A 144,179-nucleotide genomic window follows, 5' to 3' on the forward strand; every position below is an offset into this window, starting at 1 on the left:
GACAGTAAATTTCAGTAAGACCAAAATAATGGTGTTCCAAAAAAGGTCCAGTCGCCAGGACCACAAATTCAAATTCCATCTAGACACTGTTGCCCTAGAGCACACAAAAAACTATACATACCTCGGCCTAAACATCAGCGCCACAGGTAACTTCCACAAAGCTGTGAACAATCTGAGAGACAAGGCAAGAAGGGCATACTATGCCATCAAAAGGAACATAAATTTCAACATACCAATTAGGATCTGGCTAAAAATACTTGAATCAGTCATAGAGCCCATTGCCCTTTATGGTTGTGAGGTCTGGGGTTCGCTCACCAACCAAGACTTCACAAAATGGGACAAACACCAAATTGAGACTCTGCATGCAGAATTCTGCAAAAATATCCTCCGTGTACAACGTAGAACACCAAATAATACATGCAGAGCAGAATTAGGCCGTTATTAGACCAGAAAAGAGCCGCTAAATTCTACAACCACCTAAAAGGAAGCGATTCCCAAACCTTTCATAACAAAGCCATCACCTACAGAGAGATGAACCTGGAGAAGAGTCCCCTAAGCAAGCTGGTCCTGGGGCTCTGTTCACAAACACAAACACACCCACAGAGCCCCAGGACAGCAGCACAATTAGACCCAACCAAATCATGAGAAAACAAAAAGATAACTACTTGACACATTGGAAAGAATTAACAAAAAAAACAGAGCAAACTAGAATGCTATTTGGCCCTAAACAGAGAGTACACAGTGGCAGAATACCTGACCACTGTGACTGACCCAAACTTAAGGAAAGCTTTGACTATGTACAGACTCAGTGAGCATAGCCTTGCTATTGAGAAAGGCCGCCGTAGGCAGACATGGATCTCAAGAGAAGACAGGCTATGTGCTCACTGCCCACAAAATGAGGTGGAAACTGAGCTGCACTTCCTAACCTCCTGCCCAATGTATGACCATATTAGAGAGACATATTTCCCTCAGATTACACAGATCCACAAAGAATTCGAAAACAAATCCAATTTTGATAAACTCCCATATCTACTGGGTGAAACTCCACAGTGTGCCATCACAGCAGCAAGATTTGTGACCTGTTGCCACAAGAAAAGGGCAACCAGTGAAGAACAATACCATTGTAAATACAACCCATATTTATGTTTATTTATTTTCCCTTGTGTACTTTAACCATTTGTACATTGTTACAACACTGTATATATATATATATATATATATATATATACATACATAATATGACATTTGTAATGTCTTAATTGTTTTGAAACTTCTGAATGTGTAATGTTTACTGTTAATTTGTATTGTTTATTTCACTTTTGTATACTATCTACCTCACTTGCTTTGGAAATTTTAACACATGTTTCCCATGCCAATAAAGCCCAGAGAGAGAGAGAGAGAGAGAGAGAGAGAGAGAGAGAGAGAGAGAGAGAGAGAGAGAGAGAGAGAGAGAGAGAGAGAGAGAGAGAGAGAGAGAGAGAGAGAGAGAGAGAGAGAGAGAGAGAGAGAGAGAGAGAGACATTTAAAAATATTTCAAAGACAAAGAAAGGCATGAATACTGAGGTGAAAGGGAGAGAAGGAGGAATAGAGAGGGTTTTTATGTGAGGCGGTGTAGATGGGGACAGTGAGCCAGCCAGGCAGATGCCGGAGATGAGCTGTCAGGATCCATTATTAATCCACATCCTTTACTATTTAATATCCTCCAACTACACACACACACACACACACACACACACACACACACACACACACACACACACACACTCCCGCCTAGCTATCTGACTTCCACAACATCGTAACATAAAACAAGCAGCTAAAGCTCTTTAAACAGCCTTCATCCTAATGCTACACACTAGCCTGCGTGCCAAGCTCGCTCTGCTTTAGTCCCAGTCAACAACAGCAGAACTGGCTCAGGAAACAACAGTCTGGCCTGGCACCCAGGCTTGCATCTCACTAGTCCTAAGAGACCTCCTTTCCTCACCTCCTTTCCTTCATCTGCACTAATCTGAAAAGACAGAATGGGTGAAAGCTAAATGTTTGTCTATTTTTCTGTCTGTCTGACAATTTACATGTCGCAGGTACTGCACAGTCTTGTAAGAAGGGGAGGGGGGGGGGGGTGGAATTGTGAAAACAAGAGAGGGAAAGGGAAAAAGGGATAAGGAGAAAGAGGAGGAAGAGAAATCTTAGGACAACGCGTGTCCCAACACAAACAAACTCTCTATGCTGTTACGGTTTTTGAACCATTTACCTTTCTATCATACTCTCTTTACAAATGTTATTACTAATTATGCAAAAATACATTTAATTTGTACATAGTTTTTCCATTAAATGCTGTGGTCTGCCTACAGGTTTGTGCTTGTTTGCTATACTGTTGTGCTGTATTCACAAGACAGAATGTACTGTATATACGTTTTGTCTTGTATGGATGCTTTTGACTGGAATGTGAATATGTCAACTTGACCCCTAAATGGACTCCATGTCCTGCTGTTTAGGCCTCAATAGGGATGGAAGCAGTACAATTGAACACACACACGCTTTCTTTAATGTGCATCTCATACACCACACACTCTTTCTTTGATGCCTGTCTCTCACACACACACACACACGTTCAGACACACAGTTGCCTGTCTCTTTGATGTAGCGGCTGCCACAGGGACAGCAGGAGCCTCTGACGGCCTGCCATCCACCGTCGCCACTCTGTCATTGGCTGACAGTCATAGAGACCCACAATGTCATTGGCTGACAACTAGAGAGCCGGAATGTGATTGGCAGGCTATTAGACGCGCTGTGTGGTTGACAGGCTGATTAAAATGGGGACGTGATTTGGCTGAATATCGTGACATGGGTGTCACCCATTCCCAAATCAACCCCTAGCCCATGTGCACTTATAGAGAGACCTTAAAGAACGGGATATTTTTAAATATTCATAAGGTATTAGAAAAACAGTAAAATATTTACTTTGCCCTTCTGATAGGAACATAAAACATTTCAGATCTACACACGTGTAAATAGGAAGAATGGGTCAAGGGGTCAATTTGGGAACGAGCATATAGAGCTAACAGGGAATCCTCTCCACGTAATTATACAGTGCCCTCGTCAACCCCATTCAATTGCTGCACCAATCCCATTGGAAGGACTACTTCTATTGTTGTAACTCTGCTGTACACTCCATCTAATAAACCTTTCACAGCAACACTGAGACAGTTTGTGTTCGTTCTCCTGTCACATTGTCAACCTCGTCAATCGTGGATCATACAGGGAAATAGAGAAATACACTGTGTGTGTGTGTGTGTGTGTGTGTGTGTGTGTGTGTGTGTGTGTGCGTGTGTGTGTGTGTGTGTGTGTGTGTGTGTGTGTGTGTGTGTGTGTGTGTGTGCGTGTGTGTTTGCCACACCATGTCTCGGGGGTTGTAGATTAATGGATATTAATTATTCTACTAAACCTGCTGGCCGTGTCTCCTTATCTGGTTGAACTGGATTTTGATGAATGAAAAGGCGTCTGTTGTCTACGGAGATCTCCCTCCCCCACCACTTGGTTTGTACGGTTCTAACCATAAAAAAAAGACCCGGAAAGCGCCTGGAAATAACCGAATCTCCCTGCCACACGGGAATAATTATTCCCCCCTGTATCGCTGCATGCACTCTAATTGGATACAATTTAACACTGACAGCCCACGGGCATGTTGGCGTGCGCTGCCTACCAAGCCTCGCCTTTCCCACCATCAAATCACTTTAATACATCTTGTGAGAGACTAAAGAGTAGCCTGCGTAAAGAGTTTAATGTGTACAGTCTGTGTTTGTAAGAATGTGTGTGATAGAAATTGAGAGTAGCCTTGTGGGAGAGAGAGAGAGAGAGAGAGAGAGAGAGAGAGAGAGAGAGAGAGAGAGAGAGAGAGAGGTTGTGTGTGTGTGTGAGAGAGAGAGAGAGAGAGAGAGAGAGAGGTTGTGTGTGTGTGTGTGAGAGAGAGAGAGAGAGAGAGAGAGAGAGAGAGAGAGAGAGAGAGAGAGAGAGAGAGAGAGAGAGAGAGAGAGAGAGAGAGAGAGAGAGAGAGAGAGAGAGAGGGGTTGTGTGTGTGAGAGAGAGAGAGATTTGTGGACACACGGGATTCATGGAGATACCGGAGCCATTGGAACACGACCATGACCCAGCAGTGACGCACAAAGCCTCCCAGCGATGTGACAGCAGTAGCCTGCCTGGGCTGGCTTGTACAAAGAGGAGGGCCGGCTCAACCCCGGGCCTAAAGACATGCGTCACATGAAAGAGCTTCTGGGTCTCGCATGAATCCAACTTCCCCGATAGAGGTTAGCTGGGAATGGGTTGTAGGTTAACTTATACATTTCCCTTGTAGCATAAATCCTTTTAGGCCTACCCTCTTGCACGTGTTGCTCCCCTTTCCATAATTATGCCTCAATGCCAGGAAATGCTCTGCAAACGGCCCTATAATGGGGCCTATTTGCGGTTAAGAATAGGGGGTTTCCTCATCTGGGAGTTCCCAGCCTTCTCTCCACTCCTGGTTCAACTGCCTGTCAGAGTTGGCTGATTGATCATAGAATGACAAAACAACGTGCAGAATGGCTCGGTAAGCGACTCGTTTTCAGCTAGTTGTATCTTGTTCTTGATACCATGTCTTGTTTTGAGGTGTTTTGACTGATGTCACGTCTATGCTAATTTGACAAAAATTCTCCAGCTAGCTAACCCTTAACTGTAAAGATGAATTTTAGAGCCAACAAGTGCTCATTGTGCAACTTTATTTATGTTTCAAATGAACATTGGAGACAAAATATATATCTCTCTCTCTCACTCACTCACACACACACACACACACATACACACACACACACACACACACACACACACACACACACACACACACACACACTATGCTAATGAAAGGCGCTGCGTTGCATTGCAGCCGTTTTACAAGCTCCTGACTAGTCCTTTTGTGTTTTTCTGCACTGATATTAACTTTTTTTGGTACATAATGTTTCCTTATTAATTTCCCGAAAGAGCTTCTGGACATCAGAACAGCGATCACTAACCTTGATATGGTTGAAGATTTCTACTCCAGAACAAACTGCTAAACCCGGACCAGGCCCCAATCCCAGAGACACTGAAAAGAGAAAGGCGGTGTGAGAGAGGCTGACATGCGGCACCCTGGTGAAACTGCATCGGCGAGTACATAAACCGCCTCTACCCTACCTTCTACTGGCGAACGTAGAATCACTGAAGAACGAACTGGACAAGCTCTGTTCGAGACTACCCTATCAAAAGGACCTGAAGAACTAATACCTTAGTTTTCATGGTATTGATTGCTGAACAAGGACTAACCAGCTAGATGTACAGTACCAGTTAAAAGTTTGGACACACATGTACTATTTTCTACATTATACTATGAAATAACACAAATGGAATCATGTAGTAACCAAAAAAGTGTTCAACAAATCAAAATATATTTTATATTTGAGATTCTTCAAAGTAGCCACCCTTTGCCTTGATGACAGCTTTGCACACTCTTGGCATTCTCTCAACCAGCTTCATGAGGTAGTCACCTGGAACGTGTTTCAATTAATTAACAGGTGTGCCTTGTTAAATTTGTGGGATTTTTCCCCTTCTTAATGTGTTTGAGCCAATCAGTTGTGTTGTGACAAGGTGGGGGGTATACAGGAGATTTGGTAAAAGACCAAGTCCATATTATGGCAAGATCAGCTCAACTAAGCAAAGAGAAATGACAGTCCATCATTACTTTAAGACATGAAGGTCAGTCATTCCGAAACATTTCAAGAACTGAAAGTTGAAGTGCAGTCGCAAAAACCATGATGAAACTGGCTCTCATGAGGACCGCCACAGGAAAGGAACACCCAGAGTTACCTCTGCTGCAGAGAATAAATTAATTAGATTTAACTGCACCTCAGATTGCAGCTCAAATAAATGCTTCACAGAGTTCAGGTAACAGACACATCTCAACATCAACTGTTCAGTGGAGACTGTGTGAATCAGGCCTTCATAGTCAAATGTCTGCCAAGAAACCACTACTAAAGGACACCAATAATAAGAAGAGACTTGCTTGGGCCAAGAAACATGAGCAATGGACATTAGACCAGTGGAAATCTATCCTTTGGTCTGATGAGTCCAAATTTGAGATTTTTGGTTCCAACCAATGTCTTTTTGAGATGCAGAGTAGGTGAATGGATGATCTCTGTATGTGTGGTTCCCACCGTAAAGCATGGAGGAGGAGGTGTGATGGTGTGGGGGTGCTTTGCTGGTTACACTGTCTGTGATTTATTTAGGATTCAAGGCACACAACCAGTATGGTTACCACAGCATTATGCAGTGATACACCAACACAGAACCAGGCTGTGTAAGGGCTATTTCACCAAAAAGGAGAGTCAGATGACCTGGCCTCCTCAATCACCCGAACTCAACCCAATTGAAATAGTTTGGGATGAGTTGGACCGCAGAGTGTAGGAAAAGCAGCCAACAAGTGCTCAGCATATATGGAATCTCCTTCAAGAGTGTGCAGTGTTGTCATCAAGGCAAAGGGAGGCTACTTTGAATTAATCTAAAATATATTTTGATTTGTTTAACTCTTTTTTGGTTACTACATGATTCCATATGTGTTATTTCTTAGTTTCGATCTCTTCACTATTATTCTAAAATGTAGAAAATGATTTTAAAAAATAAGAAAAACCCTTGAATGAGTAGGTATGTCCATACTTTTGACTGGTACTGAACATCTAGCTAGTTTGTCTATGAATCGGCAGGACAGAACGACAGCGTTGGGTAAGCTCAAGGGAGGAGATGTGTTTCTCGCAAACAAGAAAATGTTCATCCAAAGGCAGTGCTCCTAGAGGCCAGTGATTTTAATGCAGGAAAACTGAAATCCATTTTACATCATTTCTACCAGCATGCCACGTGTGCAACTAGAGGTGAAGAAACTCTAGATCACCTTTACTCCACACACAGAAATGTATACAAAGCTCTCCCTCGTCCTAAATCTGACCATAACTCTATCCTCCTGATTCCTGCTTACAAGCAAAAACTCAAACAGGACGTACCAGTGACATGCTCAATACGGAAGAAGATCGATGAAGCGGATCCTAAGCTGCACGACTGTTTCACTAGTGCAGACTGGAATGTGTTCCCAGATTCATCCGATGGCATTGGGGAGTTTACCACATCAGTCACCGGCTTCATTAATAAGTGCATTGACAACATACGCCATATAAAAGGAAATAATTTGAAAGACATTTACAATAGGGGGAAAAAAAACTGGAGCTCTTGACAAATATTAAATAAAGATCATATGAGAAAACACTTTTCCATCAAGCAATTATCTCTGCAGTGCATATAAAACACTGCATCAATCATCTATTTGTTATGCCAACCTGAAGCCATGGATTAAGGGCAACATCCACACTGAGCTAAAGGCCAGAGTTGTCGCTTTCAAGGAGTGGGACACCTATCCAGACGCTTATAAGAAATCCTGATACGCACTCCGACAGACAATCAAACATGTGTAGCAGTTGGACGTGAGTTTGTCTTGTCTCGTGTAAACAGTCGTTTTCCTTGGTTTTTTTTCGTATACATTTCGTATACGTAATGACTCTTTCCATTATACTTTCCTGCAACCGCCTCACCCAATGTGGTACGGATCTGCTATTTTTGTACTTTAGAACTGGAACTCCCATCAGTAGCCAACTAGGACACCAGCCAGCTCGGACACCAGCCAGCTCGGACACCAGCCAACTAGGACACCAGCCAGCTCGGACACCAGCCAGCTTCAACTCGGCCAATACCTGCCAGTCTGCACAGCGCGATATCAACCCAGAGCATATCAGACTGCTTTTTCTCTACCATGTCACCGGATTCCTACCGCAACCTCTGGACCATTACACCGGATCATCGCAGCTGGATAGCTGCAACCTGAGTGGCTACTGATGGCTAACCCCTCTGTCCTGAAGCAAGCACCAGTTAACCTTGAGCTAGCCTTGAGCTAGGCCCATCACCCGGCTAGGCGAAGAGGTCTACCAGCTAATTCTTGGGCTACAATACCTATTTTGACAATTGGCCTGGACCCTTTATTGCCTACATGGCGCCTCGCCGATCCATCACGACTGATCTGCCAACGTAATTGTCTGAGGAGGTTTCAACAAGCTTTTCTGTTGCGACGTCCCTAAAGACACATCTGCTAGCCCCGGCCCGCTAGCCTTCTGAATCGCCGTGTCTCCAGCTCGCCTAGCGTAGTAGCAACTACCGAACGGCTCCCTGACTCCCAGCCTCGCCCAACTTGCCTTAGATAGCTTTTTTGTCCCACCACCCACATGTGGAGACCTCACCTGGCTTAACTGGTGCCTCCAGAGACACTACCGCTCTCCTCGTTACTCAATGCCTAGGTTTACCTACATTGTACTCACATCCTACCATACCCTTGTCTGTACATTATGCCCTGAATCTATTCCACAACACCAAAATATCTGCTCCTTTTATTCTCTGTTCCCAACGCACTAGACGACCAGTTGTTATAGCCTTTAGCCGTACCCTTATCCTACTCCTCCTCTGTTCCTTTGGCGATGTAGAGGTTAACCCAGGCCATGTAGCCCCCAGCACCACTCCTATTCCCCAGGCGCTCTCATTTGTTGACTTGTAACCGTAAATTCCTTGGTTTCATACATGTTAACATCGAAGCCTCCTCCCTAAGTTTGTTTTATTCACTGCTTTAGCACACTCCGCCAACCCTGATGTCCTAGCCATGTCTGAATCCTGGCTTAGGAAGGCCACCAAAAACTCTGAAATTACAACATTTTCCGCTAAGATAGAACTGCCGAAAGGGGCGGAGTTGCAATCTACTGCGGACATAGCCTGCAGAGTTCTGTCATACTATCCAGGTCTGTGCCCAAACAATTCAAGTCTCTACTTTTAAAAATCCACCTTTACAGAGATAAAGCCCCCAGCTGTGCCCTGGACACCATATGTGAATTGATTGCCCCCCATCTATCCACAGAGTTCGTACTGTTAGGTGACCTAAACTGGGATATGCTTAACACCCCGGCTGTCCTACAATCTAAACTAGATGCCCTCAATCTCATACACATTACCATGGAACCTACCAGGTACAACCCTAAATCCGTAACCATGGGTACCCTCATAGATATCATCCTGACCAACTTGCCCTCTAAATACACCTCTGCTGTCTTCAACCAGGATCTCAGCAATCACTGCCTCATTGCCTGCGTCCATAATTGGTCCGTGGTCAATCGACCACCCCTCACCACTGTCAAACGCTCCCTAAAACACTTCAGTGAGCAGGCCTTTCTAATTGACCTGGCCCGGGTATCCAGGAAAGATATTGGCAGCAGTGTATGTGCAAAGTTTCAGACGGATAACTTGAAGTATGAGCGAACTACATGACATTTAGTGTGAAGTCACCCAAGTACATTTGGGAAAATCGTGAAGGAGACATTTGCATTCATATTACATTGTTCTGCAAGAATATCGTCAAATTAGTATACTTGGACTTTGATTTAGCTTTTCCAGTAATAGTAGCCATATTATAAGTTTAACTTCCAAAACAACCCGTTTTCATAACTGAATATTATTGTATTTTTTGTCCAAAAGGAAAAGACATGCTGTCATACAATGTTAGAAGCTACATTTTATGACAGATACAGGGTTTCTCATACTCTAGTAAAGCCCAGCTCATTGGCTATCTAGCTAGCTTTGTTTGACCCTGATTTGTGCTTATTTGACAAAGTTAGAGTTGTTCAAGTGATTTTCACAGATTTCTGTTTTTGCAAATTGAACGAGATGAAATACAAAATTGATCATGCATGATATATGGACCTTTTTAGGATATGAAAAAGGATTTTATCTAACAAAATGACACTTCATGTTATCTCTGGGACCCTTTGGATGATAAATCAGAGCAAGATTTCAGAATGTAAGTACACAGTTCACCTTCAGAGGTGAATATATCAAACCTATCGTGGTGAAAAATGTGTTTTGTTGTTAGGAGCATTCCTCAAACAATAGCATGGCATTTTTTTGCAGTAATAGCTACTGTAAATTGGACAGTGCAGTTATATTAACAAGAATTTAAGCTTTCAGACGATATAAGACACTTATATGTACCGACATTTGTTGTTTCTCTAAAATCTGTGATCGTAACACAAGGCGCTGCATGATTTACGCCTGTCCCGGGACGCCGATCCCTACTAATGCGCCCCTTGTCATGTCTCGTGCTATATGGCTCTACAGAGGGCCATTTCCAAACATGGGAAAACGAGCACCCATCCCAATACACACACTGTGTATATGTTTCCCTTATCTGGCAACCCCCTCTCGAGCCACAAACATTTATCGGCTGCGATGGATCCTGAACGGAAAGGTGAGTGAGGGAAGGAGAGAAGAGGGAGAGAGAGTTCACAAACAGAAACATACCCCACAGAGCCCCAGGACAGCAACACAATTAGATCCAACCAAATCATGAGAAACCAAAAAGCTAATTACTTGGAAAGAATTTACAAAACAAACAGAGCGAACTAGAATGGTATTTGGCCCTAAACAGAGAGTACACAGTGGCAGAATACCTGACCACTGTGACTGACCCAAAATTAAATAAATATTTGACTATATACAGACTCAGTGAGCATAGCCTTGCTATTGAGAAAGGCTGCCGTAGGAAGACCTGGCTTTCAAGAGAAGATAGGCTGTGTGCACACTGCCCACAAAATGAGGTGGAAACTGAGCTGCACTTCCTAACCTCCTGCCAAATGAATGACCATATTAGAGACACATATTTCCCTCAGATTACACAGACTCACAAAGAATTTGAAAATAAATCCATTTTGGATAAACTTCCATATTTAAATGGTGAAATACCACAGTGTGCAATCGCAGTAGCAAGATTTGTGACCTGTTGCCACAAGAAAAGTGCAACCAGTGAAGAACAAACTCCATTGTAATTACAACCCATAATTATGTTTATTTTCCGTTTTGTACTTTAACTACTGGCACATCATTACAACACTGTATATATACATAATATGACATTTGAAATGTCTTTATTCTTTTGGAACTTTTCTGAGTGTAATGTTTACTGCTCATTTTCTATTGTTTATTTCACATTTGTTCATTATCTATTTCACATTTGTTCATTATCTATTTCACTTTGGCAATGTAAACAAATGTTTGCCATGTCATTAAAGCCCCTTAAATTGAAATTGAGAGGGAGGAGAGGGAATGGGTGAGCTAGAGGGGATGGGCGGGGATTAGAGCTCGGTGTTTCTGTCTGGGGCATCTCTCTTGCACTATCACGCCTTCTCTCCCAGCCTAGTACGGCTAATCGCTGTAGCACGGGGAGGGAGGTGAGGAGGGAGTAAAGCGCCAGCGGCCTCTCGGAGCTCTGTAGCACCGAGGTGTTTATGAGCGTGTGTGTGTGTTTATTTGAGAGAAAGAGCTTGTGTGTGCGAAGCCTGACAGCTGAGCCAGAGGGGGAGATAAGAGAAATAGGAGGGGGAGAGGAGAGGAGGGAGGAAGAGGCGGGGAACTGGGAGGGTGAGTGGCGAGGTTATGAGCGGAACTCGAAAGAGCTCACGGGGAGTGAGAGGGAGGGATGGGAAAGGGAGGGAGAGAAGGAAGCGGGAAAAATATTAAAGCCAATAGAATGAAGGCTTTTAGAAATCCAGGCTATTCTTTTTTGTATTTTTATATTTATATAGGCAACTCTGCTAATTCTATTTTATTACACACGTTTTTTATTTCACCCAAATGAAAATATTAGCATTCATTGCCAAATCATACTTCACAACAGTGATCCAAAAGCAGGATGTGTGATTGATGAATTGATGTAATATTAATCATTGGTTAGAAATATATTGCTAATAGGCTAGATCTGTTGAAAGTAACAAGCTTTCACAGTCTCACTGCAGAATTACACGTTCATCCATGTTCTCCAAAGTTAAAATGTGGAAGTTGCTCCCAACTTCAAATTTCAAAGTGTTTTCATTTCTCCTGCTGCTCTGTATCATTCAATTTCTCTAAACCTAAAATGTTTAAGTGTAAAAAAAAAAAACGGTGTCCATATAGGTATTTTTGTTTTGTTTTAACCCAATCCCAAACCTTAACCGTTACCGTAACCATTTGGAATGAGTGCCTAAACTTAACCCTTAACTTCGAAATTTGATTTTTGGAGCAAATTCGAAATGTGATGTTTGGAGAACATGGATGAAGGTCTAGTACTGTGAGATGGTGAAAGCTTGTGGCTTTCAAAACGGCAAGGTGGTGTTTAAGGATTGGGATATGGTTAAAACCCAAATGTAAAAAACAGTGTCCATGGCTGGGATCGATCACGCAACATTCTAAGCCAAAGTTATTGAATTACTGCCCTTCCACCAGCCACGTCCACAATATACCGGCAAACCCCAAGTCTACTTGATGGTAATAGCGCTAACTGTTGCCTCTAGTGGTATGTTTTAAAGGCATTTCCCGACGTCCTCGGGACATGACAGAGGTCCAATTTCGACATCAATTTTGAAAGAGCTGGCTGGTTGAAAGTCTATACAATAGGGTATAGAATTCCCGTCCCTTTATGTTTTTCTCCCCGCCTCCTCTCTCATTCTCTCCCTATACCCCTCTTATTTTTCTCCCTTTCTCTCTCTGTATCGCTGAGCAGCCTTGGCACGGTGCCAGGCTTGCCCAGTCGGGCTGGTCTGTAATTATCCCCAGTGAGGCCGCGCTAACGTAGCGTGGCGCGCCTGTGGGGAACCCGTTAGCCCGGAAAGGCGGAGAGAGGGAAGGGGTGGGCATGCGTGCGCGCATGTGTGGGTGTGTGTGTAGAGTATGATAAGGAATCAATAACGATCTGTAGGCGGATTCCCGCTGATTAGTGAGTGCGCAGTGTGAGTTTGAGAGGTGCCATTGTGTTAGAAAGTGTGTGTGTGGATTGCGGTAAGCGATCCATAACGATCTGCAGGTGGATTGTGCTGATTAGTACCGGCTGCTGCTGGCTGAGCTGCGTGCAAAAAGCTTCCTGCAATCTGAGCCTGCCGTGTGTGTGCGTAAATGAGACACTCTGGATGTGTGAACAGGGATGTGTGTGCGTTAGTGAAACACTGTGGGCCTGTGTGCGTGACACCGTGCTTATTTGCATGTTGGCTGCCCTTACAGAATGTGTTCCAGTGAACGGTATGTGTGTGCCAGCAGCGTGTTTGCACATGTGTGTTTACTGTGTGTGATTGCCAGCAATGTGTGTGTGTGTGGCTCTAACTGTCCACGTGTGGCTCTGGTTGTGTGTGCCAACCTTGCTCCAGTGTTTGATTGCAAGAGCAGATGGCTGGATCACTGTGACCTCCCAGAGTGCTGCTCTTACTCTGGGATGTGTGTGTGTGCACACGCTGTTTTGGTTTACTGACACACACCCCAAACACACACACATACAGTATGCACACACAGACACTCTCACACAGAGCTCTGACTGTGTTTCACATTAAAATGTATAGGGGCAGTCTCCCGAGTGGTGCGGTGGTCTAAGACACTGCATCGCAGTGCTAGCTGTGCCACCCGAGATTCTGGGTTAGAGTCCAGGCTCTGTCGCAGCCGGCTGCGACCGGGAGACACATGGGGCGGTGCACAATTAGCCCAGCGTCGTCCGGGTTACGGGAGGGTTTGGCCAGCAGGGATGGCCTTGTCCCATCCTGCACCAGCGACTCCTGTGGCGGGCGGGGCGCAATGCTTGCTAATACGGTCACCAGTTGTTCGGTGTTTCCTCTGACACATTGGTGTGGCTGGCTTCTGGGTCAAGTTGGGTTGTGTTTCAGGGGACGCTTGACCTTTGCCTCTCCCGAGTCCGTACGGGAGCTGCAGTGATGAGACACGACTGTACCTACCAAATGGATACCACGAAAAAGGGGTAAACCATTTTTTTTTATAAATGTACAGGGGCAACTACACTACCTCCACTTCCCTCAAGACTCACGCACAATCAAACTTACATGACATGAGCACAAATGTTTGCGCTTGCTCAGTCACACGCGCACACACATTCGTAGAGCTCTGACTGTGTTTTAACACACAAGTTAATTCAAAGGCTTTCAGCCTTGAAAGGGTTCCTCGTTCTTCTCAGAGCTCAGTAGAAGTGTTTACATTAGAGAGCGAGAGAGAGGGAGTAGGGGAGAGAGAGAGAGAAAGGGTAGAGAGAGAGGGTGTTAGTGCTTTGAATGGAGCTCTGATGTAGGACTGGCCTGTGTTCTCTGAAATAAATTAGACAACGTACTCTTCAACCTAAATTTAGTATGAACTGTTCCGTGACACATTTAATAGAAACAAAACCTGTTTTTGATCTTTGTGTGTATGTTATCTCAACCAAGTCACTCATAGCGGCGTATGTATACCACATAGAAATACTTTTCAAACCTTGTGGAATACACAAATCACTTTTCGCTAGCCCACAGTGCGCACTTTTACTCCTTATGAGACAACAAAATCATGTCAACTCTACATTGGTGATGTCAGTGCCCGGTTTTCCCCCCGATGAGTTCTGGCGTTTAACAAAGACTAATGAGCTCTGAAATTGAATGGAGACTGGGTTACTATCAAGGTAAGGTTAGCCTAGCACAATGAGCAAATTATTAATTTACCAGCACAACTGAAAATAATGTTGTTTGTACAGTACGTTATTTCTGTTCAACCAAAATGTCATCTGAAAGAAATCAATCCAGTTCCAGGCTTGAGGCTGCACTCCTCCTCAGTTAAATCAAGTCCCATTCATGTTATTTACAGTACATATCCAATAAGTGCATTGTTTGTGGATTGGTTTAATTTGAACTAATTGCCATACTCCTACCCTGTACCTTATGTCACAGGACACTTCAAGGCAGAATGGAAGGGATGAGAGCCAGAGAAGTGCTGCATCCTGGTGCAACAGTGAAGGAAACCGGACACCATGCACCATACAGGGAAGTGGTGTGCTGCTTCACAAGGCCTCAGCATCTGGTTAGTTTTCATATTAATCAGAGAATTCAGATTGATAAGTTATATTAACAAACAGACTCAGTGATGTGACATTGCCATGAGTAGCAAGATAAGTAGAAAGTTGCAGATGAACACGATGCAAGATGATGCACTCAGTTTTTGCACATGTGCACGTGTGTGCTTTACAGTCCTGCAATGTGATAGCTGCAGGACAAAAACAGCACTGCAGTTCACGCTCTTAGTTGTTGAGGAAGTTGGCCCGATATTGCTGTTTACTTCCTTTATCATGGTCTCCATCTTTAAGACCAAGTCTGAAGTTATGTCATGCGTGCTCCCTCTCCGGCCTTTAAGTCACCAGGCTGCTCGATATGGAGCACATCTGTTACCCTTGTTACACACACCTGCACGTCATCACTCACCTGGACTCCATCACTTCCCTGAATACCTTCCCTATACAGTTAAAGTTGGAAGTTTACATACACTTAGGTTGTCATTCAAACTCATTTTTCAACCACTCCACAAATTTCTTGTTAACAAACTATAGTTTTGGCAAGTCGGTTAGGACATGACACAAGTAATTTTTCCAACAACTGTTTACAGACAGATTATTTCACTGTGTCGCAATTGGGTCAGAAGTTTACGTACACTAAGTTGACTGTGCCATTAAAACAGCTTGGAAAATTCCAGAAAATTATGTCATGGCTTTAGAAGCTTCTGGTAGGCTATTTTACATAATTTGAGTCAATTGAAGGTGTACCTGTGGATGTATCTCAAGGCCTACCTTCAAACTCAAACTCCTCTTTCCTTGACATCATGGGGAAACCTAAAGAAATCAGACAAGACCTCAGAAACAAAATTGTAGACCTCCACAAGTCTAGTTCATCCTTGGGAGAACTTTCCAAATGCCTGAAGGTACCACGTTCATCTGTACAAACAATAGTATGCAAGTATAAAAACCATGGGACCATGCAGCCGTTATACCGCTCAGGAAGGAGACACGTTCTGTCTCCTAGAGATGAACGTACTTTGGTGCGAAAAGTGCAAATCAATCCCAGAACAACAGCAAAGGACCTTGTGAAGATGTTGGAGGAAACAGGTACAAAAGTATCTATATCCACAGTAAAACGAGTCCTATATCGACATATATATATATATACAGTGCCTTGCGAAAGTATTCGGCCCCCTTGAACTTTGCGACCTTTTGCCACATTTCAGGCTTCAAACATAAAGATCTAAAACTGTATTTTTTTGTGGTCTGATACTCCTTCCATTTCAATATTATCGCTTGCACAGTGCTCCTTGGGATGTTTAAAGCTTGGGAAATCTTTTTGTATCCAAATCCGGCTTTAAACTTCTTCACAACAGTATCTCGGACCTGCCTGGTGTGTTCCTTGTTCTTCATGATGCTCTCTGCGCTTTTAACGGACCTCTGAGACTATCACAGTGCAGGTGCATTTATACGGGGACTTGATTACACACAGGTGGATTGTATTTATCATCATTAGTCATTTAGGTCAACATTGGATCATTCAGAGATCCTCACTGAACTTCTGGAGAGAGTTTGCTGCACTGAAAGTAAAGGGGCTGAATAATTTTGCACGCCCAATTTTTCAGTTTTTGATTTGTTAAAAAAGTTTGAAATATCCAATAAATGTCGTTCCACTTCATGATTGTGTCCCACTTGTTGTTGATTCTTCACAAAAAAATACAGTTTTATATCTTTATGTTTGAAGCCTGAAATGTGGCAAAAGGTCGCAAAGTTCAAGGGGGCCGAATACTTTCGCAAGGCACTGTATATATATACATATACACACACACACATCTTAAAGAACAAATATACACAAATAATACATTATCTGATTCCATTTCTTTAGAAAGGGGCACAAGACAGGGATGGTATCTCTGCCCCCTCCTGTTTGCACTGGCAATTGAACCTCTTGCAGAACGAATTTGACATGACCCAAACATAAGAGGTATCAGTATTGGTAAACATGAATATAAATCAAATGTATTTGCAGATGGACTCCTTATATACCTGACCAAAATTTAAAACTCAATGTCCCCTTGCTAAAAATATTTTCAGAATACTCAAAAAATGCCTGGATATAAAATAAACATTTAAAAACAAAATGATGGAAATAGGAAAATATAATTTAGCCCATTATTTAACAACATGAAAGCAGATCTAATTAAATGGAGAAAAACATCTTCCCATAAACCTTACAGATGGAATAAACATCCTCAGAATGGCATGGCTCCCAAAGTTTTGATATTTATTCTTGGTAATATCAATTACTCCACCAAAAACACTCAGAATAAAAAGGAACGTTCTAGATCTTCCTAAGTTTTAACCTCCCAGACTTGGAGTTGTATCCACTCGCTACCCCAGGCTTTTTCTTGCAACATATAGTTAAATGCACTAAAGAGGAATGATGGGTACATATTGAAGATGCACATGCCAATCCCCAGAATATTTTCACGTGTCTATTTTCAAAGGATAAAGCTAAGAACATTAACAACTTCATAGTTATGAACACTATAACAATATGGAAGAACATTTTTCTTATTCTACAAGAACCAATATCACTCCATAAAACTACAACCCTATATAACAATCCTTGGATAGCTTTTCAGAATTCACTGATAAATTGGTCCACATGGACAACTAAAGGCAGAGACAGTAAATTACTTGGTAACAAAAAAATACATTTATTTCAATGACAGAATTAAAAAGCAATTTTTGGACTGACCAAGGTAGATATTTTCTCACTTAAAAGTTTCATATCTCAATTTGGATTTTAAATCTTTTGGACATCAGAGCAACCTTGACGGAATCCAATTTGAGTCAGGAAAGGACATTCATATGACAGTTAAGATATACAAAACCTTGCAATCTTGCAACCTGCAACCTTGCAATCTCTTAGAAAAAAATATATAAACTATTGGAACCAAGACTTAAAAATAACGGATATTGGCACAAGATGGAGGGACTGTTGGAACATACTGTAATTAACGAAATTAGAGTTAATGAAAATGTACGCTTAATCCAGGATAAACTAATGTAAACTCAGCAACAAAAAGAAAGGTCCCTTTTTCAGGACCCTGTCTTTCAAAGATAATTCATAAAAATCTAAAATAACTTCACAGATCTTCATTGTAAAGGGTTTAAACACTGTTTCCCATGCTTGTTCAATGAACCATAAACAGTGAATGAACATGCACCTGTGGAACGGTCATTAAGACACTAACAGCTTACAGACGGTAGGCAATTAAGGTCACAGTTCTGAAAACTTAAGACACAAAAGAGGCCTTTCTACTGACCCTGAAAAACACCAAAAGAAAGATGCCCAGGGTCCCTGCTCATCTGCGTGAACGTGCCTTAGGCATGCTGCAAGGAGGCATGAGGAGTGCAGATGTGGCCAGAGCAAAAAATGGCAATGTCTGTACTGTGAGATCGCCTAAGACAGCGCTACAGGGAGACAGGATGGACAGCTGATCGTCCTCACAGTGGCAGACCACGTGTAACAACACCTGCACAGGTTCGGTACATCCGAACATCACACCTGCGGGACAGCGGGATGGCAACAACAACTGCCCCGAGTTACACCAGGAACGCACAATCCCTTCATCAGTGCTCAGACTGTCGGCAATAGGCTGAGAGAGGCTGGACTGAGGGCTCGTAGGCACACAACGTCGCCTATGGGTACAAACCCACCGTCGCTTGACCAGACAAGACTGGCAAAAAGTGCTCTTCACTGACGAGTCGCGGTTTTGTCTCACGAGGGGTGATGGTCGGATTTGCGTTTATCGTCAAAGGAATGAGCGTTACACCGAGGCCTGTACTCTGGAGCGGGATCGATTTGGAGATAGAGGGTCCGTCATGGTCTGGGGGGGTGTGTCACAGCATCATCGGACTGAGCTTGTTGTCATTGCAGGCAATCTCAGCGCTGTGCGTTACAGGGAAGACATCCTCCTCCCTTCCTGCAAGCTCATCCTGACATGACCCTCCAGCATGAGAATGCCACGAGCTATACTGCTCGTTCTGTGTGTGATTTCCTACAAGACATGATTGTCAGTGTTCTGCCATGGCCATCGAAGAGCCCAGATCTCAATCCGATTGAGCACGTATGGGACCTGTTTGATTGGAGGGTGAGGGCTCTGACCATTCCCCCAGAAATGTCTGGGAACTTGCAGCTGCCTTGTTGGAAGAGTGGGGTGACATCTCACAGCAACAACAGGCCAATCTGGTGCAGTGCATGATGAGGAGATGCACTGCAGTACTTAATTCAGCTGGTGGCCATACCAGATACTGACTGCTACTTTTAATTTTGAACCCCCCCTTTGTTCAGGGACTGTCACGTCGTTCGTAATAATGATGGTCGGACCAAGGAGCAGTGTACGTAGAGTTCCACATAATTTGTATGAATAAAGTGAAACTTAAGCAAATACAAAACAAATAAATAATAAACTAACCGTGACGACAATGCGAACAGGCAACTAAACATAAACAATATCCCATAACCCACAGGTGGAAAAAATGCTACTTAAGTATGATCCCCAACTAGAGACAACGATAACCAGCGGCCTCTAATTGGGAATCATACAAATCACCAACATTGAAAATCAAACCCAGAACCCCACAAAGAAAATATAAAGTAGAACAAAAAAAAACAAGTCACGCCCTGACCTACTCTACCATAAATACAGGTTTTCTATAGGACGTGACAGGGACACATTATTCCATGTCTGTTTTCACATGTCTGTGGAACTTGTTCAGTTTATTTCTCATTTGTTTCTCACTTATTTTCATACAAATATTTACACATGTTAAGTTTGCTGAAAATAAACGCAGTTGACAGTGAGAGGATTTTTTTTGCTGAGTTTATATAGTTTATTACACAAAAAAACTAAATGAACTAATTCTACAGCACAATGGCAGAGTCTTGTCTTAAGAGTAAAACTAACAATGACTCAATAATCCATGCCTTTTAAGAATGCTATAATGTCCAACAGATATGAGATGAGTTAGAAAGTTGGTTGTCAGAAATATTACAATGTAAATGTATTGTACATTTAATCCATCTGTCTGCATATTCCCAGACATGGCATATAAGAGTACAGTGAGTTACTTTTCTTGTCAATCATCTTGAAAAAACATATACATAACTGGAAATCAACCAATCCTCCATTAACACAATGGAAAGGTCAAATGCTTTATTATCTAAATGTTCAAAATGCGTGGGCAACGGAGAGAAACAACAAGGTGCAGTTTGAGGCCATGTGGTGGAGAGTGATGCAGGCGCTGGAGATGGAGGTGTGAGCAGGTGGGTCTGGGCAGGGTGATGTCATTGATGTTTTTATGCTGTCATTTGTATGTTTATATTTTGTATTGTTAAAACAATATATATGTATACTGTATCTTACCCCCCAAAAAGGAGGAGGAGTCATGGTCAGATTTGCCAAAGGGAGGGTGTGGGTGAGCCTTTCATGCGTTTCTCTGTGTAGAGTAAAGGTGATCTCGAGTTTGTTGCCTCTAGTTGCATAGGTGAAGTGCTGGTAAAAAATTAGGTAAATGGATTTCAGTTTCCCTGCATTAAAATCACTGGCCACAAGAAGTGCCGCCTCTGGATGTGCATTTTCTTATTTGCTTTTGTCCTATACAGCTCGTTGAGTGTGGCCTAAGTGCATCGGTTTGTGGTGGTAAATACACAGCTACAAAAAAATATAGATGGGAACTCTCTTGGTAAATAGTGTGGTTCGTTGGGTTGGCGACCAATAATTTCCACCCGGCACAGCCAGAAGAGGACTGGCCACCCCTCATAGCCTGGTTCCTGTCTAGGTTTCTTCCTAGGTTTTGGCCTTTCTAGGGAGTTTTTCCTAGCCACCGTGCTTCTACACCTGCATTGCTTGCTGTTTGTGGTTTTAGGCTGGGTTTCTGTACAGCACTTTGAGATATCAGCTGATGTAAGAAGGGCTATGTGAATACATTTGATTTTGATTTGGTCTAAAGCTTATCATGATGTATTCCAACTCATGCGAGCAAAAACTTTAGACTTTCTTAACATTAGAGATCGCGCACCAGCTGTTGTTAACAAAGAGACACACCCTTTCCCCTCTCATCTTAACCGAGGCTGCCGTCCGATTTGGACCATGCATGGTAAAGCCAGCAAGGTATATACACTGCTCAAAAAAATAAAGGGAACACTTAAACAACACAATGTAACTCCAAGTCAATCACACTTCTGTGAAATAAAACTGTCCACTTAGGAATCAACACTGATTGACAAATTTCACATGCTGTTGTGCAAATGGAATAGACAACAGGTGGAAATTATAGGCATTTAGCAAGACACCCCCAATAAAGGGGTCTGCAGGTGGTGACCAGGCCACTTCTCAGTTCCTATGCTTCCTGGCTGATGTTTTGGTCACTTTTGAATGCTGGCGGTGCTTTCACTCTAGTGGTAGCATGAGACGGAGTCTACAACCCACACAAGTGGCTCAGGTAGTGCAGCATATCCAGGATGGGACATCAATGCGAGCTGTGGCAAGAAGGTTTGCTGTGTCTGTCAGCGTAGTGTCCATAGCATGGAGGCATTACCAGGAGACAGGCCAGTACATCAGGAGACGTGGAGGAGGCCGTAGGAGGGCAACAACCCAGCAGCAGGACCGCTACCTCCGCCTTTGTGCTAGGAGGAGCTGGAGGAGCACTGCCAGAGCCCTGCAAAAGGACCTCCAGCAGGCCACAAATGTGCATGTGTCTGCTCAAACGGTCAGAAACAGACTCCATGAGGGTGGTATGAGGGCCCGACGTCCACAGGTGGGGGTTGTGCTTACAGCCCAACACCGTGCAGGACGTTTGGCATTTGCCAGAGAACACCGAGATTGGCAAATTCGCCACTGGCGCCCTGTGCTCTTCACAGATGAAAGCAGGTTCACACTGAGCACGTGACAGAGTCTGGAGACGCCGTGGAGAACGTTCTGCTGACGGCAACATCATCCAGCATGACCGGTTTGGCGGTGGGTCAGTTATGGTGTGGGGTGGCATTTCTTTGGTGGACCGCACAGCCCTCCATGTGCTCGCCAGAGGTAGCCTGACTGCCATTAGGTACCGAGATGAGCTCCTCAGACCCCTTGTGAGACCATATGCTGGTGCGGTTGGCCCTGGGTTCCTCCTAATGCAAGACAATGCTAGACCTCATGCGGCTGAAGTGTGTCAGCAGTTCCTGCAAGAGGAAGGCATTGATGCTATGCACCGGCCCGCCCGTTCCCCAGACCTGAATCCAATTGAGCACATCTGGGACATCACGTCTCGCTCCATCCACCATGCACCACAGACTGTCCAGGAGTTGGCGGATGCTTTAGTCCAGGTCTGGGAGGAGATCCCTCAGGAGACCATCCGCCACCTCATCAGGAGCATGCCCAGGCGTTGTAGGGAGGTCATACAGGCACGTGGAGGCCACACACACTACTGAGCCTCATTTTGACTTGTTTTAAGGACATTACATCTAAGTTGGATCAGTCTGTAGTGTGGTTTTCCACTTTAATTTTGAGTGTGACTCCAAATCCAGACCTCCATGGGTTGATAAATTTGATTTCCATTGATAATTTGTGTGATTTTGTTGTCAGCACATTCAACTATGTAAAGAAAAAAGTATTTAATAAGAATATTTCATTCATTCAGATCTAGGATGTGTTATTTTAGTGTTCCCTTTTATTTTTTTGAGCAGTGTATTATCCATGTCCTTGTTCAGCCATATTACAGTTCTTCAGGTCCCGTTGATAGTCTTGAACAAAGCTCGTCCAGGTTGTCATTTAGTGATTGTACGTTTGGCAACGGCGGCCTAGATGCTCGTCAACGTAGTCTAATCATGACGCCGCCTAACTTGCTTCTCTTTAGCCGCAGCTTATTCATTCGAGTCCTGGGATCAGGGCCTGGTCTGGGGTAAGCATAACGTCCAGAGCTGCCGACTCATTGAAGTAGAACTCTTCATCCAAATCGAGGTTAGTGAAGCTGGTGCCCAGAAGTTGTTTCAGTGATAGGAAATGATGGCGGAAACAGTTAATAAGATCAGCATAATAAAACACACTAAACAGCAGGATTGGCCTGGAACCTGTAAGACCGCAGCTATCCACTGCAGTGCCCAGCCTGTTCAGGATTCCCCACTAACTCTCAGAGTAATTAGTAATAGTGTGTGTGTGTGTGTCTACCTTTGTGTGTTATAAAAACAAATCAGGGCCGAGGGCTCTGATTACAGAGCAGAGGAATGCAGCACTATCAGCCCCTCATCTCATTCTCTTTTTCTATTTCTCTCAATGTCTTATCTGATTCCTTCTCTCCTGCCCCAGCCTCTGCCTCTCTCTCTGACTTCAGTCAGCTAGTTTAAAGAACATTCATGGACTCACCTGACAGTTACTTGACAGTTTGCCTTCAAGGACTAATTTGTATGGTTTTTCAATGTGTGGGTGGTGTGTTTGAGAGAGAGAGAGAGTGTCTGGCGCTGCTTTTTCAACTCCTACTCTCAACAGCTGCATAAAATACACCCAGACTTTCCCCTGCCAACTCCCCTCCCCTCCCCTCCTTCTCCCCCCACCCCTCTCTCGCTCTCTCTCACACATACACAGACCACACCAGACCTCCGGCTAGGCTGGATATCCCAGCTTCCTCTCCTATATTTGCCACTGAGACCTAACAGATGAGTCTCAACCAACACAATGTCTCCCTCCCTCCCTTCCTCTTTCTGGGTTTGTCTCTCTTCCTCTCCTCCTTTTCCTCTTTCTGGGTCACTCTCTCTTCCATCACATTTCTCCAACTCACTGCATGGCATGACTTTGCAAAATGCAATATTGAACCCAAACATGTACAGTCCATTGTCCATGGCTATCCCCTTTCAATATATTTGTGTGGGGTTGCATATTTGAGGGTGAATTGTAAGATAATGTTTTAATATTGTAGGTAGTAAAGGCCAATCTTCCTTACATTGGTCTTGAACTCAAAGTACATATCTTCTACCCATCTAGTTCACTGTGTATGACTCAGTTATTTTATACACACACACACACACACACACACACACACACACACACACACACACACCTGCTTAAGAGGGCCAGTAATCAAAAGGTTGCTGGTTCGAATCTCTGAGCAGACTAGGTTGCAAATCTATGTGCCCTTGACTAAGGTACTTAACCCTAATTGCTCCTGTATGATGTCAAATTACTCAAACGTAAACGTAAAAATGACTCACTGGGTTTTCAAGTGCCAGAATTTGACAGCTCATTATTGAACTTGGAAGATCTGGTTCTCTCTCTTCTTGCGTTTTTTTCCACTTTCCTCTCTCTTACTCATAATCCTATATTTTACCTATTCACTTTCCTTATCCCACTCTCTTTCTCTGCCTGAGCGTTCCATTACGCTATGCTGTCATCCCTCAGTAAATTTCTACCTTTCACTTAATTTTTCTCTTTTACCGTCACCCTGTCACCCTCCCCCTTGTCTCTCGCTCATATTTTGTTTTACACGCCCGCCCCAACGCGCTGTGTGTGTGTGTGCGCTGGAGGTTTATGGTAATTGCGGTCTCCCGACAGGCCTTCTGGGTAGAGTCTGAGATTGGGAGAGTCTCTCGCAGTACAACACTCCACTCATTCCGCTCCGCGCTCCCGCGGGTCCGTTCGGCGTCCTCAGCAACTCCGCAAACGAAGCTACCAAGGGCTTTAAGATGAAAAACGACGGAAAGTTAAACAATTCCGATTTTTCTCACAATATCGCTGGATATAAATAGTATTTTTGGAATAGATCGGGAATGACGAGAGTGGAAGTAAGAGCGTTGAAACGGCGTGCTCAAATAAAACCCAACATGGCGCTGTCTACGACCGAGTTGAATTAATTTCTGGAGTCCGCGGACATCGCCACCTGTATGCTTGCGCTCTGGTACACGGTACGTTACCACGCCTCTGGGTCGTTCTGTAAAGAATGATTGAAAATCTTTCTAGGGATTTGTCACACGAAGTCGATTTTTGGCGACGTTTTCTCTCTTTAAAAAAGTATTTTGAAAATAACACACCGAGTGTAACATTTGGTATAATTGACTGACAAGTAAATACACAGTAAGAAACACTTCTGAATGTTTATATCCAACGATTTGAATATTCACTGGCCCGGGAAGGGATGGATGTCTATGCGTTTATAAAAGAATCCTAACCTAAACGCACGGATCTTTGCTCAGAACTGTGAACAAAAACTGTAAAAAGGCGTCAAATTGAAGCAGACGATTGGAATTAGCGGCTAACTGCCAGGTAAGACAATTATGTGGGCAATAAAGACGTTTGGTGTTTTATTCTGTCTGCCACTGTTGAATTGTAAACAATGGTCTCCCCGTTTGAGAGGATAGACTATTCACAATATAGGCTATCACCACAACGACTGCGACATAGATGGATTTTTCCAAATTGACTGTCAATCTCAGAAGTGTAAACATTAAAATACGAAGAAAATTGTCTACAGCTCTTGTACAGGTTCGGAGTGATTTGATCTCCGTGTGTGAGAGAAGGGGGAGAGAGTGGAATGGCAACTTCTAAGAATAGCGCATAGGGTGGTCTTTGTGTGTTTCGGCGGGGCAGTGGCATGTGGTTGATAAATAACATTGGTTGTTTAGTCATTCGGCCCTGGGCTAGGCGACAGGGGCAGTCCTGTCAACCAGGAGAGACTGAGTCGGAAGGTCAGGACGAGGCTTCGCTGTCAGCAGTCTGGTCAGCGAACGATTCCAATAATGTTTGGATTGAAATTGACTGATAATACTTGTTCTTTGTTAATTAGGCTAGGCTACTAAATTAACCTTATTTTCTTCAAAAGAGCGAAGAGTGTTTTGAATCGAGTGTTCTTAATCTCTGTGTGTGTGTGTGTGTGTGTGCGCGCGCGCGCGCTAAACAAGGTTACGGAATACAGCCTCGCCCTGACAAGAGGAGCGATTTGTTCCGTTTCAATACGGGTCAACACTGTGTTTTTGAGTGCTTGTAGTGGGAGTGTGAGGTACAGAGGAGAGCTAGTTGACCCGGAGGGGTAGAGTGCGAAATGTGCGGAGCAGATAGAAACTGTATCGAATGCTGCATATAGACCGACGTACCACACACGGGATCTGTCAGTGGAGAAAAGCACCGAAAACACTTCAGCTTTTTGCCTCCCTGCCCGTTTAGGGCCTAAATCACCACCTTGCACCAGCAAATTCCTTTAACCTACTTTTTTGGTAGATATTTGTATTGGCTATTGTTACTCCTGTTGTCCATGTCCTTACTGCACACGCAGCTAAAGCCCCGTGCCAGGTTTTCTCAGCGCATGCAGCGTGTCTCTTCTGGCCAGTGATAGAACACTAATTGGGGATCGCTCACGCGATCGATGTTCCCTAGCTCATTGGCGAGGTTAGTTACGGATCTAGAATGTTAGTTGACCAAATCTTCTCTGGTAAAACAAAAAAATATACCAGTATAGTACACCAACACCCACATCCTGTTTAGCATATAATTAGGCTATACCTCGCTTGCCTGCGCATATAGCCTAGGGCCCCAAGCCTATCGCTACTATGCAAGGAGGAACGGGCCATGGGGAGAATCTCAATTGCACACTCCTGGCGTCCTCTCACTTTCTTCACAAAACCCATTGCAGGAGAAGGTCAGAGGGGGACCTTCTAAAATCGGTTTTGAGAAGGAGGCGAGGAGAGATGACGCAAGGAGTGTGCAATTGAGATTCTCCCCATGACCGACTCTTTCCCCAACTACCTTGAGCTGGGTAAGGAAACTGAGATATCTGACAGTGTTTCCCCCTCACTGTAGCAGATAAGTGATCACTTCATATAGACCAATAGGCAGTGGGCCAACGTCAGTGAGAGTTTGCATTGCTATTGTCCCATGACATGACTCAGCAATGATCATAAGTAGGCCTACCCCGAAAGGGGGAAATTAAGAGCTGGTTGTGGTCTGTGCGAACTGAATCATAGTAGAAGCAAGTGGGAACGTTACATTTGAGACAGTTAAAGAAATGGAAAGTCTTGTGTGTCTTGAAGAGTGAAAACAGTAGTTTGGTTTCCATGTTAGTTGACGTTTGAGACTCCCCTGTTAGTGCTGAATATAGTACAGTATTGGGAAGGAAGCATTAAGAGGGTTGTTGTTTATTTGTTGTACCCCTACAATATAAATTATATGAACCAGGTATTCGATTCCAAAAGCCTTACCACGTGATGTTCCTTCAATCGCGAGTGACAAGCGGTGTGCTTACCTTCCTCCAAACCTTGAGTGGCCTTGCTCACAGCACAGAGCGCGCACACACACAGCATGTGGGGGAGGTTTTCTATTTAGCCAAATCTTATCGATTTGTTGGATAATGCCACCGTATGGGATTCCAGACGGATCTTTGCGTAATGAGGCGCACTTAGCATCTTTCTAACTATTGTGATTGCTTGTGAGTGACCCTTATTTTTAAAACGTGTTTTATTTACAAAATATGGTCACATGAAGTGGTTGTTGTATTCTCCTTTGTGGGATTATTGAAAGACAGTCTGGATAAGAGTCTCTGGATGCCCCATAGAAAACGATCCGTTCTTCACCAAACTGTGTTAGTGAATAACAATATCGTTTAATCAGCAGCAGACCTACGGTTCCTTTCGATTACTGAGTTGATTCCACCCCAGGCTACTAAACTTCATAAAGCCTAAAACCGCTATTTTACATTTTGATCTGGCTGCAGGTCATTTTTTAGAGCATCCCATTGGACTGTTTTGTGCATCATTTCCCACTGTGCTCGAGCGAAGAGATCACCCGCGCTGGGCCATTCCCCAGGTGTCCGTTCGCGCGCAGAGAGAGAGAGAGAGAGAGAGACTGTCTGTTTAGGGCATTAGAAGTTATTTTGTGTGAATGCTATTTTGTAGCCGCCACAAGTTCATGAATAACTTCAACAGACATGGGAGAATCCCCCAGGTTTATAGCGCTTGCATTCTTGGCAAACCTTTTAAACATCACGGGTTGCGAGCCTGGTTGAATTGCTCGCCGTCACGCCTAACAAAAGGTCGAAGGGCTGATCTCCGCTCCACACATCATACCAGGGATTCCTAAACTCGGTCCTGGGCCCCCCCTTGGTACACCATTTGGTTTTTGCCCTAGCACTACACAGCTGATTTCAAATACTCAAAGCATGATGATGAGTGGGATATTTGACTGGGGGGCAGCAGAGTTAGACCCTGCACTATACAATTACCATCATGTCCATATGGGCAGGTTGTCTGAGGGTCTTCATAACCCTATGTACTAGAATGAAGTTTGCCTAGACATTGATCTTAGGCCAGTTTTGCGTTTCTCACCCTTAAATGATTGGATATGGGAGGGTATAACCTACTACCCCGATCTGTACCTGTTGCTGACATGCTTTGTTGTTTTAGGTCACTCTTTATGTAGTGTTCTCTCTCGTCTCTTTTCGTGATGTGTGTGTTGTCCCCGCAGGAGGCCTTTTGGTAGGCCGTCATTGTAAATAAGAGTTTGTTCTTAACTGACTTGCTGAAATAAATAAAACATAAAGTACCTGAGGGCACCTTCTATACTCGGAGCTGGTAGGCTACTGGCCAGCCGTTTGATGGATCTCGCATTTGTAACGGTGTCTCAAAGGCTCCGCGCAGGGAGGCGTGGAGATGATAACCGGCGGTGTACAGGGACAACCTCATCGCTTTTCCAAACCCATGTTGGGTCGTTTTGTAATCGTCTGAAATCAATGGATCTGCGAGGAGGAATCCATGCGCTGATATGTCAATATAATCCTATATGACCATGCAGTTAACCACGTCTGTCACCTGACTTTGGTTCGATATGGTACTTTGATGAAATGGACAGTCAACCTTCTGTATTTTAAATGAGGATGTGAGAAATCATGTCTGTAGGCATATGACCTAGATATTAAAAATAACCGTCATGTCTTTTATTTCATGGTATATCGTGCTGCAGATATAAAAAACAATATAGAGATGTATATTAACATGCTGCAGTTATGGCGAAGTGTGACGTTTTATTTTGAGCTTGTGTTGGTACATCCACTGTCATTATGTTGTCCTGCGGTTGATTGTAACCCAGAGTATATTAGGCAAATGCTTTCTGGTTACAGCGTTGCTGAGACTAATCTTCAGTCCGCCCGTTTTAGGCTGTCACACTTGTTGTTTGTGGTGTCGATTTACTGAATAAAACAACAATCACAAATCCACCGCTGCGCTCTTGGCTGTTCATGCGATGTGTGAGAACAGAAGTGAACGCACAGCGGAGAGGCGGGGGGGGGATCGTGTTTCTGCGCGCTGCACGGCTCCCGGAGGAGACGTCATGGTTTGATTGAAGCTGTGCCTCCGCATAGGCCTCCCGGGACCTTGCTCTGAAACGGGAGATACCTTTTTTCCTCTCTGATTCACAGAGCTTTTAGTTCCGCGGAGGCAACAAGCGCACGGATCACTTCCCTACAGAAAGACTTGCCACTGTATAGCACCCACAGCGCCGGGGAGAGCGACTTGGAAAAACTCATACTGGAATGAGAGACCGACTGTTTGGCACAAGGCCTACATTTTATTTTTAAATGTGACATTATTTTGTTCTTATTTCAATTAATGGGGAATACAGGTCAGAATTAAGTGTGTCAACCATCCCTGGTCTGTCCTTGGTCCGTTATTGAGTGTGTTTATATTTTCGTTCTAATGTTGCTTTTGTGCAAGGTGGATTATTTATTTGGCCTATATTTTCATGATCTCACCGAAATAGAATATTGGGAGAGGATGTTGTTTGACACCTTGTCACCACCTCAGCAGGCCCGTTTTGATGCAAGGCAGTTCCATCACATTTGCAGCCAATAATTTAAAGCCAAAGAAGATTCGATTCAGATATTATATTCCCAAATAAAATCTATATTAAAATCGAGGCATGCCTTTCTCAAACCTCACATGTATACTAGGATGTAAGTAAGCATTTCACTGTTGGTCTACACTTGTTCTTTACGAAGCATGTGACGAATACAATTTATATTTTGATTTGATTCAAAGAAAGGATTTGAGATAAGGTGGGAGGTGACAAATATGCTCATCCTTGTTACTACAATCCTGCCTCTCTGGGGACATAAAAGGCCTATTTAGTCCTAATTTGGACAGGGATGAATGGTCTGGTTCAGCGGCCGTCGCCTGTTCTCCAGTGACAGCACGGACCACACAATGTCGCGGTTGTTGGCGGTCATGCTGACTGTCCTGCACCGACTTGCATGCGCCTGTGTGGAGGGAGGGCGCGAGGCCCTGTGATGGTGTATATCAAGTGTTAAGCTAATTTTATGTTGCTGTGGCAGTACTGTTGATATTTAAACTAGGTAACTTGCTACACGTGCACGCAATCGCTGTGCAGACTAGGTAAAAAGCACAACCTGGCTCACGTGATCTCCTTACCGGGCAGACCAAAGGGCGCGATAGGGGGTGGCGAACTTGATGACGTAGGAATGATTTAAGGGGTGTTCAAACCAAAGACAAAAACTCTATACAGAAACAAATGCAGTGCCTTCAGAAACTATTCGCATCCTTTGACTTTTCCACATTTTGTTGCAGCCTGAATTTAAAATGGATTAAATTAAGATTCGTTGTCACTGGCCTACACACAATACCCCATAATGTAAAACTGGGATTATGTTTTTTTTATTTTTTTTTTACAAAAATTAAAAATGAAAAGCTGACAAGTCTTGAGTCCAAGTCTTCAACCCTAATCAACTTTGTTATGGTGAGCCTAAATACATTTAGGAGTAAAACTGTGCTTAATAAGTTGCATGGACTCACTCTGTGTGCAATAATAGTGTTTAACATGAGTTTTGAATGACAACCTCATCTCTGTACCCCACACATACAATAATCTATAAGGTCCCTCAGTCGAGCAGTGAATTTCTCACACATATTTGACCACAAAGACCAGCGAGGTTTCCCATTGCCTCACAAAGAAGGGCACCTATTGGTAGATGGGTAATATATATATATATATATATTTCTTTATAGATCTGACATTGAATATTACTTTGAGAATGGTGAAGTTATTAATTTAAAAGGAAAACTCTGCACACTGCTGCTCACACTCCCAGGTGATTTTATGCATTACGTTTTGGATGGTTTATCAATACACCCTCACTAAAAATATACTGGCGTCCTTCCTAACTCGGTTGCCAGAGAGGAAGAAAACTGCTCAGGGATTTCACCATGAGGCTAATGTTGACTTTATTAATGACTGTGATGGGAGAACTGAAGATGGATCAACAACATTGTAGTTACTCTACAATAATAGCCTAATTGACAGTGAAAAGGAAACCTGAACAGAGTAAAAAACATTGGCAAAGAAATTAACTTAATGTCCTGAATACATGAGACAAATCAAACACAACACATCATTGAGTCCCACTCTTCATATTTTCTAGCATGGTGGTGGCTGCATCATGTTATGGGTATGCTTGTCATCGGTTGTGTTTCAGATATTTTTGGGCCCAATAGAAATTAATGATAAATAATATTTAGTCACTTATTGTAATTAATATAATATATGTCTAAACACTTATACGTGAATGTGGATGCTACCATGATTACGGATCATCCTGAATGAATCGTGAATAATGATGAGTGACAGTAAGACGCACAAATATCATACTCCCCTAAAAATGCTAACCTCACACTATTACATTAACAGGGGAGGTTAGCATTTTTTTGGGGGGGGGCAGGGGTTATGCTATTTGTGCATCTGTAACTTTGTCACTCATTATTATTCACTCTTCATTCAGGGCTATCCATAATCATGGTAGCATCCACATGAATGTAGAAGTGTTTAGAAACATTATATTCTTATTTACAATAAGTGACTCCAAAATAAGACAATACATTGTTTACTATTCATTTCAATTGGGCACAAAATAATCTAAAACACACCCAAAACAGAGCAAATGTATTCAACAAATGTGCAGAGGCACAAGCTTGATGTAGTATGAATATGGGACCAAATACTTAACTTTTTACTACTTTAATACAAATGTCACATTTTAAGTTCAGTGTATAAAGTTAAGTTTAGGCATTAACTCCGAATGGTTAAGGTAAGGGTTAATATTTGGGATAGGCTTACTTTTTAACACTTTACTTTACTTTTTAACACTTTACTTTACTAACTACTTTCTATCGCTAGAGTCGAATATGCAACCTGTTGAACCAGAGGCAGATGCCGGCTTCCACCTCCTCTCCCCACGTCCTCAGAAGTCGAATACTGACTTGTCACGGGTGACCTTGCTAAACATTGATGTTATGTAGATTGAACCAGTAGCGCGTTCCACCTAGCTACCTTGCCACCACATTCAGCAGCGTATTTTGCGCATCACATAACGTGCACATTATTAAGTGTAAAAGCCTATTCTGTTCACATCGTTTAACTCGTTTTGGTATGCTGCTTTTATGGCTATGTGGGTGCCATCTATTCTGTTAATATTTGGGAACCCGTGGATGGCATCATGGCAAAGAAACCCCTCTTTAATAAAAAACTTTGAGCGATGGTGTATGGAAATTGCATGTGTTACTACTGTTCGTTTTGCCGACCATTGCACCCAAAAAATTGGCTAATTGAGGGCTATGAGACGCGAATCTGCAAACTCCCGGTGAAAAGTGCCCGTTGCCAAAAACCCTAGGGTGGAAAGCACTTAGATGTGGACCGGAATGGCATGTTTGCCTTTTTAAAGTAGGTCTTAAATCATTGTAAAGATCCTATAAGATTGGTTTTGGTAAACGATATCTGATGAGCAAATCTGTACTTACTGTAAAAAAAAAAAGGTCAGAGCAATATTTCCCATTATTGCAGTATTTTAACAACGGCTTCACTTTCACACTTGCCTCTAATTTGACAAGTTACTGTACTTTTATAAGGATTATCTAACACATGAACTGATGTGTTTATCATTTGATCTACCGTCAAGATAAGTTTCATGAATTTACAATGAAATAGAATATTTTATTAGGCAACTCTTAACAATTCCACAAATGTTAAACATATTTTCCTTTTTATGCTTGAAAGCAGTTCCCTTATTCCACCACTGGTAATGTGTGTACCACTGGTAATGTGTGTACCACTGGTAATGTGTGTACGCTTGGTCGTTGAATGTACGCACACTCTCATGCAAACATTAATATGGTTAAAACTCACATAAATATATATATATATATATTTTTTTTTTAACATTTTTTTATTCACTAATAATTCCACTTTGACATTAGTATTTTGTGTAGATATTTTGAATTCAGGCTGTAACATAACACCATGTGGACTAAATCAAGGGGTGTGAATACTTACTGAAGGCACTGTAATTATACCACCACCCGAAAGGTAACTTGGCGACTGGGAGGGTAAAGGGGCAGGTGCTCGGGCACAGGTACACTCATATATGTGCACCTGCCTTAGTGTGTGTATGTGTGCACTATAGCCGAGCTCTCTCTCTCGTCCCTTCCCTCATCAGCTTTCGCTCTGTGACCTTGTGTTTTCTTGGTGACTATGGTTCCAGATGCCTTGAGATCATTGACAAGATCCTCCCGTGTAGTTCTGGGCTGATTCCTCACCGTTCTCATGATCATTGCAACTCCACGAGGTGAGATCTTGCATGGAGCCCCAGGCCGAGGGAGATTGACAGTTCTTTTGTGACCTTGTGGACACAATATTCCAATTGTAGGATTATGTATTTAATTGGTCATAGCGTGCGTTCGCTATATGGAAATCATAGATTGATATGTAGCGGACCCCTGCTGATAATTTGTTGACAACTGATATATTGTGCTAAATTGTTGGGATGTTGAGATTAGCCAGTAAATCATTTGGGACTTGGTGTTAAATTTTCTCCGATGAGTTTTACTTTCCATGGTCACATTGTGTGTTACGGAATAAGATGCTGTGTATCGACTACGGGATCGCTGAAATCGTGTGGGGTGGGAAGCGAAAACCCTCTGCGCGGTTATTTAGCCCCCCTAGCCGCCCTGGGGGCTCTGCCGCCTGTCTGTCGTGCAGCGCTGGTATTCCGTGCGGAGAAGTGTTGGAGGCCTGCCCACTTCTCTCTCCGTGTGTATGAGGAGCTGTCTTGGAGTTTCCCTGCTCCCGTCTCTTTGACCAGCCCAGCCTCACATCAAATTCGCGCATCAGCGACACACACACGCTGCAAGGCAAACACACTATCTTTCGGCAGCTGCGTGTGTGCTGTTACGCATGATAAGGAGTGAAGGGTTGTCTGTTACATTTAGGTTACTCTCGTAATGAATGTTAATGAATGCCAAATAAATAAAATAAATCTGATGTATCAAAAGACATAACTACTATTTTATTTACAATGATTACAGGTGTCTCAATAGTTGTATTACCTCAAACAAGACACATTATGGACCCCCCTGGTAATTATGGGCAGACATCATTTTAAAGTGGTGAATAGATTGTATTTAGCCTAATCCAGACGCGATTTTAAAACCCCTTCTAATATTTGTTTTCGAGTATTCTTTTCGTTTTGGTAACACACAGCGGGCCCTGCGTAGTGGTGTGTGCATAATAAGCCGTGTTTTCCCCCGCCCTCGTCGCTGCGGAGAGAATCCTGCGTCACACTATTTTTTTTTTAGAGCAGGAGCTCGAGCCTCGGCGCTCCAGGGAGAGCTGGCCGAGCGCCAGGGACAAAGAGCGCGAGGGCGCCAACACTCCGCTCTGCACCCCTCCCTCCCCTTCCTCGTCCCTGTTCGCTCGAGCCTGCAGGTCGATATAGAGATAAGGGCTTGCACAGCAGCAGGCCAGGCACGGGAAAATGTAGCCCATATCACTTCTCTGTAACACACACCTACATTCTTCTCTCCCAAGGGATAACAAATTAAAGGAGGGCAACCTGGGAAGTCGGTTGAGCGTTGCCTATGAGGAAATTATCAGTGGCGCTGGTGTTTGTTCCTCCCCACATGGCATGTCAGATGGAGGTCAAGTCTCGATAGTAACAGGAAACGAGATCGACTGGAACTGAGGTCTCTCTTAATCTCTCTCCGACTCACTCGCTCTCTTTCTCTACGCAGCTCCCTCCCCTACAACACAATAATGACTGGACTACAGGTTACTAGGCTTGCTAAAAACACCCGGTGGTTTTCGGTTTAATGGTGCGAATCGGGCTCCAGCCCGGCCGCTCCCTCGCTCTCCCCGCCCGCCTACCCCCTGACCACGGTTTGTGATGAATGGCTGTCGGGAGTTGTTTGTTGCGCAAACTATTCTTAGCACCAGGGATGGGCATCGACATGCTCTGGCTTTTCCTTCCGTTACGCGCGCGCGCGCACACACACACACACACACACACAGTCTCGTATGAAGGCGCTCAGCGTGTTGGTTTTGCTATACACTTGTGTTTTGTAAAGAGGCGTTGATGTCAAACATTCCGGCTTCGGACATATGCATATATGCACTAGCATATACATTAAAAGTGCCAATTCAAAGTACATTCCAACTTTTCAATTTTTCGAGTTATTACATAAAACCAATCAGAGACCGTTATATGGAGGACCCTGCGAGTCGGCCTGTTCCCTATAATGTACACTCAAACAGAAATAAGTTGAAATGTATACTGAACAAAAATATATAAATGCAACATGTAAAGTGTTGGTCTCATGTTTCATGAGCTGAAATAAAAGATCCCAGAAAAATGCACAAAGCTTATTTCTCTCATTTTGTGCACAATTTTTTTTAAATATCCCTGTTAGTGAGCATTTCTCCTTTGCCAAGATAATCCATCCACCTGACAGGTGTGGCATATCAAGAAGCCAATTAAACAGTGTGATCATTACACAGGTGCACTTTGTGCTGGGGACAATAAAAGGTCACTCTAAAATGTGCCGTTTTGTCACACAACACAATGCCAGAGATTTTGAGGGAGCGTGTAATTGGCATGCTGACTGCAGGCATGTCCACCAGAGCTATTGGCTCTGCCATAAGCTACATCCAATGTTGTTTTAGAGAATTTAGCCGTACATCCTGCTGGCCTCACAACCGCAAACCACGTTTAACCATGACCAACCCAAGACTTCCACATCCAGCTTCTTCACCTGCGGAATTGTTTGAGACCAGCCACCCGGACAGCTAAGGAAACTGAAACTGAGTATTTCTGTCTGTAATAAAACCCTTTTGTAGGTGAAAACTAATTCTGATGGGCTGGGCTTGGCGCCCAAGTGGGTGGGCCTATGCTCTCCCAGACCCACCCATGGTTACGGCCCTGCCCAGTCATGTGAAATCGATAGATTACGGCCTAATTCATTTATTTAATTTGACTGATTTCCTTATATGAACTGTAACTCAGTAAAATCGTTGAAATTGTTGCACGTTGCGTTTGTTTTTCTCAGTGTATGTAACTTCAAATGAAACAATCATTTGCGCTCATGACTACTGGTTTCAATTAAAATTTCAGCCAATGTATAAGCAAACACTTTATGAATTTGTTGCAAATCAGCTTGCAATGTTGCTAGCCAACTAGCCTGTTAATGTTAGCCCTACCAGCCTGCTAACATTATGTTAGTGCTGCATGAGTCAACCAGTTGCTATCAACACCTAGTAAACCAACGTTTTGGAAATGCATAACACCATCGAACTAGCTATCAAATAACTGCATATACCGGTAACATTAGCATAGCTAGCTATCCACCACGGTTGACATATCTAAGTAGTAAGCCAGAGAACAATATTAACTAGTCGAACATGGGCAGGAACCCACAGAACACAATACAGAAAGCCAGCAGATATAAAGTAGAGGGAGCGAAGACTTACGGATTGATGGCTGTGTTAGCTACCAAGGAAGAGCCAAGGAGCTAGGCGCTTCAGAGGGAGAGGCAGTTTCAACGGCCAAGGGAGAGTCAGCTATTCCAATAGCAATAAAGTGCGGTAAATCCAAAGTAGATAGAGTCCAGAGGCAATAATCCAGAGGCAGCATTGGGCACAGGAGACGAGGGTAACAGCCAACAAGATGGCGATCGGAGGAAGACTCCAGGTAGATGGAAATTATCACAAAATCGCAGTCAGTCAGCTACTGTAGTGTGCTAGTAGGTTGAAAAACTCTAGTAGCCTACTTCACAGAGATTATGCTCCCCCCACGTGTGGGGAATCTGATTGGTTGTTTACATCACACCACCTCATGATTGGTGGATTGTAGCTCACCACTGCCAACACTCGGTCTGCATGGCTAGTGGCTAATGTTAGCCAGGTCGAGCTAGCTAACGCAGAGTAGATTTTCCATATAATGTTGAGAAATAGTGTATTGTGGGTAGTTTAGTAGATATCTGGAAATAAGTTAATAAATATGTAAAAAACACTAAAATATAACTGTTTGTAGTTGTAGGTATCCAGATGGTGACTACAACTACATTAGTAAGTATTTGACCACACTCTCTTACATTGGGGAGTAAAAACTCATGCTTTATACCCTTTAATGTTTTGGTAAAGCGCAAAGATTGATAGGCTTTCAAATTACTACTCAATGTGTGTGTGTTTTCGTTGTTGAGGATTTTGTGCCCATGGATATAGTCTAGGATATTGAACATTACACAGTGCATTGGCTACTCGGGCTGAACCCATTTGCCCTCATCGATCCATGCGTGTGAACGTAGCCTCTTGTTGCAGATCACTTGAGCAATCCAAACCTGTAACCACACACTGCAGGTTTCTGCAATGCTCTCTGCTGTTTTATATAGGCTTTTAATGGGGTTTATTGCTTAACATGGCAAGTTTCGGCTTACATTGATGGACCAACAGAGGCCGCCATGACACAGTTTTGAATGTCTTGCAGAGTGTGGGTCGGTTGGAGGTGTTTTTTAAGACCGACTGTCCCATGAGGGGATGACATGCTCTCCGCTACACCAATGTTCCCCCATGGATGAGGGGAACATTGGAGGAGACGTCAGTTTGCCTTTCCATCCTCTCCATGCTCCTAAGTCGACATACAGCCTGGCTCCACTCATTTTCTATTTCTTCTTCATGCTGCTGCATTCAGTCACCCTGACACGGTTTCCTGTGAGTTCGTGGAAAATGTTTTGTGCGAGAGAAGGTATGGTGGGATGGGAAAGATTGAATGATCCCGGCTGTTCGGGCAGCAGATGTTCTCGGGTGAATTGAGAGACAGGGGATTTCCACACATCACAATCATTTGGATAGCCATTCTAGCTTTGCCCTCATGTGGATGCTAGCAAGCAGGCTAGGTAGTGCTAGGTATCAACAGCCAATCCAGTGTTTGGTATGTTGTTAGGCTTCCTATTAGCTGTTAGCAGCATGTACTCTTCCTGGGGTCCACACAAAACATGAAACATTACACAATACAGAAGATTAACAGACAAAAACAGCTCAAGGCCAGAACTACATTTAAAAAATGCCACACGAAGCCTACATATCAATACTTATACACAAACTATCTAGATCAAATAGTTTGCAGGTTTGCTGTTCATTTTAGCAATATGAGACGGAAGGAAGTCCCATTCAATAATGGCTCTATATAATACTGTACGCTTTCTTGAATTTGTTCTGGATTTGGGACTGTGAATAGAACCCTGGCGGGGTAAGTGTGTGTGTCAGAGCTGTGCAAGTAGACTATGCAAAAATGTGGGATTTTCAACATTTTGTTTCTTATAAAAAGAAGTGATGCAGTCAGTCTCTCCTCAACTCTTAGCCAAGAGAGACTGGTATGCATAGTATTTATATCAGCCCTCTGATTACAATGAAGAGCAAGACATGCTGGTCTTTCCTTGCAGCACTCAAACACACGACCGGACAATAATCAAGATGAGACAAAACTAGAGCCTGCATGACTTGCTTTTTGGAGTGTGGTGTCAAAAAACAGACCTCTCCCCATCATGACAACCATTGAATCTATATGTTTTGACCATGACAGTTTATAATCTAAGGTAACACCAAATAATTTAGTCTCAACTTGTTCAACAGTTTTTTTTTTACTGGCTACCCATCCCAAAACAGACTGCAACTCTTTGTTAGGGGTTTCAGTGACTTCATTAGCTGTGGTTGCTGATGTGTATATGGTTGAATCATCAGCATGCATGGACACACATGCTTTGTTTAATGCCAGTGGCGTGTCATTGGTAAAATTAGAAAAGAGTAGCGGGCCTAGAGAGCTGCACTGTGGAACACCACACTTTACATGTTTGACATTTAGAGAAGCTTCCATTCACAAAAAGCCTTTGTTCTATTTTAGAGAGAGCTCTGAATCCACGATATGGCAGAGTTTGAAAAGCCATAACACACGTTTTTTCAACACAGGTTGTGGTCAATAATATTAAAAGCTGCACAGAAATCTAACAGTACAGCTCCCACAATCATCGTATTATCAATAACCTGTTGTGTCAGTGCAGTACATGTTGAGTGCCCTACTCCATAAGCATGCTGAAAGTCTATTGTTAATTTGGTTACAGAAAAATAGCATTGTATTGGTCAAATACAATTTTCCAACAGTTTGTTAAGAGCTGGGAGCAAGCTGATAGGTCTGCTGATACAACCAGTAAAGGCCGCTTTGCCACTCTCTTGGGTAGCGGAATTACTTTGGCTTCATAGTAACAAAATAGAAGCCACCTCCTGGTTTGATTTTCCTCAGGTTTTCGCCTGCAATATCAGTTCTGTTATACTCACAGACAATATGTTGACAGTTTTGGAAACTTTAGAGTGTTTTCTATCCTAAGCTGTCAATTATATACATATTCTAGTTTCTGGGCCTGAGAAATGGGCAGTTTCAAATGGGTACGTTTTTCATCCAAAAAATCTAAATACTGCCCCCCACACTCAAGTTAACCTTATTTCTAAGGCTACATATATTAATATGGGCTATTTTCAGCCCTTTCCTGGGTAGCTTATCAGAGATGGACATAATATGAAAAAGAACAAACAAAGCAAGATAAAAAATGTACATTCAGCAATCCATTAATCAATTAGTGTGTGTGTGCTGCAGGGTTGAAGCTACAAACCCGTAGGCTTAGCTATCTCATCCCTTCCAGGATTCTGGGAGGAAGGGTGGACAATGAGCCTGTCATTGCGGATATAAGCAATGTCCTCACAAGCTCTGGCAGCTTTCATGGCTGTGATAAGTTCTTTCCTTTTCTGACGCACAGCTTCAGGATAGTCCGTGGCTCTTTCCAGAACAGCTACCTTGTATTTATTTGAACCTCAGGAACTTGACCACAATCGGCCTGGCCCTGTCACCTGGGCTGGTAATGGGTTTTCCAGTCCTGTAGATGTGATCCAACTCAATTTTCCTGTGGTCCATGTTCAATTTCTCGTAGATCATTTCCCTCACTTTGTCCTCAGACTCCGTCCAAGTCTCGTGGAGATTCTACAATTCGATCCACAACCATGTTGTTCCACCTTGATTGTCCCTCGATAATCAGATTTCTCTGTCATTATCATGGATTTACACACAGAACTGATGTTCTCTCTCTCAATGACTTACAGATTGCTGTCATCTTGCCATTTTCCTGTTTCAACTCATCGTGCCGACCCTGGGAGAACTGCAAACTGTTCTTCAGGTCCTGGACCTCTCTGGTCAGGTCGTCCATTCTTTTATTAGTTGACTCCACCAGTATTTGACAAAACACTTAAAGCTATTTTCTTGTTGTAGGGTTTGGAAGCTAGCTAGTGAGCTTTGATTGGTCAATATCGTTCCAAAATCAGAGTATTTGCATAAAGCTCAACATTTCCCAACTTTTGTCCCACCCTGTTTACGCTCCCTCGCCCATGCACGCATCGCCCAATGTTCCCTCCTCCCTCTTCACTTCCCTCCATTGAAAATGAATGGTGCTCTGTTTCATCGCCCCCGACATGTTATCTGGAAATGTAAGGGTTATGTCTCACACGGATGTTGTTCGGGCAGACCAGACAGACAGACTGACCAGACAGACAGACTGACCAGACAGACAGGCTGACCAGACAGACAGGCTGACCAGACAGGCTGACCAGACAGACTGACCAGACAGACTGACCAGACAGACTGACCAGACAGGCCAGACCAGACAGGCCAGACCAGACAGGCCAGACCAGACAGGCCAGACCAGACAGGCCAGACCAGACTGGCCAGACCAGACTGGCCAGACCAGACTGGCCAGACCAGACTGGCCAGGCAGCGCAGACCAGGCAGCGCAGACCAGGCAGCGCAGACCAGGCAGCGCAGACAGGCAGACCAGACAGGCAGACCAGACCAGGCAGGGGGGAAGGGAGAAACAGCAAGGGAGAAGGAGATTAATGAGCTCGAGGTCACTGTAATAAAAGCGGCATGCCTGTGGCCCGGAGCTCGAGGTCACTGTAATAAAAGCGGCATGCCTGTGGCCCGGAGCTCGAGGTCTCTGTAATAAAAGCGGCATGCCTGTGGCCCGGGGCTCGAGGTCTCTGTAATAAAAGTGGCATGCCTGTGGCCCGGAGCTCGAGGTCACTGTAATAAAAGTGGCATGCCTGTGGCCCGGAGCTCGAGGTCTCTGTAATAAAAGCGGCATGCCTGTGGCCCGGAGCTCGAGGTCTCTGTAATAAAAGTGGCATGCCTGTGGTCCGGAGCTCGAGGTCACTGTAATAAAAGCGGCATGCCTGTGGCCCGGAGCTCGAGGTCACTGTAATAAAAGCGGCATGCCTGTGGCCCGGAGCTCGAAGTCTCTGTAATAAAAGCGGCATGCCTGTGGCCCGGAGCTCGAGGTCTCTGTAATAAAAGCGGCATGCCTGTGGCCCGGAGCTCGAGGTCTCTGTAATAAAAGTGGCATGCCTGTGGCCCGGAGCTCGAGGTCTCTGTAATAAAAGCGGCATGCCTGTGACCCGGAGCTCGAGGTCACTGACACGTTTCTTTCCTTTTATGGAGAAGCCAAGTTTCTCTCTCTTCCCCTCCTCTCTCTCCCTCTCTCTCTCTCACTGACTGACTTGGGTAAATAGGTACCTCTCACTACCAGCAATTTCACCATCCTCACTTAATGGTGATAACGCAGGTTATGTGTTTGTATGTTTGGTGTTTGAGCAATAAATAGCCTATTCAAAGTGACCTTAAGTTTGTTTTGGAAGGCAATTGAATATTAGCCAGCCGGCAGAATGGCGGGAGGGAAGGGCAAAGAGGGCGTACGAGTGAAAACGAGTATGTGGAGAACGTGATTGAATGGCTGGGGCCCCACAATGTAAATTGGCTACTCCCATGGGTGGGTGGGGAATGCGAGAGGGCTACAGATTGGGGGACTACTTTGGGTGGAGGGGGAGTGTGTGTTGCAACAGCAGAGGAATCACACCCTCTCCCCACCTTTCTGCCCTTCGTCTCCCTTCTTGCTCTTTCTCAGTGTGACGTGTTGTTGGTGCTATTGAAAAAACAAGCCGTTAAGCCAGTCATTAACTAGAGCACTGCACACCACTGCCACCACACCAGGCAAACACCCCTATTATGACATGTCAGTGTATATGTATGTGTGCAAATGATTCTGACCATGTGTTTTCTCTCTCCAGGAGAGTACCTGTTAGTGATGCGGGGACCCAGAGAAATCTGGATTTAAGTGAAGGGAACCACATCACACAAAGCATGGTACGTCATCGTCTATATCATGTATATTACAGTTCTATAACACTGTTTATAACAAGATTAAAGGCCCAGGACAGTCCATGTGTTTTCCTGTGTTTTGAATCTGTAAACTGCACAGCAGCTGATGAAACTATCACTGTTGGTTACATCTAAGATGGCGTAGCAGTGAAGACGTGTTTGTTTTGTCCTCTCATGTACTTTTGTATTTTTTGTGTATTTTTTGTGTGTATAATATATATATATATATTTCAATTTATTTTCAATCTCTTGATTTTTTTATTCGATTATACCTTCCGGTAACCTGCCTCACCCAATGTGATACGGAATCGCTATTATTTTACATTTTTGAACACATTAAAGAATCTCCAGAAGCTAACCAGTAAATAGCTTGTAGCTAATTAGGTCATTGTTAGCCACTGCTAGCGGCTTTTACCTTCTGCACAGATACCAGCCCTGTTTTTAGCCTGGATAATTCTCGCCTGTCTACCAATATCGGACTGTCTCTCCACAACAACGCCGGATTCCTGCCGTAATCCCTGGACCACTACTTCTGATCTTCACAGCTAGCTTGCAGCTAGCTAGCTCCAGATCACCGCTGCTACCGATTGGATATAGTGGCTAACGCCACTGCCACGAAGCTAGCACCAGTTAGCAGTGAGCCAGGCACATTTCCTGGCTAGCAAACTAAATTCCACAATACCTCTTTCGCCGTCTGGCTTGGATTCTCTGTCGACACGGCGCCCCGCCGCACCACCACGACTGGTCTGCCGACGAATACTCCATCCGCCATGCCTTCATCAGGCCTCCGTCGGAGCAGACGCTACTAACTTTAAACGCTGTGTCGCTAGCTTAGTGGGGCTCCCTTGTATCATTTACTGCTGCCCCCTGGACACTGATCACTTTGCTACATAGCTGATTCCTACTGGACTGTCCATTAATCACGGTACTCCATTCTTTCTATTTATTATTTATCTTTTTACACCAGCCGCGAACTCAGGCTCTGTGTGTAGTTAATCCAACCCTCTGCCTAGTCATCGCCATTTTACCTGCTGTTGTTGTGTTAGCTGATTAGCTGTTGTCTCACCTGTTGTTTTAGCTAGCTCTCCCAGTCAACACCTGTGATTACTTTATGCCTCGCTGTATGTCTCTCTCAAATGTCAATATACCTTGTATACTGTTGTCCAGGTTAGTTATCATTGTTTTAGTTTACAATGGACCCCCTAGTTCCACTCTTCATACCTCTGATACCTCCTTTGTCCCACCTCCCACACATACATTGACCTCACCCATTACAACCAGCAGTCCAGAGATACAACCTGTTATCATCACCCGGTGCCTGGGCTTCCCCCCTCTGTACCCGCACCCTGCCATACCCCTGTCTGAATATATTCAACCACACCCAGAAATCTGCTCCTTTTATTCTTTGTCCCCAACACTCTAGGCGACCAGTTTTGATAGCCTTTAGCCGCACCCTCATACTACTCCTCCTCTGTTCCACGGGTGATGTGGAGGTAAACCCAGGTCCTGCATGTCCCCAGGCACCCTCATTTGTTGACTTCTGTGATCGAAAAGCCTTGGTTTCATGCACGTCAACATCAGAAGCCTCCTCCCTAAGTTTGTTTTACTCACTGCTTTAGCACACACTGCCAACCCTGATGTCCTTGCTGTGTCTGAATCCTGGCTTAGGAAGGCCACCAAAAATTCTTGAGATTTCCATACCCAACTATAAAATTTTCCGTCAAGATAGAACTGCCAAAGGGGGAGGAAGCCTGCAAAGTAATGTCATACTTTCCAGGTCCATACCCAAACAGTTCGAACTACTAATTTTAAAAATTACTCTCTCCAGAAATAAGTCTCTCACTGTTGCCACCTGCTACCGACCCCCCTCAGCTCCCAGCTGTGCCCTGGACACCATTTGTGAATTGATCATCACCCATCTAGCTTCAGAGTTTGTTCTGTTGGGGGACCTCAACTGGGATATGCTTAACACCCCGGCAGTCCTAAAATCTAAGCTAGATGCCCTCAATCTCACACAAATCATCAAGGAACCCACCAGGTACAACCCTAAATCTGTAAGCAAGGGCACCCTCATAGACGTTATCCTGACCAACTGGCCCTCCAAATACACCTCCGCTGTCTTCAATCAGGATCTCAGCGATCACTGCCTCATTGCCTGTATCCGCTACGGGTCCGCAGTCAAACGACCACCCCTCATCACTGTCAAACACTACCTAAAACACTTCTGCGAGCAAGCCTTTCTAATCGACTTGGCCCGGGTATCCTGGAAGGATATTGACCTCATCCCATCAGTTGAGGATGCCTGGTCATTCTTTAAAAGTAACTTCCTCACCATCTTAGATAAGCATGCTCCGTTCAAAAAATGCAGAACTAAGAACCGATACAGCCCCTGGTTCAATCCAGACCTGACTGCCCTCGACCGGCACAAAAACATTCTGTGGCGGACTGCAATAGCATCGAATAGTCCCCACGATATGCAACTGTTCAGGGAAGTCAGGAACGAATACACGCAGTCAGTCAGGAAAGCAAAGGCCAGCTTTTTCAAGCAGAAATTTGTATCCCGTAGCTCTAACTCCAAAAAGTTCTGGGACACTGTAAAGTCCATGGAGAACAAGAGCACCTCCTCCCAGCTGCCCACTGCACTGAGGCTAGGTAACACGGTCACCACCGATAAATCCATGATAATCGAAAACTTCAACAAGCATTTCTCAACGGCTGGCCATGCCTTCCTCCTGGCTACTCCAACCTCGGCCAACAGCTCCACCCCCCCCGCAGCTACTCGCCCAAGCCTTCCCAGCTTCTCCTTTACCCAAATCCAGATAGCAGATGTTCTGAAAGAGCTGCAAAACCTGGACCCGTACAAATCAGCTGGGCTTGACAATCTGGACCCTCTATTTCTGAAACTATCCGCCGCCATTGTCGCAACCCCTATTACCAGCCTGTTCAACCTCTCATATCATCTGAGATCCCCAAGGACTGGAAAGCTGCCACGCTCATCACCCTCTTCAAAGGGGGAGACACCCTGGACCCAAACTGTTAGACCTAAATCCATCCTGCCCTGCCTATCTAAGGTCTTCGAAAGCCAAGTCAACAAACAGATCACTGACCATCTCGAATCCCACTGTACCTTCTCCGCTGTGCAATCTGGTTTCCAAGCCGGTCACGGGTGCACCTTAGCCACGTTTAAGGTACTAAACGATATCATAACCGCCATCGATAAAAGACAGTACTGTGCAGCCGTCTTCATCGACCTGGCCAAGGCTTTCGACTCTGTCAATCACCATATTCTTATTGGCAGACTCAGTAGCCCTGGTTTTTCTAATGACTGCTTTGCCTGGTTCTCCAACTACTTTGCAGACAGAGTTCAGTGTGTCAAATCGAAGGGCATGTTGTCCGGTCCTCTGGCAGTCTCTATGGGGGTGCCACAGGGTTCAATTCTCGGGCAGACTCTTTTCTCTGTATACATCAATGATGTTGCTCTTGCTGCGGGCGATTCCCTGATCCACCTATACGCAGATGACACCATTCTGTATACTTCTGACCCTTCCTTGGACACTGTGCTATCTAACCTCCAAACGAGCTTCAATGCCATACAACACTCCTTCCGTGGCCTCCAACTGCTCTTAAATGCTAGTAAAACCAAATGCATGCTTTTCAACCGTTCGCTGCCTGCACCCGCACGCCCGACTAGCATCACCACCCTGGATGGTTCCCGACCTAGAATATGTGAACATCTATAAGTACCTAGGTGTCTGGCTAGACTGTAAACTCTCCTTCCAGACTCATATCAAACATCTCCAATCCAAAATCAAATCTAGAATCGGCTTTCTATTTCGCAACAAAGCCTCCTTCACTCACGCTGCCAAACACCCTCGTAAAACTGACTATCCTACCAATCCTTGACTTCGGCGACGTCATCTACAAAATGGCTTCCAATACTCTACTCAGCAAACTGGATACAGTTTATCACAGTGCCATCCGTTTTGTTACTAAAGCACCTTATACCACCCACCACTGCGACCTGTATGCTCTGGTCGGCTGGCCCTCGCTACATATTCGTCGCCAGACCCACTGGCTCCAGGTCATCTACAAGTCCATGCTAGGTAAAGCTCCACCTTATCTCAGTTCACAGGTCACGATGGCAACACCCACCCGTAGCACGCGCTCCAGCAGGTGCATCTCACTGATCATCCCTAAAGCCATTACATCATTTGTCCGCCTTTCCTTCCAGTTCACTGCTGCCTGTGACTGGAACGAATTGCAAAAATCGCTGAAGTTGGAGACTTTTATCTCCCTCACCAACTTTAAACATCTGCTATCTGAGCAGCTAACCGATCGCTGCAGCTGTACATAGTCCATCGGTAAATAGCCCACCCAATTTACCTACCTCATCCCCATACTGTTTTTATTTATTTACTTTTCTGCTGTTTTGCACACATTTAGGCATTTAGCATCTCTACCTGCACATGACCATCTGATCATTTATCACTCCAGTGTTAATCTGCTAAATGCCTTTTGCACACAATGTATATTCTAGTGTGTTATTGACTTGTTTATTGTCTACTCCATGTGTAACTCTTGTGTTGCTGTCTGTTCACACTGCTATGCTTTATCTGGGCCAGGTCGCAGTTGTAAATGAGAACTTGTTCTCAACTAGCCAACCTGGTTAAATAAAGGTGAAATAAAAAATAAAATAAAACATCTCCCTCAAATTAGGCTCCTCCAATTAAGTTGGTCACTCAGACCATTCCCAGACAGACCTAGCTAAATTCTTGCTTGGGAAATATTATGTAGCTTTTTTGTTCCGTTTTAAAAATAACTATTGCAGCAGTGGAAGCTCCTCAGAGGAGGAAGGGAAGACCATTCTCATTGAAATTAATACGAGTAAAAATAGTATAACATTAAAGTTATCATTTTCAGATAAAACTATACTAAATACTGTATATTAACAGGTCACCTAACTAATTAATTGAAACACACTGTTTTGCAATCAGTCTACAGTAGCCTCGACAGCATTCTGTAGGGTGGCGCCATGGTGTAGCCGAAGCAGTCTACAGTAGCCTCGACGGCACTCTGTAGGGTAGCACCATGGTGTAGCCGAAGCAGTCTACAGTAGCCTCGACAGCACTCTGTAGGGTAGCACCATGGTGTAGCCGAAGCAGTCTACAGTAGCCTCGACGGCACTCTGTAGGGTAGCACCATGGTGTAACCGAAGCAGTCTACAGTAGCCTCGACAGCATTCTGTAGGGTGGCGCCATGGTGTAGCCGAAGCAGTCTACAGTAGCCTCGACGGCACTCTGTAGGGTAGCACCATGGTGTAGCCGAAGCAGTCTACAGTAGCCTCGACGGCACTCTGTAGGGTAGCACCATGGTGTAGCCGAAGCAGTCTTCAGTAGCCTCGACAGCACTCTGTAGGGTAGCGCCATGGTGTAGCCGAAGCAGTCTACAGTAGCCTCGACAGCATTCTGTAGGGTGGCGCCATGGTGTAGCCGAAGCAGTCTACAGTAGTCTCGACAGCATTCTGTAGGGTGGCGCCATGGTGTAGCCGAAGCAGTCTACAGTAGCCTCGACAGCACTCTGTAGGTTAGCACCATGGTGTAGCCGAAGCAGTCTACAGTAGCCTCGACAGCACTCTGTAGGGTAGCACCATGGTGTAGCCGAAGCAGTCTACAGTAGCCTCAACAGCATTCTGTAGGGTAGCACCATGGTGTAGCCGAAGCAGTCTACAGTAGCCTCGACAGCACTCTGTAGGGTAGCGCCATGGTGTAGCATCATGGTGTAGACGAAGGACAGCTAGTTTCCCTCCCTTTTTAATATATATATATTTTTTAACCTTTATTTAACCAGGTAGGCTAGTTGAGAACAAGTTCTCATTTACAACTACGACCTGGCCAAGATAAAGCAAAGCAGTTCGACACATACAACAACAGTTACACATGGAATAAACAAACACACAATCAATAATACAGTAGAAATATATATATATATACAGTGCCTTGCGAAAGTATTCGGCCCCTTTGAACTTTGCGACCTTTTGCCACATTTCAGGCTTAAAACATAAAGATATAAAACTGTATTTTTTTGTGAAGAATCAACAAGTGGGACACAATCATGAAGTGGAACGACATTTATTGGATATTTCAAACTTTTTTAACAAATCAATAACTGAAAAATTGGGCGTGCAAAATTATTCAGCCCCTTTACTTTCAGTGCAGCAAACTCTCTCCAGAAGTTCAGTGAGGATCTCTGAATGATTCAATGTTGACCTAAATGACTAATGATGATGAATACAATCCACCTGTGTGTAATCAAGTCTCCGTATAAATGCACCTGCACTGTGATAGTCTCAGAGGTCCGTTAAAAGCGCAGAGAGCATCATGAAGAACAACGAACACACCAGGCAGGTTCGAGATACTGTTGTGAAGAAGTTTAAAGCCGGATTTGGATACAAAAAGATTTCCCAAGCTTTAAACATCCCAAGGAGCACTGTGCAAGCGATAATATTGAAATGGAAGGAGTATCAGACCACTGCAAATCTACCAAGACCTGGCCATCCCTCTAAACTTTCAGCTCATACAAGGAGAAGACTGATCAGAGATGCAGCCAAGAGGCCCATGATCACTCTGGATGAACTGCAGAGATCTACAGCTGAGTTGGGAGACTCTGTCCATAGGACAACAATCAGTTGTATATTGCACAAATCTGGCCTTTATGGAAGAGTGGCAAGAAGAAAGCCATTTCTTAAAGACATCCATAAAAAGTGTCATTTAAAGTTTGCCACAAGCCACCTGGGAGACACACCAAACATGTGGAAGAAGGTGCTCTGGTCAGATGAAACCAAAATTGAACTTTTTGGCAACAATGCAAAACGTTATGTTTGGCGTAAAAGCAACACAGCTGAACACACCATCCCCACTGTCAAACATGGTGGTGGCAGCATCATGGTTTGGGCCTGCTTTTCTTCAGCAGGGACAGGGAAGATGGTTAAAATTGATGGGAAGATGGATGGAGCCAAATACAGGACCATTCTGGAAGAAAACCTGATGGAGTCTGCAAAAGACCTGCGACTGGGACGGAGATTTGTCTAACAACAAGACAATGATCCAAAACATAAAGCAAAATCTACAATGGTATGGATCAAAAATAAACATATCCAGGTGTTAGAATGGCCAAGTCAAAGTCCAGACCTGAATCCAATCGAGAATCTGTGGAAAGAACTGAAAACTGCTGTTCACAAATGCTCTCCATCCAACCTCACTGAGCTCGAGCTGTTTTGCAAGGAGGAATGGGAAAAAATGTCAGTCTCTCGATGTGCAAAACTGATTGAGACATACCCCAAGCGACTTACAGCTGTAATCGCAGCAAAAGGTGGCGCTACAAAGTATTAATTTAAGGGGACTGAATAATTTTGCACGCCCAATTTTTCAGTTTTTGATTTGTTAAAAAAGTTTGAAATATCAAATAAATGTCGTTCCACTTCATGATTGTGTCCCACTTGTTGTTGATTCTTCACAAAAAAATACAGTTTTATATCTTTATGTTTGAAGCCTGAAATGTGGCAAAAGGTAGCAAAGTTCAAGGGGGCCGAATACTTTCGCAAGGCACTGTATATATACAGCATGTACAAATGAGGTAGGATAGGAGAGGTAAGGCAATAAATAGGCCATGGTGGCGAAGTAATTACAATATAGCAATTAAACACTGGAATGGTAGATGTGCAGAAGATGAATGTGCAAGTAGAGATACTGGGGTGCAAAGGAGCAAAATAAATACAGTATGGGGATGAGGTAGATGGGTTGTTTACAGATGGGCTATGTACAGGTGCAGTGATCTGTGAGCTGCTCTGACAGCTGGTGCTTAAAGCTAGTGCGGGAGATAGGAGTCTGAAGCTTCAGTGATTTTTTTTTTTTTAGGTTGGAGTACATCCTCCGGAAGTTGTCATAATTACTGTGTAAATCTACTTACACAGTAATTATGACAACTTCCGGAGGATGTACTCCTACCTATCAGAGCTCTTGTAGCATGAACTGACATGTTGTCCACTCAATCAAAGGATCAGAGAATGAATCTAGTACTGAAAGCATGAGCTGCAGCTACAGTGCCTTGCGAAAGTATTCGGCCCCCTTGAACTTTGCGACCTTTTGCCACATTTCAGGCTTCAAACATAAAGATATAAAACTGTATTTTTTTGTGAAGAATCAACAACAAGTGGGACACAATCATGAAGTGGAACGACATTTATTGGATATTTCAAACTTTTTTAACAAATCAAAAACTGAAAAATTGGGCGTGCAAAATTATTCAGCCCCTTAAGTTAATACTTTGTAGCGCCACCTTTTGCTGCGATTACAGCTGTAAGTCGCTTGGGGTATGTCTCTATCAGTTTTGCACATCGAGAGACTGACATTTTTTCCCATTCCTCTTTGCAAAACAGCTCGAGCTCAGTGAGATTGGATGGAGAGCATTTGTGAACAGCAGTTTTCAGTTCTTTCCACAGATTCTCGATTGGATTCAGGTCTGGACTTTGACTTGGCCATTCTAACACCTGGATATGTTTATTTTTGAACCATTCCATTGTAGATTTTGCTTTATGTTTTGGATCATTGTCTTGTTGGAAGACAAATCTCCGTCCCAGTCTCAGGTCTTTTGCAGACTCCATCAGGTTTTCTTCCAGAATGGTCCTGTATTTGGCTCCATCCATCTTCCCATCAATTTTAACCATCTTCCCTGTCCCTGCTGAAGAAAAGCAGCCCCAAACCATGATGCTGCCACCACCATGTTTGACAGTGGGGATGGTGTGTTCAGCTGTGTTGCTTTTACGCCAAACATAACGTTTTGCATTGTTGCCAAAAAGTTCAATTTTGGTTTCATCTGACCAGAGCACCTTCTTCCACATGTTTGGTGTGTCTCCCAGGTGGCTTGTGGCAAACTTTAAACAACACTTTTTATGGATATCTTTAAGAAATGGCTTTCTTCTTGCCACTCTTCCATAAAGGCCAGATTTGTGCAATATATGACTGATTGTTGTCCTATGGACAGAGTCTCCCACCTCAGCTGTAGATCTCTGCAGTTCATCCAGAGTGATCATGGGCCTCTTGGCTGCATCTCTGATCAGTCTTCTCCTTGTATGAGCTGAAAGTTTAGAGGGACGGCCAGGTCTTGGTAGATTTGCAGTGGTCTGATACTCCTTCCATTTCAATATTATCGCTTGCACAGTGCTCCTTGGGATGTTTAAAGCTTGGGAAATCTTTTTGTATCCAAATCCGGCTTTAAACTTCTTCACAACAGTATCTCGGACCTGCCTGGTGTGTTCCTTGTTCTTCATGATGCTCTCTGCGCTTTTAACGGACCTCTGAGACTATCACAGTGCAGGTGCATTTATACGGAGATTTGATTACACACAGGTGGATTGTATTTATCATCATTAGTCATTTAGGTCAACATTGTATCATTCAGAGATCCTCACTGGCATTAAACTTATCTTACAAAAAACAATCAATCTTCACAATCACTAGTCAATGGTTGATGATATTACTAGGTCCTGCGTTGCATATAATCACTGCGGTGGCTGTTAATTTATCATCGAATCACAGCCTACTTCAACTTCGCCAAACTGTTGATGATTTAACAAAAGCGCATTGCCAAAAAGCACCATCTTTGCACAAATGTACCTAGGCATTGATGTTTATGCTTTTCTTAAAATCAATACACAGAAGTATATATTTTTAAACCTGCATATTTAGCTAAAGGAAATCCAGGTTAGCAGGCAATATTAACCAGGTGAAATTGTGTCACTTCTCTTGCGTTCTTTGCATGCAGAGTCAGGGTATATGCAACAGTTTGGGCCACCTGGCTCGTTGCGAACTAATTTACCAGAATTTTACATAATTATGACATAACATTGAAGGTTGCGCAATGTAACAGCAATATTTAGACTTAGGGATGCCACACTTTGATAAAATACGGAACGGTTCAGTATTTCACCGTAAGAATAAACGTTTTGTTTTTGAAATTATAGTTTCCGGATTTGACCATATTAATGACCTAAGGCTTGTATTTGTTTATTATTATATTATAATTAAGCCTATGATTTGATATTTGATAGAGCAGTCTGACTGAGCGGTGGTAGGCAGCAGCAGGCTTGTAAGCATTCATTCAAAACTCTTAGCAATGCTTGATGCACAGCGCTGTTTATGACTTCAAGCCTATCAACTCCTGAGATTAGGCTGGCAATACTAAAGTGCCTATTAGAACATCCAATTGTCAAAGGTATATGAAATACAAATGGTATAGAGAGAAATAGTCGACACGTCAAAAATCCTATAATAACTACAACCTAAAACTTCTTAACTGGGAATATTGAACAACTGGGAATATTGAACAACTTCATATGTTCTGAGCAAGGAATTTAAACTTTTGCTTTTTTGCATGGCACATATTGCACTTTTACTTTCTTCTCCAATGCTGTTTTTTGCATTATTTAAACCAAATTGAGTGTTTCATTATTTATTTGAGACTAAATTGATTTTATTTATGTATTATATTAAGTTAAAATAAGTGTTTATTGTTCATTCAGTATGGTTGTAATTGAAAATATTTTTGTAAAAATAACAATTACAACAATACTGAATGAACAATAAACACGCATATATATATATATATATGTATGTGTGTATGTGTGTATGTGTGTGTGTATATATGTGTGTGTATATATATTTTTTTATCGGCCGATTTAATCTGTATCGGCTTTTTTTGGTCCTCCAATAATCGGTACCGGCATTGAAAAATCATAGTCCGTCGACCTCTAGTTGGCACTATGCATTCGTGCAGGTAGTGTTATCCTGGCATCCGCCAAACCCAGATTCCTCTGTTGGACTGCCAGATGGTGAAGCGTGACTCATCACTCCAGAGAATTCGTTTCCACTGCTCCATAGCCCAATGGCGGCGAGCTTTACACCACTCCAGCCGACACTGCTCGGCCATGGAAACCAATTTCATGATGCTCCCGACTAAGTTATTTGGCTGACGTTGCTTCCAGAAGCAGTTTGGAACTCGGTAGGGAGTTGCAACCATGAACAGATGGTTTTTATATGCTAAGAGGTTTCTCCTCTCGGTGGTCCTGTTCTGTGAGCTTGTGTGTCCTACCACTTCGCGGCTGAGCCGTTGTTAATCATAGACGTTTCCACTTCACAATAACAGCACTAGCTCTAGCAGGGCAGATATTTGACAAACTGACTTGTTGGAAATGAGGCATCCTATGACGGTGCCACGTTGAAAGTCACTGAGTTCTTCAGTAAGGCCATTCTACTGCAAATGTTTGTCTATGGAGATTGCATGGCTGTGTGCTCGATTTATATACCTGTCATTAATGGGTGTGGCAGAAATATTCAAATACACTAATTTGAAAGGGTGTCCACATACTTTTGTATACAGTGGGGCAAAAAAGTATTTAGTCAGCCACCAATTGTGCAAGTTCTCCCACTTAAAAAGATGAGAGGCCTGTAATTTTCATCATATGTACACTTAAACTATAACAGACAAAATGAGAAAAAAAATCCAGATATTCACATTGTTGGGATTTTTAATGAATTTATTTGCAAATGATGGTGGAAAATAAGTATTTGGTCGCCTACAAACAAGCAAGATTTCTGGCTCTCACAGACCTGTAACTTCTTCTTTAAGAGGCTCCTCTGTCCTCCACTCGTTACCTGTATTATTGGCACCTGTTTGAACTTGTTATCAGTATAAAAGACACCTGTCCACAACCTCAAACAGTCACACTCCAAACTCCACTATGGGCAAGACCAAAGAGCTGTCAAAGGACACCAGAAACAAAATTGTAGACCTGCACCAGGCTGGGAAGACTGAATCTGCAATAGGTAAGCAGCTTGGTTTGAAGAAATCAACTGTGGGAGCATTTATTAGGAAATGGAAGACATACAAGACCACTGATAATCTCCCTCGATCTGGGGCTCCACGCAAGATCTCACCCCGTGGGGTCAAAATGATCACAAGAACGGTGAGCAAAAATCCCAGAACCACACGGGGGGACCTAGTGAATGACCTGCAGAGAGCTGGGACCAAAGTAACAAAGCCTACCATCAGTAACACACTACACCGCCAGGGACTAAAATCCTGCAGTGCCAGACATGTCCCTCTGCTTAAGCTAGTACATGTCCAGACCCGTCTGAAGTTTGCTAGAGAGCATTTGGATGATCCAGAAGAAGATTGGGAGAATGTCATATGGTCAGATGAAATCAAAATATAACTTTTTGGTAAAAACTCAACTCATCGTGTTTGGAGGACAAAGAATGCTGAGTTGCATCCAAAGAACACCATACCTACTGTGAAGCATGGGGATGGAAACATCATGCTTTGGGGCTGTTTTTCTGCAAAGGGATCATGATGACTGATCCGTGTAAAGGAAAGAATGAATGGGGCCATGTATCGTGAGATTTTGAGTGACATCCTCCTTCCATCAGCAAGGGCATTGAAGATGAAACGTGGCTGGGTCTTTCAGCATGACAATGATCCCAAACACACCGCCCGGGCAACGAAGGAGTGGCTTCGTAAGAAGCATTTCAAGGACCTGGAGTAGCCTAGCCAGTCTCCAGATCTCAACCCCATAGAAAATCTTTGGAGGGAGTTGAAAGTCTGTGTTGCCCAGCAACAGCCCCAAAACATCACTGCTCTAGAGGAGATCTGCATGGAGGAATGGGCCAAAATAACAGCAACAGTGTGTGAAAACCTTGTGAAGACTTACAGAAAATGTTTGACCTCTGTCATTGCCAACAAAGGGTATATAACAAAGTATTGAGAAACTTTTTTGTTATTGACCAAATACTTATTTTCCACCATAATTCTCAAATAAATTCATAAAAAAATCCTACAATGTGATTTTCTGGAATTTTTTTTCTTCTCATTTTGTCTGTCATAGTTTAAGTGTACCTATGAGAGAGGCCTGTAATTTTCATAATCTTTTTAAGTGGGAGAACTTGCACAATTGGTGGCTGACTAAATACTTTTTTGCCCAACTGTATATGGTGTAGCTAGCGCATGCAACTAGCTAGTTTAACCTACGCAAACACCCGGCTCAAACAGAGAGGAATGCTATGCCAGCTAGCTGGCTATGGCTATCCAACACTGGAACTCTTCCAAGTCACGGAAAACGTTTGGATTTATTAATAAATGTTTTGCGACCGTGGCCTGCCTGTGTAACTGCCTGCTGACTGTACACTGTGCTGCATGATTGTAGCGTGTTTACTAATGCAATAGTTCTAGTAGCTATGTTGACTATGGCGTTACTGACGTTGTTAGCTAATATGTTGATAATGATGTAGGCTGTGTGTGTAGCGTTTATGATGCTGTATGAAGGTTTGGATTTTTCTTTCTCGCCTGGTCACAGACAGCTGATGTGTTGTACACTGAAGTCCACAAGCAAAGGGAAAAGATGAGAGGAGGATTATACAACGATCGAAGGGATCATGCTGTTGATCAAAGGGATCATGTTGCTGCTATGAAGTGAACTATGTTTGCATGTGATCAGGGGCATATTCATTCGGCTGATTCTGTTGAAAAATAAATCTGAAACTGAAGCCAACAGAATGAAACCGGGATAAATATACCTGAATTTGTCCAAAAGAAACTCTCGTTTGTAACTGTTGGACTATTGATTACATCCTAGATCAGCGAGATGCAGGCAAGAGTGTGTAAGGTGATATTGAATGTGTCACTGTCCGTCACCTCGCTCGACCTGTGCACCTACGTTCTAAACTTCATATTAAACATCACCGACCGCCACTGTATTACAGGAAGGTACATTTTTACCCTGAAATGATCTCCTATTGAGATAAAAACGGCTGCATTGGGCCTTTTTTAAGAGATGTAAACCATATCCTCATACCGAACTCAAGCGAAGACATAACCTGTGTGTATAACGTGTATTACATGTGTATAAGGCTGTTTTGAAACAATATAACAGATTTGTACCTGTGTTATTCCCCTGTAGGTGGATGCCAGGTTAACCCCCCCTATGTTATTCCCCTATAGGTGGATGCCAGGTTAACCCCCCCTGTGTTATTCCCCTGTAGGTGGATGCCAGGTTAACCCCCCTGGCCACCATGGGTCTGGACCGCAATGCTCTTATGCGGGATGGCCTCCGCCTGCACGGCGGCGTGATCTACCCAGGGATCCAAGCGCTGTCGGCTGAGAAGCCCCGCGAAGTGACCAATACCCTCCCCCTGAGCTACGGCCGGGACGGCCTCCCGGACCTCCTCTATAAGTCTGATGTCTCCATGGACAGGAGCAAGCCTAGTAATGGCTACATGGGCCTGTACAAGAGCCCTCCACCAGGCATTCAGAGGGGGCCAGAGGGCCTAGACAGGATATGTGTGGGGCCTGGGGGGCAGAAGCCCTCAGAGCTGGGCCTGGGGGGTGCTGGTGCAGGAGCAGGTGGGTACCTACGTCTGCCCTGGGGGCTGAGCCCGGGCCTCTACCCCTTCATGGACACGTCCAAGTACGCCGCCCTCAGCATGTACAAGGCTCAGTTCCTCAGTCAGCCCAGCCCCTACCTGCCCCAGCACCTGGCCTACCAGTCCCTCTGTGCCTCCCAGGGGGGGAACATGAACCCTGCTGCTGCTTCGGCCACCGAGAGGCTCTACTTCATGCCCCCCTACCCCCCGTCCCCCATCTCTTCCCCCCTGGTGGGGTCTCCCATGAGGATCCCAGCGGTGTCTGTGGCCCCCACATCCATGGTACACTGTCAGGAGAAGGGACTGAGTGTCGGGTCTCGCATCCACCACGAGGGCTCTCCGTTTGGGCAGCAGCTTCACCAGCCTCCCCCTCCACCCCAGCACCTTCAGCCCCCCCACACAGACCGAGACAGACCCCTCAGCAGGAACAGTAAGCCCACTAGACCCACCTCAAACAAAGGAGCCAACAACAGCAGTGGTAGTATTAGTGGTGGTGGTAGTAATAGCCTTCCCATTGATTCCTCCCCTCGAGCCTCTACTCGCCTCCCCCAGCCTGCTCCTCCCCTGCCTCCCACTCTCAGCGACAGCACCTTAGACCTACAGAGGCCAGTCCCTCGAATAGGGCCACCATCTTCCTCCTCTTCCCAGTCGATGCCTCACCCATTCTATGTGAGCAGCATTGCGCAAGAGCACCCCTCCCCCGCCCGGCCCAGCCCCCACAAACCCAGACCCAGGGATGGGGCGCCAGAGCACAGGGCTGGGGGGTGTGAAAGGAAACCCAATCGGTCCCCTTCTAAACCGTCCTCTGAGCGGAAAACCCCACCAAACAAGACTACCAAAGACCCAGCAGACCCAAAGCCTCTGGATCTCTCTGGAAGGCTGCTGGAGTTTGACCTGCCTCCCAACAGCTTCCCCATCAAGATGGAAGCTCTGGGGCTTCGGTACGGACATCCCCCAAGCCGGGAGCTCCTGAAGGAGACCCTCTCACCCTCCTCCCACCCCTCCCATTCAGTGGTCTGCAGCACTTTCTCCAAGGCCCCAGACAGGCCAGAGAGGATCAGCACTTTGCACTCCTCCTGGGTGGTGCCTACACCTATCTCCACCATTGGGTCCACCCACACACACCCCCACCCCCCAGCCCTATCCCCCTCCCCCAGGCCCAGCCCAGACCCCCAAGGGAAACGCTCCTCTCCCTCAGTCATCAAACACAAGGTTATAGAGAGAGTCCTGCCCCAGTCCCAGCAAAACAGTCCATCCTGCCTCAGGGTTGGAGAGCCACATACTAACCCAATACCTTCCAATCACAAGCCTGCCTCCACGATGCCCCCGTCCCCCAAACCCAATGGTGATTGGCCCAATCACAGCCCCAGCCAATCAGAAGGTTCCCCCATGGCCGGCCATCATAGGGGCTCCACAGAGAAGCCTCTTAAAGCCCCCAAGAGGGCTGAGACGTCCCAGGAGGTGTCTCCCTATATTAAACGTCCCTGTCTGGAGAATACCAACGGGCACCCGCCCAGCCACCTTTACCTAGCTCACAGCATGGCCTACGCCAACCGATACCTGCACTACTCTGTACCCGACAGCATGGCCCTCCATTCTCTCCCTCTGCCAGGGAAGGGCCCAGCCTACCCTCACCCCGTCCTGCTGGGCAGTAGCAGCCTGTACCCCTCCCACCTGGCAGCCAAACAGCCCTTACCCTACCACAGCCTCACGTACAACTCCCAGGAGATGACCCACCCTCTGATGCACACACATCCAGACTCTAAAGCCCTAGAGCGGGCAGATCAGGGGCCCAAGTGCCGGGGCCATGGTCAGGACAAACCTAGGGGTCTCACAGAAGATTGTGGTGGGTCCCACAGGGGCCGAAGTGGTGTGGAAACAGGAGAGGGGTCCCACGTGAAGCCCAAAAGAGAGGACGGGGAGCAGGGAGGGAGCCAGCCCAGACCCACTTCCTCCTCCAGCCTCAGTACCCCCTCCAAAGACCGTATCGTCTGCATTGACCTCGTCCACTCCGACACAGATGGAGAGTCCACTCCGACAACCAACAAGCCGCAAGTCTCTGTCACCATTCCCATCGCCAGGGGCAACCAACACAAGTGTTGCCATGGCAATGAAAACATTAGGGAAGTGGAACGGGAGCCAAAACACCAACTGCATCACCACCACCCCCAGCATCTTCATCACCACCCCAGCCCAAGCTCCACCATGACAACTATCCACACAGACAGACAACCAGAAACTCTCTGTGTGAGACCAAAGCTCCTCCAGGAGACGGGCTGTCCAGGTGTGGCCTCTAGCCCACCTTGGGGCTCCCCAAAGCTGGTTAATCGGGCCGAGGAGAGCCCTGAGGACCAGAGCCCTTCCTCAGACCCAGGGGACCAAGGGGAACAGGACCAGAGCACCCTGCGCTGTGCCCGAACGTCTGGCGACCGCAAGTCTGGCGACCACATCTCTGGCAACCGCACGCCTGGAGTCTGCACAACTGGGGATTGTGACCGCAAGTCTGGCGACCACTTGTGTAGAGATGGCACGTTTTCTTGCGACTTCACGTCTGGAGAGGAGAGAGAAGAGATGGACAAACGAAACTCCTCCCACCCCATCCATAGCTACATGGGCCTGGGGAAGGAGAGGGACAGTGAAAGAGAGAGCGTTGGAGACACAGAGGAGTCACATGGAGAAGGTGATGAGGACGAAGAGGGTGGGCGAAGAGGCTCACGGAGGACCGGCCTGACCAAGAGGATCGCTAGCTCCTTGGGCTATGTGGGTGACCGCATCAAGTGTGTCACGACCGAGCTGTACGCAGACTCTAGCAAGCTGAGCCGGGAACAGCGCGCCCTGCAAGTGAGTTGAGAGAAATTCGGACGTATTTGGGGTGGGGGGCAGCGTTAGTGGATGTGATGGTAACATGACTCATTCATCTGAGGTAATTTACGGTTTATATGGTACGTTCCCATGTAACCTGTGCAGGAATCAAACCTACAACTACGGTCAATTCTGCCACTTATTTTAGCGGCCCATAGACTGTCATATTATTCAGACAATATATGACTTCATATAGGATGCGTCTTAGAATCAGTCTATGCTCCCCATAGCTGAAGTTGCAGGGTTGCAGGGTGAGGGTGAGTTCAGGGTTATAGGCTTATACCAGCCCTTTGTGGTTGCCTCTGAGATTGAGAGGACGTTTGAAGCATGTTGACAGTCAGTGAGTTAGTACAAGGCCAGTTCAAAGGTTAACCTAGGCCTGTGAGTTGTCTAGGCAACATTGGTTTGGTTGTTTGCGTGCTCTGTGTATCTAGCTTGGGAGAAATAGTGAAATCGAAAGGCAGGTTCCAAACGCATGTGTTGCTTGCTGCTGAGCGGTGGGGCTTCACATGGTTACAGGGCTGTGCTTAACCCCAACGTGAGCCAGAGGGGCTGGAGGGTGATGGATGGGGTTCCCCCTCCACCCACCCTGGCCTTATCCAAGGTGTCACATCCCTTCCCCCAAGGCTATTAGTGCCTGGCTCCTCACACTCTGAACACATTAAGACACACACACCAGGGTTTCCGTTAGCCGGTAATAGCCAGTTTTGTCCCCCAAAACTAAAATTGAAAAGACGATTAAATAGAATTGGTGCCCGCCAATTGTCTGGGAGAAGAGGAATAAATCCCATTGTAAAATACGACGTTTTAGCCTAGTCATTGATGTAAATGCCAGTCGATGTAAATACATTTGGCTGGTCATGCTTATCGGTCTATGTTAATTTGCATAATTTAGTGGAATTCATTTGGTGTGTGTACTGTATATTCGTTATCTTATTTAGCATACAGATACAGAGCCTTAGAGTGAGACATCTGTCAGACAGCGCTGTTGCATGTTGTGGTGCTTTCAAGACAACTGAAAAATATGAGGTCAAATCAGACGGCGCACAACCGGCCGTGGTGGGAGTCCCACAGGGCTGTGTCACAACCGGCCGTGGTGGGAGTCCCACAGGGCTGTGTCACAACCGGCCGCGGTGGGAGTCCCACAGGGCTGTGTCACAACCGGCCGCGGTGGGAGTCCCACAGGGCTGTGTCACAACCGGCCGCGGTGGGAGTCCCACAGGGCGGCGCACAACTGGCCCAGCGTCCTCCGGGTTTGGCCGGGGTAGGCCGTCATTGTGAATAAGAATTTGTTCTTAACTGACTTGCCTAGTTAATTACAGCTTAAATAAATGCATTTAAAATGACCTCAGTGATCTTCAGGTCGGAAAGTCTGAGCTCAAGAAAGAGGACCAAGTTCCTGAGTTGGTTTCCTGTTCAAAACTATTTCCCCCTTTGGAGCTCGTTTGTTTTCCCCAGTTTTCTTCAACGCACTGAAGTCAGAAGTTGGAGATTTCCGAGTTCTGAGTTGTTTTGAACGAGGCATCAAATGTCAAACGGAAGGCAGGCTTCATCAGCGCGGCACACACCACTTTGCTATGAGCTGGAGGAAGTATGCATTTTGAAAACATATAAGCTACTTAATTGTTTGAAACCTGAAGGTTTTACTGCATATTATGAGGCTGGTCTTACCTTGCTTCAAAGTACTGTTCTTATTAATCTCTGTCACATGAAACCTCTCGCATGTGCACTGCCCTTTTGAAAACAGTGTTTTCATGCTAAAATGATTATGGAACAAACATTCGCGAGTACTGCCTTGAGTGCCCTGCTTTGGTTATAACGTGAAGAAATCGCCTGATCGTTTAGCTTAAACTGTTAAACTTTCTGATCTTTGCTATGTAGCCTAGTCCTCCTGGTTGTAGGAATTTGGGATCTATCATCCCACACCTGTCTCAGTCTGTCTGGAATAGGCTATTTCTTTCTCCACAAGCTGACCAGTAGAACAGGTAGGCTAATTATTCTACTATAGTAGATTGACATAAGTTAGTGATTTTGTTGTTTGCTACTTGTCTTGTTGGCTGTTATTCTAACATGTTCAAAGTGCACATTCGGTAAGAAGGACCGCACATCGCTGCATCCTGGACTGGCATGTTCTGTTAATATGAATGACCATATTGTAAATGTGCTGTCATTCTGAGCACTTTGGGTGGACGCCCTAATCAGGTTATACACCTAATGCATATGGGTCCGGTACATTTCTCAAATGTCCAGTAAATTAAAATGTTGCTGGTCAAATGTCCGGCGGCACATTTTCCTAACGGAAACCCTGACACACATATACACACACACACACACACACACACACTGTAAACAAACACAGATTCAGTCCTGCACAACCGAACTGCGGTGCGTGATCAGACTGCATGCACTGAATCTACTTTTCTGCTTGTCATAGACCAACATTCTGGTTAGATTAGTTGTTAAAAAACGTGTGTGATTTCTGGCATAGACACACACACCTCTTATGATTTATCAATGAATGGGACAAAGGCACGTGTGTGTTAACCGGTTGGTTCCACCTGTCCATATGTTGCCATGGCTCCTCTAAACCATGTTGGTTTGTCGTAAATTGTCATGCTTGCTGATATAAAGCTATCAAATGCTAGATTTCTGGATGTTTATTATCATCTTAATAAGAGCCTCTGTCTAACTCCATTATTATAAATCATATACCCACAATCCCCCTTCCCAAAAAAAGGAAGTACATTGGGTACAGGGGTGTGTGTGTGTGTGTGTGTAAGTAACAGGGAGACTCCAATCCCCCAGGTCTGCGCTACTGCTGGGGTTCCTTTCTCCTGATAGTTAATAGGTTGGTTGATTGATTGACTAATGTTACTGATTGGTCAATCCTTGATTAAAGGGGAAGAAGCAGCAGGGCCACAGACACTGAGGAACAGAGTACAGACGTGTTAACATACAATACCTACATGCAATGATAGACAGACATACTGACTAAAATGATGGACAGAATATGATATGATGAAAATGATGGACAGAGTATGAAAAGGACAGAGTATGAAAAGGACAGAGTATGAAATGGACAGAGTATGAAATGGACAGAGTATGAAATGGACAGAGTATGAAATGGACAGAGTATGAAATGGACAGATATATTGAGCCCCCTCCCCCATTCTAATTGCATAGATGGAAGTCATATCACGAGAGGGGGATAATATAAGTCGACCTGCAGCTATCTGGGAGGTCAGTTCTTTACATTTCTTTATCTCACTCTACCCCTCAGACAGGCTTTCTCTCCTTCCCTCTGCCCTCTCTTTCTGCTACCTCTCCTTTTCTCTGCCCTCTCTCTGCGACCTCTCCTTTTCTCTGCCCTCTCTTTCTGCTACCTCTCCTTTTCTCTGCCCTCTTTCTGCTACCTCTCCCTTTCTCTGCCCTCTTTTTGCTACCTCTCCTTTTCTCTGCCCTCTTTCTGCTCTGCTACCTCTCCTTTTCTCTGCCCTCTTTATGCTCTGCTACCTCTCCTTTTCTCTGCCCTCTCTTTCTGCTACCTCTCCTTTTCTCTGCCCTCTCTTTCTGCTACCTCTCCTTTTCTCTGCCCTCTTTCTGCTACCTCTCCTTTTCTCTGCCCTCTTTCTGCTACCTCTCATTTTCTCTGCCCTCTCTTTCTGCTACCTCTCCTTTTCTCTGCCCTCTTTCTGCTACCTCTCCTTTTCTCTGCCCTCTCTTTCTGCTAACTCTCCTTTCTCTGCCCTCTTTCTGCTACCTCTCCTTTTCTCTGCCCTCTCTTTCTGCTACCTCTCCTTTTCTCTGCCCTCTCTTTCGGCTACCTCTCCTTTTCTCTGCCCTCTTTCTGCTACCTCTCCTTTTCTCTGCCCTCTCTCTGCTACCTCTCCTTTTCTCTGCCCTCTCTTTCTGCTACCTCTCATTTTCTCTGCCCTCTCTTTCTGCTACCTCTCATTTTCTCTGCCCTCTCTTTCGGCTACCTCTCCTTTTCTCTGCCCTCTCTTTCGGCTACCTCTCCTTTTCTCTGCCCTCTCTTTCGGCTACCTCTCATTTTCTCTGCCCTCTCTTTCTGCTACCTCTCCTTTTCTCTGCATTGCTTCTTCCCTTTTCTCAGTTTCTCCCCCCCCCCTCTCTCTATGTGAGCCCCAGGGCTAGCTGTATGTGCTTGCTAGCTGTGTTCATGTTTCAGGAAGGGAGATGGCAGGAACTAGGACTCACTGTGGCTGACTGCACTAGTCTAACCTAACCGTGTCTGGATGTGCCATGCTTGTTCGTTTATCTCTGTCTCTTTGTCCTGTTTTGGCCTCCTTTTAATGACACTGTGATTTCCTGATGCGATGTCTGCTTCTGTAACCGTTCAGCCCAGATTGAGGTTTAGAGAGAGGTGTGTGCGGCGAGGGCTAGAAGGTTAGTGGGTTTCATGGCTGCTTTCTCTGTGTATGTGTCTCTGTGGGTGTCCTGTCTGTCTGTGTGTGTGTGTGTTTAGCGGGCGATGATGCGGTTCTCGGAGCTGGAGCTGAAGGAGAAGGAGTGCGGGGGTGTGTCTGAGTCGGCAGCAGGACGGGAGTTGGCAGACGGCCAGCGGAGAGCGAGAGAGTGGGAACACTGCCAACACACCGCCAGGCAGGGAGAGAGGGAGGGTGAGTAACCCAATACACACACACACACACACACACACACACACACACACACACACACACACAGATAGGCAGGGTTTGGTCATAATATATACACACAGTGCGAGAGAGCGAGACGTGGGGAGAATCTTATTTTCAATTAGCGTTTTCTGCTTATCTGTGTAGAAAGAGGATAGAGGGAGGGGAGGAAGAGAGATCCAGTGGGTGGGGGAGGGAGAGAGAGCATTACAGAGATGGAGGAGTAAAGTTAGTAAGTGGATGAGAGAGAGGAATAGTGTCAGAAAAGGATTGGGGGAGAGAGGGGGAAAGAGTGAGTGGGGGAGGGGGGCTACTTGTGCTGGCGGAGAGCCCAGCTGTGTAGTGGAGCGAGGCCTGAACTGACGTGGGAGACTAATTATGAGAGTGAGTGAGAGAGGAGGAGGCTGAGAAGGAAAGAGTCATGCTCTGTGCAGCAGGGTCATGTCAGGGGGAGGAGGGGGGGGTTCGTCCTAAAACAACCCTTTTCTTCACTTTCTCTTGTGCTCTCTCTCTACCTGTTTCTCATAGGAGAGTCAGTATGAACTCTTTACCCCACCCACTGACATCTGATTCAAAACTCTATACCCCACCCACTGACATCTGATTCAAAACTCTATACCCCACCCACTGACATCTGATTCAAAACTCTACCCCACCCACTGACATCTGATTCAAAACTCTATACCCCACCCACTGACATCTGATTCAAAACTCTATACCCCACCCACTGACATCTGATTCAAAACTCTATACCCCACCCACTGACATCTGATTCAAAACTCTATACCCCACCCACTGACATCTGATTCAAAACTCTATACCCCACCCACTGACATCTGATTCAAAACTCTATACCCCACCCACTGACATCTGATTCAAAACTCTATACCCCACCCACTGACATCTGATTCAAAACTCTATACCCCACCCACTGACATCTGATTCAAAACTCTATACCCCACCCACTGACATCTGATTCAAAACTCTATACCCCACCCACTGACATCTGATTCAAAACTCTATACCCCACCCACTGACATCTGATTCAAAACTCTATACCCCACCCACTGACATCTGATTCAAAACTCTATACCCCACCCACTGACATCTGATTCAAAACTCTACCCCACCCACTGACATCTGATTCAAAACTCTATACCCCACCCACTGACATCTGATTCAAAACTCTATACCCCACCCACTGACATCTGATTCAAAACTCTATACCCCACCCACTGACATCTGATTCAAAACTCTATACCCCACCCACTGACATCTGATTCAAAACTCTATACCCCACCCACTGACATCTGATTCAAAACTCTATACCCCACCCACTGACATCTGATTCAAAACTCTATACCCCACCCACTGACATCTGATTCAAAACTCTATACCCCACCCACTGACATCTGATTCAAAACTCTATACCCCACCCACTGACATCTGATTCAAAACTCTATACCCCACCCACTGACATCTGATTCAAAACTCTATACCCCACCCACTGACATCTGATTCAAAACTCTATACCCCACCCACTGACATCTGATTCAAAACTCTATACCCCACCCACTGACATCTGATTCAAAACTCTATACCCCACCCACTGACATCTGATTCAAAACTCTATACCCCACCCACTGACATCTGATTCAAAACTCTATACCCCACCCACTGACATCTGATTCAAAACTCTACCCCACCCACTGACATCTGATTCAAAACTCTATACCCCACCCACTGACATCTGATTCAAAACTCTATACCCCACCCACTGACATCTGATTCAAAACTCTACCCCACCCACTGACATCTGATTCAAAACTCTATACCCCACCCACTGACATCTGATTCAAAACTCTATACCCCACCCACTGACATCTGATTCAAAACTCTATACCCCACCCACTGACATCTGATTCAAAACTCTATACCCCACCCACTGACATCTGATTCAAAACTCTACCCCACCCACTGACATCTGATTCAAAACTCTACCCCACCCACTGACATCTGATTCAAAACTCTACCCCATCAAAGTTTTACAGCATGTATTTGGATGTCTAACAGCCCTTCTCTCTCTCCCATCACCCCCCTCTCTCTCCCATCACCCCCCTCTCTCTCCCATCACCCCCCTCTCTCTCCCATCACCCCCCTCTCTCTCCCATCACCCCCTCTCTCTCCCATCACCCCCCTCTCTCTCCCATCACCCCCCTCTCTCTCCCATCACACCCCTCTCTCTCCCATCACACCCCTCTCTCTCCCATCACACCCCTCTCTCTCCCATCACACCCCTCTCTCTCCCATCACACCCCTCTCTCTCCCATCACACCCCTCTCTCTCCCATCACACCCCTCTCTCCGTTGCTTCTTTCTCCTCCCCTTTCTTCCTCTCCTCTCTCTGTCTTCCTCCCTGGTCTAGGTGGAAGAAAGGTCTATGGGAGCAACAGAGTCCCAGTCCTCCAGAGGTGTGGGGGCCAAAGGGAGAGCCTTTCCCAAGGGCAGGAGGCCTGGGAGGGTGCTAGAGATGGTGCCAGAGTGGGAGAGGGTGGGCGACGGTCACCTCCCATCCTGGCAATGGCAGACGGGCACCCCAAGGAGAAGGGAGGGCAGAATACGGTACCCACTAGCAAATGCACACACATCCTACAGGAGAAAGATGAGGAGGAGGCAGGAGAGAAGAGGGTAGAGGAGAAGGCAAGGATTACTTCAGGTGAGTGTGGGAGATGTCATTTTCTTTTATCTACCTGTTATAAAATCATCTTAGACTTCTGTCCATCTCACCCTTTCTCACACAGCTGTCTCGCTCCCATCCCTCTTTCTCTCTCTGTCCATCCTATCGCCCCCTCTCTCTCTGTCCATCTCACCCTTTCTCACAGCTGTCTCGCTCCCATCCCTCTTTCTCTCTCTGTCCATCTCACCCTTTCTCACAGCTGTCTCGCTCCCATCCCTCTTTCTCTCGCTGTCTATCCTATCGCCCCCTCTCTCTCTGTCCATCCTATCGCCCCCTCTCTCTCTGTCCATCCTATCGCCCCCTCTCTCTCTGTCCATCCTATCGCCCCCTCTCTCTCTGTCCATCCTATCGCCCCCTCTCTCTCTGTCCATCCTATCGCCCCCCCTCTCTCTGTCCATCCTATCGCCCCCCCTCTCTCTGTCCATCCTATCGCCCCCCCTCTCTCTGTCCATCCTATCGCCCCCCCTCTCTCTGTCCATCCTATCGCCCCCTCTCTCTGTCCATCCTATCGCCCCCTCTCTCTCTGTCCATCCTATCGCCCCCTCTCTCTCTGTCCATCCTATCGCCCCCTCTCTCTCTGTCCATCCTATCGCCCCCTCTCTCTCTGTCCATCCTATCGCCCCCTCTCTCTCTGTCCATCCTATCGCCCCCTATCTCTCTCTCTGTCCATCCTATCGCCCCCTATCTCTCTCTCTGTCCATCCTATCGCCCCCTATCTCTCTCTCTGTCCATCCTATCGCCCCCTATCTCTCTCTCTGTCCATCCTATCGCCCCCTATCTCTCTCTCTGTCCATCCTATCGCCCCCTATCTCTCTCTCTGTCCATCCTATCGCCCCCTATCTCTCTCTCTGTCCATCCTATCGCCCCCTATCTCTCTCTCTGTCCATCCTATCGCCCCCTATCTCTCTCTCTGTCCATCCTATCGCCCCCTATCTCTCTCTCTGCCCATCCTATCGCCCCCTCTCTCTCTGCCCATCCTATCGCCCCCTCTCTCTGCCCATCCTATCGCCCCCTCTCTCTGCCCATCCTATCGCCCCCTCTCTCTGCCCATCCTATCGCCCCCTCTCTCTGCCCATCCTATCGCCCCCTCTCTCTCTGTCCATCCTATCGCCCCCTCTCTCTCTGTCCATCCTATCGCCCCCTCTCTCTCTGTCCATCCTATCGCCCCCTCTCTCTCTGTCCATCCTATCGCCCCCTCTCTCTCTGTCCATCCTATCGCCCCCTCTCTCTCTGTCCATCCTATCGCCCCCTCTCTCTCTGTCCATCCTATCGCCCCCTCTCTCTGTCCATCCTATCGCCCCCTCTCTCTCTGTCCATCCTATCGCCCCCTCTCTCTCTGTCCATCCTATCGCCCCCTCTCTCTCTGTCCATCCTATCGCCCCCTCTCTCTCTGTCCATCCTATCGCCCCCTCTCTCTCTGTCCATCCTATCGCCCCCTCTCTCTCTGTCCATCCTATCGCCCCCCCTCTCTCTCTGTCCATCCTATCGCCCCCCCTCTCTCTCTGTCCATCCTATCGCCCCCCCCTCTCTCTCTGTCCATCCTATCGCCCCCCCCTCTCTCTCTGTCCATCCTATCGCCCCCCCTCTCTCTCTGTCCATCCTATCGCCCCCCCTCTCTCTCTGTCCATCCTATCGCCCCCCCTCTCTCTCTGTCCTTCCTATCGCCCCCCCTCTCTCTCTGTCCATCCTATCGCCCCCCCTCTCTCTCTGTCCATCCTATCGCCCCCCCTCTCTCTCTGTCCATCCTATCGCCCCCCCTCTCTCTCTGTCCATCCTATCGCCCCCCCTCTCTCTCTGTCCATCCTATCGCCCCCTCTCTCTCTCTCTGTCCATCCTATCGCCCCCCTCTCTCTCCATCCTATCGCCCCCCCCTATCTCTCTCTCTGTCCATCCTATCGCCCCCTATCTCTCTCTCTGTCCATCCTATCGCCCCCTATCTCTCTCTCTGTCCATCCTATCGCCCCCTATCTCTCTCTCTGTCCATCCTATCGCCCCCTATCTCTCTCTCTGTCCATCCTATCGCCCCCTATCTCTCTCTCTGTCCATCCTATCGCCCCCTATCTCTCTCTCTGCCCATCCTATCGCCCCCTCTCTCTCTGCCCATCCTATCGCCCCCTCTCTCTGCCCATCCTATCGCCCCCTCTCTCTGCCCATCCTATCGCCCCCTCTCTCTGCCCATCCTATCGCCCCCTCTCTCTCTGTCCATCCTATCGCCCCCTCTCTCTCTGTCCATCCTATCGCCCCCTCTCTCTCTGTCCATCCTATCGCCCCCTCTCTCTCTGTCCATCCTATCGCCCCCTCTCTCTCTGTCCATCCTATCGCCCCCTCTCTCTCTGTCCATCCTATCGCCCCCTCTCTCTCTGTCCATCCTATCGCCCCCTCTCTCTCTGTCCATCCTATCGCCCCCTCTCTCTCTGTCCATCCTATCGCCCCCTCTCTCTCTGTCCATCCTATCGCCCCCTCTCTCTCTGTCCATCCTATCGCCCCCTCTCTCTCTGTCCATCCTATCGCCCCCTCTCTCTCTGTCCATCCTATCGCCCCCTCTCTCTCTGTCCATCCTATCGCCCCCTCTCTCTCTGTCCATCCTATCGCCCCCTCTCTCTCTGTCCATCCTATCGCCCCCTCTCTCTCTGTCCATCCTATCGCCCCCTCTCTCTCTGTCCATCCTATCGCCCCCTCTCTCTCTGTCCATCCTATCGCCCCCTCTCTCTCTGTCCATCCTATCGCCCCCCCTCTCTCTCTGTCCATCCTATCGCCCCCCCTCTCTCTCTGTCCATCCTATCGCCCCCCCCTCTCTCTCTGTCCATCCTATCGCCCCCCCCTCTCTCTCTGTCCATCCTATCGCCCCCCCCTCTCTCTCTGTCCATCCTATCGCCCCCCCTCTCTCTCTGTCCATCCTATCGCCCCCCCTCTCTCTCTGTCCATCCTATCGCCCCCCCTCTCTCTCTGTCCTTCCTATCGCCCCCCCTCTCTCTCTGTCCATCCTATCGCCCCCCCTCTCTCTCTGTCCATCCTATCGCCCCCCCTCTCTCTCTGTCCATCCTATCGCCCCCCCTCTCTCTCTGTCCATCCTATCGCCCCCCCTCTCTCTCTGTCCATCCTATCGCCCCCCCTCTCTCTCTGTCCATCCTATCGCCCCCTCTCTCTCTCTCTGTCCATCCTATCGCCCCCCTCTCTCTCCATCCTATCGCCCCCCCCTCTCTCTCTCTGTGTCCATCCTATCGCCCCCCTCTCTCTCCATCCTATCGCCCCCCCCTCTCTCTCTGTCCATCCTATCGCCCCGTCTCTCTCTCTCTGTACATCCTATCGCCCCCCTCTCTCTCTCTCTGTCCATCCTATCGCCCCCCTCTCTCTCTCTCTGTCCATCCTATCGCCCCCTCTCTCTCTCTGTGTCCATCCTATCGCCCCCTCTCTCTCTTTGTGTCCATCCTATCGCCCCCTCTCTCTCTCTGTGTCCATCCTATCGCCCCCCCTCTCTCTCTCTGTGTCCATCCTATCACCCCCCCCCTCTCTCTCTCTCTGTCCATCCCGTCGCCCCCTCTCTCTCTGTCCATCCCATCGCCCTTTTCTCTCTCTCTTTCCATCTCATCGCCCTTCTCTCACAGCTGTCTCGCTTCCATCCCTCTTTCTGTCTGTCCATCCTATTGCCCCTCTTCCCCTCATTACCATAGATGTCTCATCTCTCTTCTCTGTTCCCTCTCTCTTTCATCACTGTCAGTTCCAATCCTCTCACTGTGTGAGGGAGGGAGAGAGGTGTTTAATCCTGTCTGAGTGGAGAGAGAGAGAGCAGGACAGCCATTCTCTTCAGCCGTGCTGTTCCTCTGCTGTGCTTACCCTCCCTCTTCAGAGCTGTTCTTTTCATCTCCTTTCTTCCCCCGGGCTGTTTGGCTTTCTGTTCCCGTTCCCCTTTTCTTTTGGCATGTGGCATTACACTCGATCTCCCAATGCTGGCAGGCGAGAGGGATTGTCCTCCCTGTGCATTTGGGGAAAACACTATTTTACCTCTTTTCTCTTTTCCGACTTCTCGCTCTCTCTCACTTTATATATACACACAGCATCATAATACTATGCTTAACGTGAGGCTTTAAGCTCATCAGCTTGACAAAAAGTGGGCACTGTGTATGTGTGTCTTTGTTGCATTTCTGTGTCTGCATGTGTGTGTGTTTATGTGTGTGTTTGTTGCATTTCTGTGTCTGTATGTGTGTTTGTATGTGTCCTTTTTTCGTTCTTCACTAACCTCCACTTCCTGGGTCTTCAGATGTCTGTGTGCTGCCTACAGCTCCTCCTAGTAATGATGATGATGATGAAGAGGTCAGGAAACTTAAGGTGTGTATTGAGCTGAAGGGGCTCTGCCTCCGCAAGCCCTCTGCCTCCTCCCCTGAGAGACTAGAGGTCAAAGAGGAGAGGGCATGGTCATCACATCACAGCCCTTCCTCCCTGTCCCGGACACTCCCCCCAGCCCAAGCCCCGCCCCCGCGGGACAGGAAGTTCAAGGTCGACCCGGAAGTGAAACCTCTGCCGCAGAAACCAGAGATCACGAAGAGCTGGGCCAGAGAGATGCTGGCTAACGGAGATGCTAAACGCGGTAGGCACAATGAAGGTTGCAGTGATTTTTCTGTTGCTTTGTCGTCAGTGATGGTGGGCTTTCACTGCTGCTGTGTTCACTATAGAGCAGTCTTGTGCTTGGTGCTAAGATGTCCCGTATTATTCCTCTATACCCTCAACATCTCCCCAACATCTGACTTCTGTGGTTTCAACACCACCACCAGAGAGGAATCTATGCTCTTTATGGTTTAGCCAAAAAAATAGATGTGCTTTGTGATGTCACTTCCTCTCTATGTTAGCAGTGTGGTCATCCTACCAGGGTTTCAGGGACATGAGGGATGTCGGACACTTCCTTCTGGGTCCAGGGGGCCTATGTACATCTCATTGGGGGGTTAGAGAAGCTGTGGTTCTCTCTCTCTCAGGGGTTAGATTCATATGCTTCTGGGGTCTGGATGCACAATCTCTCTCTCCGGGTTGAAGAGCTCTGGAGAAGTCGTGTGCCTAGCTTGAGGAGAGAGAGTGTTTGTGGGAGAGCATGTGCGCATGCCTATTCAAAATATGGGGGCAGGTGTATGTGACTAACGTGATGAATGACTGTTTCCCCTTGAGGCCAGTCAAATAGAGAGAGCAAGAGAAACAGAACGAAGGTCTGTTAAAGTAGGGCTTTCCATGTGCTCACATCATAGAGAGAGGGATTAGAGACGAAGAGTAAGAAAGGGAATTACCTGGGGTGTATTCATTACGCTGTGGAAAACATCTAGTCTGTTGCAAAATGTGTGTGTCTCCCAGACTGATGTTCATCCTCATTAATAAATCAGCACACAAAGAGAGCTAGTAGATCTTTACCTCCTCTCCCCTAACCGTCAGGGTCTCGGTCTCCTCACCCCTAACCGTCAGGGTCTCTGTCTCCTCAGTTGGATTACTCCCTTTGACCCAGCAGAGGGACAGATCGGCCCCCCAGGGGCCCTTGATGGGACCAGGCTGTGACCGGGGATCCAAGGAGCCCAGGAGAGGAGGGGTGGCGGTGAAGACTGTGGGTCAGTTCCCCCTCCCCTCTGCCCCCGAGCCCCCCACCGGTGACACCGCCTCTCTCAAGCCACGTCGTCATGGTGACATGGACAAACCCAAAGGCAAGCGGCCGTGCAAGACCAAACACACCAGCCAGAGGGAGAGAGAGATGGAGCGGAGGAGAGAGCTGCTGAATGGCGCCAGCAACCAGCACGGCAGCACTGATCTGGGAGCAGCTCTGGTGGACAAGGTGAGAGTGGCAGTGTCAGCGTTCACAGATTCCAGATTTAACAGGCTGGTAGGGTGACCAAATGGATTGCGGTGGCAAGAGGACGGAGGAAGTGAAAGGGAAAAGTAGTACGGAGGGAGATGGAGAGAGGGAATAAGACCGAGCGAGAGATGGAATACCTTTACAATGTTTAAGAGGGCTGCTGCTTCTCTGACCCTTTCCTGCCCTGCAAAACTCATTGTGTGTGTGTGTGTGTGTGTGTAAAACAATGCCAACACTGTGTACGAGCGTTCTTTACATAACGAGAAAACCCTGGAGCATTTCAGCAGTAGACTTGGCGGTGAACACACACACACACACACACACACACACACACACACACAGGAATGTGGCAGCCGCAGCAAAGCATCTGAAGCGTCTGATTTGCAAAGGAAAAAGAGGTTGTTTTCTGCTCTCACCTCGCCCGGATAGTGACAGCTGCTCCGTCTCCAATTCCACTGGGGGTAGACACACGTTGTGGGAGGGTACAGCTTTGTCTGTATGTGAGTAGCTATTTCTTAATTGGTATGTGTGAGTTCTCTCTAACCCTTCCTCCCCCTGTCAGGTCAGTGAGCAGTGTGCTCGAAGGAAAAGGCCCTCTTCTCCCCTACATTACCTCAGCTCTCCGGTCAAGCCCTGTTCCCCTGCAACGGGGCCCCTCTCCCTACCCCCCCAGGTGAATGGCAGTGGGACTGTCCCACCGGAGAAAGCAGGGGTGAGGAGGGCACCCCCTGCTGAGCCTCCTGTGGTGCGGCCCATCCCCCCAGAGGCACGAAGACTAATCGTCAACAAAAATGCTGGAGAGACGTTGTTACAGAGAGCAGCACGGCTCGGATACGAGGTGAGACAAACTCTCTCTACCTCTCTCCTCTCTCTCTCTCTCGCGCTCTGTCTCCTCGCTCTCTCTCTCGGCCTCCCCTCGCTCGCTCGCTCTCCCGGCCTCCTCTCGCTCGCTCTCTCGGCCTCCCCTCTCTCGCTCGCTCTCTCGGCCTCCCCTCTCTCGCTCGCTCTCTCGGCCTCCCCTCTCTCGCTCGCTCTCTCGGCCTCCCCTCTCTCGCTCGCTCTCTCGGCCTCCCCTCTCTCGCTCGCTCTCTCGGCCTCCCCTCTCTCGCTCGCGCGCTCTCTCGGCCTCCCCTCGCTCGCTCGCTCTCTCGGCCTCCCCTCTCTCGCTCGCTCGCTCTCTCGGCCTCCCCTCTGTCTCTCTCGCCTTGTCTCCGCTCGCTCACTCGGCCTCCCCTCTCTCGCTCGCTCGGCCTCCCCTCTCTCGCTCGCTCGGCCTCCCCTCTCTCGCTCGCTCGGCCTCCCCTCTCTCGCTCGCTCTGCCTCCCCTCTCTCGCTCGCTCGGCCTCCCCTCTCTCGCTCGCTCGGCCTCCCCTCTCTCGCTCGCTCGGCCTCCCCTCTCTCGCTCGCTCTGCCTCCCCTCTCTCGCTCGCTCTGCCTCCCCTCTCTCGCTCGCTCTGCCTCCCCTCTCTCGCTCGCTCTGCCTCCCCTCTCTCGCTCGCTCTGCCTCCCCTCTCTCGCTCGCTCGGCCTCCCCTCTCTCGCTCGCTCGGCCTTCGCTCGCTCAGGCCTCCGCTCGCTCGGCCTCCTCTCTCTCTCGCTCTGGCTCCTCTCGCTCTCTCTCTCTCGCTCTGGCTCCTCTCGCTCTCTCTCTCTCGCTCTGGCTCCTCTCGCTCTCTCTCTCTCGCTCTGGCTCCTCTCGCTCTCTCTCTCTCGCTCTGGCTCCTCTCGCTCTCTCTCTCTCGCTCTGGCTCCTCTCGCTCTCTTTCTCTCTCTGGCTCCTCTCGCTCTCTCTCTCTCTCTCGCTCTGGCTCCTCTCGCTCTGGCTCCTCTCGCTCTCTCTCTCTCTCTCGCTCTGGCTCCTCTCGCTGCCTCGGTCTCTCTCGCTCTGGCTCCTCTCGCTCTGTCTCTCTCGCTCTGGCTCCTCTCGCTCTGTCTCTCTCGCTCTGGCTCCTCTCGCTCTCTGTCTCCTCGCTCTGTCTCCTCGCTCTGTCTCCTCGCTCTGTCTCCTCGCTCTGTCTCCTCGCTCTGTCTCCTCGCTCTGTCTCCTCGCTCTGTCTCCTCGCTCTGTCTCCTCGCTCTGTCTCCTCGCTCTGTCTCCTCGCTCTGTCTCCTCGCTCTGTCTCCTCGCTCTGTCTCCTCGCTCTGTCTCCTCGCTCTGTCTCCTCGCTCTGTCTCCTCGCTCTGTCTCCTCGCTCTGTCTCTCGCGCTCTGTCTCTCGCGCTCTGTCTCCTCGCGCTCTGTCTCCTCGCGCTCTGTCTCCTCGCGCTCTGTCTCCTCGCTCTCTCTCTCGGCCTCTCTCCTCGCTCTGTCTCCTCGCTCTGTCTCCTCGCTCTGTCTCCTCGCTCTGTCTCCTCGCTCTGTCTCCTCGCTCTGTCTCCTCGCTCTGTCTCCTCGCTCTGTCTCCTCGCTCTGTCTCCTCGCTCTGTCTCCTCGCTCTGTCTCCTCGCTCTGTCTCCTCGCTCTCTCTCGGCCTCCCCTCTCTCGCTCGCTCGGACTCCCCTCTCTCGCTCGCTCGGCCTCCCCTCTCTCGCTCGCTCGGCCTCCCCTCTCTCGCTCGCTCGGCCTCCCCTCTCTCGCTCGCTCGGCCTCCCCTCTCTCGCTCGCTCGGCCTCCCCTCTCTCGCTCGCTCGGCCTCCCCTCTCTCGCTCTGGCTCCTCTCGCTGTCTCTCTCTCGCTCTGGCTCCTCTCGCTCTCTCTCTCTCGCTCTGGCTTCTCTCGCTCTCTCTCTCTCGCTCTGGCTTCTCTCGCTCTCTCTCTCTCGCTCTGGCTCCTCTCGCTCTCTCTCTCTCGCTCTGGCTCCTCTTGCTCTCTCTCGCTCTCGCTCTCTCGCTCTGGCTCCTCTCGCTTTCTCTCTTTCTAGCTCTGGCTCCTCTCGCTCTCTCTCTCTCTCGCTCTCTCTCTCTCGCTCTGGCTCCTCTCGCTCTCTCTCTCTCGCTCTGGCTCCTCTCGCTCTCTCTCTCTCGCTCTGGCTCCTCTCGCTCTCTCTCGCTCTCGCTCTCTCGCTCTGGCTCCTCTCGCTTTCTCTCTTTCTAGCTCTGGCTCCTCTCGCTCTCTCTCTCTCTCGCTCTCTCTCTCTCTCTCGCTCTGGCTCCTCTCGCTCTCGCTCTCGCTCTGGCTCCTCTCGCTCTCTCTCTCTGGCTCCTCTCGCTCTCTCTCTCTCTCGGTCTGGCTCCTCTCGCTCTCTCTCTCTCTCGCTCTGGCTCCTCTCGCTCTGGCTCCTCTCTCTCTCTCTCGCGCTCTGACTCCTCTCTCTCTCTCTCGCGCTCTGACTCCTCTCTCTCTCTCTCGCGCTCTGACTCCTCTCTCTCTCTCTCTCGCTCTGACTCCTCTCTCTCTCTCGCGCTCTGTCTCCTCTCTGTCTCTCGCGCTCTGTCTCTCGCGCTCTGTCTCCTCGCGCTCTGTCTCCTCGCGCTCTGTCTCCTCGCGCTCTGTCTCCTCGCGCTCTGTCTCCTCGCGCTCTGTCTCCTCGCGCTCTGTCTCCTCGCGCTCTGTCTCCTCGCGCTCTGTCTCTCGGCCTCCCCTCTCTCGCTCTCTCGGCCTCCCCTCTCTCGCTCTCTCGGCCTCCCCTCTCTCGCTCGCTCGGCCTCCCCTCTCTCGCTCGCTCGGCCTCCCCTCTCTCGCTCGCTCGGCCTCCCCTCTCTCGCTCGCTCGGCCTCCCCTCTCTCGCTCGCTCGGCCTCCCCTCTCTCGCTCGCTCGGCCTCCCCTCTCTCGCTCGCTCGCTCTCTCTCGCTCAGGCTCCTCTCGCTCTCTCTCTCTCTCTGGCTCCTCTGGCTCCTCTCGCTCTCTCTCTCTCTCGCTCTGGCTCTTCTCGCTCCCTCTGTCTCTCTCGCTCTGGCTCATCTCGCTCCCTCTGTCTCCTCGCACTCTCTTTGTCTCCTCCCTCTCTCGCGCTCTGTCTCCTCTCTCTCTGTCTCTCGCGCTCTGTCTCCTCTCTCTCTGTCTCTTGCGCTCTGTCTCCTCTCTCTCTGTCTCTCGCGCTCTGTCTCCTCTCTCTCTGTCTCTCGCGCTCTGTCTCCTCTCTCTCTCTCTCGCGCTCTGTCTCCTCTCTCTCTGTCTCTCGCGCTCTGGCTCCTCTCTCTCTGTCTCTCGCGCTCTGGCTCCTCTCTCTCTGTCTCTCGCGCTCTGGCTCCTCTCTCTCTGTCTCTCGCGCTCTGTCTCCTCTCTCTCTGTCTCTCGCGCTCTGTCTCCTCTCTCTCTGTCTCTCGCGCTCTGTCTCCTCTCTCTCTGTCTCTCGCGCTCTGTCTCCTCTCTCTCTGTCTCTCGCGCTCTGTCTCCTCTCTCTCTGTCTCTCGCGCTCTGTCTCCTCTCTCTCTGTCTCTCGCGCTCTGTCTCCTCTCTCTCTGTCTCTCGCGCTCTGTCTCCTCTCTCTCTGTCTCTCGCGCTCTGTCTCCTCTCTCTCTGTCTCTCGCGCTCTGTCTCCTCTCTCTCTGTCTCTCGCGCTCTGTCTCCTCTCTCTCTGTCTCTCGCGCTCTGTCTCCTCTCTCTCTGTCTCTCGCGCTCTGTCTCCTCTCTCTCTGTCTCTCGCGCTCTGTCTCCTCTCTCTCTGTCTCCTCGCGCTCTGTCTCCTCTCTCTCTGTCTCTCGCGCTCTGTCTCCTCTCTCTCTGTCTCTCGCGCTCTGTCTCCTCTCTCTCTGTCTCTCGCGCTCTGTCTCCTCTCTCTCTGTCTCTCGCGCTCTGTCTCCTCTCTCTCTGTCTCTCGCGCTCTGTCTCCTCTCTCTCTGTCTCTCGCGCTCTGTCTCCTCTCTCTCTGTCTCTCGCGCTCTGTCTCCTCTCTCTCTGTCTCTCGCGCTCTGTCTCCTCGCTCTCTCTCTCTCGGCCTCCCCTCTCTCTCTCTCTCGGCCTCCCCTCTCTCTCTCTCGCTCGGCCTCCCCGCTCGCTCGGCCTCCCCGCTCGCTCGGCCTCCCCGCTCGCTCGGCCTCCCCTCTCTCGCTCGCTCGGCCTCCCCTCTCTCGCTCGCTCGGCCTCCCCTCTCTCGCTCGCTCGGCCTCCCCTCTCTCGCTCGCTCGGCCTCCCCTCTCTCGCTCGCTCGGCCTCCCCTCTCTCGCTCGCTCGGCCTCCCCTCTCTCGCTCGCTCGGCCTCCCCTCTCTCGCTCGCTCGGCCTCCCCTCGCTCGCTCGCTCGGCCTCCCCTCGCTCGCTCGCTCGGCCTCCCCTCGCTCGCTCGCTCGGCCTCCCCTCGCTCGCTCGCTCGGCCTCCTCTTGCTCGCTCGTTCGGCCTCCTCTCGCTCGCTCTGGCTCCTCTCGCTCTCTCGCTCTGGCTCCTCTCGCTCTCTCGCTCTGGCTCCTCTCGCTCTGGCTCCTCTCGCTCTCTCTCTCTCGCTCTGGCTCCTCTCGCTCTCTCTCTCTCGCTCTGGCTCCTCTCGCTCTCTCTCTCTCGCTCTGGCTCCTCTCGCTCTCTCTCTCTCTCGCTCTGGCTCCTCTCGCTCTCTCTCTCTCGCTCTGGCTCCTCTCGCTCTCTCTCTCTCTCGCTCTGGCTCCTCTCGCTCTCTCTGGCTCCTCTCGCTCTCTCTCTCTCTCGCTCTGGCTCCTCTCGCTCTCTCTCTCTCTCGCTCTGGCTCCTCTCGCTCTCTCTCTCTCTCGCTCTGGCTCCTCTCGCTCTCTCTGGCTCCTCTCGCTCTCTCTCTCTCGCTCTGGCTCCTCTCGCTCTCTCTCTCTCTCTCGCTCTGGCTCCTCTCGCTCTCTCTCTCTCTCTCTCGCTCTGGCTCCTCTCGCTCTCTCTCTCTCTCTCGCTCTCTCTCTCTCGCTCTGGCTCCTCTCGATCCCTCTGTCTCTCTCGCTCTGGCTCCTCTCGCTCCCTCTGTCTCTCTCGCTCTGGCTCCTCTCGCTCTCTGTCTCTCTCGCTCTGGCTCCTCTCTCTCTCTCGCGCTCTGACTCCTCTCTCTCGCGCTCTGTCTCCTCTCTGTCTCTCGCGCTCTGTCTCCTCGCTCTCTCTCGGCCTCCCCTCTCTCGCTCGCTCGGCCTCCCCTCTCTCGCTCGCTCGGCCTCCCCTCTCTCGCTCGCTCGCTCTCTCTCGCTCAGGCTCCTCTCCCTCTCCCTCTGTCTCTCTCCCTCTGTCTCTCTCCCTCTGGCTCCTCTCGCTCTCTCTCTCTCTCGCTCTGGCTCTTCTCGCTCCCTCTGTCTCTCTCGCTCTGGCTCCTCTCGCTCTCTTTGTCTCCTCCCTCTCTCTCCTCTCTCTCCTCTCTCTCTCTCGCGCTCTGTCTCCTCTCTCTCTCTCGCGCTCTGTCTCCTCTCTCTCTCTCTGTCTCTCGCGCTCTGTCTCCTCTCTCTCTGTCTCTCGCGCTCTGTCTCCTCTCTCTCTGTCTCTCGCGCTCTGTCTCCTCGCTCTCTCGCGCTCTGTCTCCTCGCTCTCTCGCGCTCTGTCTCCTCGCTCTCTCTCTTGGCCTCCCCTCGCTCTCTCTCTCTCGGCCTCCCCTCTCTCGCTCGCTCGGCCTCCCCTCTCTCGCTCGCTCGGCCTCCCCTCTCTCGCTCACTCGGCCTCCCCTCTCTCGCTCGCTCGGCCTCCCCTCTCTCGCTCGCTCGGCCTCCCCTGTCTCGCTCGCTCGGCCTCCCCTGTCTCGCTCGCTCGGCCTCCCCTGTCTCGCTCGCTCGGCCTCCCCTGCCTCGCTCGCTCGGCCTCCCCTGTCTCGCTCGCTCGGCCTCCCCTCTCTCGGCCTCCCCTCTCTCGCTCTCTCGGCCTCCCCTCTCTCGCTCTCTCGGCCTCCCCTCTCTCGCTCTCTCGGCCTCCCCTCTCTCGCTCTCTCGGCCTCCCCTCTCTCGCTCGCTCGGCCTCCCCTCTCTCGCTCGCTCGGCCTCCTCTCGCTCTCTCTCTCTCGCTCTCTCTCTCGCTCTCTCTCTCTCGCTCTGGCTCCTCTCTCTCTCTCTCTCTCTCTCTCTGTCGCGCTCTGTCTCCTCGCTCTCTCTCTTGGCCTCCCCTCGCTCTCTCTCTTGGCCTCCCCTCGCTCTCTCTCTTGGCCTCCCCTCGCTCTCTCTCTTGGCCTCCCCTCGCTCTCTCTCTTGGCCTCCCCTCGCTCTCTCTCTTGGCCTCCCCTCGCTCTCTCTCTTGGCCTCCCCTCGCTCTCTCTCTTGGCCTCCCCTCGCTCTCTCTCTTGGCCTCCCCTCGCTCTCTCTCTTGGCCTCCCCTCGCTCTCTCTCTTGGCCTCCCCTCGATCTCTCTCTTGGCCTCCCCTCGCTCTCTCTCTTGGCCTCCCCTCGCTCTCTCTCTTGGCCTCCCCTCGCTCTCTCTCTTGGCCTCCCCTCGCTCTCTCTCTTGGCCTCCCCTCGCTCTCTCTCTCGGCCTCCCCTCGCTCTCTCTCTCGGCCTCCCCTCGCTCTCTCTCTCGGCCTCCCCTCGCTCTCTCTCTCGGCCTCCCCTCGCTCTCTCTCTCGGCCTCCCCTCGCTCTCTCTCTCGCTCGGCCTCCCCTCGCTCTCTCTCTCGCTCGGCCTCCCCTCGCTCTCTCTCTCGCTCGGCCTCCCCTCGCTCTCTCTCTCGCTCGGCCTCCCCTCGCTCTCTCTCTCGCTCGGCCTCCCCTCGCTCTCTCGCTCGCTCGGCCTCCCCTCGCTCTCTCGCTCGCTCGGCCTCCGCTCGCTCGCTCTCGCTCTCTCTCTCTCGCTCTCTCTCTCGCTCTCTCTCTCGCTCTCTCTCTCTCTCGCTCTCTCGCTCGCTCGCTCGCTCTCTCTCTCTCTCTCGCTCTCTCTCTCGCTCTCTCTCTCTCGCTCTCTCTCTCTCGCTCTGGCTCCTCTCGCTCTCTCTCTCTCTCTCTCGCTCTGGCTCCTCTCGCTCCCTCTGTCTCTCTCGCTCTGGCTCCTCTCGCTCTCTCTCGCTCTGGCTCCTCTTGCTCCCTCTGTCTCTCTCCCTCTGTCTCCCCGCACCTCTGTCTCCTCTCTCTGTCTCCTCGCACTCTCTTTGTCTCCTCCCTCTCTCTCTCTCGCGCTCTCATCTCTCTCTCTTGCGCTCTGACTCCTCTCTCTCTCTCGCGCTCTGACTCTCTCTCTCTCTTGCGCTCTGTCTCCTCTCTCTGTCTCCTCGCACTCTCTTTGTCTCCTCCCTCTCTCTCTCTCGCGCTCTCATCTCTCTCTCTTGCGCTCTGTCTCCTCTCTCTGTCTCCTCTCTCTCTCTCTCTCTCGCGCGCTCTGTTGCCTCTCGCTCGCTCGGCCTCCTCTCGCTCGCGCTCTGTCTCCTCTCTCGTGCTCGCTCGCTCGCTCGGCCTCCCGCTCGCTCGGCCTCCCCTCTCTCGCAGTGGTTCCTCAGGACAGACTAGAGTCAGTATGAGAGAGGAGACAACATGATACAGTCCTGACTCCCAGTGAGTTCAGGGGTTCTTCAGGACAGACTAGAGGTCATTTGCAGGTCAGTTGGTAGAGCATGGCAATTCTAACAACAGGGTAGTTGGTTCAATTCTCGGGACCACCCATACGTAAATGTATGCCCGCATGACTAAGTTGCTTTGGATAATAGTGTCTGCTGTGTGTGTAGATCGGTGGGGTTATAACCTTGTGGGTGTGGTAACTAGTGACGACCCTTCTCACTTCACAGGTTAGCATTTCTCGCCATGAATGTTGTTCTGGAGGCAGCTCTGCAGAGTGACCACAAGCTGGAGGAGCCACAGTCATAAAATCAGATTATAAACCTAACCTTAAGCACCCTACTAATCCTTGTTGCCTAACCCTAACCATAACCTTAAATGAAGACCAAAAAGCAAATTTTTGTCCTCATGTATTTTTACAATATTGCCAATTTTGACTTTGCAGCTGACCTAAATTGAAATGACTCAGTTCTGCCTCCAGGTCAAGACTCATGACAAACTTCAACCTGTGTAGCCCTCGCCTCACGTCTCTTGCCTGCTACATTACTTCTCTCACTGTGTGCGTGAATGACGTCATTCGGGCTTAGACATAGCGCGCACTTAAAAAAAGAAGAGCTTGCTTCTATGCAAATGTTGTTGATCAGTACAATAAAATCAGTCCCAAATGGAAGGGGGAAATGTTTAATCATCTGTAGCCCCATGACATCAGTCGAAACAAACTCCATCTCAGTGCATGCACACACTGCTATTGAAGATGCATTCACCTGTATTGGGAATTGGCCTAGGCTCAGAGCTCTACATTAGAAACATTCCTTGGTAGCACTGGTACGCCCAACTAGAAAAATGTAGGAGCACCAGAATGTTCAAAACATTTATTTTTTATTTTTATTGATATGCATTCTAGATACGGCCTATATGCTTCTAGCTTCTTCTGAAGCACATGTTCCCTAGAAACTATTATGTAACTCTGTAAATTAATTAGTTTAATATAACTCAAATGTTGATACAAATACCTGTCATTGAAATGAAAAAGAGTTGTGAAAAATGAGGTTTCTACTGTTTCCTACTGAGATGCATTACATAGACAACTGTACACTGTCTGTTTAAGAATGTCAGGTTTGTGATGAGGACATGCAAATCTGTCATTCAGTCATTGCTATGATCATTGATCACCTGAAGAAGCTATGCCTTTCCTTTTCCTGCCCCCACGTTTGGATATACTGTTAAAGTTACCAGGTTGTTGGCTAGCCAATCGGGTACCTTGACTGAACAAAGTGTAAACAAATGGTTAACGACGCCTGAGTCGTTTTAGAACTGCCCACAACATGGTTTGTGAATGTAAAATGTGCTCCCCGCGATCCAGGAAGATAAATGTTGTGCCGGTAATATGGGTCAGATCTTTTGACCCTTTGACCTGTAGTAATCGTGCAACGATGACGCTATCAAATCTGCTGTCGCTTTTTCCTCGGGGACAGTCCAGCGAAGCCTTATTATTACAACCATTATTATCTGGTAAGTCGCGCAGTGCTCCCAAAATACAACTCCTGGTCGCGCAGTGCTCCCAAAATACAACTCCTGGTCGCGCAGTGCTCCCAAAATACAACTCCTGGTCGCGCAGTGCTCCCAAAATACAACTCCTGGTCGCGCAGTGCTCCCAAAATACAACTCCTGGTTGCGCAGTGCTCCCAAAATACAACTCCTGGTTGTGCAGTGCTCCCAAAATACAACTCCTGGTTGTGCAGTGCTCCCAAAATACAACTCCTGGTTGTGCAGTGCTCCCAAAATACAACTCCTGGTTGTGCAGTGCTCCCAAAATACAACTCCTGGTTGCGCAGTGCTCCCAAAATACAACTCCTGGTTGCGCAGTGCTCCCAAAATACAACTCCTGGTTGTGCAGTGCTCCCAAAATACAACTCCTGGTTGTGCAGTGCTCCCAAAATACAACTCCTGGTTGTGCAGTGCTCCCAAAATACAACTCCTGGTTGTGCAGTGCTCCCAAAATACAACTCCTGGTTGCGCAGTGCTCCCAAAATACAACTCCTGGTCGCGCAAAATACAACACGCACAGCGAAATATTTAGTTGTTCGCACTTTAGAACCCTGCATCTTGATTTACCCAGGTTATCAATAGATGAACCATTCAAATAAATGATATTGAACTCAAGATCTGTCTGGCTCAAGTGCCATTCTGGGACTTTGGTGAATATGCCTTTTGTTGATGTGGTATTGTTTTGGTATCGTAATGGTAATGAACATTCTGGTATCATGACAACACTAACACGTGCGTACACACACCTTGACACCCGGTGTTCTGCATATTTCATGTTGGTTTAGTTTTGTCCTCCATGCCGCTGCATATGAAAGCCCACTCTCTTCCTCCCCCGCTTTTTATTTCTCTTCCTCCCTCCCTCGCTTTCAGCGTTTTAAATGGTAATGAGCAGAGACTGGGTGGATGTCTTCATCTCTCTCTCTGGCACATGGGCTCAGCCTCATGTTACATATGGCTTCTACCTACATGCTGCTCAGCCTCATGTTACACATGGCTACTACCTACATGCTGCTCAGCCTCATGTTACACATGGCTTCTACCTACATGCTGCTCAGCTTCATGTTACACATGGCTTCTACCTACATGCTGCTCAGCCTCATGTTACACATGGCTTCTACCTACATACTGCTCAGCCTCATGTTACACATGGCTTCTACCTACATGCTGCTCAGCCTCATGTTACACATGGCTTCTACCTACATGCTGCTCAGCCTCGTGTTACACATGGCTTCTACCTACATGCTGCTCAGCCTCGTGTTACACATGGCTTCTACCTACATGCTGCTCAGCTCTTCACCACTGACTTATAGCCAGAAGTGTATTGCTATTTATGTTTGCGTGTGATGCATAGCTTTCCTCCTCTCTGTTTATCGGTGCTTAGATGTCCCTGCGGCTCCCGTCCACTCGATCCATGGATCACTCTCTGGCCCTGGCACGCGTACATACAGCGCTGTTGTGATGTGTGGCGTGATGATTCTTGTATAGATGCTTGTAACATGTCTGAGTGATGCATTGATTGCAGTTGAGTGCAGGGAGCATTCTAGAGAGGGAGAGGAGGGAGGAGGAGCGTCTCATTTTACTGTGGAGGAGTGTGTGTGTGTGTGTGTGTGTGTGTGAGTGAGCCGGTGTTCTCGTGGTGTGCTCCTCTGTCTCACAGCGATATTAAACAAGGAGGGTTAACGCTTCCACCACACACCCCACACACACATGCTCACAGCAAGAGGAGTCTTGGACCTTAGGTAGACTCCAGAGTCCCTCTCCAGTTGGCAGAGCTAGGAGTTGGTTGACTTAGCTCTTCTATCCTGCTTTCTTGCTGTCCTTTTTCTCTGTCACCCTCCTCCTTTTCCCCTCTTTCTTCTGTTTTTCTCCTCATCTCCAGTCTTCCCCTTTGTCCTCAGTTCTCTCCTCCTGCTCTCAGGGAGAAAGTGTGTAATAATCTCTTGGAGTAGACAGCGGTCCAGAATTAGCATAGAAATGGACGTTTGGAACCTCAGCCTAGGTTTAGATGAGCCACTTCTCTCTCAGTGGAAGGCTGTTAAGGACTTTGTGCGTATGTGTGCGTGTGCCAATTCTCTCTCTTAGAATGAACACCACGGTATAGACCCACACTACCGGAACCAAACTGTGCAATCATTCTGCTCCAGAGTTCCCACACAGTGCTAGTGAGGTTTTATTTAAAGCATCATGTCAGCTCTATCAGGTTGGTTAGTAACCAGAGGGGATAAACACTAAATGGAACCCAGCCCTTTCTGTGTTCCATCTCTCATTGTCATAACCATATAAATGGTTCCAAAGCTTTGTTCCACTCTGATCTATAGAGCCTTCAGAAAGTATTCACACCCCTAGTCTTTTCCCACATTTTGTTGTTCCAGCGGGGCTTCTCACTGGCCTACACAGAAAACCCCATAATGTCAACGTGTAAATCGACATTTTTACAAATTAATTTAAAATGAGAAGCTGAAGTGTCTTGAGTCAAGTTTTCAACCTCATGGCAAGCCTAAATAAGTTCAGGAGGAATAACAATTTCAGGAGTAATAACAAGTCTCATAAATTGCATGGACTAATAATAGTGCAATAATAGTGTTCAACACACAATTATTTGTAACGTCCCTCAGTCAAGCAGTGAATTTCAAACTCAAAGACCAGGGAGGTTTTCCAATGGCTCGCAGAGAAAGGCACCTATTGGTAGAAAAAAAAGCTGACACTGAATATCCCTTTGATCATGGTGAAGTTATTAACTACACTTTGGATGGTGTATCAATACACCCAGTCACTACAAAGATACAGGCGTCCTTCCTAACTCAGTTTCCGGAGAGGAAGGAAACTGCTCAGGGATTTCACTGAGGGCAATGGTGACTTTAAAACAGTTAGTTTATTGGCTGTGATAAGAGGAAACTGAAGATGGATCAACAACATTTTAGTTACTTCACAATACTAATCTAATTGACAGAGTGAAAAGAAGGTTCCCTGTACAGAATACAAATATTCCAAAACATGCATCCTGTTTGCAATACGGCACTAAAGTAAAACTGCAAAAAAAGTGGCAAAGAAATTAACTTTATGTTCTGAATAGAAAGTGTTATGTTTGGGGCAAATCCAACACATCACTGAGTTCCACTCTTCATATTTTCAAGCATGTAGGCAGGCAGAATGACGCATGTAGGCAGGCAGAATGACGCATGTAGGCAGGCAGAATGACGCATGTAGGCAGGCAGAATGACGCATGTAGGCAGGCAGAATGACGCATGTAGGCAGGCAGAATGACGCATGTAGGCAGGCAGAATGACGCATGCAGGCAGGCAGAATGACGCATGCAGGCAGGCAGAATGACGCATGCAGGCAGGCAGAATGACGCATGCAGGCAGGCAGAATGACGCATGCAGGCAGGCAGAATGACGCATGCAGGCAGGCAGAATGACGCATGCAGGCAGGCAGAATGACGCATGCAGGCAGGCAGAATGACGCATGCAGGCAGGCAGAATGACGCATGCAGGCAGGCAGAATGACGCATGCAGGCAGGCAGAATGACGCATGCAGGCAGGCAGAATGACGCATGCAGGCAGGCAGGCAGAATGACGCATGCAGGCAGGCAGGCAGAATGACGCATGCAGGCAGGCAGAATGACGCAGGCAGGCAGGCAGAATGACGCAGGCAGGCAGGCAGAATGACGCATGCAGGCAGGCAGGCAGGCAGAATGACGCAGGCAGGCAGGCAGAATGACGCAGGCAGGCAGGCAGAATGACGCATGCAGGCAGGCAGAATGACGCATGCAGGCAGGCAGAATGACGCATGCAGGCAGGCAGAATGACGCAGGCAGGCAGGCAGGCAGAATGACGCAGGCAGGCAGGCAGGCAGAATGACGCAGGCAGGCAGGCAGGCAGAATGACGCAGGCAGAATGACGCAGGCAGAATGACGCAGGCAGGCAGGCAGGCAGAATGACGCAGGCAGAATGACGCAGGCAGGCAGAATGACGCAGGCAGAATGACGCAGGCAGGCAGGCAGGCAGAATGACGCAGGCAGGCAGGCAGAATGACGCATGTAGGCAGGCAGAATGACGCATGTAGGCAGGCAGGCAGGCAGAATGACGCACGTAGGCAGGCAGGCAGGCAGAATGACGCACGTAGGCAGGCAGGCAGGCAGGCAGGCAGAATGACGCACGCATGTAGGCAGGCAGGCAGAATGACACACGTAGGCAGGCAGGCAGGCAGGCAGAATGACGCACGCACGCACGCAGGCAGGCAGGCAGGCAGAATGACGCACGTAGGCAGGCAGGCAGAATGAGACAGGCAGGCAGGCAGGCAGAATGACGCACGTAGGCAGGCAGAATGACGCACGTAGGCAGGCAGGCAGGCAGGCAGGCAGGCAGAATGACGCACGTAGGCAGACAGGCAGAATGACGCACGTACGTAGGCAGGCAGGCAGGCAGGCAGGCAGAATGACGCACGCACGTAGGCAGGCAGGCAGAATGAATGACGCACGCAGGCAGGCAGAATGAATGACGCACGCACGCAGGCAGGCAGGCAGGCAGAATGACGCACGCAGGCAGGCAGGCAGAATGACGCACGCAGGCAGGCAGGCAGAATGACGCACGCAGGCAGGCAGGCAGAATTACGCACGCAGGCAGGCAGGCAGGCAGAATTACGCACGTAGGCAGGCAGGCAGGCAGAATTACGCACGTAGGCAGACAGGCAGGCAGAATTACGCACGCAGGATACACATGGTATACACCGTCGTTCCTTCTCCACAACAAGAAATTCTAACAGATAAAAATAGGAACATAAGGTAAATGTCTCCGTAGAATAGAATAAACATTTTAGCATAAAAGAGTTAGACTGACACACCGACACACCGACCAACATAGTTAGACCAGCTCTAGTTTTGGATTCTTGCTGTTCTGTTGTGTGTGGGTGTATGCAGCTATCTCTGTCTGTGTGTGTGTGTGTGTGTGTGTGTGTGTGTGTGTGAACACACTCATCTGTGCCTCCCTCCCTCTGTCCCCTGCAGGAGGTGGTGCTGTACTGCGTGGAGAACCGTGTGTGTGAGGTGAACCACAGGGACCATGCAGGCTACTGTGCCCTCCACGAGGCCTGCGCCCGCGGCTGGCTTTCTATAGTCATACACCTGCTGGAGCACGGGGCCGACATCAACTGCAGCGCACAGGACGGCACTAGGTACACACACACAATGCAGTATACACACACAATGCAGTATACACACACACACACACACACACTGCGGTATACACACACACACTGCGGTACACACACACACATTGCGGTATACACACACACATTGCGGTATACACACACACATTGCGGTATACACACACACATTGCGGTATACACACACACATTGCGGTATACACACACACATTGCGGTATACACACACACATTGCGGTATACACACACACATTGCGGTATACACACACACAATGCGGTATACACACACACAATGCGGTATACACACACACATTGCGGTATACACACACACATTGCGGTATACACACACACATTGCGGTATACACACACACATTGCGGTATACACACACACATTGCGGTATACACACACACACTGCGGTATACACACACACACTGCGGTATACACACACACACTGCGGTATACACACACAATGCGGTATACACACAAACAATGCAATATACACACACACACACACAATGCAGTATGCACACACACACAATGCAGTATACACACACACACACACAATGCAGTATGCACACACACACACACAATGCAGTATGCACACACACAATGCAGTATACACACACACTCAGATGCAGAAACACACACACGCGTGCGCGCACACACAGTTTTTCCTATTACATTAATGTGTGTGTGTGTCCAGGCCTCTGCATGACGCGGTGGAAAATGACCATCTGGATGTAGTGCGGGTGTTGCTGTCCTACGGGGCTGACCCTACTCTGTCCACCTACTCCGGCCGCGGTCTGCTCAAGATGACCCACAGCAACAGCATGGAGCGATTCCTCACTGGTCAGTCACTCACTACTATACTGCTGCTCTACCCCTCACTGGTCAGTCACTCACTACTATACTGCTGCTCTAGCCCTCACTGGTCAGTCACTCACTACTATACTGCTGCTCTACCCCTCACTGTGTCCCACTGTGCTTCTCATTCTCCATCTCAAAGCACTCTCCCTTGGTCTGCTTTTAAAAACCGTTCTCTCTCAAACACACACATGCTGAAAACAGTCCCTTCTTCCACCCCTTTCCTTTCCCCACACCACCTGTGTGAGGGGATTCAGTCGGTTGGGATACGTGCTCGCTCATCTGTCTGGTTACTTAGCAACGGCCGATCTGTTTGCTTAGTGTATGTGCAGAAATGGGCTTCTCAGAACACGCTCACTCTAGAAAATAGAAAGTGTGTGTGTGTGTGTGTGACAAATGGGATCTCTGCTACATACATATGGAGAATGAAAAGGAACCACACACACACCCCCTCACATAGCCGGTGGCGTCCATCTCTTTCTATCCGAACAAGTAAAACCCAATTACCTCAGATAGACAGCAGGCCTTGAGAGAGGAGAGGCGTAGGTAGAGAGGGAGAAAGGGAGGGAGAGCTGGAGAAGGGTTTAGACGGAAAGATAGAGCGAGCGACAGAGATTGTGTGTGTACTCCTCCCTCCACCTGGTCCCACTCATCTGGAGGTCGTTAATCCCTCCAAACACACGCCAGACACCCAACGCCTCAGTACTGGCACTCAGCCCAGGTCTTACTGGCTCTCTGTGTTTGTGTGTACTTGGTTTGTGTGTGCGCCTAGTACCGTAAATGTGTGTGTGTGTGTGTGTGTGTGTGTGTCATAGAGAGGGAAGGAAGTAGAGAGAGTGTGGTTCCAATTTAATTTTTAGCATATTCCTCTAGCCTCAGCATGAACCAAGCCAGCAATGATGCAGTATAGACAGCCCCTCTCTCTCCCCTCCTCTCCCCCCACTTCAAGTATCCAGCCAGCTATGATGCAGTATAGACAGCCCCTCTCTCCCCTCCTCTCCCCCCACTTCAAGTATCCAGCCAGCTATGATGCAGTATAGACATCCCCTCTCTCTTCCCTCCTCTCCCCCCACTTCAAGTATCCAGCCAGCTATGATGCAGTATAGACAGCCCCTCTCTCTCCCCTCCTCTCCCCCCACTTCAAGTATCCAGCCAGCTATGATGCAGTATAGACAGCCCCCTCTCTACCAAAGCTGTGGCAGGCCCCTCATCTAACCTTGCTAGTCTCTCTCCCTCGCTCTTTCCTCTCACTTTCTTGCTCTCTCGCTCACTTTTGTTTTCTCTCTCTCTCTCTTCTCCTCATAGATTATTTTGCTGACCTGCAGGGCCACTCTGACGACCCAGAGATCCACTGGGAATTCTATGGCAGTGCTGTGTGTGGTGAGTTTAGCTCTATTTCTATTTGTGTGTGTGAGAGTCCCATTGTGTAATATAACTGTGTACACTGCCTTCAGAAAGTATTCATAACCCTGGACTTAATCCACATTTTGTTGTTACAGCCTGAATTCAAAATTGATGAAATAGATTTCTCTCACCCATCTAAAATACAATGACGAAGTGAAAACATGTTTTTACAAATCTCATTTACATACATTACCAGTCAAATTTTTGGACACACCTATTCATTCAAGGGTTTTTCTTTATTGTAGAATAGTAAAAAAGTATTAAACAAATCCAAAATATATTTTAGGTTCTTCAAAGTAGGCACCATTTGCCTTGATGACAGCTTTGCATTCTCTCAACCAGCAACACCTGGAATGCTTTTCAAATCAAATTTTATTGGTCACATACACATGGTTAGCAGATGTTAATGCGAGTGTAGCGAAATGCTTGTGCTTCTAGTTCCGACCATGCAGTAATATCTAACAACAACTACCTTATACACAAGTGTAAAGGAATGAATAAGATATGTACATATCAATATATTGATGAGTGATGGCCGTTCAGCATAGGCAAGATGCAGTAGATGGTATAGAGTACAGTATATACATATGAGATGAGTAATGTAGTAATGTAGTAATGTAAACATTATATAAAGTGGCATTGTTTAAAGTGACTAGTGATACATTTATTACACCCAATTTTTAATTATTAAAGTGGCTAGAGATTTGAGTCTGTATGTTGGCAGCAGCCACTCAATGTTAGCGGTGGCTGTTTAACAGTCTTAACAGGCTCGGGTGGCTGTTGTCCTTGATGATCTTTTTGGCCTTCCTGTGATTGTGCATCTGTAAAAGTTTTGTTAGTGTTTTTGGTTACAAGTCAAATGTCTTCAGCCTCCTGAGGTTGAAGAGGCGCTGCTGAGCCTTCTTCACCACGCTGTCTGTGTGGGTGGACCATTTCAGTTTGTCCCTGATGTGTATGCCGAGGAACTTAACTCTCCACCCTCTCCACTACTGTCCTGTCGATGTAGATAGTGGGCTGCTCCCTCTGCTGTTTCCTGAAGTCTACTATCATCTCCTTTGTTTTGTTGACGTTGAGTGTGAGATTTATTTTCCTGACACTACACTCCGAGGGCCCTTACCTCCTCCCTGTAGGCCGTCTCGTCGTTGTTGGTAATCATGCCTACCACTATAGTGTTGTCTGCAAACTTGATGGTAGAGGCGTGCATGGCCACGCAGTCGTGGGTGAACAGGGAGTACAGGAGAGGGCTGAGAACTCACCCTTGTGGGACCCAGTGTTGAGGATCAGGGGGGTGGAGATGTTACCTACCCTCACCACCTGGGGGCGGCTCGTCAGGAAGTCCAGGACCTAGTTGCACAGTGCGGGGTCGAGACCCAGGGTCTCGAGCTTAATGACAAGTTTGGAGGGTACTATGGTGTTAAATGCTGAGCTGTAGTCGATGAACAGCATTCTTACATATGTATTCCTCTTGTCCAGATAGGATAGGGCAGTGTGCAGTGTGATTGCGATTCCTTCGTCTGTGGACCTATTGGGGCGGTAAGCAAACTGAAGTGGGTCTAGGGTGGCCGGTAAGGTGGAGATGATATGATCCTTGACTAGTCTCTCAAAGCACTTCATGATGACAGAAGTGAGTGCTACTGGGCGATGGTCGTTTAGCTCAGTTACCTTAGCTTTCTTGGGAACAGGAACAATGGTGGCCCTCTTGAAGCATGTGGGAACTGCAGATTGTGTTAGGGATTGATTGAAAATGTTTGTAAACACACTAGCCAGCTGGTCTGCACATGCTCTGAGGACGCGGCTGGGGATGCCGTCTGGGCCTACAGCCTTGCGAGGGTTGACACGTTTAAATGTTTTTCTCACGTCGGCTGCAGTGAAGGAGAGCCTGCATGATTTGGTAGTGGCACTGTGTTGTCGTCAAAGCAATCAAAGTGGTTTAGTCTGTCTGGGAACAAGACATCCTGATGGCATCGTGATCTGCGACGGGGCTGGTTTTTCTTTTGTAGACCCTGCCACATACGTCTCGTGTCTGAGCCGTTGAATTGCGACTCTACTTTGTCTCTATACTGACGCTTAGCTTGTTTGCCTTGCGGAGGGAATAGCTACACTGTTTGTATTTGGTCATGTTTCCGGTCACCTTGCCCTGAATAAAAGCAGTGTTGTGCGCTTTCAGTTTTGCTCGAATGCTGCCTCAATCCACGGCTTCTGGTTGGGGAAAGGTTTTAATTGTCACGTGGTTACATCACCACCAATAAACTCGCTGACCAAATCAGCGTATACATCAATGTTGTTCGACGCTATCCGGGAAAACATATCCCAGTCCACGTGATCGAAGCAATCTTGAAGGGTGGAATCAGATTGGTCGGACCAGCATTGAACAGACCTGGGCGGTTCTTGTCTATAGGCTGGGAGCAACAAAATGGAGTTGTGGTCAGATTTGCCGAAAGGAGGGTAAGGGAGGGCTTTGTATGCGTCGTGGAAGTTAGAGTAACAATGATCCAGAATGCTGCCAGCCCGGGTCGCGCGTTCGATATGCTGATAAAATTTAGGGAGCCTTGTTTTCAGATTAGCCTTGTTAAAATCCCCAGCTACAATAAATGCAGCCTCAGGATATGTGGTTTCCAGTTTACATAGTCAAATTATGTTGTTGAGGTGTCTGCTTGGGGGGGGATGTACATGACTGTAATTATAATCTAAGATAATTATCTTGGAAGAAAATGCGGTTGGCATTTGATTGTAAGGATTTCTAGATCAGGTGAACAAAAGGACTTGAGTTCCTGTATGTTATGATCACACCCCCACCCTTCTTCTTTACCAGAGAGATGTTTGTTTCTGTTGGGCCAATGCGTGAAGAAACCAGGTGACTGTACCGACTGATAACTTATCCCGAGTGAGCCATGTTTCCTTTCAACAGAGAATGTTAATCTCTGATGTCTCTCTGGAAGGCAACCCTTCATCAGATTTCGTATACCTTGTTGTCAAGAGAGTGGACATTGGCTAGTAGTATACTCAGGAGCGGTGGGCGATGTGCCCTTCTACGGAGCCTGACCGTCTGCCCCTTCTATGGCGTCATTGTTTTGGGTCGTTTTCCAGCAGTCCCCACATATGCTGAGCACTTGGTGGCTGCTTTGCCTTCACTCTGTGGTCCAAGCCATCTCAATTGGGTTAAGGTCGGGTGATTGTGGAGGCCAGGTCATCTGATGCAGCACTCAATCACTCTCCTTCTTGGTCAAATAGCCCTTACACAGCTGGAGGTGTGTTTTGGGTCATTGTCCTGTTGAAAAACAAATGATTGTCTCACTAAGCGCAAACCAGATGGGATGCCATTTCGCTGCAGAATGCTGTGGTAGCCATGCTGGTTAAGTGCGCCTTGAATTATAAATAAATCACAGACAGTGTCACCAGCAAAGCACCATCACACCACCACCTCAGTGCTTCACGGTTGGAACCACACATGCAGATATCATCCTTTCTGCGTCTCAAAAAGACGGTGGTTGGAACCAAAAACCTCAAATTTGGACTCATCAGACCAAAGCACAGATTTCATATTGTCACAGGCCGGCTCATAATCTGTGGCAACAATGAGGGGATGCGAACAACAGGTATAGGCCAATCAAAAAGGTTCTTTATTATTAACTTTGTTTAAAGAAAAAGGAATGAGTGGTGAAAGTATCATAATGTAAAGTGCAGGGATGCGTGAATCTGTTTGTGTGAATATGACTGAGTGAAAACTACATAAAACTACAAAGGAACAAACAAAACAGGATCATACCTGGAGGATCAGAGAGAGAGACGAGAGGTTAGTGAAGCAGTTTAAATACCCTGAGCCCAGGTGGCTCCAATCACTAACGACCCTCTGCCTGCAGGAGGAACCGCCCGTGACACCCCCCTCCTTAAAATGAGGGTCCCACCCTCAACCCAAATTTCGGCCCAACATATTCAAAACAATCCAAAGTCCCCCCCCCCAAAAAAAAAGTATACCAGTCCCGTCTCCTAGCAGTAGCCCCGTGTCCCCCAGCTGACTGTCCGCCCCTCAAACTCGGCAGCCCTGGTACCTGGGGAGCAATTTAAGAGGAAAGAGGCGCAGACAGCCCGTAGGGGTCAGCAGAGACAAGATACAAACTAGGTTAAAGGAGCACGGGACAGAGCATCAGCAATGATATTATCCTTACCACTAATGTGTCTTTATATCAAGGTTGAATGGTTGCAAGAACAAAGCCCAACGCATCAGGCGCTGGTTGGGATTTTGCAGGGACCTCAGAAAAATAAGTGGGTTGTGGTCAGTGAACACAGTTAAGGGGTCAAACCAGAACCAACAGACTTCGAAGTGCTGTAAAGCCCAAATGAGACCTAAAGCCCCCTTTTCAATTACAGAATAGTTTTGCTGATATTTATTACATTTCCGGGAGAAGAAACTGACTGGACACTCAACATTGTTATCATTGTTATCATTCTCCTGGAGAAGCACAGCCACCTGCAATTTGAAAGGTTTCCCCAAATTTGGTGCTGCCAACACAGGTGCCAAAAACAAAATAGCCTTAACTGCATCAAATGCCTCTTGACACTGGGTGGACCAGAAAAATTCAGCCTTGGCCTTCAACAGATTGGTCAGTGAGGACACTACTACTGAAAAGTTTACAGAAAGCCCACAGCCCTTTGTGGAGGGCTGTGGGAACCGCTTCACAGCCTGGACCTTGGCTTCCACGGGACAGACAAAATCCTGAGCAACAACCTTGCCTAGGTATGTGAATGTAGCTTTGGCAAACTCACATTTTGCCAAATTGATAGTCAACCTGGCCCACACCAGTCTTTCGAACAGGGCTTGCACTCTCCAAACATGCTCCTCCCAGGAGTCTGAGTAGATGACCACGTCGTCCAAATACACGGCACACCCTTCCAGACCTGAGACCACCCGATTCATTAGCCTCTGGAAGGTGGCTGGAGCATTCCGCAAGCCATCACTGTATAAGAAAACAAACCAGATGGAGTTATTATAAAGGCAGCAACCTCACAAGCTCTTTTGGTAAGGGGTACTTGCCAATATCCCATTAAAAGATCAAATTTGCTGACCCAATTTGATCAATACAGTCCTCCATCCTAGGAAGAGGGTAAAGGTCTGCTTTAGTAACATTGTTAACTTTTCTATAATCAGTGCAAGGTCTGAATGTGGAATCAGACTTTTTGACCAAAAGATAGGGTGAAGGCCAATTTGAACAACATGGCTCCGCAATACCATTGTCCAACATATACTGCACCTCTGTTTCCAATTGCAGTCTCTTCTCCTCAGATACACGATAACATTTCTGTTTGATAGGCTTAGCATCTCCGATGTCTATATCATGCTCAATTAAGTGGGCTTGCGATAGTGTCAGAAAACAAAAAAGAGCTACCAATTCATCACGTTTGAGTCTAAATTATCTACCAAAACCCCAAGGTTTTGCAAAGTCTGGGAGTTTTTCAACCGACCTTGTAAGACCTCATCCGAAACCCTAACGTCCTCCTCTTCTCCCCCCTCCACCAAATTAAAGACAAGATGCAGTGACTGGAGCAGCAGTCAACGCTGACCTCACCGCTGGAGTGCCTTCAACTTTGCTTAGATCCCGGGAGTGATAACATTTTAACAGGTTCACATGACATAATTTAGAGGACTTCCTATGACTAGGGGTTTCAATAAGATTGTTCAAATCTGACACTTTACGCAACACAGTGAAAGGACCACAGTATTTTGCCTGAAAAGGTGAACTTACAAGAGGCAGAAGAGAAAGTACCTGATCACCGGGACTAAACTCAAGCAGCTCAGCCTGTCCGTCATATTTCAGTTTCTTTCGCCAGTTCACCAGCCCTATACAACTTCAACCTAAAACCATTTACATAGTCAATGAGGTTCTGAGGTGGTTCCTCAGGCAAACAACCATCCTGCAACACTGCTAAAGGCCCACGCACCTTATGACCAAACACTAAGTCATTTGGGCTGAACCCTGTGCTTTCAGGGTAACCCCTCCCAATCTGCAGACAGTTCTGTACAGTATGCACGAAGCAAGGATTTTAAAGTTTGATGAAAACGTTCCAAAGCTCCCTGGCTCTGGGCATGGAACGCAGTAGACTTGTGTTTACCTCCCATTTATTTGCTCAGGTTCTCAAACAGCTTAAAGTTAGTTAGACCCCTGATCTGACTGGATGATTTTTGGAATCCCAAATGTTGAAATAAATTGAGTTAACGCTTAAACCTCTTGGAACTACCGCTCCCGGATCCGGGAGAATTGTCATCAACTGACACTAATTAGCATAACGCAACGGACAAAAAAAATATTCATATTCATGAAATCACAAGTGAAATATATTGAAACAGAGCTTAGCCTTTTGTTAATCACCCTGTCATCTCAGATTTTGAAATCAAAAATCAGAAAAGCAATCAAATTAAATTGTTTACCTTTGAGCTTCGGATGTTTTCACTCACGAGACTCCCAGTTAGATAGCAAATGTTCCTTTTTTCCATAAAGATAATTTTTGTAGCCGACAGCCTCGTTTGTTCTTCACGTTTGGCTGAGAAATCGACCGGAAATTGCGGTCACGACAACGCCGAAAAATATTCCAAATTAGATCCATAGACAGAAACATGGCAAACGTTTTTTATAATCAACCCTCAAGGTGTTTTTCAAATATCTATTCGATAATGTATCAACCGGATCAGTTGGCTTCTTAGTAGGATAGAGAGAAACAATGGCCGCATTTGTCTATTACGCACATATCAATCTGAGAGCCACCAGCTGACCACTGACGCAATGTTGTCGCTCACTCATTTTTCAAAATAAAAGCCTGAAACTGTCTTGTGACCCTAGACACATTAGGGAAGCCATAGAAAAATGAATTTTGTTGATATCCCCTTCACTGCTCAATAGGGACGCATAGGAACGCAGAGGTTTCTAAATAAGAGTCACTTCCTGATTGGATTTTTCTCAGGCTTTCGCCTGCAATATCAGTTCTGTTATACTCAGACAATATTTTTATAGTTTTGGAAACATTAGTGGTTTCTATCCTAAGCTGTTAATTATATGCATATTCTATTATCTGGTCCTGAAAAATAGCCCGTTTACTTTGGGAATGTTATTTTTCCAAAAATGAAAATAGTGCCCCCTAGTTTCAAGAGGTTAACTACTGATTTTGAAGTTATGGTACGCAAGGAAAAAGCTGCCGGATATCTAGTTGCTTGACACATAAGTTAATAAGTAGCTATGACCTGACTTGGACCTTGGTAAAGGCCCAACACAATCGATAAGATGCTCAAAAGGTTGCCCTATGGCTGGTTTGGCTTACCTGTGCGCTGACACGTATGACAAGTTTTAATAAACTCAGCTACATCTCGCTTTAAACGTGGCCAGAAAAAATAACGGAGTTGCGATCAGAAGTTTTACGAACACCCATATGACCTGCCACATCACCATGTGAAGTTTGCAACACTTTATTTCGCAAAGTAGTAGGTACAACTATTTCAAAGACTGGTTCTCCTAGACCCTGATCATAGTGTGGAACTATGGACCAACAGCCCATCAAGAAGAAAATAACACTGAGCACTATTCCTCGCCACTGAATCAGGAACAACTTTATCAAACAGATCAGCCAAGGTAGTATAGGCCTTTTGCTCAGCCATCAATAAATCTCTAGAACTAGTCAACTGTTCTGTCTGGAGTTTGACTGGCAACTCAAGACTTTCTGGCTTACTCTCAATCTCCTTACAAGAGGCTGTGCGGGTAACCACACAAACTGGAAATACCTCAGGAGACAGTTTTGATCTGGAGATTCCCTTGCAGGGGACACTGAAGGTTGCTTCTTACAGATGTTTAGTTTGCCATCTGCCCACACCTTACTACCTGCCAAGTCATTCCCCAAAATCATGTGGACTCCCTCTACTGGCAACTGGGATCTAACCCCCAACATCTACATCACCCTCTACCAGACCACATTTTAGGGTAACTTCATATAAAGGACAAGAGAATGAACTAAACCCATACCACATACCATTACACAACTGCCAGTATCAGACTCTTTAGAGAATGGCAAAACAGATTCCAGAATAAAATAATCTAAACCTCCAGTGTCTCTTCAGATCTTGATTGAAACATTTTAGTTGTCATCTACCAGGGACACTACACCATCTGAAATAAAGGCTGAAAAATCAGTGGGAAGACTGAGAATCAAACTTAACTAGTGGCTGTAACAGGAGCTGCCATCACAGGTTTAACTTGACCTGACTTGTTTTATTTAAGCAGGTGACAATCTTTCTTCCAATGTCCTTCAACTAAACAGTAGTGACAGGTATTAGCATTAACCAGTGCTTTAAGTCCTCCAGACCCAAACGTCTGAGGCCTTTGGAAAGGAACCCCAGAAAAAGGTGACCTATTCCTAGGAGTAAAGTTATGTCACCGTTTGACTCAAAATGGCTTTTATGTGTTAGCCGGTACTCATCTGCAAGCATTGCTGCATCACTTGGAGACTTAACTTTACATTCATTCATTCATTCATGTATGTAGCAACCTGGTCAGACACAGAATTATCGAACTGTTCAAACACAATCAAATTAGACAGACCCTCAAAAGTACTTACTTCAGAAGCTGTACACCAACAATTAAATGCAGAAGTCAAATCACGAACAAGCTCAGAATAGGTTTGTGAATCTAACTTTTTCCTGTAACGAAAATGTTGACGATATGCCTCTGGCACAAGCCTGGCACAAGCTCGTAGACCTTCAGAACTGCTGATTTAACTTTAGCAAAAACTTTGCTGTCAGCTACACTCAGTGCTGCAAAAGCCTCACGTGCTTTACCTGTAAGTACACATTGCAACAACAGTCATGTCCAAATCTGACCAAGCTCTAGCTTCCACAATACGCTCAAATAAAGCAAAGTATGTGTCTGGATCTGACTCATCAAATTTAGGCAACAAAGATTCTGTGAAACATCAAACTGTGGTAGTCCTTCTGGTCTATTAGCATTTCTCAATCGCACTCTAACTGCATTTGCAACAGCTCACTCTGCGGCTCAAAACTGAAAACTTGCACCCTCACAACTAGCAGACTGACCCCCCCAAAAAAAACATTTCCCTAAGACCCTGCTTTAATCTAGTTTTACATTTTTAAAAATTAGCAACAATCTGATGTTCAGAAATGTCAATTAACTGCTCCTTAGTACACAACTCTAAGGCTACTTCTGAAGGAGCTTGAACAAAACTACTCAGAATGGAAGACATTTTCCTCAACCGATACAACTATTACAAATGCTCAACAAAAAACACACAACTCACCTGCTGTCAGTCTGGGTTCAAGGACAGGAGCCACACCCCACTATCCTCCAAAAACAACTAACTAACTGGCCCTATGACAAAATGTTAAAGTAAACTAAAATATTAAAATAAGACTAAAGTACAATTAACTTTAACTTACGGATGAGCCCCCACTTGTCACAGGCCGGCTCATAGCCTGTGGCAAAAATGAAGGGACATGAACAACAGGTACAGGCCAATCAAAAAGGTTATTTATTATAAACCAAAAACTATTAGCTTTAAACAAAGAAAAAGGAATGAGGTGTGAAAGTATCATAATGTAAGGTGTATGTAAAGTGCAGGGATACGTGAATCTGTTTGTGTGAATATGACTGAGTGAAAACTACGTAAAACTACAAAGGAACAAACAAAACAGGATCATACCTGGAGGATCAGAGAGATGAGAGTGAAGCAGTTTAAATACCCTGAGCCCAGGTGGCTCCAATCACTAATGACCCACTTTTCCTGGAGGAGGAACTGCCCCTACATTGCAGAGGAGGGACCGTGACACAATGTCCATTGCTCATGTTTCTTGGCCCAAGCAAGTCTCTTCTTATTATTGGTGTCCTTTAGTAGTGGTTTCTTTGCAGCAATTTGACAATGAAGGCCTGATTCACGCAGTCTCCTCTGAACAGTTGACATTGAGATGTGTCTTTTACTTGAACTCTGTGAAGCATTTATTTGGGCTGCAATCTGCGGTGCAGTTAACTCTAATGAACTTATCCTCTGCAGCAGAGGTAACTCATGAGAGCCAGTTTCATCATAACGCTTGATGGTTTTTGCAAATGCACTTGAAGAAACTTTCAAAGTTCTTGAAATGTTCCGGATTGGCTGATCTTCATGTCTTAGTCATGATGGACTATCGTTTCTCTTTGCTTATTTGAGCATAATATGGACTTGGTCTTTTACCAAATAGGGCTATCTTCTGTATACCACTCCTACCTTGTCACAACACAACTGATCGGCTCAAACGCATTAAGAAGGAAAGAAATTCCACAAATTATACTTTAACAAGGCACACCTGTTAATTGAAATGCATTCCAGGTGACTACCTCATGAAGCTGATTGAGAGAATGCCAAGAGTGTGCAAAGCTGTCATCAAGGCAAAGGGTGGCTACTTTGAAGAATCTAAAATATATTTTGATTTGTTTAACACTTTTTGGTTACTACATGATTCCATATGTGTTATTTTATAGTTTTGATGTCTTCACTATTATTCTACAATGTAGAAAATAGTCCAAATAAAATCCCTTGAATGAGCAAGTGTGTCTAGACGTTTGACTGGGGGTAGTTCTACTAAGCTATTTGGAATTGTTTTAAGATGGTCATACCAAGGATCATTTAGCTTTCTGATTTTGAATTTTAGGACCCCTTTAGGTATAAACAAAAATATACCAGTCTCAACGTCAACAGTGAAGAGGCGACTCCGGGATGCTGACCTTCTAGGCAGAGTTCCTCTGTCCAGTCTCAACGTCAACAGTGAAGAGGCGACTCCGGGATGCTGACCTTCTAGGCAGAGTTCCTCTGTCCAGTGTCTGTTATTTTGCCCATCTTAATCTTTTCTTTTTATTGGCCAGTCTGAGATATGGCTTTTTCTTTGCAACTCTGCCTAGAAAGCCAGCATCCCAGAGTCGCCTCTTCGCCGTTGAGACTGGTGTTTTGACTTATTTACTCCTGACTGTATTTAGTCTTGACATAACAAAGGGGTTGAACACTTATTGACCCAAGACATTTCAGCGTTTCATTTTTAAATTAATTTGTATAAAATTCTAAAACCTAATTCCTCTGTGGCATGATGGGGCATTGTGTGTATGCCACTGACACAGCATCTCATGCTGGAACACAACAACGTGGAAAAGTCCAGGGCTGTGAGTACTTTGAGTCATTAGAAGAGGGCAGTGGACTTGTGTTATTCTAACTGTGTATCCCTTTCTCCATGTCAGAGTCCTTAGAGGAGGGCAGTGGACTTGTGTTATTCTAACTGTGTTTCCCTTTCTCCATGTCTCAGAGTCCTTAGAGGAGGGCAGTGGACTTGTGTTATTCTAACTGTGTTTCCCTTTCTCCATGTCTCAGAGTCCTTAGAGGAGGGCAGTGTGTGTAACATGCTGGCGGATCCTCCAGGACCAGAGGAAGATGACGGGGACAGGAAGGAGCTCTTTGAGTTTGAGTTCTCCAACCAACCCCTCCTCCCCTGCTACAACATCCAGGTGTCCTTGTCGCAGGGGTGAGTGTATACACAGACACACACACACACACACACACACACACACACACACACACACACACACACACACACACACACACACACACACACACACACACACACACACAGAAATCAATATGATTGGATAGAAGCAGTGAAAGAGTACAGAATGAGAGAGTGAGATGAAAGTGACAGATTGTAAACCAAGACCATTTGTTAATCTCTTGTGTGTAAATCCTTGCGGTCCCAAATCCTCCCCCCACCCCCCAGGTCCAGGAACTGGCTTCTCCTCTCAGATGTTCTCCGGAAGCTGCGGATGTCGGCCCGTTCCTTCCGCTCCTCCTTCCCCCACATGAAGGTGGTGACGATGGCTGAGGCAGAGTTTTACCGCCAGGCCTCCCTCTCCCAGCTCTTCTCCTGCCCAGACGAGCTGGAGGGCTTCCAGCCAGACAGCAAGGAGCTGCTGGACCTGGTGGAGGGGAGTGCTGAGCTGGCCGCTCTGCTGGGATCCACCCTGGAGTGCCTGGATGACCGCTGGGACGAACCCCTGGAGGCTAACGTTAATGCTAAGGCTAATGTCAATGGGAACATTAGGGCTATGGCTAATGCTAAAGCTAAGACTAACTCTAAGACTAATGGTAATGCTAATTTTAAAGCTAAGGCTAACGCTAACAGGAGGTTGTTATCCCTGACCCTGAACTTTGACTCAGATTTCTGAATCCCTACTCTACAGTGGGGGTCTACGATAGGTGAATGAGTAAGACCCCTGCCCTGAGATCTGAGATGAACTCCTGCTCTGGACTGTATGGACGAACGGACAGACAGAGCAGCAGAGACCTGAACGTGTCTGTACATCAAGCGAAGATGAAGAGGCGACTGTAAATTAACTTTTGTCTTATTTTTATAAATGTATTAATATAAGTATAAATATATCTGGAAATGTTATCTTGATTTCTCTCCTGCAATTGTGTGAGCGAGAGCGTGGTTGTGTTATCATGATTGGAAGGTTGTTTGTGTGTTAAACAGTATAATATATGTGTGTGTGTGTCAGTTTATATGCCATAGTGTGTGTCTGAGCACTGAGGCAGCGCTTTGAATGTCGCATTTTTTGTTCATAGGAAGCACATGATGAGGATCAGTTGTATAGTTTTTTGTTCTCCTCAGACAGAGTTAGCACTCTCATCACCCTCAGGGGCTGTTTTGTACCTGTGTTCAATCTGCTTCTCATTTAGTCTCTCATTTCACTTGCAAAACTGAAGAGATGTGTTTTTGTATAATATTAAAGGTTTAAAGATGAGAAGATATTCGCCCTTCGGTACAGAACTTGTACATAACAGGGTGGCTATTGCAGAACAGTAGCAGTTATACTATTTGTGGTTTTTTTTGTAATTAAAATATCTCATTTGTATTTATATTTTGCCAGCAAAATTATAAAAATAAATCTTAACATTTGCAAGAAAGTTTATCTGAGTGTTATGCTCCACATTTTGTTATAACTATAGAAGGGTTTACATGGACCCAGCTAATCTTTGAACATAAGGTACATTCTGGCATTTCAAGACCAAATCTGTCTAGCCTGGACCTACGAAGACATCCAGACAGTTAGTGCACATCCAAAGTTGGGCGACTTCAATATTTAATCTGTACACTTTTACCTACATACAGGAGCTACTTGTTTAGCTCCCAAGTGGCGCAGCGGTCTAAGTCACTGCATCTCCGGTTCGAATCCAGGCTGTATCACAACCGGCCGTGATTGGGAGTCCCATAGGGCGGCGCACAATTTGCTCGGCATCGTCCGGGTTTGGCCGGCATAGGCCGTCATTCTAAATTAGAATTTGTTCTTAACTGACTTGCCTAGTTAAATAAAGATTAAAATAGTGTAGCTAGGCTGTTCTGAGCCACATCCTGAATGATCAACAATAAGGGGTTGGAGGGGAGAAACAGTAGCCTACGCAAGTAAAGTCAAACTCCCTCAAGCCAAATGAAGCCAACAAAGTAAAGAAAACACACAGCATACCGTTTGCTATGGATAATCACAAAGCTTTGGGGGGAGCACTGCTGCTACCTCGCTCTCAAACCAAGGTGCTTGAATTGAGGAGCAAACTGCAGTAGAAGATATTCAGCAACTCTTGGAGGACAATGGAAGTAAATGCAAAAAAGCTTGTTCATTGTTAAAAGTGAAAACACACCGCATGGCGCCGATAGAGATGGTCACCTCGTTTCAGGTCCTTAGAAAACTGCAGTAATTTGTTTTTTAAAGTTTTATTTCTAACATTGTTAGCCCAGAAAACCTCAAGTGTTATTACATACAGCCGGGAATAACTATTGGATATAAAAGTGATTATGACCAGGAATACAACTTTCCCGAAGCGGATCCTTTGTCATGGGATCTTATCCCAGAGGCCGACCTAAAACAACGAGGTCGCCACAGGAAAGGCAGACGGTGCAGCCTACTAGTCAGACTTAGAAGGCGAGCACACCACCCACCGCTTCCGAGCATATTACTCACCAATGTCCAGTCTCTAGATAAGGTGGATGAAATTAGGGCACGAGTTGCCTTCTAGAGAGACATCTGAGATTGTAACATTCTCTGTTTCAGGGAAACATGGCTCACTCGGGATATGTTGTCAGTCGGTACAGCCACCCGTTTTCTTCATGCATCGCGCTGACCGAAACGAACATCTCTCTGGTAAGAAGAAGGGCGGAGGTGTATGCCTTGTGATTAACGACTCATGGTGTGATCCTAACATACAGGAACTCAAGTCCTTTTGTTCACCTGACCTAGAATTCCTTACAATCAAATGCCGACCGCATTATCTTCCAAGAGAATTATCTTCGATTATAATTACAGTCCTGTACACCCCCCCCCCCCATCCTGAGGCTGCATTTATTGTAGCTGGGGATTTTAAAAAAGCTAACTTGAGAACAATACTTACTAAATTCTATCAGCATATCGAATGTGCGACCCGAGCTAGTACCATTCTGGATCATTGCTACTCTAACTTTCGAGATGCATACAAAGCCCTCCCCCACCCTGCCTTCGGCAAATCTGACCAGAATGCCATTTTGTTGCTCCCAGCCTATAGACGGAAACTAAAATAGGAAATGCCCGTGCTCAGGTCTACACTGCTCATCTGACCAATCAGATTGCTTCGATCACATGGACTTGGATATGTTCTGGATCGCCTCAGACAATAACATTGATGTATACACTGATTCTGTGAGCGAGTTTATTAGCAAGTGCATCGGAGACAATTAAAACCTTTCCTAACCAGAAACCGTGGATTGATGGCTGTATTCGCGCAAAACTGAAAGCTCGAACCACCGCTTTTAATCATGGCAAGGTGACTGGAAACATGACCGAATACAAATAGTGCAACTTTTCCCTCCAAGGCAATCAAACAAGAAAAGCGTCAGTATAGAGACAAAGTAGAGTCGCAATTAAACGGCTCAAACACCAGACGTATGCGGCAGGGTCTACAGTCAATCATGGATTACAAAAAGAAAACCAGCCCCATCGCGGACATTGACGTCTTGCTCCCAGACAAATTAAACAACTTATTTGCTCGCTTTGGGGACAATACAGTGCCACTGACACGGCTCGCTACCAAAGACTGTGGGCTCTCTTTCTCCGTGGCCAATGTGAGTAAAACATTTAAACATGTTTACCCTCGCAAGGCTGTCTGTCGGCCCAGACGACATCCCTAGCCGTGTCCTCAGAGCATGCGCAGGACAAGCTGGCTGGTGTGTTTACGGACATATTCAATCAATCCCTATCCCAGTCTGTTTTCCTCCCATGCTTCAAGATAGCCACCATTGTTCCTGTTCCCAAGAAAGCTAAGGTAACTGAACTAAATTACTATTGCCCCATTGCACTCACTTCTGTCATCATGAACGGCTTTGAGAGACTAGTTAAGGTTCATATCACCTCCACCCTACCTGATACCCTAGACCCACTCCAATTTGCTGACCACCCCAATAGGTCCACTGATGACGCAATCGCCATCACACTGCACACTGCCCTATCCCATCTGGACAAGAGGAATAACTTTGTAAGAATGCTGTTCATCGACTACAGCCCATTTAACACCATAGTACCCTCCAAACTTGTCATTAAGCTCGAGACCCTGGGTCTCAAAACCACCCTGTGCAACTGGGTACTGGACTTCCTGACGGGCCGCCCCCAGGTGGTGAAGATAGGAAACAACATCTCCACCCCGCTTACCCTCAACACTGGGGCCCCACAAGGGTGCGTTCTCAGCCCTCTCCTGTACTCCCTGTTCACCCATGACTGCATGGCTAAGCACGCCTCCAACTCTATCATCAAGTTTGCAGACGACACCACAGTGGTAGGCCTGATTACCAACAATGACGAGACGGCCTACAGGGAGGAGGTGAGGGCCCTTGGAGTGTGGTGTCAGGAAAATAACCTCTCGCTCAACGTCAACAAACCCCCCCCATCCACATTGACGGGACAGTAGTGGAAAAGGTTAAAAGTCTAAATTCCTCGGCGTACACATCACAGACAAACTGAAATGGTCCCCCTTCACAGACAGCATGGTGAAGAAGGCGCAACAGTGCCTCTTCAACCTCAGTAGGCTAATGAAATTTGGCTTGTCATCCAAAACATTCTCAAACTTTTACAGATGCACAATCGAGAGCATGCTGTCGGGCTGTATCACCGCCTGGTACGGCAACTGCACCGCCCTCAACCGTAAGGCTCTCCAGAGGTTAGTGAGGTCTGCACAACGCATCACCAGGGGGCAAACTACATGCCCTCCGGGACACCTACACCACCCGATGTCACAGGAAGGCCAAAAAGATAATCAAGGACAATATCCACCCGAGCCACTGCCTGTTCACCCTGCTATCATCCAGAAGGTGAGGTCTGTACCGCTGCATCAAAGCTGGGACCGAGAGACTGAAAAAACAGCTTCTATCTCAAGGCCATTAAATAAAGCCACTTTAATAATGTTTACATATCCTACATTACTCATCTCATATGTATATACTGCATTCTGTGCCATCTAATGCATCTTGCCTATGCCGCACGGCCATCGCTCATATAAACTCGGCAAAAAAAGAAACATCCCTTTTTTAGAACACTGTCTTTCAAAGATATTTCGTAAAAATCCAAATAACTTCACAGATCTTCATTGTAAAGGGTTAAAACACTTTTTACCATGCTTGTTCAATGAACCATAAACAATTAATGAACATGCACCTGTGAAATGGTTGTTAAGACACTAACAGCTTACAGATGGTGGGCAATTAAGGTCACAGTTATGGAAACTTTCTACTGACTCGGAAAAACACCAAAAGAAAGATGCCCAGGGTCCCTGCTCATCCACGTGAACGTGCCTTAGGCATGCTGCAAGGAGGCATGAGGAGTGCAGATGTGGCCAGAGCAAATAATTGCAATGTCTGTACTGTGAGATGCCTAAGACCGCGCTACAGGGAGACAGGATGGACAGCTGCTCGTCCTCACAGTGGCAGACCACATGTAACAACACCTGCACAGGATCGGTACATCCGAACATCACACCTGTGGGACAGCAGGATGGCAACAACAACTGCTCCGAGTTACACCAGGAATGCACAATCCCTCCATCAGTGCTCAGACTGTCTGCACTAGGCTGAGAGAGGCTGGACTGAGGGCTTGTAGGCCTGTTTTAAGGCAGGTCCTCACCAGACATCACCGGCAACATGTCGCCTATGGGTACAAAGCCACCGTCGCTGGACCAGACAGGACGGGCAAAAAGTGCTCTTCACTGACGAGTCGCGGTTTTGTCTCACCAGGGGTGAGAGTCCGTTACACTGAGGCTTGTACTCTAGAGCGGGATGGATTTGGAGGTGGTCTGGTGGGGTGTGTCACAGCATCATCGGACGGAGCTTGTCATTGCAGGCCATCTCAACGCTGTGCGTTACAGGGAAGACATCATCCTCCCTCATGTGGTACCCTTCCTGCAGGCGCATCCTGACATGACTCTCCTGCGTGGCAAAGCCGCCAGCCATACTGCTCGTTCTGTGCGTGATTTCCTGTAAGACAGGATTCTCAGTGTACTGCCATGGCCATCGAAGATCCCGGATCTCAATCCCATTGAGAACGTCTGGGACCTGTTGGATCGGAGGGTGAGGGCTAGGGCCTTTCCCCCAAGAAATGTCCGGGAACTTGCAGATGCCTTTGTGGGAGAGTGGGGTAACATCTCACAGCAAGAACTGACAAATCAGGTGCAGTCCAAGAGGAGTAGATGCACTGCAGTATTTAATGCAGCTGGTGGCCACACCAGATACGGTTACTTTTGATTTTTGACTCCCCCTTTGTTCAGGGACACATTTTTCCATGTCTGTTAGTCACATGTCTGTGGAACTTGTTCAGTTTGTGTCATTTGTTTTATCTTATATTCATACAAATATTTACACATGTTAAGTTTGCTGAAAATAAACACAGTTGACAGTGAGAGGACATTTCTTTTTTTGCTGAGTTTATTTATGTGTACATGTTCTTATTCGTCTCTTTACATTTGTGTGTATGAGGTAGTTGTTGTGGAATTGTTAGATTACTTGTTAGATATTGCTGCATTGTCGGAACAAGAAGCATTTCGCTACACTGGCATTAATATCTGCTAACCATGTGTGTGTGACCAATATAAATAATAAATAAAATTTGACTTGATTTGTTTTGATTTGATTTACTGCTCTTGTGGTGGTGTCAGATCTACAAAGAAAGTAAATCATTTGACATCAAATGTGATAAAGCTGACCAGGGGCAGACTGGGACAAGGATTCTGCCCTGTAATTTTATCCAAACCGGCCCACTTCACTGCATGCACACCATCTCGTCAACCCACTCACCCAGTCTGTCTGTGTTAAGCCTTATGTTATTAAAACCAAGCTAACAACTTTGGCTATATTGCAAATTAGTGCCTGTCATAAGTGTTCCCCTGAATGAACACCTACCCTCAGTATTAATTACTGTTACCGGACTTTTCTCCTGGTGTTACTGGTGCCACTAACTTTTACAGTGGGTGGCACCAGCCCTTGATTTGGTCGATGAGTAACCATCTGATAAAGTAATTCATAGTGTTTTATTAAGAAGTATCATAAATAGACTACTGAGCTATTTAAGAAATAAGTTATGTCATCTAACACGTTTAAGCAGGAATGGATGATTCAAGATATTTTGATGGGAAACCCAATCCAGTGATTGTCATGAAGTTTGGGTTGACAATTAGTTGATATTTTACTGTCAAAATAGGACTCCAGAATATCCTGATCTTGTTGTTCTATAGAGATGTATATTTTTGTTCACTAACTAATATCATAGGCTAATGAATTTGGGGAAGTTTATGTTTTATTAGTGGTATGTACAGGATGCACATGGTATGCACCGTCCAACTAAACACATACCTGCAGTTTCCTTCTCGACAATACAACAACAATAAGAAAATAAGAAAAGATAAGAATACGAACATAAAGTAAATTGCTCAGTAGAGTATGATACAGGGCACAATTTATAGTCCAGGCCGTCATTGTAAATAAGAATTTGTTCTTAACGGACTTGCCTAGTTAAATGAAGGTTAAATAAAAATAAAATAAATAAAAATATAAACTGTCTCTGAGCCTGTTGGCATCAGACCTCATGCTCTGACACTGTCTGCCCGACAGTATGGGAGAGAACATCTCATGGCTGTGTGGGGTCCTTTGTTGGTATCACACCTGATGCTCTGACACTGTCTGCCCGACAGTACAGGAGAGAACATCTCATGGCTGTGTGGGGTCCTTTGTTGGTATCAGACCTCATGCTCTGACACTGTCTGCCCGACAGTATGGGAGAGAACATCTCATGGCTGTGTGGGGTCCTTTGTTGGCATCAGACCTCATGCTCTGACACTGTCTGCCCGACAGTACAGGAGAGAACATCTCATGGCTGTGTGGGGTCCTTTGTTGGTATCACACCTGATGCTCTGACACTGTCTGCCCGACAGTATGGGAGAGAACATCTCATGGCTGTGTGGGATCCTTTGTTGGCATCAGACCTCATGCTCTGACACTGTCTGCCTGACAGTATGGGAGAGAACATCTCATGGCTGTGTGGGGTCCTTTGTTGGTATCAGACCTCATGCTCTGACACTGTCTGCCTGACAGTATGGGAGAGAACATCTCATGGCTGTGTGGGGTCCTTTGTTGGCATCAGACCTCATGCTCTGACACTGTCTGCCCGACAGTATGGGAGAGAACATCTCATGGCTGTGTGGGGTCCTTTGTTGGTATCACACCTGATGCTCTGACACTGTCTGCCTGACAGTATGGGAGAGAACATCTCATGGCTGTGTGGGGTCCTTTGTTGGCATCAGACCTCATGCTCTGACACTGTCTGCCCGACAGTATGGGAGAGAACATCTCATGGCTGTGTGGGGTCCTTTGTTGGCATCAGACCTCATGCTCTGACACTGTCTGCCCGACAGTATGGGAGAGAACATCTCATGGCTGTGTGGGGTCCTTTGTTGGTATCACACCTGATGCTCTGACACTGTCTGCCTGACAGTATGGGAGAGAACATCTCATGGCTGTGTGGGGTCCTTTGTTGGCATCAGACCTCATGCTCTGACACTGTCTGCCCGACAGTATGGGAGAGAACATCTCATGGCTGTGTGGGGTCCTTTGTTGGCATCAGACCTCATGCTCTGACACTGTCTGCCCGACAGTATGGGAGAGAACATCTCATGGCTGTGTGGGGTCCTTTGTTGGTATCACACCTGATGCTCTGACACTGTCTGCCCGACAGTATGGGAGAGAACATCTCATGGCTGTGTGGGGTCCTTTGTTGGCATCAGACCTCATGCTCTGACACTGTCTGCCCGACAGTATGGGAGAGAACATCTCATGGCTGTGTGGGGTCCTTTGTTGGCATCAGACCTCATGCTCTGACACTGTCTGCCCGACAGTATGGGAGAGAACATCTCATGGCTGTGTGGGGTCCTTTGTTGGTATCACACCTGATGCTCTGACACTGTCTGCCCGACAGTATGGGAGAGAACATCTCATGGCTGTGTGGGGTCCTTTGTTGGCATCAGACCTCATGCTCTGACACTGTCTGCCCGACAGTATGGGAGAGAACATCTCATGGCTGTGTGGGGTCCTTTGTTGGTATCACACCTGATGCTCTGACACTGTCTGCCCGACAGTATGGGAGAGAACATCTCATGGCTGTGTGGGGTCCTTTGTTGGTATCACACCTGATGCTCTGACACTGTCTGCCCGACAGTATGGGAGAGAACATCTCATGGCTGTGTGGGGTCCTTTGTTGGTATCACACCTCATGCTCTGACACTGTCTGCCCGACAGTATGGGAGAGAACATCTCATGGCTGTGTGGGGTCCTTTGTTGGTATCAGACCTCATGCTCTGACACTGTCTGCCCGACAGTATGGGAGAGAACATCTCATGGCTGTGTGGGGTCCTTTGTTGGTATCAGACCTCATGCTCTGACACTGTCTGCCCGACAGTATGGGAGAGAACATCTCATGGCTGTGTGGGGTCCTTTGTTGGTATCAGACCTCATGCTCTGACACTGTCTGCCCGACAGTATGGGAGAGAACATCTCATGGCTGTGTGGGGTCCTTTGATGCTGCGTAACTTCCTCAGGCACCATTTCAAGTAGATGTCCCCAGGGATGGATTGGGTTGTCTTCACCACCAGCTTCCAGTCGTGGATGGAGCAACTTGTGTACCAGGCCGGGGTGCAACCGGTCAAGACGTCTCGATGGTGCAGTGGTAGTATTACTAGAGAGGACCTTGGGTGGCATGCCGAATTTCTTCAGCCGTCTTAGGAAGTAAAGGAACTGTTGCGCCCTCTTTACCTGGTGTTGGTGGTCCATGTCAAAACACATTAACTAGATCGCAAACTCTAAATATAATACCCACTGTTAGTAGCAGTGGATGTATTCATCCAACAGTAAATGTAATGTTCTTTAAAAACTTTGCAGTTGTAGGCTACTACCACGAGACCTATGATCTAATCCTCGCAATGGCCATTGCACATTTCACGCATGCTGCTCCATATCTCAAAGCCATATCAAATATCTTGGTTGTAAAATAGTAGCTATTGAGCTGGATATTGAGAAATTCAAATTATACCTTCAGAAAGCTGAGACCCTGTTCTCTTTGACAGGGACAAGGGGACAAATCTTCCAAAATTGTGTTTTTCCCACAATTGCATTTTGAAATATTGTGCCCTCACTGGGGGCGCAGGGGCAGATACTTTCATTACAGGAATCATAAGAATAATGCACTTCACTTTTTGACCAAATCATGGCTTTAGCCGCCCAAAAATAGGACGTTTTGAGTGAAGTTACAATGTAGAATGTGCTCTTTCTACGTTAATAGGCACACTTTCTGTTTTTTACAATCCATGATCTAAATGATGACAGAATCAGAGCAGGTCTCTTTGCTGATGCTGCTTTTGACGTCGAATGGGAGTTTGAGTAACCAGAAAACCAGGCCGGCCAATCTTGGTAGGGGGGCCGGCCGTTGCCCACTGATCAGCCAAAGGCTCATTATAGATTAGTATAACAGAGAAATTGCACAAACATCTTTCTAATTAAATATTTACAGGCCCATTGGTCAGCTTTTCATTATTTAATTTTTTATTCAAAATCTATATTTTGTGTTTGTGTCAATTTTGACCAGTCCATCCAACAAAAATGGTCTAGCCCATCTGGCATTTACCAGAGTTGCCAGAGGACCAATCCGCCCCTGAAGCTGACCTTAAAATTAAATAAACATTTATTGACTTCCACAATTTTCCCTTAACATTCACAAATTATTTTTATTGCATCGTCCGAGTAAGCCCTAAATGGACCCTGGTTGGTTAATTTATGATCCTATACCCCCATCCAGTGGATGTACTTGATATTACAGGTGAAGAGGACATGGACGATGATGTTTTGTTCAACAGTTTATTGAAAAGTCCCTACTTCCGGTATTGATTTTCCTTAGCTGAAGATGTCAAAGGATGGAAACAATTAATTACATATTTCAATAGCCATACAATATTTATTTTTTCAGAAATCAATCAATGTTTCTGGCTTTCTGAAAGACCAATTCATGCCCATAATGCATTCCTAGCATCTTCGTGACAATAGGTACAATGATGCAAAAGTGTAAGAATTGTGTTAAATTCAGACCTTCAACTCCTGAGTACATACCTTCATCTCCTGAATACAAACCAAGTAATCTTATTTTTTAGGTCTTCTTGCTCTCTTGAGAATATTGAAATGGAGTCAGTCGTTAGTGTTGAGCGCGCTGGGGTTGAGCCAGACCAGGATGAAGTGGGCCTAACTGTGGCGACATGTGTGGTTGAGACTTCCAACGTTTGCCCTGTGAATGTTACCGAAGATTTTTTTGAAAGAGTGGATTCCTGCTTTTTGGCCGACCCATACGTTTTGTCAAGCTGGGTAAAGGACAAACTAGGAATGGTTACATCTGTGAAAGTTTAGAGAAGTGGAATTGATTAGATTTTTTGTACATCCTCTGCCCAGAAGAAGCGGTGCTTCACACGGCTCGAGGTTCAACCAGTGGCGTGCTTTGCTCTCCGGAACAGGGCGCCACACAAAGGGGTGATCAGTGGGGTAGCGTTCAGTGTTGAGGTGGATCAAATGAAAAATAATATTCCTGGTGTTTCTGACAACCGCAGTTTGGAGAGAAGTAGACCCGGTGGTAATGGCAGGCATGTTGAGGTAGGCATGTTGAGAACAAGTTCTCATTTACAATTGCGACCTGGCCAAGATAAAGCAAAGCAGTTCGACACATACAACAACACAGAGTTACACATGGAGTAAAACAAACATACAGTCAATAATACAGTAGAAAAATAAGTCTATACACAATGTGAGCAAGTGAGGTGAGATAAGGGAGGTAAAGGCAAAAAAGGCCATGGTGGCGAAGTAAATACAATATAACAAGTAAAACACAGGAATGGTTGTATTGTTGAGCTTTGACACAGAGTTTCTATCTGATAAATTCAGGTTAGATTATATTTGCTATTCTATGAGGGCCTATGTTTCCGAACCCGCTACAGTGGTTTATAGGTGCCAAGGATTCTGACATGTTGCAGCAGTGTGTAGAAGGGAGATCCCAAGATGTGAGAAAGTTGCAGGAGGGCATAGTCAGAGGGAGTGTACAGTTGGGATAGAGAAAGCACTGTGTGTCAACATGCACGGGTGAGAGAGCGACAGGTTGAGATTGCCAGAGTTTGAGTTGGGCACAAATGTTCCTATACTGAGGCAATGAAGAGACTAGAGGATAGCCCAAGGGTGAGTGATTCGACTGTGAGTCCCCCAGTGAGTCAGCCTGAAAAGAGAGGTCCAAAGAGGATGAGTTTTAGTATTTTATTTATTTAATTAGGTAAGTCGGTTAAGAACAAATTCGTATTTACAATAATGGCCTACACCAGCCAAACCCGGACGACACTGGGACAATTGTGCGCCACCCTATGGGACTCCCAATCACGGCCGTTTGTGATTCAGCCTGAATTTGAACCAGGGTGTCTGTAGTGACGCCTCTAGCCCTGAGATGCAGTGCCTTAGATCGCTGATTTCTTGTATTTATAGCCATGGTGATCAAATGTACTGTGCCGTTGGTGCGAAAATCACAGAAGATATACGTGGTAGTTGCAGCAGCAGGGGAATATTTGGGGGTGAGAGATTTAAGTGCTGATGGTCTATAGGAAGATGGTGTAGGACCTTTTTGGGCGAAAGTAGTGGGTAGTGTATAGGTGCAGGGTTAGATAGTGGTGCAATATAAGACTCTCCCATGCCCCTTTTTCTTGTTGTTTGTGACCAAAATGTGCAATCCGCACTCTGACCTGCGACAAGCAGCAAAACACAACACAGCGTCTATTCTTCCGGAAAGCCACACGAAGAAGATATACGTGACCCGCGAGTCATCTGATCTACGTTAGAGCAAAAGGGGAATTGTGTTGCTGGAAAATCGCCGAAGGATGGAGACTTTATTCAGCGTAGCGTTTATCTTCTGCTCGGCTTTTACGGCAGGTAAAAATTGGAAATCTTATATATGATTATTTAGCTACTGATGTAGATCGTTTTCTGGAAATGATCTCATGGGGATGCTATAACGTTAACGAGTCATTTGCATTAATGAAAACGGTAACGTTAGCTAAGAGGCACTAACCGTTTTAGCTAGCTAACGTTAACGCTAAAGAAATGACTTTAAAGAACACTTCCAATCGTGTTGATATAAATATTGTTGGCAATTTGTGGCAAGCCGTGTCTTTCCCTTATAAATATGTTAACGATTAAATACTGCTTTTTAGTTGGGCTAATTTCCCTAGCTTGCTAGTAAGCTAACTTGACAGCCTGACCGCCTGGCAGCAACAACCACCGAACTGGAACGACAAAACATGAGCTAACATGATGAGCCATTTCCTGCAGTTTTACCCCGTCTGTTGTTGTGCACAACACTATCTAGCAATATGGCTATGGTTCATTGTAAGCTGTCTTACTAACCAGACTCACAGGGGATCGTCTCGGCTAGCCAGCTGTATCACGTGACATACAGCATTCATTAGTCGGATTCTGTTGCTAAACGTTTGGTGTGTTGCAAATCGTTTACTCCAAACGGAAGACGATTTGAACGATAACGAGAGTTTCTATTGGAAAAATTCAGGTCGGTCCCTCCACGTTTCGTTCTACTTGCTTCGGTTTGGTTCCTATAGTTACTATTGCAAAACGTTTGCAACTGACAAAACGTTTTAAATTGGCATCCAACTAATGAATACACACCATATTCTCTTAACTTCCTCAAAAATCCTTCTGCTTTCCCAGTCACGAGACTCCGGCTAACTAACTAGCTCCTGTAGCCTGGCATTCCCATTCATGAAATGGCTGTCTTTCACAGTTTGTAATTAACAGGCAAGTGGGAGCAAATGGCAACACCATACTATCAGAACCCACCTAGATGAACCTCCAAAAGTCATTATGTGGCCCTGGTGTCCCCTCCACCTACACCGTATTGAACTCCAAACAGTAGCTAGCTTTGATAAGTAGGTTGTTTATAGACAATATTATTTGAACCAAACCAATTCCTTCTGTTTTCCCTCAGGCGTTCAGGGGGACAGCCTCACCATATTGCAGGCCCCAGAGTACGTGTCCTTCCAAAAGGGAGACTGGCCAATCTCTGGGGAGAAGATTCCAGATATGGTGGCTCTGACTATGGGGTTCTCTGTCCAGGAGGTACACACACACTTTAGGGTCCAACAATTTGGACCAGGACCTGATGACAATCAGACCTGACCCGATCATTGAAAAAAATACAATGGAGACTCAAACAGACCCTAGAACAATCGGACCGGAAGACAACTTGACCTAACCCATACCCTAACAGTATCGACCACACCCGATTGGACCCCAACATTATGTTTATCAGCCAAGTTGCTCTTCTGCTTAACAAATAGGTCTTTATATTATATTGACCAGGCCTTCTATATGTCAATAAATTAACCGTATTTGCATAAACTAAATGTCCCTTGGGTCCGGGTCAGGTCCTGTTTGATTGTCATCGGGTCTATGTAACTACAGCTGATAGACCAGAGTGGACCTGACCACAGCTCTGCATAGCCTATAGCATAAGTTTGAATTTGGGGGTTGGGTCTCAGGTATATCGGGTCCACTTGCACCAGTGAAGACCCACACAGGCGCATATCCTATGTTTGAACAGGTGCGCAAGCTTCTGGTATTTTACATGATACTCTAACATCTGTGTTTGTAGGATCTCTCCTGGCCTGGCCTCCGGGCAGGTCAGTTGTTCCAGCGTCCCAGGGCCAACGTGCTGGTGGTGGTGAGGGGGGTGGACAGCCTGGCCCTGCCCCAGAATGTGGCCTCCTATCCCTTGGAGAACGTGAGTGAGGCCAGGCTCCCCATCAGAGGTGATGGTTGAGCAGCAGCAATGTTCTAATTTGAATGAGATTCTTCACCAAGGCTCTATTATTAATAACTCTTCCCTTGTTCCCTCTCTCCTCCAGCCGGTACCCTTCAACCTGGACAGTGTGGCTGAGACGGTTCATTCTCTCTTTGCTGAGGACACTCCTGTGGTCCTCCAGCTGGCCCCTAGTGAGGAGGTACTGTATGGACCAGCACATGTGGAAAGGTTTATTTTTTCCAGAGGGTTTGTATGTGCAGGGGGATAGTAATGTTATCAAATAATAATGTATTTGTCACGTGCGCTGAACACAACAGGTGTAGTAGACCTTACTGTGAAATGCTGACTTACAAGCCCTTAACCAACAATGCAGTTGGTTAGGAGCCCGTAAAACGTCAGCCATCCCCTCCGGTGCCATTATTGTGTGTGTGTCTACGTGTGTCTACAGAGGCTGTACATGCTGGGGAAGGCCAACGCGGTGTTTGAGGACCTGCCTGTGACCCTGCAGCAGATCCGTTCTCGTCTCTCCCAGGATGGCTCCGTGCTGGCCTCCCTGCCACTTAACTCCCTCAACCGCAACGCTGAGGTAACATGCATAACTAGTGCTGGTTCTATCTGCGTCCCTCGGTTAAAGTGAATAAGGGTTGGTTGATCTCTGAACTCTGACCTTCTTCCTCTCTTCTTATAGGCTGATCTGCTCTTCCTGTCTGAGGTCCAGGTTCTGCATGACATCACTGCCCTGGTAAGACTGAATATGTTGTTTGTTGGGCACAGGGGAATTGGATAATTTCAACGCTGGTCATCTGTTGTGGCTAACCCCCTCACCCTCATGTAGCTGCAGAGACACCGGCACCTGGCCCAGGACCACTCCCCTGACCTGTACTCCCTGGAGCTGTCTGGCCTGGAGGAGCTGGGCCGTCGCTACGGACAGGACTCCCCACAGTATCGAGATGCCACCGCCATCCTGGCCAACGTCCTACAGAAGGTAAATACAGTGTTTCCCCTAGGATTTTTTTCAGCAGCGGTGGCAGAGTTTGTGGGGGGAGGGGGGGAAGGGCTTCCTGGGGGCATCTATATATCAAATAAAATGTTTAGTGGCAGTGGCACGAGTAGTGTTTCATCGCTATACGTGACCACCTGTTTGTCATCTCTCGCTCTCTTTTGCTCTCTCTCTCCTGTGCTGTAGTTTGGTGAGGATGTGTTTGGTCTCTATGGTGACAGTGCGGTGGTCGAGGTTGTCACGGTGAAGAGCTTTGAGGCACCATTGACCAGGAAGTCCCGCTCCATCCTGGAGTCCAAACAGATTGTATGTTTGTTTATATTAGCTTCATCTGCCCAGATCTTATGTTTTTATGTTTTATGTACATATCGATGGATCAGTGGAGGCTGGTGGGATGAGCTATAGGAGGACAATTTCATTGTAATGGCTGGAATGGAACGGAGTCAATGTGTTTTCTATATTTTTGATATCGTTCTAATTATTCCATTCCAGCCATTACAATGAACTTGTCCTCCTATAGCTCCTCCCAACAGCCTCCTCTGTTGTATATATTTATGTATCAAACCATGAGCATTTTTAGATGTGTCTGAAATTCTATACTTCATAGATGAGATTTGCAACTACTGAAATCCTCTCTCTCTTTCCTCCTTTCTCTCCTCATCACACAGAGTAACCCTGGCAGTCCCTATAACCTGGCCTATAAATATAACTTTAATTATGCAGTGATCTTCAACATCGTGCTATGGCTGATGATCATCCTTGCCTTGGCTGTCATTGTCATCTCATACAATCTGTGGAACATGGACCCAGGATATGACAGCATTATCTACAGGATGACCAATCAGAAGATCAGGTTGGACTGAAGTCTGCCCAGCAACACTCCAGCCCTCCAATTAGCCCTCTCCTATCCTAGTGGAAGTTTATTGTTTTTCTTGTTTTGTGTGAAAAATAAAGATGTGGGGCCTTGGAGTCTTACCCCCTACTCTCTAGGTACTTGTTTAGATCTGAGAGAGTTGGATAGGTATAAGCAATATGGTGAAAATAATTCCACCCAGCTTGGTATATAAGCCATGGTCGAACTAATTATAAACCAAATAGCGTATACCTATCCAAACTCTCAGATATACACAAGGTTATAGGGGTTGATTGTGGACTGAGGAGTAGACATCAGAATAGCAGTTGTTCAGGTGGAGGTAATAGTTTAATCCAATATGTATGAGATGTATGTGAGGTGCAGTTCACTGTAATGTCACTGGTAAATACTGCAAAGGTTGACTATACAGAATTGTAACACTGTAGAGCTGTGTCTGAAGCCTAGTCATGTACCTTCTAGCCCACACTTCACATTTATTTTGAGTGTCCACAGTAGTTGTCCTACTTCCTTGGTGATTGAAAATGTCCAGTTATTTTTTGTAAAAATAAAATACAAATTATTGTAATGCCCTGAAAGACTGAGAATTATATGGTGTGTGTGATGTAAATGATTGTATTTTTTGAGATATAAAACTTAAGTTAAAGTGAAATGTGTATATATTGAAGTTAGAAATGCAAATATCTTGAATAAACTGCTGTATTGGTATGGTGAGGTCTGTAATATTCACTGGCATGTTGCATGAATTTTGCAGTTGTGGACGATATGAAACAAGAAAATATTATGTACAGTATGGGCAATAAATGATTTAAAATCATAAGTTTGTGTACTTCAATCGGCAAATTGAATTCTCATGTTTATTAAACCACTATAGTCTACAGGAACCAGTGATACATTGGCACAAATGACCTGGGACAAATTGTCCCACAGTTAGTTTTAGTAAATGTGTCACACGAGTTTATCATAAACACGTTTTCTAATTCAGAGTGATATGTATGACATGTTTACCATCACCAAAAATACTCCTCAATTCACTTATCCAATACATAAGCAGATCACGAGACTAGGTCAGACGTAACTATTGCGCCATATAGAAGTAGCCAATCAGTGAAGCCGTGTAGCTATCTGCTCCAATAGAGAGACGAGTTCCTGAAACTCCACCTCTAAGGTTATCCGGATACGTAATTGGGTGTGCTTTTGTGTAACTGGTTTGGTAACAGGTTTGGTAACAGCAGATCGACTGTACTACTAAAAGAAATCCCTCTATCTGGCGACAAAAACATCAATTTTCTGAGGAGAAAGAAGAACAGACTCTCGCGCCATGGTCTGACTGCTGATCAAAGGTGCGCGCCGATTTCTTCATTCTAGTTGTTACAAAGTAACATATATGAAGTCATGTTACTCAGGCTATACACATCTATGCCAATGAAATATTGTGAGGTGTCATTTCAATAATGTTTTGCAAATAATTATCTGTCTCATTCTCTCCATCTTTCAGCCAGCATCTGGACGGTGAGGAAGATTCGGGCCCACATTGCTGAGGGAGAGCAAGAGGAGAAGCCCATCTTCACACCATGTGGTGTTATTGGTAAGAACAGTAATGCCATAGATATGCAACAATGCTGATTGTTATCAACTTATCTACAATGCCATGCAAGAACACTTGCGTTACCTAACAATGCCGTAGTACAGGGTGCGTTCGTAAATTGCTTCCAGTGTGTCAGAGTGCACTTTGGGTTGTTCGTAAATTCAGAGCGTTTCATTCTCGGAGCGTTCAGAGCGCTCACTGAACGCGCTGGTCGAGAAGGGTCTGACCGAACGTTAACTGGCTAAAGTTGGCTAGCTTGTCAGCTACTTCCAGACACAAATGACAGAACACCTCACTGACCATTTTACTCACCATGACAGAGCTGTTTAGGCTGTTATGTTATCTAGAGCGTTAGTGACTAGCTGTGCTGCTGGCAACAATGTAATACCTTTTTTTTTGCCGACGTTTGACACTGTTCATATTCAATGGGTGTTCCGTGTTCGTAAATTCATCAGTTATTTTGCGCTCTGGCACACAGACGAGAGTGCTCTACAATCGGAGTAGATGGCTAGAGTGAATTTACGAACGCACCCAAAGATTCACTGTCTAAAAATCGCTCGACCTTTTCCTGGTTGCTAAAATTCTAATTGTTCGCCTAATTTCAGTTTGTGATAAAACAAAAATTATGTATTTTCAGCTGGTGTACAAAACCGAAAGGAAGACGCAAAAACACTTCTTAAGAGTTTTGTACACCAGATGAAAATACATCATTTTTGAACCTTTGTGTTGAAACGCCTGATGTTAATTAACAGTGAGAATCGCAGAATGGTGAACTTAACTAAACGACGGTGAGTTTTGACTGTGTGATATTAGATTGCTTTTTGTGTAAATATTTTCTGTCTGGATTTTAATGATTTGTATGTCAGCTCTTGTTTTATCACAAAGAACTCTTACGAACTCTTCAGATGTGTTTTTGCGTCTTCCTTTCGGTTTTGTACACCAGCTGAAAATACATAATTTTTGTTTTATCACAAACTGAAATTAGGTGAACAATTAGAATTTTAGCAACCAGGAAAAGGTCGAGCGATTTTTAGACAGCGTATCTTTGGGTGCGTTCGTAAATTCACTCTAGCCATCTACTCCGATTGTAGAGCACTCTCTTCTGTACAAATAACGCATGGATTTTTTTAGGCGGCATTATATGTCATATCACAATGAATTAGGAAACGTGTTTATCATAAACTCTGTGTCAGACTGAATGACACATTTAATAAAGATCTACCCCTTCTTATACTTGCTTTCAATTACTATGGTTACATGCACACAATCGGGTTATAGTGGCTAGTCAGATTAATATCATAGTTCGATTAAAGTTTACATGCTTTGCAAAAAATAAAGATTTCCCCAAATTAACCTGTTTACATGGACACGTGAAACCTGGTGGCACCCTGATGAATGCAGAAAGTCGGCAATCAAAATAAACTACTATTCTACCACAGTGACAATGTTATTTTTGGGAAGCATATTTGATTCTAAGTTCGAATCGCCGATTTAAGGTGTTTAGAGTGTAAAGAACCAGGTGTACAGTTGAAGTCGTAAGTTTACATACACCTTGGCCAAATACATTTAAACTCAGTTTTTCACAATTCCTGACATTTAATCCTTTCATCACATTCTCAGTGGGTCAGAAGTTTACATACACTCAATTAGTATTTGATAGCATTGCCTTTAAATTATTTAACTTGGGTCAAACGTTTCGGGTAGCCTTTCCTCAATAAGTTGAGTGAATTTTGGCCCATTCCTCCTGACAGAGCTGATGTAACTGAGTCAGGTTTGTAGGCCTCCTTGCTCGCACAAACTTTTTCAGTTCAGCCCACAAATGTTCTATAGGATTGAGGTCAGGGCTTTGTGATGGCCACTCCAATACCTTGACTGTTGTCCTCAAGCCATTTTGCCACAACTTTGGAAGTATGCTTGGGGTCATTATCCATTTGGAAGACCCATTTGCGACCAAGCTTTAACTTCCAGACTTATGTCTTGAGATGTTGCTTCAATATATCCATATCATTTTCCTGCCTCATGATGCCATCTGTTTTGTGAAGTGCACAAGTCCCTCCTGCAGCAAAGCACCCCCACAACATGATGCTGCCACCCCCGTGCTTTACCGTTGGGATGGTGTTCTTCGGCTTGCAAGCTTCCCCCTTTTTCATCCAAACATAACGATGGTCATTATGACCAAACAGTTCTATTTTTGTTTCATCAGACCAGAGGACATTTCTCCAAAAAGTACAATCTTTGTCCCCATGTGCAGTTGACTTTTTTATGGTAGTTTTGGAGGAGTGGCTTCTTCCTTGCTGAGCGGCCTTTCGGGTTATGTCGACATAGGACTCGTTTTACTGTGGCTACTTTTGTACATGTTTCCTCCAGCATCTTCACAAGGTCCTTTGCTGCTGTTCTGGGATTGATTTGCACTTTTTTTTTTTTTGTTTCATCAGACCAGAGGACATTTCTCCAAAAAGTACAATCTTTGTCCCCATGTGCAGTTGACTTTTTTATGGTAGTTTTGGAGGAGTGGCTTCTTCCTTGCTGAGCGGCCTTTCGGGTTATGTCGACATAGGACTCGTTTTACTGTGGATACTTTTGTACATGTTTCCTCCAGCATCTTCACAAGGTCCTTTGCTGCTGTTCTGGGATTGATTTGCACTTTTCGCACCAAAGTACGTTCATCTCTAGGAGACAGAATGCGTCTCCTTCTTGAGCGGTATGACAGCTGCGTGGTCCCATGGTGTTTATACTTGCATACTATTGTTTGTACAGATGAACGTGGTACCTTCAGGCATTTGGAAATTGGACCAGACTTGTGGAGGTCTACAATTTTTTTTTCTGAGGTCTTGGCTGATTTCTTTTGATATTCCCATGATGTCAAGCAAAGAGGCACTGAGCTTGAAGTTACGCCTTGAAATACATCCACAGGTACACCTCCAATTGACTCAAATGATGACAATTAGCCTATCAGAAGCTTCTAAAGCCATGACATCATTTTCTGGAATTTTCCAAGCTGTTTAAAGTCACAGTCAACTTAGTGTATCTAAACTTCTGACCCACTGGAATTGTGATACAGCGAATTTCAGTGAAATAATCTGTCTGTAAACAATTGTTGGAAAAATTACTTGTCATGCACAAAGTAGATGTCCTAACTGACTTGCCAAAACTATAGTTTGTTAACAAGAAATGTGTTGAGTGGTTGAAACACTTAGGTTGGAGTCATTAACTTGTTTATTTAAACTTCTGACTTCATCTGTATGTCTTCTTTGATTTTAATATTTAGTAACATGGCTATTGCATAATCTGCCTACTGCCATAATCAGTTTAATATTGAATTACTACTGTGTGAATGTCAGATCTATAACTCACATTTATATGTGAATCTGGTCACCCAAAAAGTTGCATATTGCAGCTTTAAGAACGCTGTAATTACCGAACAATGCAACAGAGCTAACTACCTCTGGCATAGATTAGAACAATGCCACAGAGCTAACTACCTCTGGTGTAACAGTATTTTTTTAGACCGTCCCCTCGCCCATACCCGGGCGCGAACCAGGGACTCTCTGCACACATCAACAACAGTCACCCACGAAACATCGTTACCCATCGCTCCACAAAAGCCAAGGGGAACTACTACTTCAAGGTCTCAGAGCAAGTGACGTCACCAATTGAAACACTATTTAGCGCGCACCGCTAACTAAGCTAGCCGTTTCACATCCGTTACACTGGCATAGATTAGAACAATGCCACAGAACTAACTACATCTATGGCATAGATTAGAACAATGGCGCCACTTAACAATACCATTGTTAAGTATACTGGCATTACCGAACAATGCCACCGAGCTAAACTACCTTACAACCATAGAAATAAGAATTAATTGATTTATTTGATAAAGAAGGAAATATACTCTTATAGAAAGTTCTTTAGAAAAATAGACCTTCCCTATACGTTATAAAGAATGTTATTCTATATGCAAAACAATACCTTCAGGACTTACTCAATTAATTAAATGTAATTTGTGTTTTGGAGAAAATGGCAAGATAGGTGCACAACTTCTGTTTCCCCCAGCTGGAAAACAAATGTAATTACTTTTTAACTCCAAGAACAAGATATCTCCTTGAGGGAAATTCTTCTGGAATGCATATGCTACTGAAATTGAATGGAAGAGAGCTTGATTGCTCCCTCACACATTTTGTATATCAAATAAAGTCAAATAAATTAACTTTAAAATCTTGCACAAACATACCCTTGCAGTTGTCCTCTAAATCCATGAATTTAGACATCTGCCTTTTCTGTGATAAAGAAGGGGAAACTATTATACACTTTATGAGCGTGACTCTGAAGTTATTTTGGAGCAGGTTAAATATTTTACATTTTTAAATTGTATTTACACATTTATTGTATTTACAATGAAAGATGTAATACGTTATAATTTTTTTTTGTGCAGGCTTCACACACTTCATCAGTCTCTCATTCACAATTTGACAAGCAATTTCCTGGCTACATCCCCTTTGTGGTTGTAATGCCCCCAAAAACATCCATTCCCAAGGGACTTTGGACCCTTGGGCTGAATATAATAATGATCATTCCCTCCTCCCGGCTGCGTGCTGAAGCACCTCTCACTCACATGACTCTGTCACGTGATCGATCTGGTCTTTCTCACAGGCTACAAGACAGACCCATCGTGAACGCAACTGAGCGCGTCCTTATCCAATTCCGAGGCTCATATTGAAGATATTGGAAGAACTGTCCACATTTGCTTTTCGTCAGCCAACAAGATGAGTAGACCTAACGAACAGCAGAAGCACTATCCTTTGTCAATCTACTATCCCCTGTAGTACAAAAGTTGACCTATTCTGTGCGAGAAATAAATATTCCCAACATAGTCTGGGACAGTTGTGGGACACGATAGATCCCAAATGAATACAACCACTAGCATCAAAAAACCTGTTTTTATGCAATGAGCCTGACGCAACAGATCAGAACATTTAGCTTAAAACGTTTATAAACTATTAGGGTATTTCTTCACATTATAAGCCCAGCAATGCACACGGCAGTTCTTCACGGCAGTAGGATATAAGAGCAAATGTTCCATTAGCAGAAAACACCATTCTCAAATGTGACCACAAATGTGATTATACAGGTAAATGCTTTTATTATAAAGATGCATTTGAAAATTGTTCCCCAAACTTGAAACTCAGGTGCTGGATATTGTATGCCAGTTAGGCTCTACATCCACTGTAAAGTGGATTAATGTGCTTCATTTAAAGTTATTTGGCCACTTTAGTTGTGATAAAAACCTTCTCAAAACATATAGGCCTATGGGCTGGACTACATGAAGTGTGCGACTATGACTACAAAAAGTCACAAAAACAAGGCATGCAATGTTTCTTGCCTTAAGCTGGGCATCATTCACATGTGATTGGCTAATATTGTCACCCATCAAACTATTCTTGGTTTAATCTTGTCTTTACATTTACTAAATAATATATTTGTAAAATGAGTTTTGATTTAGAATGGACCATTATCATGCACCTGTATCGAAATGGGGGCAGAGGGAAAAAACACGTCATCTATGAACTTAAAAAGCGAATGGAGGACGCTTTTCCCACTGTTCATTTTCATTTCATGCCAGACATGTAGTCTAGACTCCTGTTGTAAAGAGAAGCAGTGTGCTTAATATTAGGAAAGTTAAGAAATAAATATAGTAGGCCTAGCCTATAGAAAGCTGATGTGATCCTTCTCTTTTGCGCAATTGCATAGCCTATAATTTTGCGCAACATGAGCTCATGGGCTCTCATGAAGTGTTTGATAAGATTTTTGATTACATTTGCATTGATGTCAGAGTGATTAGAGGGACAATAGAGTGCTGAGAACAAGCAGTTAACAAGTTTGGTGGACTACTAATGACTATCAGCAGCATCAGAGCTTGGAGAAGCCTTACTGTGACTAAACGGTTACGTGGAATTTGACTGGCGTCATGACTCGTGATCACCGGTGTGGCGGAAATACAGTTAACGTAACGGCCCTGGTTATGATTACACAAGCACATGTGTTTATAACCTCCTACTAGGCATGGCCTGCCTTCAGCTGGCCTGCCTTATCAGATACTATTGCCCTTCAGCTGGCCTGCCTTATCAGATACTATTGCCCTTCAGCTGGCCTGCCTTATCAGATACTATTGCCCTTCAGCTGGCCTGCCTTATCAGATACTATTGCCCTTCAGCTGGCCTGCCTTATCAGATACTATTGCCCTTCAGCTGGCCTGCCTTATCAGATACTATTGCCCTTCAGCTGGCCTGCCTTATCAGATACTATTGCCCTTCAGCTGGCCTGCCTTATCAGATACTATTGCCCTTCAGCTGGCCTGCCTTATCAGATACTATTGCCCTGCAGCTGGCCTGCCTTATCATACATGTAACGTAATCAATAAGTTATTATATAGTGACGGGAATAAGTACATTTCAAGTTAAAACACAACATTATGCTGCATAAACAGCTTAATATATCCATATTTGATTTTAATAACCATATTGTGGGCCTGTTAGAACACATAAATCAAAAATTAGAACCGCCAATAACCACTTCCTTGTGTTTTCCCCCACAGTCTGCAGGCTCTTTAACTCGCTGCCTATGTCAGCTCAGTCAGAAATGACCTTTACATCTCTATCACGCAATCTGTAGTTCATCAATCCACATTGAATAGAGCCCTGCGTTTCATTACCCTCTTTACTGCATGTATACATTTTAATAGGGCAATATCGGCCATTGATACATTCCACTGATATGTAGCACAGACCGTTCAACCTCTGTTTCTGTTGAAATCAACGAAACATTTCACCATGACATTGGATTTATGTTCAAAGTTGGGTGAAAAAGACTAAATTCCATTTTTGAAAATCCAATCAGTTTTTCACATTGATTCAACGTCATCACATTTATTATTATTATTATTATTATTATTTAATGAAGTGGAACAATGTTGATTCAACCAGTTTTTGCCCAATGGGCAGGCTGGCACTGGTAATAGGTTCCCTTATCAGAGACTGAGTTATCCCATGGCTTGCAGGCTAAGTCTTCTAATTTCAATTAGCTTATTGCATCTCCACATTTTAAGCACCGGCTGAGAAGGTTAATCTCTAAACCCTGGTTGGACAACATTTCTTAGATCTGTGTAGCAACTTCTATAATAACACTCTAAGGTCACTCCATATGTCTTTAAAATACGTCTAACGTTTACCCTGTGTCAGGCAACTGTTTTGACAATTGGATACTTCTTGAGCTCTTGTTTGATAACCAGCTATGTACGGCTAGGATTTATAAAGCATTATCAGTCACTACGATTAGGCAGGCTAATTGCATCTTTTGGTAACTAAATCAATTTTGGCGCTGGTCTACTAAACCTTGTTTGCCCTTTGCATAACCTTTACATAGAACATGTGTGTGTGCTACTTCTCTTTATTTCCTGTCTCCTCAGGCTTTAAGAAGGAGCAGTTGACATCAGGTTCTGATCCACCGGCGGCCGTAATGACCCCTGAACCTGATGATGGTATCGCCAACGGCGGCCCGGCGTCGTCAGAGACAGCCGTGCAGAAGTGCGGATCCTGAGGTTAAAGGTCACACTGGATAACTGGCTGGGACCAATAACTTATTATTAAGCATGTCTTGAAAAGGATGCATTCACAGAACTGTATGTTGAGACGCAGTCGCCTTGTTCCTCGCTCCCTGACAACTTTGCAGTATTTAGATTTGTTTGTCTTATTTCTTACCTTGTTTGCTCAGAACATTTCTAGTATTGTTACTTACACCCAGAAAAAAACTTTTGTACGTTAATCAGGGAAATTCTACATTCGCATACATTATTCTGATACGTCTTAATTTCTTCTTCAAAAGTTTGGATTATGTATTGTATTACTAGATATAACTGCATTGTTGGAGCTAGAAACATAAGAATTTTGCTGCACCTGCAAATCTGTACGCAACCAATAAACTTTGATCACTTTTTTGTATAGCCCAACATGCTCTTACTTAACTTTGCTGACCTTAATCAAAGCATTCCCATAGAAAATGTCACTACGACCATAATGATGACTAGTTTTGAGACCAAATTATGACAGAAGTCATTCCATTTAATTTACGTTGTGTAGGTTTCTGAACCCAAGAATGCTAATACGATATCGCAATAAAAAGTTGATCATTTACTGATCTATAGAAGATATTCTTTAACAGCCCTCCAACTGAAAATGTTTTATGTTGTCATGCCCTTGTTGTCCCAGCCTCTGTCCAGTGTGCCCATACTCAGTGGACCAAATACTAAGCTGAGATACTTGCTGTAATTCCAACTTTCAGTCACTAAGTCAGTGTGAAGATTGTGTGAAGTTATGACATTTTCATTAACACTGATCTCAGGTTAATATTGGGTCCAGTGAGCTCTGTTTAACCTCTGACACCAGATGACCCTTTATGGCTGCAGCGTGTGACGACCTGCTCACCAACCCCTCCACCCAGGGACTGAGCTGTTCTGATGCCCCTGCTGCAGCTTCCCTAATAAAAACTTAAACTATCTGGTCGACTTGTCTTTTATTGTGTTGTAGGCATATAAGTTCCCAGAATATCCATTGAGCTATTAGGTACTATACTCACTAACGAACATTAAAAATGATCAAGAAGTGCTATGAATCATAAACATTTCTTACATAACTTCAACATGAAATTACAGCCTGGTTACAATTGGTATGGTTATACACAGTGTACAAAACATTAAGGACACATGCTTTTTCCATGACAGGCTGACTAGGTGAAGCTATGATCCCTTATTGACGTCACTTGTTAAATCCACTTCAATCAGTGTAGATGAAAGGGAGGAGGCAGGTTAAAGAAGGATCTTAAGCCTTGAAACAATTGAGGCATGGATTGTGTATGTGCCATTCAGAGGGTGAATGGGCAAGACAAAAGATTGAAGTGCCTTTGAACAGGATATGGTAGTAGGGGCCAGGCACACCGGTTTGTGTCAAGAACTGCAATGCTGCTGGGTTTTTCACACTCAACCGTTTCCCAATTTTATCAAGAACAGTAAACCAGCCAACTTGACACAACTGTGGGAAGCATTGGAGTCAATATGGACCAGAATCCCTGTGGAAGGCTTTCCACACCTTGTAGAGTCCATGCCCCGACGAATTGAGGCTGTTCTGAGGGCAAACGAGGGGAGGAGAACTCAATATTCGGATGGTATCAGTAAAGATGTGCGCTGAGAGTCAGCAAGCAAGTTCAGGGAGTGAGTGTTTTAATAAATAAATAAATGCAAACATAAAACAAAGCAGGAACAGCACACAAACTCAACACTTGAACAGAAACAATAACGCCTGGGGAAGGAACCAAAGGGAGTGACATATATAGGGAAGTTAATCAGGGAGGTGATGGAGTCCTGGTGAGTCTGACGATGCGTAGGCGCGCGTAATGATGGTGACAGGTGTGCGCCATAACGAGCAGCCTGGTGACCTAGAGGCCGGAGAGGGAGCACACGTGACAGTATCTTTAATATTTTGTATTCTCAGTGTATAAGACAGGTTACTTTAAGGTAAAAAACGAAAGGAGGGTGGTTGGTCGTGTTGTATAAAGTAAACATCTAGCAACCAAAAGTTGCGTGTTCTAATCTCATCACAGACAATTTTAGCTAATTAGCAACTTTGTAACTACTTTTTATTTACTGTGTAACTATTTAACATGTTAGCTAAGCTTACCGCTAACCCTTTAACCTAATGCCAAACCTTAACCCTAACGTTAACCTATAACCCCTAGCCTAGGTAACATTAGCATTAGCCACCTAGCTAACATTATCCACAAGAAATTGGAATTCGTATCATATCATATATATGCACTCACATTCACACACGTGCGCGCACACACACACACACACAAAAATAGTAGCACACAAAAAAATAGTAGCACGCAAACACACACAATTGGCCTTGCTGTTTTCATTTGATTGTCTTTGATGTGTTTTGTTGTTACATTGTTGTTCTTTTCTCTTTTTCTCAGTATTTGTATTTTATTGGTTGTTGGCACATCAGGAGGGTAGTTGTTAGGTTGGGTTGGGCAGGGATGGTTCCCCTGAGGGGGTGAAGTTGGGGGGGAGTTTTTTGGGGGGGGGCCTTGGATAGCTGAGCAGCTTCACTGCAGGTGGATTGTATGTTTTTTTTTAAATGACCCTAACCAGTCAGGCTTGAAGAGAAGTCACTCAACCGAGGCTGCTCTCCTCTGTGTCAGGGAGGCTGCTCTCCTCAGTGTCAGGGAGGCTGCTCTCCTCAGTGTCAGGGAGGCTGCTCTCCTCTGTGTCAGGGAGGCTGCTCTCCTCAGTGTCAGGGAGGCTGCTCTCCTCAGTGTCAGGGAGGCTGCTCTCCTCAGTGTCAGAGAGGCTGCTCTCCTCAGTGTCGGGGAGGCTGCTCCCCTCTGTCAGGGAGGCTGCTCTCCTCTGTGTCAGGGAGGTTGCTCTCCTCTGTGTCAGGGAGGCTGCTCTCCTCTGTGTCAGGGAGGTTGCTCTCCTCTGTCAGGGAGGTTGCTCTCCTCTGTGTCAGGGAGGTTGCTCTCCTCTGTCAGGGAGGCTGCTCTCCTCTGTGTCAGGGAGGCTGCTCTCCTCAGTGTCGGGGAGGCTGCTCTCCTCAGTCAGGGAGGCTGCTCTCCTCTGTGTCAGGGAGGCTGCTCTCCTCAGTGTCAGGGAGGCTGCTCTCCTCAGTGTCGGGGAGGCTGCTCCCCTCTATCAGGGAGGCTGCTCTCCTCTGTGTCAGGGAGGTTGCTCTCCTCTGTCAGGGAGGCTGCTCTCCTCTGTGTCAGGGAGGCTGCTCTCCTCTGTGTCAGGGAGGTTGCTCTCCTCTGTCAGGGAGGCTGCTCTCCTCTGTGTCAGGGAGGCTGCTCTCCTCTGTGTCAGGGAGGCTGCTCTCCTCAGTGTCAGGGAGGCTGCTCTCCTCAGTGTCGGGGAGGCTGCTCCCCTCTGTCAGGGAGGCTGCTCTCCTCTGTGTCAGGGAGGCTGCTCTCCTCTGTGTCAGGGAGGTTGCTCTCCTCTGTGTCAGGGAGGCTGCTCTCCTCTATGTCAGGGAGGCTGCTCTCCTCTGTCAGGGAGGCTGCTCTCCTCTGTGTCAGGGAGGCTGCTCTCCTCAGTCATTTAGCAGACTGTCTTATCCAGAGCGACTTACAGTTAGTGCATTCTTCTTAAGATAGCTCGGTGGGACAACCACATATCACAGGCAGAGAAAGTACATTTTCCTCAGTAATGTAGCCGTCAGTAGAGTCAGAGGTCAAGTGCTGGGTTATTTAGTTATAAATAAATAAAAAGGTGTTGAGGAGGATTGTTTAAGATACTGTTTGAAGATGTAGGGTTAAATAACACCATAATCTACAAACTAACCATTTTCGTCGTGTAATGTTGATTGATTTTTAAAATTTGAACCTTAGTTGTCTTCTTTCTTCCACAGTGCTTTAGCTTACTGCACCACAATGTGTTGACTTTTGTATAATGTCCTGATCTCATTATCATACTTCTTTACTGTATGGTGTATTTCTGTTTTTCTGTTTTGTATATAATCTTTCCATGTCTAGATGTTCACCTATGTCTAGATGTTTTTGGGACTACAGATGGAAATGAGCTATTGGCTAAATCTGGTGCTCCACATGTTCTCAGTGATCTGACACTTAGCTTATGTTTTGTTGTGCCAAATAAACGTAATAATCAAATCAATCTCTTTCTCAGATAGTTTCCTTTTAGCTCACAAATATATAAAGTAACTAACCCTCTACCACACACATTTTGGTAACAAAAAATGTATTGCATATTTCAAATATTACGCATCAACATCTGCTAACCATGTGTATGTGACCAATAACATTTGATTGATTTTAATGAAAAATATATAATCATATTATATTATGGATCCCCATTAGCTGTTTCCAAGGCAGCATCTATTCTTCCAAAATTAAGGCAGTTTATACAATTCAATTTGTATGATCATGCCCAATTACACAAAACTCCTATAAATTGTTTAAGAATGATATCTTGTGAGGTAAGGCAGAACATAAGCCTAACGTCACACTTTGGCTGCTCTATGAGTGGTCTGGATCACAGGTAGAAGTGCAAGGGTTTCAAGGTAGCAGGTAGTTCGCTCCCAGTGATGCGTTGTGCAGACCACACCACCCTCTGGAGAGCTTTGCGGTTGAGGGTGGAGCAGTTGCCGTACCAGGCTGTGATACAGCCCGACAGGATGCTCTCGATTGTGCATCTGTAAAAGTTTGTCAGGGTTTTGGGTGACAAGACAAATTTCATCAGCCTCCTGGGGTTGAAGAGGCGCTGTTGCACCTTCTTCACAATGCTGTCTGTGTGGGTAGAACATTTCAGTTTGTCTGTGATGTGTACGCCAAGGAACATAGAATTTCCACCTTCTCCACTACTGTCCTGTCGATGTGGCTAGGGGGTTGCTCCCTCTGCTGGTTAATGAAGTCCACAATCATCTCCTTTTGTTTTGTTGACATTGAGTGAGAGGTTATTTTCCTGACACCACACTCCGAGGGCCCTCACATTGAGTAGCTTGGATGAATAAGTTGCCCAAACTAAGAGGCCTGCTCCTCAGTCTCAGTTGCTAATATGTGCATATTATTAGTAGTATTGGATAGAAAACACTCTAAAGTTTCCAAAACTGTCAAAATATTGTCTGTGAGTATAACAGAACTGATATTGCAGGCGAAACCCTGAGGAAAATCAAACCAGGAAGTGGCTTCTATTTTGAAAACTCCCATGTTCCATAACCTGCCTTTGCTCCATTTAAAGGGATATCAACCAGAAAGATAACATCGCATCATTGTATGGCCGGGTGCCAGCAGCGTTTTGCTTGCGTAACAGAGTTTGGGCTGCCATTGCCTTTCCCTCTCCGACTGAAAAAGACAGTTGCGGTTGATATATTATCGATTTATTAATTTGAAAAACAACCTGAGGATTGATTATAAAAAACGTTTGACAGGTTTCTGTGGACATTACGGATACTATTTGGAATTTGTCTGCGTTGTCGTGACCGCTCTTTCCTGTGGATTTCTGAACATAACGCGCCAAAAAAGGTATTTTGGTTATAAAAATAATCTTTATGGAACAAAATGAACATTTATTGTGTAACTGGGAGTCTCGTGAGTGAAAACATCCGAAGATCATCAAAGGTAAACTATTAATTTGATTGCTTTTCTGTTATAATCTGCTGTGGAAGCAGCACAACAGAGGGAGAGGCAGTGGAAGCAGCACAACAGAGGGAGAGGCAGTGGAAGCAGCACAACAGAGGGAGAGGTCGTGGAAGCAGCACAACAGAGGGAGAGGCAGTGGAAGCAGCACAACAGAGGGAGAGGTCGTGGAAGCAGCACAACAGAGGGAGATGAAACTGAGGACATGTGCCATATGGTCCTTGAAGATGATGAGAAAGAATCAAATCAAAATCAAATGTATTTATATGGCCCTTCTTACATCAGCTGATATCTCAAAGTGCTGTACAGAAACCCAGCCTAAAACCACAAACAGCAAGCAATGCAGGTGTAGAAGCACGGTGGCTAGGAAAAACTCCCTAGAAATGCCAAAACCTAGGAAGAAACCTAGAGAGGAACCAGGCTATGAGGGGTGGCCAGTCCTCTTCTGGCTGTGCCGGGTGGAGATTATAACAGAACATAGCCAAGACGTTCAAATGTTCTTAAATGACCATCATGGTCAAATAATAATACTCACAGTAGTTGTCGAGGGTGCAACAGGTCAGCACCTCAGGAGTAAATGTCAGTTGGCTTTTCATAGCCGATCATTAAGAGTATCTCTACCGCTCCTGCTGTCTCTAGAGAGTTGAAAACAGCAGGTGTGGGACAGGTAGCACGTCCGGTGAACAGGTCAAGGTTCCATAGCAGAACAGTTGAAACTGGAGCAGCAGCACGGCCAGGTGGACTGGGGACAGCAAGGAGTCATTATGACAAGGTAGTATTGAGGCATGGTCCTAGGGCTCAGCTCTAGGACACCGGACACAGGACACCGGATAAGACAGGAGAAGTTCTCCAGATATGACAAACTGACCCTAGCCCCCCGACACATGAACTACTAGAGCATAAATACTGGAGGCTGAGACAGGAGGGGTCAGGAGACACTGTGGCCCCATCCGATTATACCCCCAGACAGGGCCAAACAGGAAGGATATAACCCCACCCACTTTGCCAAAGCACAGCCCCACACCACTAGAGGGATATCTTCAACCACCAACTTACCATCCTGAGACAAGGCCGAGTATAGCCCACAAAGATCTCCGCCACGGCACAACCCAAGGGGGGGCGCCAACCCAGACAGGAAGATCACGTCAGTGATTCAACCCACTCAAGTGAAGCACCCCTCCTAGGGACGGCATGAAAGAGCACCAGTAAGCCAGTGACTCAGCCCCTGTAATAGGGTTAGAGGCAGAGAATCCCAGTGGAGAGAGGGGAACCGGCCAGGGGGAGACAGCAAGGGCGGTTCGTTGCTCGAGAGCATTTCCATTCACCTTCACACTCCTGGGCCAGACTACACTCAATCATATGACCCACTGAAGAGATGAGTCTTCAGTAAAGACTTAAAAGTTGAGACCGAGTCTGCGTCTCTCACATGGGTAGGCAGACCATTCCATAAAAAGCTCTATAGGAGAAAGCCCTGCCTCCAGTTGTTTGCTTAGAAATTCTAGGGACAATTAGGAGGCCTGCGTCTTGTGACCGTAGTGTACGTGTAGGTATGTACGGCATGACCAAATCAGAAAGATAGGCAGGAGCAAGCCCATGTAATGCTTTGTAGGTTAGCAGTAAAACCTTGAAATCAGCCCTTGCCTTAACAGGAAGCCAGTGTAGGGAGGCTAGCACTGGGGTAATATGATAAAACATTTTGGTTCTAGTCAGGATTCTAGCAGGCATATTTAGCACTAATTTAAGTTTATTTAGTGCTTTATCCAGGTAGCCGGAAAGTAAAGCATTGCAGTAACCTAGAAGTAACAAAAGCATGGATTAATGTTTCTGCAGCATTTTTGGACAGAAAGTTTCTGACTTTTGCGATGTTACGTAGATGGAAAAAAGCTGTCCTTGAAACAGTCTTGATATGTTCGTCAAAAGAGAGATTAGGGTCCAGAGTAACGCCGAGGTCCTTCACAGTTTTATTTGAGACGACTGTACAACCATCAAGATTATTTGTCAGATTCAACAGAAGATCTCTTTGTTTCTTGGGACCTAAAACAAGCATCTCTGTTTTGTCCGTGTTTAAAAGTAGAAAGTTTGCAGCCATCCACTTCCTTATGTCTGAAACACCGGCTTCTAGCGAGGGCAATTTTGGGGCTTCACCATGTTTCATTGAAATGTACAGCTGTGTGTCATCCGCATAGCATTGAAAGTTAACATTATGTTTTCGAATGACATCCTCAAGAGGTAAAATATATAGTAAAAACAATAGTTGTCCTATAACGGAACCTTGAGGAACACCAACATTTACAGTTGATTTGTCAGAGGACAAACCATTCACAGAGACAAACGGATATCTTTCCGACAGATAAGATCTAAACGAGGCCAGAACTTGTCGGTGTAGACCAATTTGGGTTTCCAATCTCTCCAAAAGAATGTGGTGATCGATGGTATCAAAAGCAGCACCTTGGTCTGATGCCATTAAAAGGTAATTTACCACCTTCACAAGTGCCGTCTCAGTGCTATGATGGGGTCTAAAACCAGACTGAAGCATTTCGTATACATTGTTTGTCTTCAGGAAGGCAGTGAGTTGCTGCGCATCAGCTTTTTCAAAATTTTTTGAGAGGAATAGAATATTCAATATAGGCCGATAGTTTTTTATATTTTCTGGGTCAAGGTTTGGCTTTTTCAAGAGAGGCTTTATTACTGTCACTTTTAGTGAGTTTGGTACACATCCGGTGGATAGAGAGCCGTTTATTATGTTCAACATAGGAGGGCCAAGCACAGGAAGCAGCTCTTTCAGTAGTTTAGTTGGAATAGGGTCCAGTATGCAGCTTTAAGGTTTAGAGGCCATGATTATTTTCATCATTGTGTCAAGAGATATAGTACTAAAACACTTGACTGTCTCTCTTGATCCTCGGTCCTGGCAGAGTTGTGCAGACTCAGGACAACTGAGCTTTGGAGGAATACGCAGATTTAAAGAGGAGTCCGTAATTTGCTTTCTTATGATCATGATCTTTTCCTCAAAGAAGTTCATCAATTTATTACTGCTGAAGTGAAAGCCATCCTCACTTGGGGAATGCTGCTTTTTAGTTAGCTTTGTGACAGTATCAAAAAGACATTTCAGATTGTTCTTATTTTCCTCAATTAAGTTGGAAAAATAGGATGATCGAGCAGCAGTGAGGGCTCTTCGATACTGCACGGTACTGTCTTTCCAAGCTAGTCGGAAGACTTCCAGTTTGGTGTGGCGCCATTTCTGTTCCAATTTTCTGGAAGCTTGCTTCAGAGCTCGGGTATTTTCTGTATACCAGGGAGCTAGTTTCTGGTATACAGTGACGAGAAGAAGGGGGCTACAGGATCGTCTTGTAAGAGTCAAGCCCCTTTATCATGACATGGTGGAGGCATGCAAAACCTCCTGCTCAAAATCTATCTATAGATGAGGCAATATATGAAAATAAGCCGACCAAACGGGGCTACAAGCTCTTTGTGCTAGCCGATTCAGCCTCTGCCTACATATAGCACTTTATCTATGAAGGCAAGGCGATCACACCCACTGGGAAGGGCCTTGGTTATGACTGTCATGCAGCTGATGGACTTCCCCTTACTTGGCAGTGGGACATTTTTATACTAGTCCCATGCTTTTCATAGACCTCTTGAAAACAAATAGGGGCTTGTGGCACCATTTGTCTTAACATAATCAGTTTCCCCAAGACCAAGGTAAACAACATGACAAAGACAGCAGAGAGGGGACGATACGTTGGATCAGGACTGACAAGCTGCTTTTTGTGAAATGGAAGGACATTAGGGAATTAACCATGCTCACCACACAGCATAAGGCATTCAATAACTACCAATGTCTCAAGGAGGGTGAAAAGTGCCAATGGGGCATGGGGGAGGAAGAATGTCCCTATTCCTGTTTCTGTGAAGGACTACAATGCCAGCATGGAGGGTGTCGACCTATCTGATGCTCTGATAGGCTACTACCAGGTCCTCCACAAGACCAGGAAGTGGTATAAGAGTTTTTTCTTACCACTTTGTGGACATTGCTACAGTAAATGCTTTCATTCTCCACAAGCAGATGGCCAAAGCAAAAGGTCAAACCCCTCTCTCTCAGTTGGCCTTCAGAGAGCAGCTGGTGTTGGAAATGGCTGAATTAGGGGCCCAAAGCAACCTCACAACCATCACAAGACCCCCCACTCAAGGTGAGCGCCACTATCCAACACATATACCAAAAGACAAAAGGAAGAACTGAAAGCATTGCACAAAACACAGGGGTAAAAAAGAGTGAAATCCCAGATCTTCTGTCTGAAATGCCAGTTTGTTTGCTTTTTGTTTTCTGGCAGAGAGGGACTGTTTCAAAGACAATCACACCATGGTGAAAGTTAAATCTAATCATCTACACCTGTGATGTAAAACCAACACGAGTGTCATTTGTAAATAGTTCAGCTTTTTTAAAATGTTTTCACATTTTTATTGAAGGATACGTGTGTAACCAAGTTTGTGTTTGACAAGACACTTTTATATATATTTTTATTTATATCTGTTGCGTTTATAAACAGTTCATTTGTATGTGGGACCAATACATTGGATATGCCTAGGCTAAATGTTGAGGCACTTTGGAGACACCTCGATGTTTGAGAGAGATTTGTATTGTAGAAATTGAGGTTTTATAGTGAAAAATAACTTTTAGGCACACCCAGTGTGCAAAAACAGTGGAATTACCATATCTGGACACGTTGGAGAGGTTGAAAGGACACTTGAATGTACCCTGGATATCCCATAACACCACCACAATGTTTGAGTGAGGTTGATATGGTAGAAATTCTGTTTTTATACTGAATAAATAGCATTTAGGGATTGCAAATATGTAATAGCACTGGAATTATCTAATTTACAGACATATGCCACTTTGGAGAGGTTTAGGGACACTTGGAAACGTCCTGAGACCACACCTGACACCACTTACTAAAACATCTGCCCATTTCTAGTTGTTAGGTCTATCAATCCCATTTCTTTTCTGATATTGTTCACTTGTTGTGGACGCCATCTAATGTGTTTCCAGCTCTGGTCATCAATAATTCACTGTATAGCTTATCAATGAAAGATGACTTCAAAATGTAAAAAACGGTTATTTGGTGTATTCTGAGCTATGTAACTCCTATCTATCTTCTGATCATTTCCTCGTAATCTCCCAGATGTCTTCTTTCCAAATATACCATGTTTTTTCATGTCAGAATCATGAATAGTAGTTACTTTTGGTTATGTTTATTTAGGCGGAAATCTACATTTTGACCATTACATTTGAATATGCTCTGCCCATGTAATTTGAGTGTCAAACCAGAACCCCAGGAACCTAAACCCTCTCACCCTCTCCAGATTCCTTCCATACAACTTCAAGTATATTTCCTCCCCAACCTTCCTTCTAGAAAAAAACACAGTCTGTGTTTTCTCAAGTGAAAACTTGAAGCCCCACCTGAGGGACCACTGCTCAACTTCACTAATCGCTTCTTGAACTCTTCTAGCTCTATGGGTAATATTTCTCGCTCTCTTCCACAGATCCCATCATCCGCAAACAATGATCTCCAAATATCAGGTCTCACCTGGGAGAATACATCATCAATCATAATGGAGAACAAAAAAGGACTAATGACACTTCTCTGGGGGGTACCATTATCTACCTCATAGCTTTCTGACATAGAGATCCCCACCCTCACTTTTATTGATTGCCCAAAAATAAAATCCTTTATCCAGTTAAAAACCCTTCCTCCAACCCCCATGTTATCCAGCTTGAAGTAGGCCTTCCTTCCACATCATATCATAAGCCTTCTCTACATAAAAAAAGGCTCCCACCACCTCCTTATTTGCCTGTGTCTTCCGTATGACTGACTCAAGGCACAGTACATGATCTATCGTTTCCCTGCCTTTCCTGAACACACTTTGATCTGGTGACATTAGTCCTCTACTCTCTAGAACGTAAGTCAGCCTTTCCATAATCATCCTCTCTATAGTTCACATACATGAGATGTCAACGCTATCGGCCAATCGCTTTAAGGACTAGTAGGGTCTTCCCAGGTCTCCATATTGACACCACTACCGCCTGCTTCTAACTTCCAGGCAGTTTCCCTCCCTGCCGCACCTTATTGTAAAGGCCCAATACTTTCCCCATTGCAGTGTCACTGAGATGAGCCATCATGATGTAACACATCCCATCCTTCCCAGGATATGTTACCCCAGCTTTAGCTAATGCTCTCTTCATCTCAGCCAGTGTAAAAGGGGCATTCAATGCATCCCCCACCATCTCTCTCTGATCCAGGAGAGAAATGGTTCTCCTCTGACATCCTCTTTCCCTCTTCTGTCAGGTTATTTGAGCTGTGCACCTTCACAAATGCCTGGGCTGACATCTCTGCCTTCTCATTATCTCTCACTGCAATCTCCCCACTTTTCAGCCCAGGGAGATCCAAATCTCATCTGACCCCACTCATCCTCTTAATCATCCCCCATACCGCTTCCACAGGAGTGGTTCTGCCTATGTTTCCACAGAACCGGCGCAAATACATCCTCTTAATCATCCCCCATACCTCTCCCACAGGAGTGGTTCTACCCATGTTTCCACAGAACCGGCGCCAACACTCCCTCTTAGCTGTCCTAATGATCCTCCTTACTACTGCTTGTGCTTGATTATACTGAATCAGGCGCTGGTAATTATGGCACCTTTTCAACATTCTGAAAGCTCTGTTCCTACAGTTCAATGCTTCTCTATGTAACGAATGTGGAACGGCTAGCTTAGTTAGCGGTGCGCGCTAAATAGCGTTTCAATCGGTGACGTCACTTGCTCTGAGACCTTGAAGTAGTGGTTCCCCTTGCTCTGCAAGAGCCGCGGCTTTTGTGGAGCGATGGGTAACCATGCTTCGTGGGTGACTGTTGTTGATGTTGTTGATGTGTGCAGAGGTCCTGGTTCGCGCCCGGGTATGGGGCAGTTATACTGTTATACTGTTACATCTACACTCATCAGTCCACCTGAGTTACTCTTTCTCCCCCTTGTACCCATAGGAATCACCTGCCTTCATCTGAATTGAGATCAACCTGAGATGGCTCCTGTTCACTCAACTCACTCAACACTCACATTCGGCTAATTTTGTAATCTCAGTAGTTTTCTTTTTTATTTATTATTTTTATTTTTTTACCCCTTTTTCTCCCCAATTTCGTGGTATCCAATTGTTGTAGTAGCTACTATCTTGTCTCATCGCTACAACTCCCGTACGGGCTCGGGAGAGACGAAGGTTGAAAGTCATGCGTCCTCCGATACACAACCCAACCAAGCCGCATTGCTTCTTAACACAGCGCACATCCAACCCGGAAGCCAGCCGCACCATGCGCCGGAGGAAACACCGTGCACCCGGCCACCTTGGTTAGCGTACACTGCGCCCAGCCCGCCACAGGAGTCGCTGGTGCGCGATGAGACAAGGACACCCCTACCGACCTCCCTAACCCGGACGACGCTAGGCCAATTGTGCGTCGCCCCACGGACCTCCCGGTCGCGGCCGGTTACGACAGAGCCTGGGCGCGAACCCAGGGACTCTGATGGCACAGCTGGCGCTGCAGTACAGTGCGTTGTTTGGAAGGACTGCAAGGGCAAATTTAGTTATTGCACATGCGTACTTCACAGAGTAGGCGTTTCCCAACGGAAATATGCAAATATATGCCAGAACGCACCAATAGGCTCTCGCTAGCTCGTGCTTGGCTCTGCCCACCTTGCCTATTCTGCCCACTGAATTAATTTTCCCCCATTGGAAATGACAGGCTGTGGTCTATCTTGGGTTAGTTATAAAAATCTTTGGTTTTAAGTGCCTTCAAAAATATGCCATTATTATTTATCTCTATAGGCGCTAAAGCGGCTAGATCGTACACTTCCGGAAACACAAGGATGTTCTTCTGTCCAGGAAAAGCGTGAAAATATCTACAACCTGTGCGAACAACGCAACGTGTAGCTATTTAGGATTTTATAGGCGTTCCAGTTAATCAGCGAGATGATTTGGAGTGTATGGTAGCTGTTTACATTGCCCTTATCCTCGCTCTTTGGTCACGTTTGTGTATGTTACACTAACTCGCTGTATTATTGAGTAAGTATGAGAATCGGGAACAAAAGTTGATGTCTGCTAGTGAGCTAGCTAAATTAGCTAGCTTGCTGGCTAAAAAACAGGCAGGTTTTGCCAGGTTTTATTAGGTAGCGTGTCTGTGCATAGCTGGATAATATTGTAGAATGTCAAAGGGCACACACGAAGAGAAGCATTGCATGAGCAGTATTTAACTTCAGTGAAATGCAAATTATTAGCGACCTGAGGGCTAGCTAGAAATTGGTAGTAGCACAGCATGCAAATTCAGAAAATAAATGTACACCAGCACCACGCGTGACAAGATGCTGCCATTCATGTGTCGCTATTACAAGCTTATAAACAATGGTTTTATTTTTCCTGGCAAAAGCATTAAGTTCAAAGTACAGAATAAAATAATAGCTCTTGCATGTACCTAATGATGCTACAGTCACCAATGTACACTATATCTACAAAAGTATGTGGACACCCCTTCAAATTAGTGGATTCCGCTATTTCAGCCACACAGGTTGCTGACAGGCGTATAAAACCGAGCACGCAGCTATGGAATCTCCATAGACAAACCTTGGCAATAGAATGGCCTTTCAACGTGGCACGTCATAGGATGCCACCTTTCCAACAAGTCAGTTTGTCAAATTTCTGCCCTGCTAAAGCTGCCTCGGTGAACTGTAAGTTGTCCTAGGTTGCAACACTCCCTACCGAGTTCCAAACTGCCTCAGGAAGCAAAGTCAGCACAATAACTGTTAGACGGGAGCTTCATGAAATGGGTTTCCATGGCCGAGCAGCCTCACACAAGCCTAAGATCACCATGCGCAATGCCAAGCATCTGCTGAAGTGGTGTAAAGTTTGTAGCCATTGGACTCCGTAGCAGTGGAAATGCTACAGACTTCACCATTTAGCAGTCCAACAGACAAATCTGGGTTTGGCGGATGCCAGGAGAACGCTACCTGCCCCAATGCATAATGCTAGTTTTGTGGAGGAGGAATAATGGTCTGGGGCTATTTTTCATGGTTCGGGCTAGGCCCCTTAGTTCCATTGAAGGGAAATATTAACGCTACAGCATACAATGACATTCTAGATGATTTTGTGCTTCCAACTTTGTGGCAACAGTTTGGAGAAGGCCCTTTCCTGTTTCAGCATGACAGTGCACAAAGCGAGGTCCATACAGAATTGGTTTGGCGAGAATGGTGTGGAAAAACTTGACTGGCCTGCACGGAGCCCTGACCTCAACCCCATCGAACACCTTTGGGGTGAATTGGAACGCCGTCTGCGAGTCAGACCTAATCGCCCAACATCAGTGCCCGACCTCACCAATGCTCTTGTGGCTGAATGGAAGCAAGTCCCCACAGCGTTGTTCCAACGTCTAGTGGAAAGTCTTCCCAGAAGAGTGGAGGCTGTTATAGCAGCAAAGGGGGGGATCAACTCCATATTAATGCTAATGATTTTGTAATGAGATGTTCAGCTAGCAGGTGTCCACATACTTTTGATCATGTAGTGTATGTTTGATTGTGCGCTTGTAAACTGACAGGTACGAAAGTGAATGTATACTGTACATATCATGTGTGTCTGCTGCAGAGCTTGTTGGCTGCGTCACCATCGCTGCCTGGATTGGTCACAGGAGGCCCTGGAGAAGGAGTGGCCTGAGGTCAAGCCCTAAAGCACCAGAGCCTGGTCATGATGGACCATAAGAGAGCACTCACCATTTCACTGGCCGTTGACAAGGTGGATAACTCTCAAGTATGTCTGGCCTGCCTGGCTATATTAGTCCATTGGGATTCCTAGTCTTTTTCTCAGCAGCTATGCAATTACTATAATCAACAACAGTGAGCATTTTAACAGTACCCCATTCTGCTTTTAAGATGGGAAGTCCACTAAAAATTCCCAAGATCCTTCTTTCTTCAGAGTTGAGATGTGGGAATGAAGAGTCACAGGTAAATGTTATTCTCTACAGGTCACCTTTCTCTTTCTTTTCTATTTTTTTTATTTATTTTTTACCCCTGTGGCCTCCCTACGAAGTGTACAACACACGCATACACTCAAATATTAAAATGATAGAAAAGTAATTAAATGACAGATTGCGTATTTAACCTTGTTCCCTGAGGTTTTGTTATTGTGATCTGGGTAGTGGGTCAGTACCTCTACCTCAATTCCTCCAACAGATTCACTGGACCCAGATTGCTGGAAATGGAATCAAACTCCAAAAGTCTTGTCAGCAGAATGGATCCATCTCTTTGGATCACGGCCAAGCGGCTTTAGCCCAAGCGGCAATGAACTGGTGAGGAGCAGTATTTATGGAGCCACAGATGGAGTTATGTTAGGAGGCAAACCTGATTAGTCTGGTTAGGTTAGACTTGTTGACGGTTCATAGATGACCTTGCTCCATAACACGGTCAGTTATTAAAGCTGCAATATGTCACTTTTTGGGCGACCTGACCAAATTCACATATAAATATGTTATAGATCTGTCATTCTCATTGAAATGAACTCTAAGAAGCAGTAGATTTGTTCTTTGTACGCCATTTCTATGCTTCCTGTTCTGAAGTTTAGTTTTTGCGTCTTACTTTCGGTTTTGTACACCAGCTTCAAACAGCTGAAAATACAATAT

General features: G+C 46.2%; 3 protein-coding genes and 1 long non-coding RNA gene across 13 annotated transcripts in view; all 4 read left to right on the forward strand.

Annotated features, from left to right (window-relative positions):
* The first annotated feature begins 24,502 nt into the window (after positions 1-24,502).
* LOC110520505 (BCL-6 corepressor) lies at positions 24,503-103,344 on the forward strand. Of its 4 annotated transcripts, none has more exons than XM_036975056.2 (14): positions 24,503-25,260; positions 42,475-42,550; positions 56,656-59,877; positions 63,082-63,138; positions 64,385-64,538; positions 66,978-67,268; positions 71,548-71,874; positions 72,749-73,092; positions 73,676-73,951; positions 87,948-88,114; positions 88,808-88,953; positions 90,274-90,348; positions 101,755-101,905; positions 102,155-103,344. In XM_036975056.2, exons 2-14 carry the CDS (start codon positions 42,548-42,550, stop codon positions 102,600-102,602), a joined length of 5,661 nt encoding a protein of 1,886 aa, XP_036830951.2. In that variant the 5' UTR covers positions 24,503-25,260; positions 42,475-42,547; the 3' UTR covers positions 102,603-103,344. The 4 variants fall into 4 exon arrangements, with proteins under 4 accessions (XP_036830951.2, XP_036830953.2, XP_036830955.2 ...); XM_090230279.1 differs by having other exon boundaries at positions 24,555-25,260; positions 56,574-59,877; XM_036975058.2 differs by lacking the exon at positions 63,082-63,138.
* Positions 103,345-114,403: 11,059 nt separating this feature from the next.
* Positions 114,404-119,510, forward strand: LOC110520506 (renin receptor). The gene is made up of 9 exons (XM_021597879.3): positions 114,404-114,937; positions 116,007-116,137; positions 116,673-116,801; positions 116,926-117,021; positions 117,271-117,408; positions 117,511-117,564; positions 117,658-117,807; positions 118,009-118,128; positions 118,491-119,510. The coding sequence occupies exons 1-9, from the start codon at positions 114,886-114,888 to the stop codon at positions 118,683-118,685; spliced, it is 1,065 nt and encodes a 354-aa protein (XP_021453554.1). The 5' UTR covers positions 114,404-114,885; the 3' UTR covers positions 118,686-119,510.
* Positions 119,511-119,914: 404 nt separating this feature from the next.
* On the forward strand, positions 119,915-128,839 carry LOC118964320 (uncharacterized). The gene is made up of 3 exons (XR_005051367.2): positions 119,915-120,036; positions 120,192-120,281; positions 127,747-128,839. It is a non-coding gene; the product is annotated as an uncharacterized LOC118964320 (long non-coding RNA).
* A 12,352-nt stretch (positions 128,840-141,191) lies between these two features.
* LOC110520507 (sentrin-specific protease 7) overlaps positions 141,192-144,179 on the forward strand; it is an 18,635-nt gene continuing 15,647 nt past the window's right edge. The window contains exons 1-4 of one of the 7 annotated variants that reach the window (XM_021597882.3): positions 141,192-141,583; positions 143,150-143,296; positions 143,434-143,505; positions 143,734-143,849. In XM_021597882.3, the coding sequence (XP_021453557.3) occupies positions 143,249-143,296; positions 143,434-143,505; positions 143,734-143,849 (236 nt within the window). In that variant the 5' untranslated portion in view covers positions 141,192-141,583; positions 143,150-143,248. Of the gene's footprint in view, positions 141,584-143,149; positions 143,312-143,433; positions 143,506-143,699; positions 143,850-144,179 lie in introns of all 7 variants that reach the window. The other 6 variants (XM_021597880.3, XM_021597884.3, XM_021597883.3 and 3 more) reach the window with 6 other exon arrangements.

Source organism: Oncorhynchus mykiss, chromosome 3 (genome assembly GCF_057628025.1).
Source record: "Oncorhynchus mykiss isolate SJ-2025 chromosome 3, ASM5762802v1, whole genome shotgun sequence".
Taxonomy (NCBI): Eukaryota; Metazoa; Chordata; class Actinopteri; order Salmoniformes; family Salmonidae; genus Oncorhynchus; species Oncorhynchus mykiss.

Bases quoted from the DNA above. Each gene is read 5' to 3' on its own strand.
- LOC110520505 (XM_036975056.2), top strand. The intron at 64,539-66,977 runs GTGAGTAACCCA...TCCCTGGTCTAG, and splicing joins CAGGCAGGGAGAGAGGGAGG to GTGGAAGAAAGGTCTATGGG. The intron at 101,906-102,154 runs GTGAGTGTATAC...CCCACCCCCCAG, and splicing joins CAGGTGTCCTTGTCGCAGGG to GTCCAGGAACTGGCTTCTCC.
- LOC110520506 (XM_021597879.3), top strand. From the start codon at position 114,886: ATGGAGACTTTATTCAGCGTAGCGTTTATCTTCTGCTCGGCTTTTACG. The intron at 116,138-116,672 runs GTACACACACAC...CTGTGTTTGTAG, and splicing joins TGGGGTTCTCTGTCCAGGAG to GATCTCTCCTGGCCTGGCCT. The intron at 117,565-117,657 runs GTAAGACTGAAT...ACCCTCATGTAG, and splicing joins TGCATGACATCACTGCCCTG to CTGCAGAGACACCGGCACCT.